Genomic DNA, 144179 nt, shown 5'->3' with positions numbered 1-144179 from the left:
GTATTGAGCTGTACTGTATTGTACCCATTCTGCAATCTGTTAATAAAATGTTCAATCAAAACGCACGTTTGATAAATCCCGGTTTTTCTGTGCCTAGAGACATTCTGAATTCCGTCCTTAGGAGCGAAAATAGAACACGTTCTACGCATTATTGATAAATGAGGGCCCTGGTCTTAAACCAAGGCCTGTCACCATGAACACACCTGGTCTTAAACTCTCTATCCCTCTCCATCTCACTCTTTATCCCTCTCCATCTCACTCTATCCCTCTCTCCGTCTCACTTTCCCCAGGACTTTGACCTGTGCATCAACTGCTACAACAGCAAGGGCCACAAGCACAAGATGGTGAAGTGGGGCCTGGTCCTGGACGATGACAGCAACGGCCAGGGAGGGGAGGCCTCCAAGAGCCCCCAGGAGAGCCGCCGCCTCAGCATCCAGCGTTGCATCCAGTCGCTGGTCCACGCCTGCCAGTGTCGCAACGCCAACTGCGCGCTGCCGTCGTGTCAGAAGATGAAGCGGGTGGTCCAGCACACCAAGGGGTGCAAGCGCAAGACCAACGGAGGCTGCCCCGTTTGTAAGCAGCTGATAGCCCTGTGCTGCCCCCACGCCAAGCACTGTCAGGAGAACAAGTGTCCCGTTCCCTTCTGCCTGAACATCAAGCACAAGCTCCGTCAGCAGCAGCTGCAGCACCGGCTCTCTGTTGTCTCCCTGAGAGATAATTAATAAACCATGATAGTGCATTGGAGGTGAAACCATAACACTGTAGCTTATCTACAAGCAAGGTATGATCAATTACATCAAATGCTGCACTGAAATCCAACATAACGGCACCTACTAATTTCTTGTCATCCATACTTGATAACCAGTCATCACTCATTTGCAAGAGTGCAGTGCTCGTAGAATGACCTTCCCTGTATGCATGCTGAAAGGCTGAGAGCAGATTGTTGAACAGACCATGCAGGGCAGAACCATGCCTCTACCGTCCCCGCCGGCCTCCGCCGTCGCCCCCAGCACGCCAGCCTCCCACCTCCCCCAGCCTAGCGCCCTGCAGACCTCTCAGCAGCCGCACTCCAACCAGCCTCAGACCCCCAACGTGCAGGGCGCCATGTCCCCCGGCTTCCCCAACGCGCCTTGCAGCGGCCAGCCTCAGACCCCGGTCTCCCAGGGCAAGCCGGGGCCACAGGCGTCCCCTCTCCACCAGCAGCAGTCCCCTCTCCACCAGCAGCAGTCCCCTCTCCACCAGCAGCAGTCCCCTCTCCAGCAGCCGCTCCAGCAGCCTCTGCAGCAGAAACAGCAGCCTCCGCCCCCGGCTGCCGTCAAGATGGCGCGGCACATTGAGATGATGGCTCAGGCCCAGCAGAACCAGCAGAACTACCGGGTCAACATGAGCAACATGAACGGCCTGCACTCTCCGCAGCCCCAGTAGCACATGGTGCCGGGACCCCGGGGGACCCAGGTGATGCAGCCCGGCATGGTCCCGGGACAGTGGCCCGGAGCCGGGGGACCCATGCAGGCCTCCCAGCCTCAACAGCCGGGCCTTCCCCAAGGGCAGTCCCCGCAACAAGCCTTGACCATGCAGCAGGCCATGATGCCCCAGGAGCCGGCCCAGAGGATGCTGGTCCCTCAGCAGCCCGGCGCGCGGCCGCAGGTGCCCCAGAGGCCCGGCACCATCGCTCCCAACGCCCTCCAGGACCTCCTCCGCACCCTCAAGTCGCCCAGCTCAAGTCGCCCAGCTCGCCTCAGCAGCAGCAGCAAGTCCTCAGTATCCTAAAGTCCAACCCTCAGCTCATGGCCGCGTTCATCAAACAGCGGACGGCCAAGTATCACGCCAACCAGCCGCAGCAAGCAGGGCAGCAGCAAGCAGGGCAGCAGCAAGCGATGCAAGTGATGGCGGCCATGCCGGGAGGGGCTGTTCAGAGGCCCGGGATGCCTCCGCAGCAGCAGCAGCCTACAGCCCAGGGCATGGCTGCGTTGGGGCCCCAGGGGCAACTGATGAACCCGGCACATAACTCCAACCCCCAGATGCAGGAGCTCTACCGCCGGCAGTTTTTAAGGCAGCAGCAGCAACAACAACAACAACAACAACAACAGCAACAACAACAACAACAACAACAGCAGCAACATCTCGAAGTACGTCTGACGTTTCTCTACGTTAGCGAGGAGGATCAACAAGCAAATGAAGAAGGAAGGGAGACCATTTTGGACCATATAATAATACTGTAGTTGTGTTTAATGAGGTGTTGAAGGAATAGCATTATGTGTTTGATATGCACCAGTAACCTGTTTGTTCAGTGGTGAACGAGGTGTTGAAGGAATAGCATTATGTTGCTCCTACACCACATCATGTTCATATTAACATTTGTATTCTGTAGAATTATTTCTAATCATTATTCTTTCTTTATAATTTCTACATATTATTGATTGGTTTGGTAAAGTAAATGGGGGTTGAAATGGCTCTTTTAAAATATTTGTATATTAATAATAAGTGTCAGTTGTAACCTTTTTTTGTTTGACATGTTTGTTTATTTTCAGTTGATGATGATTTATTTCCTCCTTTCCCGCCCATACAATACAATACAGTAATAATACAATAAAGACACAGTTGTTTAAATGTTTATTTTCTTAATTTAATTTCCTATACAATGTAGGAACCGCACAAGTGATTGATTGGATGAAAATTGTATTAACAGATTGCAGAATGGGTACAATACAGTACGGCTCAATACACACAATTGTTAAGGGTATGCAGACCAGAGAAAGACTTTCGTCTTGTTTACATCAGGGTCCCCCATTTTCAATCCATCATAACATATGACATACACGACATACAGATAGACAGTACTGCTACATCTATACATTTATGACATACCAGATTTGCAAATACAGTATTGTTTGTGATACAAAAAGAGTCCAGAAAAGAGAGTATATACATTTGACGTAGAAACTGTACATTGGAGGAGGTTGGGTAGGTGGGGGGGGGGACTGTACATTGGAGGTGGTTGGGGGGGGGGGGGGGGGGGGGGGGGGGGGGTCGGGTAGGAGGGGTGGGTGGGTGGGGGACACTGTACAACTGTACAAGCAAAACTGTACATTGGAATATTGACAACCATACTTGGTCATTTACTGTACATTGGAGGGGGTTGGGTTACAACACAGGAGCAGAGTATAAACAACAGTACAGGAATGAGAAACAGTCTAAATGGGTTTTAACATTTTAGTTTATTTCATGCGGATATGATCTGTAATACCTGATCGGTACAATATCTACTAACCTGATCAATACAAGTCCCACTGTCCCCCCCCCTCTCATGGAACAAGGAACTCTTCAATCAATCACTCAACAACCGCATGTCAGCGCAGACGTACTTGCTTTTGATTTTGACGTTCAATTAACATGTTCGCTAACGGACGTAGAGAAACGTCAGACGTACTTCGAGATACTTCCGTACTTTCCGCCAATCAGCGCATTGTCCTGTCAGCGGGAGAAATGTCGTGGGAGCGGGCGGAAGTTGCCCAATCTGGAACAATCTCCGGGGCTGCAGCTGGACCCTATTGGAGTGAGTGGAGTCTCTAGATAAGCGAGATAAAGCTGGGAACGAGGTTAGGCTGAATCGCGTCTGGTGTGCCGGGGGCGTAACCCTAGTGCCAAGCTTAACCGGGGAAAGAACTTGCCGTCACACGATTGGTGCGACCAGAAACACCAGTGGCCAATCAGAGCGCAAAACGGGAACGCGGAAGCATGCGATTGAGAAGCCATACGTACATACTGTCGCTACAGTTGTGCGTCTCTCGCTGATGACAACATGTACAACTCACTCGCGTCTTTGCATGAGACGTAAAGAAGGCAGGGAGCCATGGATACGAAGCGGGACGACCTGCGGAGACACACTAGTGCCAGGAGAGCCGCCGCCGAGCGGCCCGTAGAGCAATACACTGTGCTGCTGGTGAAAAGGGAAAATGAAACCCCCCTCAGGTCGTTCAGCGGCGCGGGGGACACGGCGGACGACACTGATATCATGGACGACGACGACACTGGCTTTCTCAAACACGGGAGTCTGGAGCGCAGGGTCACGGCGGCTCCCCGGTACCGCCTGGTGCGGGAGGTGGGACGCGGCAGCTACGGCGTGGTGTACGAGGCGGTCGCCCGCAGGTCGGGCACAAAGGTCGCGGTGAAGAAGCTCCGGTGCGACGCGCCCGAACACGTCGAGCTCGCCCTCCAAGAGTTCTGGGCGCTGACGAGTTTGGAGAAGCGACACGAGAACGTGGTGCATTTGGAGGAGTGTGTTCTGCAGAGGAACGGCATGGCCCAGAAGATCTGTCACGGGAACAAACGATCCAAGCAGTACCTGTGCTTGGTGGAGACTTCACTGAAGGGTAGGTGTGTTCTCCTCGGTAGGCCAGAGGCCCACAGCAACACAGTCACTCGCTCTTTGTTTTGGCACAATATTGCATTATGCTTTGAATGGCCAGTGCCACACAAACAAGTAATGAAACTAGTTTGCTGGAATGTTGATAATGATAGTGATCAAACGCATCCGATCCACAGCAACTGTGACAGTTGATCACCTGCTAGCACAGGTTAGCCAGTGTTTATTTGAAAGCTTCAAGTGCTGTGCTCAGAGGGGGACACTAAAACCGTCACAACAAATCTGAAGCTGAAAAAACGACACCCCCGACATTAACAGTTTGAGTGCCAGCCATTAACATGGGAAACATGGTTAAATGCCAGGACCCACTTCAATGATAGCGTTGTGACCGCATAGTCTCTGTCTTACATTATGGCTATGTGTCTAATCTGCCTGTCGCTTATCAATGACTTGTTTGCAGTCAACATTGTCGAAACTGATTGTTTTTTAATCTGTTCATTTTCGTTTTATAGCATTTTGAAAAGCCCTCGTTTTTCAGGAAAATATATAGATTCCGTGATGAAAGGCATTTACTGGAATATTCTAGCATACACAACAACGTTGTCATTTTTCGGTCTATTTATGAATCGTTTTCAAATAAACGCTAGATTATCGATAGTATATGTGTACTTATGCACGCTATAGAGGCGGGCTGAAAAATCTATTCTCTCATTTCCTCATCAGCGATCACCGCGCACACACACAGGGCAAACACTTATATCTCTGTGAAAACAGCTCTGATTATCCTAAGACTTGTAAAATAAATTCCTTACCAGAGATCAGATGTTATCCAAAAAGATTATTCCAATTCCTGATCGCCATTCCAAATATCGCTTATTGATTAGTGTTGGGTCCTGTAAATACATAATCCACCCGTTTTCCGGGCCGGTGAGCACAATCGATCCTTCAGTTGGCCTTGCCGGAAAAGTAAAATGAGGAAACTGGCCACCCCCCCTGCATCAGTGTAAAGTAATGGGGTGCAGTACCACAGGGAGAGATGATAGGGGGTGGTATCTTACCAATTGAGCTCAGAGAGACTCTGCAGCACTAACCTGAGGCTCGATTGATGAAATATGAATTCAAATCGCCAATAAATAAAAAAAAACGACAAACAAACGCTATATAGCGTCGGGGGCACTCAAAGGTCGGCATGAGCTAACGACAAAAAGCGCCCGTGGCACTCAATGTGTTCCCATAATAAGCGTTTTCTGACTGAATTAACATCACTGTACTGTATCTTTAACCCAAACTACACATATTTTATGTTGCAACTGTCAAACTAGATGAATGTGTGCAAAACAGTTTTGGATGTGTGAGATTATGTACAACATTTATTGGTATTGTTTTTTGGTGAAGTGCCCCTTTTAACTTGTCAATTAAAATGTTTGTTGTTAGAGCTGCACATTCGTTATTAAAAGTGAAACACGGATTCGAAGTCTCCCCTACGGTGTCGCGAGCAGGGGTGGTAGCGGCGCGCCCGCCGGTTACCCCCCCGACCCTTTCTTCTTCTTATTATTATAACGTTACTACTTATGATTACAAAGGCATTCGATTTGTGGCATTAACGTTAGTATAGTTACACGTTCGTATTTACCAGACCATAGCAAGGCAAGCGTTACTCAATTAATATCTAAGTTCCTTTCTTTGCTCAGAGCGTGCCGAGTTGTACCCATTCTGCGGTCTGTTAATAAAGTTTTCAATCAGACAAGTGTATAGAACGAAGGGCTTTTATTATAACATTTCGTTGCAGTAAAATCATTATGCCTCGTTCCCTGAGGAGCGACGGCGTCGGTAATCCACTCCGGTCTCCGGTGGGAGCTAACGTACTATTAGCCGTGTTGTGATGGCTGAGATTCAGGAAGTAAAAGCGCTGCAAGATGCTCCAAGCATGTGACGCGTATCTCTTCTGACCAATCAGTGGTCTGCAGTGTTTCATGTGACTTTTCTGGTACCCAATAGGGTCGCTTGGAATCTCGACAGAGAAGTAGGGTATATCTGCAGAGCCGCAAGCCCAACGAGAGCGTAATAATAATAATAATATATTAAAAAACAGCTGTGATGCCGGTATTCAGCCCAACGCTGCGGTGGGCATGATGTAACAGCGATACCGCGGTAATACCGATACCGCGGCAGCTCTATTTGTTGTAGTTTAGCCTAGTAGTATAGTCATGCTTGACTCTATTGTATCACTGATATCACACTGAGTGACATGTGAAATTATTAATACATGTAGCAGACATCCCAGAAACCCAAATTGTGGTTATAGGTCGAATTAGTCCATCCTTACGTCTCTGCCCTTTGTACAGTTCCAGACACTATTGTATCGTCCTCAGGATGTTGAGACACTATTAAAGGAACACGCCAGCATTATGGTAAAATGTGCTTACCGTCTTCTCCATAGTCACAAGAAAATGGATACCAATTTCTACTGATCAGCTAGCCTAGCTAGTACACCTCTCCTGGAATTTTAAGATTGCTAATTTATGCATATCTGATTCCATTCATTTATGCTAAGCTAGGCTAGTTTCCAGCCGGATAGCTTTCTACTGAATGCACAGAGAGGACATTGATATCTTATCTTCTTGTCTGACTCTGGAGAAGATTGTAAGCACTTTTCCCATAATGCTGGCATGTTCCTTTCAATTTCAAGCCTTTCAAATTAGTTTAACCCAATAGACACACCTTTAAGTTTTGTTGTTGTTTATTTGTTCTTTCAAGATCGGTGTGTTTTACTCTTGTCCTAGTGACCTAATGACCTTTTCTACTTGGGGTTTATAATACAAGGCAAAGAATGTTTTAAGCTGGTTCAAACTGGTTCCTCCATCTCTTATCATGTGACAATTCAGATCCTGTGACAAATCCGATCCTGTGACAAATCAATTCAGATAGGTAGTGCTTATGGTGGAGGGAAAAAATCAATACAGCGATATATCGCAATCGTAATTTTTTTTGCTGCAATAGAAATTATTGGAGTGAGGCAGACAGACTGAAAACATTAGATAAAACAGATGTATATATTTTTTATTTTATATGTTGACCGTTTTCCATTGGGGACATCATTTACAGTTGAAAAAATTTAATAAATCGGAATATATCGCAATATTACAATACCGTGACTCTAGTATCGTGATATTGTGTCTTGGGACCTCCCCACAATATGATATTATGACAACACTAGAGTCACAATATTGTAATATTGCCATATATTGTAATTCTCACCTCTAGTAACTAGTAGCACCACCCTCAGCTTTTACCCAGAACACACACATAATGGGCTCCAGGGCCACTTGGCATTACAGTGGGAACAGCTTGGGTCATTTGTAGAGGCTATTCAGGGGGTCATATTACAAATTGACTAAGGCAGACCGATTTTAGAACTGTCAAATGGTCGGTGAAACATTACTTTACAATGATTGACATTTTAATGTAGAGGCCAGTACTGGTTGTCAACCAGGTACACAGTACACTAAATATTTCTTGAATTGTATTGAAATTAAGCATTACGATTCATAGTATGCAAGTTGGGTCTGATCCAGCAGGTTGTCGGGTTGGTTTGCCGTAGAGGCTTTGGGAAATGGTCAAACGGCCAATAATTACAGTCAGTAATTTGGCATAGCCTACGTCTTGTGATAATGTGTGCCTCAGACTGAGCCAAAAAAGATTGAGACTTGCACAGGTAAGAGGACAGAATAACTTTTATCGTCACGACATCCTATCCTCCTGTTGACTGGCGCAGTGTCCCTTTCAGGCGAGCGAGTGATGACCCACCTGGCGGAGCCCTGCTACCTGTGGTTCGTCATGGAGTTCTGCGAGAGCGGCGACCTGAACCATTTCATCCTGTCGCGCCGCCCTGACCCACGCACCAACGACAGCTTCATGCTGCAGCTCACCAGCGCCGTGGCCTTCCTGCACGAGAACAACATCGTCCACCGGGACCTCAAGCCGGACAACATCCTCATCTCCGAGAGGTCGGGCGCTCCAGTTCTCAAGGTCGCCGACTTCGGCCTCAGCAAAGTCTGCGCCGGCGTGGGAAGCGCCGGCCAGCGCAAGGCGGGGGAGGACAAGAACAAGAACCTGAACGTCAACAAGGTCTGGCTGTCGTCAGCCTGCGGCTCAGACTTCTACATGGCGCCCGAGGTCTGGGAGGGCCACTACACGGCCAAGGCCGACATCTTCGCCATGGGCATCATCATCTGGGCGATGCTCGAGAGGATCACCTTCATCGACGCAGAGTCCAAGCGTGAGCTGCTCGGCACGTACGTCAGGCAGGGCGCCGACATCGTGCCGGTGGGCGAGGCCCTCCTGGAGAACCCCAAGATGGTGCTGGACATCCCGCAGAAGCGCCGGTCGGCCATGTCTGATGAGGTGAGGAGGCTTCTGAAGGACATGCTGGCGGTCAACCCTCAGGACCGGCCTGACGCCCTGGAGCTGCGGGCCCGAGTGAACCAGGTGACGACGTGCGCCGCTTGACCCCCCAGGGCTGCGTCGTGTTTTCCGGTGAGCCTCTCATTTTCGTTGATGTTTTATTTAGTCACATATAAGGTACATGTACATTAGTGAAATGCTTGGTTCTGTATGACCCTCCTGCAATTGTGCTTCATACTGTAAAAAAATTAAATAAAAATAATAAACACTATACAAAATATATAAAACTAAAGTACAAAATGCAAAAATTAGGTAGAGATGTATGTAGTGCAAATCTTTTAGTAATAAATAGATCAAATATGGTGTGTTAAAGGAAAACTCCAACATTTTGGGAAATTAGCTTATTTAACATCTTCCCTGGAGTTAGACAAGAAGATACATACCTTTTTTGTCTCTGTGCGTGCATTTTAGCTTTGGGAATAGACGCTCCGTTAGCATAGCTTAGCTTCATCACTGGAAGTGTGGGAGGGTTAGAGCCTTACAGTGCCTTACAGTGTATTGCAAGGTCTGACATTGACCAAACTTGATATGCATGACCTTGGTGGGCTCTAGGTCAACTCCTGAAAAGGGGGTCAATGTCAGACTTTGCAATCAAAAGTTAGGGGGCTAATAACCCATGCCATAATTTCAGTGCGCCCCCTAACTTTTGATTGCAAGGTCTGACATTGACCCCCTTTTCAGGAGTTGACCTAGAGCCCACCAAGGTCATGCATATCAAGTTTGGTCAATGTCAGACCTTGCAATACACTGTAAGCAGGGAGCGAAATTAACTTCTTGACTCACCGGCCAGTGGCGGGTAGATGGGAAGAGTCTACCCGCCAAGCATATTTCTTACCTGCCAAAAATTTTTTGATTAAAAAAATATATATATATTTTATATATATATTTTTTTAAATAAAATATATATTATATAATCATACTTGTAGTTGTATTATCTGCGAGACATCGCCACCACGCAATAAGTCAAAATGCTTGCTATCTGCAAACAGCTCCACTGTCTGTGTGTATACTTGAGTAGCCTCCAGCTCCAGCAAGGATTCTCCGGCCCTGCAGCTAGACCCTATATTCAGCTAGACCCTACATTCAGCATGCAAGGATTCTCCGGCGATGCAGCTGGACTCTATTTATAACGTTACGTTACGGTTCTTTTGTCAAATCACATTCAACATGCCCTCAGCTAGAATACGCATTCAATCAATGTTATAAGACATTGATATCAGGAGCTATCTGTAGCTACTGCTAGCCCGGTAGATAACGTTAAGACAATTTAGTTTACTGGGACATTTCGATCTAACGTGAGCTAGCTAACGCGCGCTAACGAGGGAACGGAGGTATTATGCACTCGAGTAGACTATTGCTGGAGCATTTGTTGATATCAGCAGCTATCAGTAGCTAGCCAGCTAGATACCGTTAGACAATGCCTCGTCATGTATTAAACTAAAAGTGAATAGTTGACTGGGTCATTGTTTAAACAGTACGTTAGCTCATGGAGGTCCGATATAGACTAGAGCAGACGGAAGTAAACAAGCCAAATGATAGCTTCCGATTGGTCATTTGCTTTTTTTTCTCATGAAACCAGCCACGTCACTCTACTGTGATTGGACCGTTGACTTGAGTGCGATGTGGGACTTGTAGTTTTTTAACGATCTCGCGGCGGAGAAAAAAAAGACGATCGGCTATAATCTGTACTCGCACAAGAGTATCGTTATGAACTACACGTCCACACGGCGGGCAGCCCTCTAAGTGTCATGCGCCAAAGGTAAAAACAGACCGCCCCTGGCGGGCGGCGGGCTTTAGTTTCGGTCCCTGACTGTAAGGCACTGTAAGGCTCTAACCCTCCCCCACTTCCAGTGATGAAGCTAAGCTATGCTAACGGGGCGTCTATTCCCAAAGCTAAAATGCACGCACAGAGACAAAAAAGGTATGTATCTTCTTGTTTAACTCCAGGGAAGATGTTAAATAAGCTAATTTCCCAAAATGTTGGAGTTCCCCTTTAAGTGTTTAAAAGTTTTTAAAGGTGTCTAAAGTGAATGTTAAAGGTGAGTGTGCATATGAATGGGTTAGTGTAGCACAGCGGTTCTCAAACTACGGGTCGCGACCCAAAGTTGGGTCGCAGGTAGGTGACAGTGGGGTCGTGTATATATATATATATATAATCAAGAGAAAAACCGACGAGCCCAATTCGGACAGAGTTTTCCACCCGGCAGCTGTGTATTTATTTACCATGTCTCGCCCCTTCATCAACGGAGGCCGACACACAGTATTCCAATACACATCTCACTACATCCTGCGCATGTATAATCACGGAGACCACGTCTGGTCTTTTGTGTGTAACCTGGACTCTCAATGGATAGGTTTGTTGTCAGAAGCTGTGCCGGTTAGTAGTAGCGAGTGCGACACCAGCACTACTAAAACTAAACGGAGTAAAATAAGTTATGATCCTAAATACCTTGCATATGAAAGGAAACTTTCAAAATACACATTTAGATGTTTATTTACTACACTTTGTCATGCTGCGCCTGTAGATTTAGCCAAAATTCAGCGCGGTCACTCTCTGCCCAATATCATAAGAGTTGTAGGGGGGTTTGCCACAAACGCCGAGCTCTCATTGGCTGGTGCAGATTTATGGCAACGTGATTGGTTCAGATGCATCACATGCTCTGGCATTCCTGACATAGCTTTTCTCCACGGGACCTGTCGAAATGCCGAAAGGGCGCATAAAAGCCTCAAAGAAAAGTCGGGTCGCCAAAAAATTTCTAAATAAAATGGGGTTGTGGTATAAAAAAGTTTGAGAACCCCTTATGTTGCATAATAATCATTGAGCATGCAAAGAGGCAGTTGTTTGGGTGGATAGAGTCTGACTATTCTCTTATCCATGGCCCTGCAACACCTGGTGTAAATGTCCTGGAGAGTGGGAAGCCCACCTCCGATTGTGCGTTCGGCTGATCGAGCCACTCGCTGCAGTCTGCTGCGGTCGTGTGCGGTGCTATTCCCAAACCAGGAGCTGATGTCATGCTCACACAACTACCCTTTGACCTCTTGGGATCTCTCTGATGGGCATTTCTGTCTGTTGTCAGTCGTTCACAGTGACTACTCTGTTGTGGGATATTGTTATGGACTGTTCTGGTCCCTCTTATCAGTTGAATCCCATGTTTAAAGATTAGATAAGATATTCCTTTATTGATCCCCTCGGGGGAAATTCAGGCATCATAGCAGCATGCGGGAGGGGGGGTGGGGGTACAGGTATGGGCATGGTAATAGTAGGAGACATACATTTACGCTAGGCCTGCCGCGATAAGCAATAAATCGATTAATTGCCGCGATAATTAAAATTAATGCAATGATTTTGACGGGCGCGATTAATTGCTATTTGCGCGTTTGTTTTAATGAGGCGGAACCAGTGCCCCTTGTCAGTCACTGTCCGTGTTGGGAGGCGGGCCGCTGGCTTTACTACAGAGCAGAGAGCACAGCACAGGAGCTCCGTGGGGCAACACCACATAGCTTAACTACATTTCTCAATAGTGTTGCTCCTTTTAACCAAGTAGCGTTATTTGTAGTGTAACGTTAGCGTTTTAACGTTAGTAGCTAACGTTAAAACTAACTTAAAGTTAGTTGTTCACCAAAAATCTCAACATTTGTTTTATCATTAGCTCATGTCGATCTACTAGTAGCATCAGCAAGCTAACGTTAGCTGGCCCCAGTCCACTAGCAGCATGTCGATCTACCAGCAGCATCAGCAAGCTAACGTTAGCTGGCCCCAGCCCATTAGCTGCATGTCGAAGTAGTAGTAGCATCAGCAAGCGAACGTTAGCTGGCCCCAGTCCACCAGCAGCATCAGCAAGCTAGGATAATAACAACAATACTTCCGGTCCGGTCGGTGGGCTTCAAAATAAAAGTCTAAACACCGGAAAAGACGGAGCGGTGGGCTTCAAAATAAAAGTTTTGGGAAATAAATGTCTCAAAAAAAAATTCTCTAACCGGTCGCAATAATATCGCTTATCGCGATATTTTCGGGGGCAATTAATCGCCCAGCAAAATTTGTTATCGTGGCAGGCCTAATTTACGCAATAAAATTATAGTACAGTAAAAATAAGTAAAGTAAATAAGTTCCTCTTTTGATCTCTTGTTGTTTACAACTAATGTTAAGGATATTCTTCTGCCTCTCTGCTGAAGTTCAGCGGCTGTTCGCCCACAGTAGCTTCTGCCTCTCTGCTGAAGTCCAGCGGTTGTTAGCCCACAGTGGCTTTGATCAGTTGTCTCCCTTCTTGTCTCTATTGTCTCCCTTCTCGTCTCCGTTGTCTTCCTCGGGGCACACAGTGAGTTAACGGTCACATGTGGACCAGCGAGCAAAGTGGACCCTTCCAGGACGCGTGTATCACTTCCGCAACGGATTTAGTCGGAATTCGGTTTCCGGGTTGGCCTGATTGGCCGCGAATATATTATTATATATTGTCGCGTTGTGGAAAGCAGGATGAGAGAGCGTAGATTTCAGTGTGTATCATTTAATCATTTAACATTTGAAAGGCATACATTGTTGTCATAATACTTTTATTCAAAATGCTTCTTACTGTTACTGTTAGAGACTGTGCTAGACAAGATAAGTATGAAATAAGAGCCCTAACAGTGTTTATTATTAAGAGTCAGATAGTCCTAACAGTGTTTATTATTAAGAGTCAGATAGTCCTAACAGTGTTTATTAGTAAGAGTCAGATAGTCCTAACAGTGTTTATTATTAAGAGTCCTAACAGTGTTTATTATTAATTAACGTCATAAACCAACTACCAGATTCTCGTCACGCGTCACTGTACATCAGTGGAGGCTGACGCCTGACTGATTAACGAGAAACTGTACGCTGTAACATTATATGTTATTTCGCGTTGAAAAGTGATTCTTGCTTCCCGCGAGCGTCGCTGCAGCGGGGGGCGTGCCACGTGGCCGTCGCGGCCAATCAGTAGGGTTGGGCACCGAGAACCGGTTCTAAAAAGAACCGGTTCCTAACTTCCGGTTCTGGAACCGGAAGTAACATGTTTGCATTTCGATTATTTTTTTCGATTCCATCCTAAATGCCTGCATTAGTTTGTTTTCTGGGGGTTGTAATTACTCCTCCCGTGCTCCGCTCGTGCTCCGCTAGTAAAAAAAAAACACCAATGAAGAAGAACATCCTCTTGGAGTAGTCGCAAAACAAAACATGGAACAGAGGAAACGCCGTTCGAAAGCTTGGCTTCATTTCACGTTAATAAAGGACGGGTTGGCACAGTGCAACACCTGTGACAAACGTATTTCCAACAAAGGAGGATGCAGTTATAGATAAAGTTATAGACTACCAATTGCTAAAACGGTGTCAAATCTGTTCATAGTTGTTGAACGCTCGCAGCGTGATGCTCATTCTAACGTCAGCCAGCCTGGAGCGGCTGCTGCTGCTACCAGCCAGCGACCGCAGCCAGCTGGGTAGTTTCTTCAACCGCAACGCGACACCCCATTCACTTTGGCCGCAAGGGGAAAGCTGTCGAAGGAGCGAGTTGCAGAGTGCCACAGAGAGTAACTGCTTATGTGGTGAAAAGGCTGCATCCCTTTTCAGACGTTGAATCGCCCACATTTTGGTAAGCAATAAGAATAACGTTAAGCTAACTAACTTAGCATGGTAGGGTAGCTACTAATAGTTATCTACCCCTGACCTAACGTTACAGTAACAGTTCAGGTTTAACTGTATTGACAGATTTGTCTTTGGCACGTTAATCGTTATGTCTCTCTCTCTCGCTCCCTCCCTCCCTCTCTCTCTATATTTCTCTCTCTATCCCTCCCTCTCCTTCATGTAAATATAGATACATTCACGTTGTCTTATCACTGTCTGTCACTGACTAGCAAGTCTTAGTGAGGCTGAGAAGTGAGAACAGCCATACATATATAAAAATGCATTTGTGTGATGCAAGTCAATAGATGAGATGAATGAATGACCCAAGCGAACTTGTGAGTTGAATGCAAATAAGAGTGACACAGAGGTTACAGGGTGTTTCTGTGTACTGTATATCTTATGTTTGTTTTGTGTTTGCAGGGCTATGATCCATTCAATTAATCCAAAGTACACCCCCCCCTACAAGGGACTATTTAGCTAACACATTGATCCCATCTTGGTACCAGGTTGAAAAATCTAATCTAATCTCTCAGCTTAGTGAGGTCAACCACATCTTACTTACTTCATTTATTAAGTTAAGAGGTTCATGTACATATGTGCCTTTTCAGTTTACAGTTACAGTTATTTAAGTTTGAGAGACGGCCCGGCAGCTCTTTGTTTTTTAGACTGACTGCTGCCAACTTGCAATGTTATTTCAGCAGGTTTCAGTTTATTAAGTTAAGAGTTTCATGTACATATGTGCCTTTTCAGTTAGTTATTGAAGTTTGAGAGACTGGAGCAGGGGGAGAGACGGGAGCAGGGGGAGAGGGGAGCAGGGGAGCAGGGGGAGAGAGGGGAGCACACACATACAAACACACAAATACACATACACACATACTGTATGGTGGACTATGACAAGAGGCAAACCAAGCTGGCACATGCCAAGGCCGGAGACGCCTCCCTGCTCTTTATTTAATTTGTCACATGACTGTTTTATTTTGTTTCATATCTCAACACCCACCTGGGCTGCAGCTCTTTGTTTTTAGACTGCTGCCAACTTGCAATGTTATAAGAGTTTCATGTACACATGTGCCTTTTCAGTTTACAGTGTATGTAAAATATATATATATTTTACAATATATATTATGTGAATAATATGGAAAAAAAGGATTTTTCAAATAAATGTTCTCCTGCGAAATAAGCTGTGACCTGTTTTGACCTGCACCTCAAAGAATCGGAATCGAGAATCGTTTAGAACAGGAATCGATAAGGAGAATCGGAATCGGAATCGGTCAAATCCAAACGATACCCAACCCTACCAATTAGGCCAACCCGGAAACCGAATTCCGACTAAATCCGTTGCGGAAGTGATACACGCTTCCAGGACAGAAGCGGTTGTTGTCGACGTCATTGTTCCTTGTTCTGCTTATGGACGTGTTCAGGAAATTACACGGAATGGTTTTCTATGTTTCTTTGCTATGTGTCCACTAAAAGCCTTTTTTTCAAGGCGGACCGCTTTGAAAAAAAAAAAAAAAAGCTTGGAGCGTTTTTCTGAGGCTCGCGCCAGCCACGGCTCCGCCCCTTCCTCGATGAGTTACATTGATGAGCGCGCTCCTTTCCAAAAGTTGAACTAGTTTCAACTTTATGAGCTGGGAGCGCTCCGACCAAAAACGCTGCCGCCGAAAGCTCATAAAATGTGAGGCGCGGCGCTGGGAAGAGGAGCACGCCTAGGCCTGCCGCGATAAGCAATAAATCGATTAATTGCTGCGATAATTAAAATTAATGCAATGATTTTGACGGGCGCGATTAATTGCTATTTGCGCGTTTGTTTTAATGAGGCGGAACCAGTGCCCCTTGTCAGTCACTGTCCGTGTTGGGAGGCGGGCCGCTGGCTTTACTACAGAGCAGAGAGCACAGCACAGGAGCTCCGTGGGGCAACACCACATAGCTTAACTACATTTCTCAATAGTGTTGCTCCTTTTAACCAAGTAGCGTTATTTGTAGTGTAACGTTAGCGTTTTAACGTTAGTAGCTAACGTTAAAACTAACTTAAAGTTAGTTGTTCACCAACAATCTCAACATTTGTTTTATCATTAGCTCATGTCGATCTACTAGTAGCATCAGCAAGCTAACGTTAGCTGGCCCCAGTCCACTAGCAGCATGTCGATCTACCAGCAGCATCAGCAAGCTAACGTTAGCTGGCTCCAGTCCACTAGCAGCATGTCGAAGTAGTAGTAGCATCAGCAAGCTAACGTTAGCTGGCCCCAGTCCACTAGCAGCATGTCGAAGTAGTAGTAGCATCAGCAAGCTAACGTTAGCTGGCCCCAGTCCACCAGCAGCATCAGCAAGCTAGGATAATAACAACAATACTTCCGGTCCGGTCGGTGGGCTTCAAAATAAAAGTCTAAACACCGGAAAAGACGGAGCGGTGGGCTTCAAAATAAAAGTTTTGGGAAATAAATTTCTCAAAAAAAAATTCTCTAACCGGTCGCAATAATATCGCTTATCGCGATATTTTCGGGGGCAATTAATCGCCCAGCAAAATTTGTTATCGTGGCAGGCCTAAGCACGCCTGTCGCGTCTCCAGCATAGAAATGAATGACAGAAAGGAGCTGACGACTCATAAAACGCCCCTGGTGGACACAAGCCCTTATCGAGTCTGGAGTACATGAGTAACGGAGAAGGGTCGTGGAGGTCAGATGAGGTCGGCGAGTCCGGGCACATTTAGATTTCTGTTTCAGTGGCAAAAACAACCACTTTTAGTGGACGTATGTTACTTGGTGTTGGTAATCAAATAAAAAGAATAGGGAAACATTTTCACAGGACATTAATTATGACCGGAGAGATTTAAACATGTCAGACTTCAACTGATTTTGCCAGTAAAAATACAGTGTTTGGGTTGAAGCACACATCAAGGTAGCAAATGTATCTGCTGTTATGAAATGCTGTCAAACCAGTGTGTGTGACCAGGATAGGTGTGTCATGACTAGGGTTGGGCACAGAGAACCGGATCCAATAGGAACCGGTTCCCAACTTCCGGTTCCGGAACCGTTAAGAAGGTTCCGGAAACCGAAATAATTTTTTTATTTACATTTTTAATTAATTTGTCACATGACTTTGTTTTATTTACACCCACCTGGGCTGCAGCTCTGTTTTTTAGACTGCTGCCAACTTGCAATGTTATTTCAGCAGGTTTCAGTTTATTAAGTATTAAGTTAAGAGTTTCATGTACATGTGCCTTTTCACTTTTACAGTTATTGAAGTTTGAAATTACGTAATTTGAATACCCTAGTTACAGTACAGCAACCAAATTAAACTGTATCAAGTCAACTGACAATGTGAATAGTATGAAAAAAAGAAAGGATAAAAAAAAATAATAATAATCTCCTGCGAAATAAACTGTGACATGTGTTTTGACCTGCACCTCAAATAATTGGAATCGAGAATCGTTTAGAACAGGAATTGGAATCGTTCAAATCCAAACGATGCCCAACCCTATGACATTGGTCGCTCACCTCCCCTTGTGACCTTCTCCTTTCCCGCTCTCGTAACCGTCTGTCACTCTGCATTGCACCGGACGCAATGCTGATGGAACGCAGTTACCACCTCATTTCACCCATTGCGCCTCCTCTGTGGATAGCAAACTGTGTTTCAGAGCAATTTGCGCCGGCTTAGCGTCAGAAAAAGATGCGCAATCCCTAGGGCTGCACTATTTTGGGAAATAATCAAATTTTTCGGACTGATATTGCGATTAAATTTGTGATTATAATTTTTTTTAAGCAGCCCCACAGAGGTTTATTGTAAAATGCAGCTTGTATTTGACCTACCTGTTGGGTCTGTTCGGGACACAGAGCCTGAAAATGTTTCTTTTTACCTAGGAATCAATACTGGGACCCAACGGTACCTTTGTTTTCTGTACTTTACTCTCCCTCTCTGAAGTCTAAACTTCACAACACGCAATCTAAAACCCCTTGCCTCCCTCTCCCAAACCGTTCCAACAACAATAACAACAACTTGCAAAGGAGATATTGTATCTCAATGGGACTTCCTCGTTAAATAATAAAAAATATATAATAATAATAAAAGCTATTGCGATATTTTTTTTGCGATTTGCTAATTGCATCATTTCAAATTTCGATTTAAAATCGAATCGTTCAGCCCTAGCAATCCCTTTGTGAATTCGCCCCACAGTGTTGGCGATGAAGCCTCCTTAACACATTGGTTGCCGGCCGGATATGACGAATTATCGCTTGGATGCCAGCACGTTAATCAATGGGAGGACGAGCACATTTGCGAGCGATTAAACTATATCTTAAATTATGGCTATGGGTCTAATACACCCGTCGCTTATCAATGACTTGCTTGCAGTCAACATGTACGAAACAGATTGTTTTTTCATCGGTACATTTCCGTTTTATACCATTTTGAATACAAGTATAGTTTTGGAGATTTCTAGAAAGAAAAAAAATGGCGATAATAGCCATTTACTGGAATACACAAAACACGTTGTCATTTTCCGGCTGATTTATGAATCGTTTTCAAACTAGCAACGATGAAACAAATGTAATGATTGTTTCGTTCATCGCATAGGCTATTTCATTTTAGCCTATTTTAATAGAGCTCTGGTTGTATAGTATAGAGCTCTGGTTGTATAGAGTTCTGGTTGTATAGTATAGAGCTCTGGTTGTATAGAGCTCTGGTTGTATAGAGCTCTGGTTGTATTGTAAAGAGCTCTGGTTGTATAGAGCTCTGGTTGTATTGTATAGAGCTCTGGTTGTATAGAGCTCTGGTTGTATTGTAAAGAGCTCTGGTTGTATAGAGCTCTGGTTGTATAGAGCTCTGGTTGTATTGTATAGAGCTCTGGTTGTGTATTTTATAGAGCTCTGGTTGTATAGAGCTCTGGTTGTATAGAGCTCTGGTTGTAAAGAGCTCTGGTTGTAAAGAGCTCTGGTTGTATAGAGCTCTGGTTGTAAAGAGCTCTGGTTGTATTTAGAGTTGTTCTGATACCGATACCAGTATCGCAAATGCCGCCGATACTGCCTAAAATGCTGATATCGGTATCGGCGAGTACGCCGAAAGTCTAGCCTCCGATACCATATGACGTAATTTATCAACAACACTGCAGTCTGCTGAGTGAGCATTATAAAACAAGCGTGTTTTTAATCGACCGTGAATTAAAGTGTCAATGCTGTTTGTCATTTTAACAGTAGATACTTTGTCATTTTAACAGTAGATACTTTCTTAAATGCCATCGTCCCGAGAGAGGGGTGTTGACGGGGAGCTCTGATGTGTTCGTTGCTGGTGTTATTTAGCATTAGCTGAAGCGCTAACCGAAAGCTAGTTTTAGCTTTAACGTTACCTTGGCTAAAGTTGGGGCTATTCATAATCCAGCAATAATGGCTGCAGACCTGCAAGCAAAGTACAGCCAGTTGGCACAGGAGTATTCCAAGGTAAATCACTTTTTCATCAGTAACGTTACATTGTTTGTATTTCCATCTAACGTTAGCTGACGCTAACCTAGCTCACGCTAATGTGGCTAACTGATCGACCTCTCGCACACAATTAATGACATGTTGCGGACAGCCATATCGGTGACAATGTTTAGCTTTTAGTGCCAAATGATAAGAGTCTGAGGCGGAGTCTCAAAAGAGAATGTTGAATATTTATTGTGCATTGAAAATCACAACAGCGCCTCTGCTACAAACTGAAGTTACCGGAGCCTACTGGAGTGCAACAACGTATAACGTCCGTGCGGAATCAATGTCCCAACAACCATTCCGTGGGTGAACTCATTGAGATAGTTGTCAATTAATGATACTAATACTAATCTATACAATCACCTGTTGTTGAATAAATACCATTACTTTATAGTTATTACTAAAAACAGTATATATAAAACAGTAGCTGGGAAAAAAAAACGTTTTATAATTTTATTTTATTTTTTAATGTGTGCACTGGTATCGGATCAGTATCGGTATCGGCCGATACCCAAAGCTTAGGTATTGGATCGGGAAGGAAAAAATGGTATCGGAACATCTCTAGTTGTATTGTATAGAGCTCTGGCTGTAAAGATGTCCCGCCCCTTGGCCTGGCCGTTTGTATTACATCACATTTAGCCCACGTCTACTCTTATTAATTAGCAGTATTTATTGGACTTTTCAGGCTGATGTCCTTCTCCCTTTCTGCAGAACTGGAACGGCTTCAAAGAGATTTGTGACAGTGTTGTTTATATTGTCTCGCCTGATTGCAGTGTGTGTGCCGGGGCGTTGAGCTGGCGTGTGTCTCACTGCAGTGTGAATGCTGTGGCTGAGTCAGCCACTCACGCAGCCTGGTAATGTACTGCAGCAGAGCCAAGCTTAATTTATACTTCTGCGGAGACTGAGAGCGCAGAGTCACAGAGGCCGTTGGAGAAGAAATGTCACTACGCACCACAGACACCACAGCGGTAATGACTGGGCCTGAGAGCAATGGGTCGGGACTTCCTGTGAAATCCCACAACTTCAAATCTTGTTTTTCTTTTCAACAAAACTGTTTCAGTGGAGGCTGGCAAGGCAAATTAACTCCACCACCATGTATGTATCCACTCCTGAAAAATTATAATGGGATGAACGTCATTCTTGATTATTCTTAAAAGATCGTCATGCACCTATTATGCTCAAAACTGTCATCTAGAATTTCTAGATCATTATCCTTGTAACTAGGGCTGGCTATCGCCACTGATTTCTCAAGGTCCCGAATCAAGATTCAAGAGGTTTATTCATCACATACATATTTCGATTTCCGATCAAATTCGATTCAATGCTATAAAATCGAAATTGTTCAAGGAACCCTCTTAACATGTTACATTGTTAAAAATATCGATGTTTACATTAAGAATTTACTCTCAAAGCAGTTACATGAATGTACTTTTTATTGGAACATTGGCTTTTGCATATGTCACGTCTCTGGCCTGGGTGATGTCTCAGTAAGTGGGTTCGTAGATTTGTTGTATTTCCACAATCATTATCTATGTCTGTCACTATAGCCAATGGAAATGCTAGAAATGGTCACATGGGCTAGGAGAACCAATGGAAAATGCCTATCCCGAGGCCAAACTTAATTGCCGACCCCTGGTCTACACCCTCCCCAGACCGGCAGTGGGGCAATGCGTGCAACGACCAGAAAGGAAATTGGCATAATTAGAATTTCAAAAAATAAAAATAAAAAAATAAAAAATATATATATATATATATAAGATCGATCTTGAGATTTTATGAATCGCTAATTCAAATGAAGATCGATTGGGATTATTTTTTATTTTTTTAACCCAGCCCTACTTGTAACAACTATTTGTGAAGGAATTGGTGAAGGAATTGAACAAGAGGCTTGGTGTTTTTCATTGAAACCTAACCGACTTCGAAAGCTAATTTTGAAATCTGCAAGCTAGCGGCTTCCTAGTTGACTGGAAACCAGGCTATCGTCCGTGTGCTTGACGGACTGCCATGAAGGATCTGGGTGCGTGCGAGGTGGCGCTTGGAATGGAGACATGCACACCCGCGCTAGACCATAAATCTGGCTTGAGGTGCTGCACTGACTCGGCACATCTCCCGTCAAAGACCTCGCAGGCTGTGGGGCTGAGCACACTGTTGCCGTGGTTGACTGAGCCCGCGCCGTTGACGGTGGCGTTGTTTTTGGCATTCATTTTCATAGTGAATGCAACTGCTGTCCACTTAGAGGCACTGCTAGCAGAATCTCTATCGATATGTCATTGTACATTCAATTGTACCTGTAGCCTGGCAAGATTTCAGCAGAAACATGTTGAGACCCATGAGAAGGAAGGACAATTGACGAGACTGCGCAGAGTCCTCTATTTTGTATTGATATCGCGTGGGAGCGGGTCCAGATCCACAGGAGTTGTGTTGAAGGCATTACGGCTCAAAATCTCCGGTTTAACTCTTAATATATAATGTGCTTTAGCTTTAATTTGGTCCTATCCTAAACTCGCAAACCTCTAAGCTGCAAACTAAAGATATGTCATGGGAATGGGAGAGACTTGTGCGTCATGGCTTAATGGTCAGATTTTTATGGTGTAACCATGGCAATGAAACAGTGACGGCATGGGTGTGCACTGTAATCACACTGGCATTGAAATTATCTCAGTGTTTCTATGAAGGCCTTTCACTGTCCCAAGGGTTATACGATAACTGTGAAGAATGATTGATGTGTGTATATGGTACCATAGGTAGGGTTGGGGTATCTCGCGTAGCTCAATACAATAGACACGATATAGACGTATACAGACAATGACAGTTTCTCAGTCTTCACAGTTATGTCTGCATCATGAATCAAAAAGTAAGCACATGATACAAATAAAAAATTCAAGTAAATCATATCTACCAATAATAATAGAAACGTGATAAGATAAAAGCAGGTGTATAAAACAGGTGTATAAAAACAAGTGTGTGGGGAACAGACAACACGTCAAAGGTCAAGGTCCCCTGCACTAGGTTGCGCTGTTGTACAGTCTGATGGCTCACGCTAGATCAATCTGTACCAGATTTTGGTACCTTTACATGTTTAGTAGACTAGACAAGAGAGAGCCTTTTCCACAAATATATATATTACTGACTCATCTCTTGGGTCTTTGGAAAGACCAGACGAGGAGTCAGAGGGGTTTGATCATATTGGATGGCCAGATAATGTTGATATTCAAACACTTAAAAACATGATCATGTGATTTATTCTGTGTGGTGTGTTACAACAATAAATAACTCAATGTTCTAAATAAATAACAATGTTGAAATGGAGATGTTTGGATTATTATAATTTTTTTTTTACAATTACTGTTATTACAGTGACTGTGAAGTACTGGAAAACAGTACCATTTGTTACCAATACCGAATCCCAGGAACTGGTACTGGTACCGGTATTTGTTCAAATGTGAACGGTACCAAACAATACTCATTAGGTTTAATGGGCTGTGCTTTTCTCTCCCTTTTCCTTTTTTTTTCTTTTTTTTTCGGAATGTACCACTTTTTAACATTACTTCACACTGACTTCCGCTTTCCCCCCCATCTTTCCGTAGACTCATAATCTTTTCCGGAGCTGCTAAATCACAGAGGGACTCTTCCCACATCGGAAGACTGTGAAACTCCATCAAAAGGAAACCGGAAGCGAAAGGAAGCTCAGATTTTTCTTTGGACTCGTTTACAGGGTGGTTTATCGCGATACAGGGAATGTTGAATTTGAGCCGGAAATATTGTAAAATCAAGATGAGCGAGGATATTTGTGTTGGTACAGGCTCTATCCACAGCCGTGTGTTTTTAAAGTGAATGTGTTTAGTTTTCGGCACGGCCGGCGGCACTATTTATCCAGACACACTGCTCTCCTCACCGTCTCAGGCTCTTAGTGCCACGTTTTCAGTTTGCATGTTTCACCTGTTCAACCACTTCCATTTAAAGCGGTGAGGTTTCACCCCCAAGGATCTGACCTCATTTAGACTCCCGAAAGGGTTGAAACACAGGAAATTTAGCATCTTGATAGCCTATACTGTAAATTAAAAACCCTTTAAAAAGGCCTTGGACCTTTTAATCTCCCGTGATCAAATTTTTACACGGTTTATTTACAGCCACGGTGCCTTAGAATTGTTCATCCGTTTGAAGTGTGACATGGATTTGTACGTTTTTATCTTTCTTTGATTTGTCACTTGTGATTTTCTCGTGCACAGTATAAATGCCCCGTTTGAATCTCTGTTGCTCTCATTATGTGAGTGTTTGTGTTTGTCGAAGCTAATGGGTGCCAATTTAAGTGCAACGTTGTGGGAAGTATCATGAGATTTTCAACTATTGCCTCTGACATTGCTATGTGTGAAACATCACAACTATTTTTTTTAAACAAGTGTCTTATTGTAAAACAAAAAAGTAGCAGGTGCCCTACCAGCAAATCCCAGAGTGATTCAGAGATTAAAAGTTTGCTTAATATCCCTGAAAACGAGACATTTAATATCTGCTTTTAGAAAAAATAGAACTCAGTTTTTTTTTTACAGGCAAATTTGTGTCGGTCTCACTTAGTTATATTAAAGGAGTAATGCCATTAAGTTCTTTACTAATGCTACCTGATAATTTATTGGAGAAAAGAAAATTGGGCAATTGGTAGCTCAATTGGTCATAATAGTTTAAGTTATTATTGATATGTGATTACAAGCAGTTACCCCCATGAACCATAATTCATTGGTTTATATTTTTGAACAATCGTTTTATTCTATTAGTATTGAAGATCTTGGCATATCGGAAGAAAAGAAAACGCCTGAATATAATATCCTCAAAATGTACTGCATTGAGGTTCATGCAAGAAAAGGCGCAAGAAGCATTAGGGTCTCATTTGCATCTCATACGTAGAATGTTCCCCAACAAGTTGTGGTTTATGGAAAATACTGATCCTTTCTTTTATTATACTACCTCATGTCTTTCTGCACATTTACAAGGATTTTTTTCCCTTTCTGAGCCAATATTTGTGTTCATTTTAGAGATGAGATTATTTGCTAACATTCCTTGGTTAGAGGAAACACTTCAAAAGTACACATTTATTTGATGTAGTATTATTTCTCTGTTGCGAGCCTTTACCTTTCCTGTTGAAAATGCCTTTATAGATTGTAAGCATGTTTAGGGTGTTCCTCCACTGTGGGATCTTTTTGCTTACATTTTAGCAGATGTTTACATGTCTTTAGATTACAATATTTGTCATAACTTGATTTGGCTAATTTCTTGAACTTTTTTTTAAAAAGAAGTATAAATATGTTGGTGAGAATTTTACAAGCTATATGCTTAATAAAAAAAGAGAAGAAAAAACAGGTATTGCAGGGAAAATATGTTGGTGAAGCCTTTTCTCTTATCCCCTGCTTTGATCTTGAATAGTTCTAATTTATAAATTATTATTTGGATTTTATTTGTCTTATTGCCTTTTTTAAACGGCTACATGTAGAATTTGAACACATTGACATTTGTTCACATCAATATATTATTGTCAACTATTCAGAAGGTTTGGCATCATCACTAGTCCTGCACGGCAGAGTTTGGCAGCCTGTGTGCATCTCCAGGTGTTATTTGAAGGGAATTCTGCTGGATTCATGCTCTGTAACTCGTTGGTAAACAAGAGTGTGTTCTGTTCTTCCGTCGTCTTGCTTCTGCACTTGTGTGTCACAAGTGCCTCAGCGGGAGAGGAGGCAACATCCTCTTTGTGACGGGAAACGAGATTCATGGGAAATATAGTCTTGAGGAAAACTACAACTTGAATCTGCATTAAGGCTATATATTTTCTCAAGGCCTACATTACATATATATATATAAGGTTAAGGTAATAATACCAAGCTTCCATAATCAAACTTCACAATGATATTGATGTTGAAAAAGTCTACATGTATACGCTTTAACTAGAAATTACTAAATGGTTAACTCATGTTGATTGAGAATTAAAAATTTGTTTTGTTTCAAGGGCATAGGAGTCTATGTAGATTCTGTCAGATGGTCTGTACAGTGGTATGGTACCTATCACTGAACTCTAATGGACAATCGGGACAACCCTGGTAGATTCCTTGGGATTTCACTTTTGACACGTCTATGCAACGCTCAGTCACTAGATACACTGTCACAAACCAGGTTACGTCTCTTTTGAGTCATCTGCTTCTCACCTTCAAAGGGATAGTAGAAAACTATCTTGCTGTTGTCAAGTGTATTATTTCCCCCACCCGTTCAGTGGAATATGTATCTGGTTCTAGATGCTATTGGAGCAGGTTGCTTCTGTGAAATGTTCTTTTTCTTTTATCAATCTTTGCACATCCTCTTTTTTTCTTCTCAATAAAGGATGAAAACATTGCTTGTCTTAAGTGTTCTTTTAGTAATAGTTATTTTCCCTTAGAGTATTGTAGAAAGTACATGGCTTATTGGAGGCTTGAGCTAATGCGTCACTAAGAGAACATGTTCTCTTAGTGACGCATTAGCTCTTAGTTTTAATGACCGTTGGCAGCTGGGTGGACCCGTTTCTTTTCATTGCACTGTTCCCACAGAATATAGGCAGGCTCTTATTGCCAGGAAACGACAGAACAAGTTTGATATAATTCTCCAGGGGAAGGGTTTCAGCATTGCCTACATACTTCTCTACTGTACTCATTTACCATAGATGGAATACTGTCTGGAAGTGATGTGTGGTGTCTGTTTCCTGTATGATCTTGTCACCTCAGGCTTGCTCCGTTTGGTTAAAACGTATTTTTAAATACCTGTAACCGTAGGTGTTGAATCGGATGTGATCGTCTCAATAGTTCTTTTTTATTTTCTTTATTTAACCAGGCAGGTCAATTAAGAACAAATCCTTATTTTCAGTGACTGCCTGGCGAGAGGACAAAAGGTCCCCTTGAGAGGGTAACTGGGAGAGACAAAAATAAATAAAATAAAATAGAGACCGATGGTAGAAACATCAGATGTACAGGAGATCGTTAAAACACACATCAAAGCATGAAGCAGAACAGTCAAATTACTGTTAAAAGGCTGGATGACAGTTGCAGGTGTGTAATGTATAGAGAGGAGAAGGGGAATCAACATGTGAAACAGTCAGCTAGGGACTGTTTCTGCTTAAACACATGGAATGACGGAAGTGATGAAGGTTTAAGGGAGTTTTGGAGAGAGTTCCAGTCATTTGCTGCAGCAAAATTAAAGGAATTCTGGCCTAAGACCGTGCTGGCCTTGGGAATTGATAGTGATGTGATCACTGGACCTTAGTAGCCCCTTACGTGACTGCGATCTGCAAGCCAGGGGCTTTTCGTATCCGCAGTCACTCTCCGCTATGCCACCACCAGGCTCATATTAAGTACCAAGCGCTGAATTCTGAGCTGGGGGTGGGTCAAAAATATATCAGATATGAATTTCAAAGATACCCAGCGTACAATATGGGTTTAACACAGCTTTACGGTGGGGTCTGGAAGCTCGGAGTTGCTAATAAAGGGTACTAATAAAGGTACGTGCTGTATCCAACCAACTTACTGCTTATCTCTTACAGAATGACCTCCTAGACCCCAATCAGTCTGGCTTCCGGACTGGCCACTCCACAGAAACGGCCCTCATTGCGGTCACAGAGGCACTTCACTTAGCAAAAGCGAAAGGCCTCTCCTCTGTCCTGATTCTCCTAGATCTATCTGCAGCCTTCGACACAGTCAACCATCAGATCCTCCTCGCGGCCCTCGCAGGAATGGGAGTGGCTGGATCTGCGCTGACATGGCTGACATCATACCTCAATGACCGCTCCTACCAAGTGTCATGGAGAGGGACTCTGTCGGCCATCCGCCCCCTCCGGACGGGTGTCCCCCAGGGCTCGGTCCTAGGACCCCTTCTCTTCTCCCTCTACACTAAATCACTGGGTAACATTATCACATCTCATGGCTTCTCATATCATTGTTATGCCGATGATACTCAACTCTTCCTCTCCTTCCCTCCCTCAGATATCCACGTCTCTGAGCGGATCTCGGCCTGTCTGTCCGACATCTCCGCCTGGATGACGACCAACCACCTCAAACTGAACCTAAGCAAAACAGAATTGCTCCACCTGCCGGCCAAATCCTCCCCCCTGACCGACCTCTCCATCACAGTCGAGAATGCAGCTGTGACCGCGTCGCCGACCGCCAAGAACCTTGGTGTTGTCCTCGACGACCAGTTGAACTTCTCTGCTCACATCGCAGCGACAACCAGAACCTGCAGATTCCTCCTGAGCAACGTCAGAAGGATACGCCCCTTCCTGACAAAAGAAGCCACCCAACTCCTCGTCCAATCAACAGTCATCTCCCGCCTCGACTACTGCAACGCACTGCTAGCTGGCCTCCCGGCCACTGCCACCAAGCCTCTTCAACTCATTCAAAATGCAGCGGCCCGCCTGATCTCAAACCTACCGAAGTCAGCCCATGTCACCCCACTTCTTAGGGACCTGCACTGGCTCCCCATTGCTGCACGTATCCGCTTCAAGGCCCTCGACCTAGCATACCGTGCGGCAAAGGGAACCGCTCCCGCCTACCTCCGGTCAATGGTCTCTAACTACACACCCTCAAGACCCCTACGCTCTGCGTCTTCTGGCCGCCTCAGATCTACTCCTATCCAAGCTCCCGGAGGGTCATCAAAGAGAAGCCGCCTATTCTCAGTCCTTGCCCCACAATGGTGGAATGAACTACCCATCCCAGTTAGGACAGCCGAATCCCGTCCAATCTTTCGCGGTCGACTAAAGACTCACTTCTTCAACCATTATCTGAAATGATAAAAAAAAAAAAAAAAAAAAATCTAACCCCGACTAACCTTAATGTCATGCACTTGTCCTAATAAACTAACCTACACTGTAACACGCAACACTTTGATGAACATTGTTACTCAGCTGATAGAGTTATACCCTTCTTGCTGTCTTGTCGCACAGAACTTGTAAGTCGCTTTGGATAAAAGCGTCAGCTAAATGACTAAATGTAAATGTAAATGTAAATGTAAATCATTGTTACAAAACGAGGGGTACTCACAGAGCGAACGTTGGCAAGATGGCGTCTTCTTCTTCTGCCGCTATTTGGCTGCCTGGTGCGCATGTGCTGTGACACCAACGGCAGAAATGGACGTTCGGTCTGTAAGTACCAATCGTTTTGTAACAATGATTTAAACTGTTTATTAGAAATTCATATCTGATATATTTTTGACCCACCCCCAGCTCAGAATTCAGCGCTTGGTACTTAATATGAGCCTGGTGGCGGCATAGCTGAGAGTGACTTTGGATACGAAAAGCCCCTGGCTTGCAGATCGCAGTCACGTAAGGGGCTAGTAAAGCTGAGGCTCCAAAGAGCCCAATTATATTCATGTGGAGAATAATAGTAGTAGTAGTAGTAGTAGTTTTATTCAGTCATTTCACACAATACAATATATATATTATATACCATCATTTAACAATATTTGATTTTACAGTGACTGAAAAGGTACAGACTGAAGCATAATGCTTATATATATGCCTGTCCTATATTCTTAACAAAATTAAGACTCCAAAACAGTATTCTAAAAGAAAATAGCAAAAAAAAACAGTATTATTCACCCTTGTAGTTTTCAAAAATAACTTTACAAACCATTTTCTTAAAAACCAAAAGCGTATTACTCATTCTTAACTGTATATCAGCATTGTTCCACAAGTTAACCCCAATAATAGAAATACACCTCCTTTTAATCCCTTTATAGCTTTTTGAACAGTAAATTTACAAATATCTCTCAAATCATATTTTCTTTCATGTATTGAAAAAAACCATTGCACCCCGTCTGGGAGTAACTTTGCTTTAGCTCTGTACATTATTTGCATTGTTTTATAATAAACCAAATCATTACATTTCATAATATGAGACTTTATAAACAATGGATTTGTGTGTTCATAGTAACCAGCCTTGAAAAGGTTCCGAATGGCCCGCTTTTGCAGTAAGACTATTAGATTTACTGTCTTTTTAAATGTCGACCCCCATACTTCCACACAGTAAGATATGTAAGGAAGTATAAGTGAACAGTAAATGATGTGCAAGGCTTTGTAGTTTAATATAGCCTTACATTTATGCAATATTGCTACTGACTTAGATATTTTTCCTTGAATATAGTTAACATGTTTCCATGTTAATTTCTGGTCAATAACTACCCCTAGAAATGTTATCTCAGAAACTCTTTCTATTTTTACATCACATATTTTTTACTCTATATCCCGCTCTATTTCTTTTCGATTACCAAAAACCATACATTTTGTTTTCTTAATATTGAGAGACAATTTATTAACATCAAACCAAGTTTTGAGAATTTCAAGCTCTCTTTCAATATCAAACAAAAGTTCCTTTAAATTACTTCCCGAGCAATATAAATTTGTATCATCTGCAAAAATAACAAACTTTAACAGTTCAGCAACATTGCACATATCATTAATATAAAGTATAAAAAGTTTTGGACCTATCGCAGATCCCCGGGGTACTCCACAGGTGACCTTCCTAAATCCTGACACAGTGTCATTAATTTGCACACATTGCTGTCTGTTTTCCAAGTAGCTCTTCAGCCAAGAGTTAGCTATACCTTGTATCCCATACTTCTCCAGTTTTCTCACTAATATGCTGTGATCTATTGTATCAAAAAGCCTTCTGTAGGTCAATATAAATACCAATAGAACACCCGTCATTGTCAACTGCTTTAGTTATTTCTTCTACCATCTCCATTCAAGTTTCTTTAATAGTTGTCATACAGAAGTACAGAATACTTTTATACAAAATGCTTCTTACTGTTACGCTCCAGAGACTGTGCAAGACAAGATAAGTATGAAATAAAATAACATAGTATAGCATGTAAATTAGAAGTAAAAAAATTAGGTCACAGTGTTCAGTATAGACATATGTACAATGTTCGATGCAGAGTAGACGTAACTGAGTTACCATATAATATACAATACTGTGTAGTGTACGAATATACAATACTATATAGTGCAAGGCAGAAATAGGATGAGGTGCAATTTAGGTACAATTTACAGTAGGTGTACGAGTTGTAGTGCAAATCCTTTATCAATAAATATAAAGTGTGTTTGTGTGATCTAAAGTGTGGAGAGTGGGTGCTGCAGTGTGTTGTTTGTTTAAGTGAGTGTGTGCGTGTGGGTGTGTGTGCTGTGTGCATTTGATGGTTGTTGCATAGTGTTTATTGTTCGTTTAGCAGCCTGATGGCCTGGGGATAGAAGCTTCTTCTGAGTCTTTCTGTGCTCGCCTTAAGACTCCGGTATCGCTTGCCTGACCGCAGCAGTTCAAAGAGGCAGTTGTTCGGGTGGCTCGAGTCCTTAATAATTCTCTTAGCCTTCCCCTTGCACCGCTTGTTGTAAATGTTCTGGAGGGTGGGAAGCCCCCCTCCAATTGTGCGTTCGGCTGAACGTGTCACTCTTTGTAGTCTGCTACGGTCTTGTGCAGTGCTATTCCCAAACCAGGAGGTGATGTTGCCAGTCAGGATGCTCTCTATTGTACATGAGTAGAAGTTCCTAAGGATCTTCTGACTGACTTGGAACTTCCTTAGGCGCCTGAGGAAGTAGAGGCGTTGTCGTGCCTTCTTCACAACACTGTCAATGTGTGTGGTCCATGTCAAATCCTCGGATATGTGGGCTCCGAGGTACTTGAAACTGTTCACTCTCTCAACCGGTGCCCCGTCGATGCTGAGGGGGCTGTAGTCCTTGACCCCCGACCTCCTGAAGTCCACAATCATCTCTTTTGTTTTGCTGACGTTCAGGGAGAGGCAGTTCTCCTGACACCACTGTGACAGGTTCTCTACCTCTTCCAGGTAGGCCCTTTCATCGTTGGCAGAGATCAGGCCCACCACTACTGTGTCATCAGCAAATCACTGCATATGTAGTAGTTCTATTTTCCCTAAACCCATACTGGTGTTCACTCAGTATTTTGTATTTGCCAATGAAAATATCCAGTTGTTTCACAAATAATTTCTCTAATATTTTTGAAAATTGAGGAAGTAGATACACTGGTCTATAATTGTCCATTTGATGTATTGTTCCTAAAGCTGTAAAGGAATGTGAATAACTTTCAAAACCACTCTCAAAGAACACCTACGGGAAACTGCAATTCGAAACTGGCCCCTGTAAATGTCTTAACCCAACCCCCTCCAATGTACAGTAAATTACCTAGTATGGTTTTGTCAATATTCCAATGTACAGTTTTGCTTGTTTGTACAGTGTCCCCCCCCCCAACCCCTCCAATGTACAGTAAATTACCTAGTATGGTTGTCAATATTCCAATGTACAGTTTTGCTTGTACAGTTGTACAGTGTTTCCCCCCACCCAACCTCCTCCAATGTACAGTTTTTACGTCAAATGTATATACTCCCTTTTCTGGACTCTTTTTGTATCACAAACAGTACTGTATTTGCAAATCTGGTATGTCATAAATGTATAGATGTAGCAGTACTGTCTATCTGTATGTCATGTATGTCATATATGTCCTGATGAATTGAAAATGGGGGACCCTGATGTAAACAAGACAAAAGTCTTTCTCTGGTCTGCATCCCCTTAACAATTGTGTGTATTGAGCTGTACTGTATTGTACCCATTCTGCAATCTGTTAATAAAGTTTTTAATCAATCAATCAATGTTTAAGACAAGACAGATTGCATATATAGGTCAAAGGTTTTACAATAGACTCAATTACTTCTTTAATAATTACCATGTCAATGGAGTTTATATCAGTTTGAATTTACTTACAATTAATAATCAAAGACTCTAGTCACCCAAACAACTGCCTGTTTACATTTACATTTACATTTACATTTAGTCATTTAGCTGACGCTTTTATCCAAAGCGACTTACAAGTTCTGTACGACAAGCCATCAGGAAGGGCACAACTCTATCAGCTGAGTAACAATGTTCATCAAAGTGTTGAGTGCTACAGTGTAGGTTAGTTTATTAGGACAAGTGCATGACAGTATGGTTAGTTAGGGTTAGATATATATATATATATATATATATATATATATATATATATATATATATATATATATATATATATATATATTTTTTTTTAATTCAGATAATGGTTGAAGAAGTGCGTCTTTAGTCGACGGCGAAAGATTGGATGTGTTTCGGCTGTCCTAACTGGGGTGGGTAGTTCATTCCACCATTGTGGGGCAAGGATTGAGAATAGGCAACTTCTCTTTGATGACCCTCCCGGAGCTTGGATAGGAGTAGGTCTGAGGCGGCCAGAAGATGCAGAGCGTAGGGGTCTTGAGGGTGTGTAGTTAGAGACCATTGACCGGAGGTAGGCGGGAGCAGTTCCCTTTGCCGCACGGTATGCTAGGTCGAGGGCCTTGAAGCGGATTCGTGCAGCAATGGGGAGCCAGTGCAGGTCCCTAAGAAGTGGGGTGACATGGGCCGACTTCGGTAGGTTTGAGATCAGGCGGGCCGCTGCGTTCTGAATGAGTTGAAGAGGCTTAGTGGCAGTGGCCGGGAGGCCAGCGAGCAGTGCGTTGCAGTAGTCGAGGCGGGAGATGACTGTTGATTGGACGAGGAGTTGGGTGGCTTCTTTTGTCAGGAAGGGGCGGATCCTTCTGACGTTGCTCAGGAGGAATCGGCAGGTTCTGGTTGTCGCTGCGATGTGAGCAGAGAAGTTCAACTGGTCGTCGAGGACAACACCAAGGTTCTTGGCGGTCGGGGACGCGGTCACAGCTGCATTCTCGACTGTGATGGAAAGGTCGGTCAGGGGGGAGGATTTGGCCGGCAGGTGGAGCAATTCTGTTTAGCTTAGGTTCAGTTTGAGGTGGTTGGTCGTCATCCAGGCGGAGATGTCGGACAGACAGGCCGAGATCCGCTCAGAGACGTGGATATCTGAGGGAGGGAAGGAGAGGAAGAGTTGAGTATCGTCGGCATAACAGTGGTAGGAGAAGCCATGAGACGTGATAATGTTAACCAGTGATTTAGTGTAGAGGGAGAAGAGAAGGGGTCCTAAAACCGAGTCCTGGGGGACACCCGTCCGCAGGGGGCAAGTGGCCGACAGGGTCCCTCTCCATGACACTTGGTAGGAGCGGTCATTGAGGTATGATGACAACCATGTCAGCGCAGAGCCAGCCACTCCCATTCGTGCGAGGGCCGCAAGGAGGATCTGGTGGTTGACTGTGTCGAAGGCTGCAGATAGATCTAGGAGAATCAGGACAGAGGAGAGGCCTTTCGCTTTTGCTAAGTGAAGTGCCTCTGTGACCGCAATGAAGGCTGTCTCTGTGGAGTGACCAGTCCTGAAGCCTGACTGATTAGGGTCTAGGAGGTCATCTTTGAACTGCTGCGGTCAGGCAAGCGCTACCGGAGTCTCATGGCCAGTACAGAGAGACTCAGAAGTAGCTTCTATCCCCAGGCCATCAGGATGCTCAACGACAATGACACTATGTAACAAAACATCAACTACACTCACAGCACACACATCCACATGTACACACTCACTTTAAATAAACACGCAACGTAACACCCACTTTACTCACTTTGTAGACACTTTAACACTTTAAGTGCCGAAAACGTGTTTAGGCGTCTTTCCTAGCCATGCTAAAGTTGCAGAGGACGCCCTAACTCGTCTTTAATATCAATATTTAAAAAATCTGTGATCGAAATCATATTTTTCCTCCGCAGCCCTGAGACACAGTGCTGGCCTCCTCTCAACCCTCTAGCGGTTCAAGAGCGCCATCTGGTGGCCGATCGGCAGAAGCGCCAAACAGGAAGTCATATGGATGAAGTGCTGATCGTCCATATTACTTCCGGGCACTCTCTATAGGTCCCGGGACTCGATCTCGACACAATACATAGCGATCCGTTGCCAATAACTCGATAAACAACATGATTTGGACGTATATACTATTATACAACCTGGAAATAGATCGCGTATTTCTACATCCCATAATAGGAATATTTCAGTTCCACGCTCATCGTCCAACGGCGCGAGGAAGATACGGTAAGATTCAGCGTTATTTTTGAACGTGTTCGATATAAACTGCTCTGATGATCATATCACCCACACTAGATGAATGATATAACGCTGCCCACGGAATTATAAACGATCCCCCGCCCATCCGGTCATCATCAGATGATACGTAGAAACTTCTAGAAGTACGTCCAATTGAAATTTTTGATCTCGCACAGATTCCTACCAAACTATTTCATCATCAATATAATGCATTTGGGGCTATAAATCACGTTCTGGAGAAAGCTGCAGAAAGAGATGAAAACATACTTATACTTTAGACCATATTTTACTATGAATATGTGAATGAAAAAGTTTAACGTTGCTACACAATGAACAATACATATAGGACCTTGAATGGGCCCTAATAATGGCAATCTAGCAATAGAATTTAAAAAGTGATAGCCCTGCAAAGAAGGGGAACTTCTCCATAGACAAATAGAGATGGCAACGGATGGTATATCATGAATTTAGCCTTAGGCAATCAAAGTGTTAACACACTTTATATTTATTGGTAAAGAGATTTGCACTACAATTCATACCTCATTGCACCTTACCATAAGTTGTACCTCATCCCATTTCTGCATTGTACTGTATACTGTATTGTACTGTAACTCGCTGTTACTCTTTTTTTTACTCTGTATTGTATATTGTATATATGTGTAACGGATGGTATCGTGAAGCGCAGTCAAGAAGGGCTGGGGTGAGTAGCGGTGCTATGGGTTAAACTCACTCTCACATCCTCAAAAGACGCATAGACCCAGCACTTAGAAGTGAATTCACCTCTTGGTATAGTGGTCTGTGTTGCTGCCCGCAGTGTGGAAGACCGGGGTTCGACTCCCACTCGGGGCATCGAAGTTTGAGGTGACGTTGCCACAACCGTAACAATGGTGCTGTGACCCGGATGCGTGTAGTCTTTTACCAACGGAGTTGTAGTTCCGCGTTCGGGTTCCGCGATCTGATTGGCCACTGACGTTTCTCTCTGCGCCAATCGCGTTACACCTATTTCTGCCTCTAACAGCCTGCTAGCTAGCTAACGCCTAGTTCTATCACTGTCCTTTTTCCGATTTTTCTCCCATCCCACTGTTTTTAGTCGTTATGCCAATTCCTAACCCCCTTCCTGGTTGTTGCGCACTTCCCCCTACTGTTGGTCCGGGAGGCCGGAGACTGTCACATGCTTTCCTCCGACGCATGTGCAGCCAGCCGGCAGCCAGCCTGGCAGCGCAGATTCTCACTGGGAGAGTGTAACGTGTGGAAGGTCACACTACCTCCCTCCAGATCCTACCCTCGCTGTGCAGGCGCCCCGACCGAACTGTAGGGGTCGCTGTTCACAACACCCAGGACCCACCCATCAGCTTTCTCACCCCTAACACTGCCAATTGTGTTAGTATGAACGACCAGCCAAGCTGATAGCAACGGCGAGAGCTGGATTTGAACCCAGCGTCTCCAGCGTTGATGGCGAGCGCCTTGCCCACTACACCACCTAGCTGCTCGTTCTATCACTGGTTAAGCTTGGCGACTCTTTCGAAGTTGGTTAAGGTTAGAGTTTGGAATCAGGGCTGGTGGTCTATCGCCCTGCTCTAAACCAAACTCTAACCATAACCAACTTCGAAAGAGGCGCCAAGCTTAACCAGTGATAGAACTAGGCGTCACGCGATTGGCGCTGAGAGAAACGTCAGTGGCCAATCAGATCGCGGAAAACTGCAACTCCGTTGGTAAAAGACTACACGCGACCCGGATGCCTTGGGTGGAGTGGAGTGAGTTTGAGAGGGTGAGTGTAGATCATTGGCTAAATGATTATCCAGTTTGACTAATGACTACTACAAGCCACCGTACCTGTAGTGCTACTGCTTACAAACTGCCTCGGTACTGTGAACCTACTCTTGCCGTCACGTCATATCTAGATGTTAAATAAACCTACGGTTTGGTAAACCCGAGTGTGATCATTGACCCACACACAACGGAGGTACCGTACTTTTCGGACTATAAGCCGCGGCTTTTCCCCCCATTTTTCGACCCTGCGGCTTATATAACGGTGCGGCTTATATGTGACTCGACGTGACCAAACCCGAAAATGTAAAAATCTAAATATTTTATAATACTTTTTTGACTGCATTGAAATGTTATTTATCTGTTCCCTTATTTGCTAAACTTAATACAACTTGTAAATGAGTTAATTCTTGTTATTTGTCCGACAGTATTGTGTCCCAATGCTAATTACATATGGTAATTAAACATTAAAACACCTGCGGCTTATAGTCCAGTGCGGCTTATATATGTACACATCATTAAATTTAGCTGCTGCAGTTTATAGTCAGGTGCGGCTTATAGTGCGAAAAGTACGGTACATATTAACATAGTTTCCATGGTGTCAGAAGCAGTGATGCCACTAACGCGTTACTAAGTAACGCGTTATTGTAATCTGATTACTTTTCCCCGAAAATAGTAATCTAACGCGTTAATCTTTACAAGCCAGTAATCTGATTGCAGTTACTTGTCCAAGTGGCTGTGCGTTACTATTTCGTTACTATCTCATCATAATGCAGGCGGAATGCAGTATTTTCTTTCGTTTTCGACAGTCAAATATACGTTTGGAGAGCTTTTCCTTGTATTGGGGAGTGACGTCACAGCACGCAACCTCGCGTGTTGATCCATGCTGGTGGGCGCGGCTGTTATTGTTATTATCAGGCTGACCTAAACTGCGAGCTAGCAGGGAGACGCTCGCGCTGGTAACGCTTTCTTGCACTGGAAGTTCACTAGTCTACTTAACGTTTGTGTCAGCTAAGCCGGGTGAAAAAAACATTCACTTTGCGGAGGAAACAAAATACTGTCTACCGCATATGGAATATACAGCACAGCACGACCATCGACTTCTACAGGACTCGGAGCGTCGGAGGTGCACCAGCCAAACAGTATGTTCCACCTTTGAGTTAAACATCTTTTGCATTGCACTATTCATGAACATGGAACACCATACTGCAGTATGTAGGTTGTCAGTACAGCTACATATCAGCCTACATGTGGTGTTATTGACCATTTATCTTTTGTGTAATCTATAGATCTATAGATTGATTGAAAAGTTTATTAACAGATTGCAGAATGGGTACAGTACAGTACAGCTCAATACATACAATTGTTAAGGGGATGCAGACCAGAGAAAGACTTTTGTCTTGTTTACATCAGGGTCCCCCATTTTCAATTCATCATAACATATATGACACACACGACATAGAGATAGACAGTACTGCTACATCTATACATTTATGACATACCAGATTTGCAAATACAGTACTGTTTGTGATACAAAAAGTGTCCAGAAAAGAGTGTATCATCTTCATCAGTCTCCTCCCTCCCTCTGTCCATGCATTCATTTGGGGGCATTTGAGTGGCTCAGTGTTCTGGGGTGCATTTCAAAAGTGTCTCATGACCCCTCGTCACCAGGATTGGTAGGGTTACTCTATTTAAATGTATTCCGTTACAATTACAAATGACCTGTTGAAAAATACATTCAGTCCTGCAAATTTTGCATAAAACGCCTGTTGATTGCATACCCAAAGTAAATTGAAAGCTATTCTTGAACCATTTATAGCACATACCTGAGTCTGGCCTCTTTTGAAAGGAAACATTCTGAATTTTCTAATAGTTTGATTGAAAACTTTATTAACAGATTGCAGAATGGGTACAGTACAGTACAGCTCAATACATACAATTGTTAAGGGGATGCAGACCAGAGAAAGACTTTCGTCTTGTTTACATCAGGGTCCCCCATTTTCAATTCATCGTAACATATTATATGACATACATGACATACAGATAGACAGTACTGCTACATCTATGACATACCAGATTTGCAATTACAGTACTGTTTGTGATACAAAAATAGTCCAGAAAGATAGGCCTACATGCCCTATTAGTACATTTTACTCAAACTGAGTACATTTTACTCAATTGTTTTTGTCATTCTTATGTTGTGGCAGCAGCAGGGGGGACGACTTCGTAACCTAGTTACTAAGTTACTCTGATAATCAAGTAATCAGTAAAGTAACTAAGATTACTTTTTAAAGGAGTAATCAGTAATCAGATTACTTTTACAAGTAATCTGTGGCATCACTGCTCATAACACTGGTCTATCTTGTGTTTGTACTTTTTATATTACTATTTTATATTTATATTACTTTATTTATTACTTTTTATAGTACTTTATTATTATATTTTATATTACTATATTGTACTGTACTGTGAATCTATGCATCCCCCACCCTGTACCCCCCCCCCCCCCCATGCTGCTCTGACACCTGAATTTCCCCTAGGGGATCAATAAAGGATTATCTTATCTTATCTTACTACAGAAAAACTTGAGTAACAAGTTTTTCTACAACTCAAGTTCAGACCTATGTGTTACTCTATTATGTTAGCACTAAAAGTCAATTTCTTTTTCTGGAATCAGAAACTTCAGAATGTCATCTTTCAAAAGAGACCAGGCTCATGCATGTGCTATAAGTATAAAGTATGTTGTTTTGGTTTGCAAAAAAGGTATGCAGTCCTCAAAAACTAAAACTAAAATGGCCATTGCCGGTTAAGAGGCTATTAGAGTACTTGATTAGCAATACAAAACAATGAATTTCTTGTTGAATGAAAAAAACGTTACAGATGTGTTCCATAGACTCACAGATTTGATTTTATTTTATTAGGGATCCCCATTAGCTGGTGCGATAGCAACCAGCTAGTCTTCCTGGGGTCCACACACAAAAAAACATCACACAAAAAAAACAATCACTATTGCAAAAACAGAATATTAAAAGTCAGTACACACAATGCATAATGAAACTACTGTAACAATTAAGATAGCTAAAATTACATTAGTGTAAAACAAAAACAAAAAAACTATTTAAGATTATTTTTAAAAGTTAATCTACTGTAAATGCAGCAGAGGTTCCGAGGCAGGCCATTCCAAAGAGTTAATAAAAATAAAAGATCTCCCCAAAGCGCTGGTTCTAGGACCTGGCAATTCAAGCTGCCCACTACTGGAACCTCTAGTGCAGCGGTTCCCAAACTTTTTTGGCCGCGCACCCCCTGTCACCTGCCGACCTAGCTCGCGCACCCCCCAATGCAAACATAAAAAATAATAAATAAATAAGTCCCGAGACTCCGTGCTGCTGCTGACTTTAAATCAAATAGGTGTTTGTGGGCAGTCAGCCGACATTAATAAACAACAGTGTGTTATAATCACATTTTTATGAGCTAACGAATTCCGTTATATTGGACATTTGTATTAATTATATCAAGCGAATAACTGAGAAATTTGGCAGAGAGACGGCAACATTATCGTGAAATATAAACGTTGCGTGATGACTATTATATCTCCGCCTCCCAGTCCCAACGAAGCACATACCAATAGTATGCAACTGCAGAGCCGCAGAGCCAGCGGCGCTCTCATCCCGGTCTGGGGAAGCTCAGCAGAATTGCCAATGGCTGAATTGGAGTATTGCACTGTGCGTGCACAACTGTCTGCTCTGCGGCTGCATGCTTCTCGCAAATCTAGCTCTCGCTGCCAAACCAAATGAATCTCGACATCGCTTCACCAATAGTCGTTATCAGAACACTACACACATATCATAATTATAGAACACACATCGTTGTCATTATTACCCTGTTTTCTTGGTGGAGGGCCAGGCTGTTGTGACTGTGCTCCAGCTGTCATCATCACTCTCTGTCTCCACTCTAACGCTGCTCTCCGCTTCTCTCCAATTCCTCCTGTCCTCTTTCATTACTTTTATTGACTTTAGATTCACCTGACAGTTTCCCTGTTTTTAGCCAGCTCTGCAAGCTCTGCATGTTGTAAGTGCCACAATCCCGCGCTGGTCCCGCGCTTTTGGCAGGAAGTTATTAATGCACTGGCTCGCGCACTGGCTCGCGCTCGCTACTGTCATCGGCCCGCTGTTAAGCCCGCATATAGGAGACCTGAGGAGACAGACTCCAGGCAGAGCGGAGCGCATCAGCACAGACGAACCTCGCCCGAGACATTGTTTATTATTATTAAAACGTACGTTTTTTTATTAAAACGTTTCTTGAATTTCATGATTTACACAGTGAAAATCCCCATTTGAAATAATGTATATTAGTTATATATTTATTAGTAAAATAACGCCATTAGCCTTTTCATGTCACGCACCACCTAGAGGTAGCCCACAGTTTGGGAACCACTGCTTTAGTGTAATGCTCGTGCACAGTATTACTAAAAACAATCTGATTATGTATAAAAACAGGAGTTTTACTGCTCATGACCAACTTGAACAGCACAAGTATATTAAAAGACAATCTATTTTCAGCGTTAAGCCAAGAGAGGCGGGCATGCATACGGCTCACATTAGACCTTAGTGAGCAGCCCAGTCCCAACCGTGCTGCCCTGTTCTGGACCACCTGGAGCTTCCTGAGGTCACCACTGGCAGCAGATGACCACATCCCAGAGCAATAGTCAAGATGACATAAAACTAAACTTTGCACTATCTGACATAAAAGGGGGCGGGCAACAAAAGAAGCACATTTCCTGGAAATACCAATTATAGGAATTGTGTAAAGTTGCCCAAATAGTGAAAGGAATATCAATGTCCCCTTTAACACTTTCAGTGCCCATGACGTCATATGACGTTTTATCAGCCCAATGCCTGAATGCCCACGACGTGTATTAGCGTTTTATTTTTTTATTAGCAAATCTGATTTCATATTTCATCAACCGAGTCTCCCGTTGGTACAGCAGCTCCTCCAGCAGCTCAGAATGGAAAAAAAGCGCCCCCTATCATCTATCCCTGAGTAACTGCACGTCAGTCGCTTAGACTGACCTGGGATCAGTCGATATGTAGAGGCGGAGCCAGCTGGCTCTGTGAGCTGGCAAGCTGTCTGCTCAACATGGAAGTCATCGCGGGATGGGAATCAGCCTGGAATATATATTCACAGTAGCCAATCGATAGTAGACAGTAGTGATCGTTTTTTGGAACGGCGATCAGGAATTGGAATGATCTTTTTGGAGAACATCTGATCTGAGGTAAGGAATCTATTTTACCAGTCTTGGGATAATCAGAGTTGTATTCGCTGAGATATCGAGGGCTTTTCAAAATGCTATAAAACGAAAATGAACCGATAAAAAAACAATCCTCTTCGACAATGTTGACTGGAAAACGAGTCATTGATAAGCGACGGGCAGATTAGACACATAGCCATAATTTAAAACATAGATTAGGCGTTATTAACGCTAACATTGAAGTGGATGGTGGGCATTCAACCGGTAAAAGCTCTGAAAGTGTTAAGAAAGGACTCTATCAAACAGCCTGAGAGTGTGAAACTGAAGTTAAAAACCTTGTTCTAGTTATAGACAGTATATCTGTAAATACATGCATTCAGGATTCTCCGTTTGTTGATATTTACAAAACATTTCATCAGGAGGCAGACAAATGACAATGACAGTGTAAAGGATCATCAGTGCAGATGGTGTGGCGTCTTCATCCCCCTGAATGAACCCCTCTGAGAGAAACAATCATTCACAATGGAACATAAGAAAAGCACCAAAGCAACAAATGAAACAAAATGTGCAGGTGAGATAACAATGAAAAAAAAATCATGAAGGTATCTCATCTAATAAACAATACAAACAATGAATAGGTAAAAATAACATCACTATTTCAATGCTGTGTGTTTGCATGCCCATTAACGCATACATTTTTGGTCCTAACTAATCAACTAACTAACTACCTAACTAACTAATGAATTAACTAACTAACTAATTAACTAACAGAAGAACGATTGCTTTTAACAAAAATACCCACCGCCCAGGTGCTTGGTATAATTTCGACACTACGAAAGACCATTTCACAGTGGTAATTACAGTGTCAGTGGCGTTCAAATCAAGCACAAAACTGTCAAAATTGAAGACAGGAAGACGAGTTCCATCAAACCACAGTGAAATAGCAAATATATATCATTCTCTAACATCAACGGAGACGCGTTCACCAGACCCGCTGTACAGAAATCTTCTCAGCCTTGGTGACCGAGTTCTCCGCAGTGTAGTGCCTCAAGAGTTGTCTCCAAGCTGGACTGCAGCTCAATAACTCTTGGTTACCTTTTGACAGAAGAGGAGAGACATCAATGTACTATAACCGTAAAACGTAGACGGACAATTACTTGTGAAATGTAGAGGGACAATTACTTATGAAACTTAGGGGGGAAATTACTTGTGAAACGTAGAGGGAAAATTACTTGTGAAACGTAGAGAGAAAATTACTTGTGAAACGTAGAGAGAAAATTACTTGTGAAACGTAGAGGGAAAATTACTTGTGAAACGTAGAGAGAAAATTACTTGTGAAACGTAGAGGGAAAATTACTTATGAAACGTAGAGGGAAAATTACTTGTGAAACGTAGAGAGAAAATTACTTTTGAAACGTAGAGGGAAAATTACTTGTGAAACATAGAGAGAAAATTACTTGTGAAACGTAGAGGGAAAATTACTTGTGAAACGTATAACGTCACGGTGACCAATCGCAGCCACTCTTATTGTCTGGGACCAAATACGGCCACGCCCCACTCCCAGTAAAAAGTGGGAATCTCTAGAATGGGTTTGGGGGCGACGCTGTATACGGAAGTGGCTCTCAAGGTGACGATTAGACAACACTTTCTGTAGATGGCAGCATTGGTTTAAAATTTAAAGGTGAATGTTGAAAACTACAACAATGCATTTCCCAAGAGCGTTAGCACAGGTCGCAGGTCACTGGGATGTGTCTATATTCTTCGACGTGATCTGAACAGCGGTAAACTATTACTGCGACCTCGGTATAGCGACCGCGAATGGTAAACTAATTATCTTAACAAAAGTGCGCTGGTAGCGTTACATATGTTGTCTAAAGGGGGACATATGATACAATTTAAGATTCTAATGATAATCGGCATATAAAGGACAACATAAAGCATTGTTAATTTGTAAGAAACCTCAATGAAAACGGCGCAGGGTGCTATTGTTATGAAAATGTGATAGAATCCTATAAAAATGTGGACACATTTGGTCTACGTTCCGTTACAGGACAATCACTTGTGAAATGTAGAAGGACAATCACTTGTGAATCGTAGAAGGACAATCACTTGTGAAGCGTAGGACAATTACTTGTGAAACGTAGAAGGACAATCACTTGTTAAACGTACAGTAGAAGGACAATCACTTGTTAAACGTAGAAGGATCACTTTTTTGTATTTTTTTTTTATATTTTCCCCCCTCCTTTTTTCCGTTTTTCTCCCATCCCAATGTTAGTCGTTATGCCAATTCCCAATCCCCTTCCTGGTCGTTGCGTAAATGCGCACCTACCCCCTACCGTCGGTCTTGGAGGGCGGAGACTATCACATGCTTCCTCCGACACATGTGTAGCCAATCAACCGCTTCTTTTCACCTGGCAGCTCGGACTCTCACTGGGAGAGTGTAACGTGTGGAAGGATCACACTACCTCACCCAGATCCTTCCCTTGCTGTGCAGGCGCCCCGACCGATCTGTAGGAGTCGCTGTTTACAACGACCAGGACCCACCCTCACCGGGTTCCCACCCACTGACACTGCCAATTGTGTCAGCACGGATGGTCGAACAAGCCGGAGGTACCGCTGGCAGTTGGATTCGATCCCACTGTCTCTGCGGTGGTAGACAGGCGCTTAGTCCGCTGTGCTACCCGGCCGCCCGAAGGACAATCACTTGTGAAATGTAGAAGAACAAACATTTCTGAAACGTAGGGGGACAAACTTGGACATTTTCCTGATGTTTTATGCTCCTCTATTTTCTAAACCTCAGCATAAATGTAAAATGTGGAAATTAAAGGACAGGTTCACTTGTTTATTTTAACCCAGGCCATATTTAAACATTGTCTGGCATGATGTAAAAGGGCCGTACTATCATCGCTTATGAAGACTGAAACAAACTAACTAGCTATCTATAGTATAGTATCGTCTCACCAATGATGCACAGTCCCTCTTTGGCCCTCGTCATACCCACGTTCATCTGGTTGGGATCCCCCACAAAGCCCACATGTTTGGACAGCCAGGCTCTGTCTGGCTGTTTCTCGATCTCGTCACTGGGCAGAGAGCGCACAGTGGATATGATGACATAGCGCCATTCGCTTCCTAGAAGACAGAAAGGTGGTTGGTTATGTAGCTATGATAAGCCCACTGGGGGGTGGGGTCTGCTGATTGTTTTCTAGACTGGCTGGACTAGAAGCTCAGCTGTAGCACATCCTACCTCCTGGTCTGCAACATTGTTGCAAACCTTGCCCCAGTAGTCTAATATACTATTATATATAATAACACTCTTTATAAATTACCCAGTTTATGTTTTACGTTTAAAAAAACAGATGGCGCTGTTAAAAGATAATTTCTGTAACATTTCTTATGTATTTGCATTTGTTTTATGCTTATAGTGTTATTTCTTGTTTTGGGTGAAGGGGCTTTTATTTTGAAACTATTTCCTGCTACTTTTAGCTCCTGCCAGCCAGAGTAAAGAGGAGAAAGCACATGAAAGCACGTCATGAAAATGAAAGCATATAATGTAAATATTTAAGGTATTAGCAACCCCTGAAGAGGCACAAGGTTTGCACTGAATTAGGAAAATCCACTTTTAGCTTCTGTGCCCGACACGTGCAACGTTTTGCAAAGCACTTTAATTAAAACCCAATACTTTAGTATCCATTGGTCAGTTTAAATCTTTAATAGCCAACAATTTCAAGTCTACAGTTGTTTTAATTCATTTAAATTATTTAATTGACATCATTGTAAATGAGAGCTCTCAATGATCTTTCGAGATTGAATAAAGATTGAATGAATATGAATAGGGACAACAACAAGAAGTGCTAGCTAGAGCATGGTGGCAGGCAGGTGGTCACCTTGACTCTTGGTGATGGTGGTGGCTGTGATGTCCTGCATGTTGATCTTCTTCAGGCCAGCTCTAATATCTGATACCTGAGCGTTGTAGGGCGACAGGATCACAATGCTTTTCTGTTCCACCTTGGATATTTTAACCAGTGATTTAGCGAGTTTAATCTGTAAGGGGGAACAAAAGAGAAAAGAAGAAATTCAGGTTATCTCACTACAAATGAATGGGTCACATTTAGGCAAAATCTAATTATAATAAAAAATTATAATAAATAAATAATGAAAGGAATGAACCTCCTTATTGTCTTTTACTATTATGCACTTTACCACTATCTACACCAGGGGTTCTCAACCTTTCTGCTGCCAAGGCACCCCTGTGTTCAATAAAATATTCCAGGGCACCCCTACATACGATAAAGACTTTTCCGGTCCTGTCTTTTTTGCTACAATGATGACAAAAGTGCTTGCTTTCAAAATAATGTTTATTTAAGAAACCGGGAAACACATGTGTGTACTGTATATGCAGGCTATATAATGCATTATTAACAGGTGTTTCAGGTCTAAATGGCTTAGTACTGTTGACATTACACTGCTTGTAGTAGTAAATCAAATAGCATATTTCTTTAAATAAAATTACAGAAAATTATCACTAAAGTGCTATCTGCACTCTTTTCCATAAAAATTGCATATTTGGAATTGTGACCATTTCTCAAAAACTGAAAAATCATGTATTTTTTTTAAATACAGAAAAGGATCACTAAAGTGCTATCTGTTGCAGCTGCACTGTTCTCCATAAAAATAGCATATTTGGATAAGTGTGACCATTTCACAGAAAATGATCACCAAGTTACCATTTCTCAAAAAATATAAATAAATACAGAAAATAAGCACTCGTTCACTCAGTGGACATTTCTAGCTCAATGCGAGGTCTGCTGGCTAATAATACGGTCAATACGTGGGGAGATATTTGACAAGGCAACACGCATGTCATCCTCAAGGCTCAACTTGGCCCTATATTTTGTTTTCAGAGCTGTCATGGATGAAAAGCCAGCTTCACACAGATATGTGGTGCTGAATGGTATCAACACCTTAACTGCTGCATCATGAGAAACTCAGCACCACACTCTGAAATGAGCTCTCCAGGTGGATGTATCAGATGAGATTTCAACGAGTTCTTCCAAGAGTTTGGATGGAGATGTGTCAGGAAGCTTTGTCTCAATGTTGTCTGTAAAGGTTTTTTTTATCCAGAGTAACTTGGTGATCCTTTTCTGTGTTTTATTAAATAATGATTTTCAGATTTTGAGAAATGGTCAAACTTATCCAAATATGGTATTTGCATGGAAAACAGTGCAGCTGCAACAGATAGCACTTTAGTGATAATTTTCTGTAATCCAAAAAGAATAAAAAAAAATATATTTGTTTTAATCTCAAGGCACCCCTGTTGAGAACCGCTGATCTACACTACTATCTACTATGTCTATACTACTATCTAATATGCTACTATATCTATACTATCTACTATGTACTAATCTACCATGTCTATACTATCAATTATGTACTAAACTACTATGTCTATACTACTATACTATGCTATGTCAACACTACTATCTACTATGTACTAAGCTACTATATCTATACTACTATCAATTATGTACTAAGCTACTATGTCTATACTACTATCTACTATGTACTATGCTACTATGTCAATACTACTATCTACTATGCCTATACTACTATATACTATCTACTATGTCTATACTACTATCTACTATGTACTAAGCTACTATGTCTATACTACTACTTACTATGCTACTATGTCTATACTACTATCTACTATGTACTATGTCTATACTACTACATACTATGCTACTATGCTATGTCACATTTTGGCTAAATAAAATAATAATACAAAATAAATGACTTACTGTCTTTTACTATTATGCACTTTGCTACTAGCTACTATGCTACTATGTCTATACTACAAACTACTATGTCTATATACTACTATCTACTATACCTATACTACTACCTACTATGCTAAATATGTCTATACTACTATCTACTATGCTACTATCCCTATACTACTACCTACTATGCTACTATGTCTATACTACTATGTACTATGCTACTATGTCCATACTACTATTTGCTATGCTACTATACCTATACTCAAGTCAAGTCAAGTCAATAGTTTTATTTGTCACGGCATACAAGTATACAATGAAATGCGGGGGGGCTTGCCCGCAGCGATTGTGCATAATACAATAGTAATATATAATAATATAATAAGAATCCGACATTGTGCAATAATACAAGTAATCAAAGTAGGGCATATCGGTATATGTACATGAGTTATTTACAGAGCATGGTAGGACATTCTAGGTCCTGTGGTAGTGCAATACACTGTTAGCTACGGATGAGGCACTGGGTCTTTATGTACACTGCTATACAATGCTATATTATACAATCTCAAGTTATACTATTCTTAAAGTGACCTTTCCTTTTGTAAAGTGACCATAAGTGTGAGCGTGTGCAGCATGAGTGTGTGTGTGCTCATGTTAAAGTGGCTGCTAGTGTGTGAGAGTGTACAGTGTGTGTGTGTTGTGTGTGTGCTCATGTGTGCTTGTGTGTGGAGAGTTCAGTGTTCAAGGCTCTGATGGCCATACTACTACGCTAAATATGTATATACTACTATCTACTATGCTACTATACCTATACTACACTACCTACTATGCTAAATATGTATATACTACTATCTACTATGCTACTATACTTATACTTGTAACGTCTGGGCTTTCTCTCCCTATTCAGGATTGGAAGCTCTGCTGTCATCCTGGAATTCTCACTCTGTCTCTGTAATTATCTTGATTGTCGTCACCCGCTGTCTCTGTAATTACCCTAATTGTTGTCACCTGCCTGTGTTTGTGTCACTGGTTCTGATTGGGTCTGCTGGCTGTATTGAGGCCTTTATAGTAATACCTTGGCCCTCATTCATCAATGTGTGCGTAGAACATGTTCTATTTCCACACGTAAGCACGGAATGTAGAACTAGTGTACGCACAGGGAAGTCGGGATTCATCACACGTGCGTACGCAGGCTCTACGCACACCTGTCATGATGAATCCCACCTTGGCTCTGCGCCGCGGCTCGTGCACGCTTTCACGTATTTGCATACCAGAAACGCCCCGATTAACCATATACGGTAATGGAATACACCCATGAAATGTGGAAAAATGGACTAAGCCGAGGGAAGCGTGTCATGAGACAGGCTGACAGACGTGTACACTTACGGTGATGTCGGATATGATATCTATTAACCATTGCTGCCTGGGCAGCGCAAACACTAATAAATACCGCGCTGGAATATGACTGCCTTTTCCCGTGTTGTTTGATTAATACCCAGGGATTAAAGTTCTCCTCAATTTTATTCCAAATCGCGATGGATCTCCCGTCAATTTTCTACCTGCTGCATATGATTTCTAGAGGCATACTACAATCTATTTTGATGTCAGTATTGGGTAGCAATGAATCTCACTGCATGTATGATGTAGCCTGCCTTTCAATACATGAACTTGAATTCCATCATGTTTGTGTGCGGGACTCACAAGGCTGTTGTCACAATGGGTGGTACCGGTACAGACAGTAATAATAACAGTCCACACAATATCACGATCCATGCCATAGCCTATGTTCTATTAGGACATGATCTGTGACGACAAATGTTCTGATATCATACTCTGACAGCATGCCTATGATCAACAAAAACGCGAACTTGAATCCCATCATATACATAGTCTGTCCACTATCTGGTGTCATTGCAATGCGTTTTCTATTCTTTCTTATACAGTAAAAAGGGGGAAGAACACTATATTCATATGACTTGTATTCTGCTTACAGCTTCGAAATTCCACTTGTTTCGTTTAACGTAAAGCCTTTTAAATATAATCAAAACGTTCCCGTGTTTCTGCGGTCTGCGCAAAATAATAACGAGTTGAGCTTTATGATTTATGATGAATTGAAAATGGGGGACCCTGATGTAAACAATACGAAAGTCTTTCTCTGGTCTGCATCCCCAATTAACAATTGTATGTACTGAGCTGTACTGTACTGTACCCATTCTGCAATCTGTTAATAAACTTTTCAATCAATCAATCAATCAATCAAGCTACGCGGAGCGCAGTCAGTCAGTAGCCTACACCCCGTATATTCCGATAACGCTATATAAACCATGCTGCATTCATTCTGAGAGAAAGATCTATTATTCCAAATGCTATTTATAGGGTTTTGACCATAATTACACTACTGTTGCTATTTTACAATGAACTATAATGAACTACGGTTCGTACAGAACATGCCAGTGTTATTATGCACAGAAGCTCATTTCCTTGTTGTAATAATATATTCTACCACTGGGCGCCAGGTACGCCTGGTCTGACCTGTGCGTAGATGTAAGCACGGAGTCAAGTTCAAATCGAAATTGATGAATCCCACTCTTTGCTTAGAAATGATCGTACGCACAGGGTAAGCACAGATCTGTGCGTAGAACACGTTGATGAATGAGGGCCCTTGCCTCTCTCTTTCTGTCGGTTCTTCAGCAGTGTTACTGGGCACAGCCATCCATGGGCAGAAGTCGGATATCTCGCCCGTTATCATGATTTAAAGTTATCTTTGCTTAAGGTCGAGAAGTCGGATCTCTCACCGCCCTTTTCTCTCTTTGCTTCTTTAAGTTGTTTATCTAAGTATCTTTCCTTGTATTACTATTACCTGCTTTACCTTGTAAAGTAATATTATCGCTCAAAGTGGTTCTGATAATAAAATAACACGTATTCGAGAAGAGCAGCACCCTCTCCGTCTCCATTCTTTCGTGCCACACTTGAACTCAATATTCTTACCTGGATTCCTAACAATACTACTACCTACTATGCTAAATATGTCTATATACTACTATGTACTATGCTTCTATACCTATACTACTACTACCTACTATGCTAATATGTCTATACTACTATGCAGGGCTTGACATTAACACCTGCTAAATGCGGGTAGAATTCGGCAGTGGCGTGTAACTCTGTCACTCTTACCAGCCACTTTGGTGGGTGACCTTTTGGTAGCATTTTCTATGAAAAAAAATCATTGTAGTTTACAAAAGGCATCTGAAATAATTACATCAATTCGAGGTGATACAACATGATACTACAACTCCCATGAGCACTGGGTGTGCACAATGTGCTCATTCCATTGGCCCATCCACTTCGCCCTCTCGCATGTTGCCTCTGTATGTGAAAGCTGAACGAATGCTGCTAACATTAACTAGCTAACATTAGCTAGCAAGACAGTTCGCTACAATGTGGCGACATATTGTGGGTGTAAAAAGACCGGGTGAAGCAATCAATCAACAAACAAAAAAGAGAAATGAGAATGAGATCGAGACAGAAAAAACTAACAAAGTACAAGAGGAGGCGAATAAAAATAACCGGTTATGAAAAGTGGTGGTCAGGTCATGAGTGGCTAGGCCCAGGGTATGATCCAACGAAGAAGCTCATGTTCTGCATTGATTGTCGGATTTATGGCACTGATACTGTAAGTCCAAAAGCATGTCATTTGTTATTGGCACAACCAATTTAAAATGAGAAACTATAAAGGATCATGAGGTATCAAATGGCCACATGCATAGTCTAGCTACCAAGTGGGCGAAGACCGGTCTGTTAGAGCAGGGGTTCCCAAACTTTTCAGGCCGCGACCCAAAAATAACGGGGTCAGAGAGCCGCGACCCCCACTATTATAGGAGATTATTATTATATATATTTTTTTTTTTAAATAAATGGAAATGTATGGTTGAAACATGCACACGTTCAAACGCACACACACTAATAAGCATTGGAGGCTTTTAACCAGGGCCGGACTGGGGAAATCATTCAGGCCAGGAAATATAGTGCAAAATAAAGCCCCAGTCAGGCCACTTTTTAAGCAGGGGGTCTGGGGGTCCCCCACCAGGACATTTCTTGTTACAAAGACTTAATTTCCTGCATTCTGGTGCAGGCATTTCTTTATTTGTACCCTTTAAATGCCAGTGTTTGTGATGGCATCACAAATTATTGTTAAAAAACAGGCTAGCATATGTATGATTAGCAACAACACTGATTTTGATGGATTTTCAGTTTTTTTGTAATGTCAGATTGAAAATAATACAATCTTTTATTCAACTTCAGCCCTGATCATAACACCACATATACATTTTATAATTCTAACCCTTTAAATGCCAGTGTGTGTGATGGCATATATTTGCAATATATCAAATGCAAAGTAGATTTTTCTGGGGGGGATTATTACAGGCTAGCATGTGTCAATAATTAGCAACAACAGTTTTTTGTAAGGGTCCCGCCTCCACCAATCACATGCGGCTCCTTTTGTGTGTGTGAGAGCAAGAGAGAGAGAGAGAGAGAGAGATAGTTCTCCAACTTGTGTGAGTTGCAGTGATCTCCACCTAGGTTATCTAACTATTGCACTGCTGCAACTAGAAACACTGTCCTGGCCTGCTTCTAAGTTCAGTGGCCTGACTGCAAAAAAAGAATCCCAAAAAAAACATAAATTTTTTGGGATTTTTTTATTTCTTTTTTTAATCATCTGGCGACCCTTCCGCGGCGGCTCGCGACCCTCCTGTGGGTCGCGACCCCGACTTTGGGAACCCCTGTGTTAGAGGAGAGTGTTGCGGTGAAATCCCTGGTCTCAGTGAAATCGGCTCAGTTGGACAAGATGAAGCTGCTCCGTAACGTCCATGCAATCGGGAAGAAAGGCAGACCCTTCACCGACTATTTGTGGATGTGCGAGTAAGTATTAAACAAACTAACATGTATTATGTAACATGTATTATTAAACTAATATTACAGTGTTTGTTAGCTAGCTAGCCACATTCATTTAACATTAAGAAGCGTTCACATGACCATTTTAATAATCGCATTATTACCATTGTTGGGTTATGATCGGCGTATAGTGTGTGTAGCCGGTGTGACCTTAACTGCGTTGTGTTTTGTCGATTCGACCCCTGTGGGAGTTGAACCCTGATCTCCTGCGTTGCGGGCGGCATCACAGACCACTATACCAAGAGGTGAATCCACCTCTTGCTACTGGGTCTGGATGCCTCTGGGGAGTGAGTTTACTTGCAGTACCGCTTAACGTCCACAGCCACTTCACTTACTGTACCTCGTGACTGTGGATAGACTGCGGTACCTCCGTTACATGTGCATGTAAACGAGTGCAGGGATTTTTGGTTGGTGAAAATGCTGAGTGGCTATAATTTGGAAAACCACTAGCCACAGTGGCTGGTGAGCCAAAAAGTTAATATATGCACTCAAGAGTATAGCACTCAAGTTCTATTATGATGATGGCGCTGCTCCGACCGGCTGCCTCTCTGTTCGCTCCGTCGAGACTGTGTTTACTTTTGTTAATATTTATAGTTTTTAGAGTTTTGTTCGTACCAACTGTTGGTGCATTTAATGTATATGACCGTCAGTCACTCATAGACATTGGATTACGGGAAACTTACCAACTGGATTACTCACTGGATCAGCTTTCCGAACCGCATCAATGGCCTGAAGAAATTCTCCGGAGATCAGGACCAGATCCTTTGTTCCTAGACCCCAGGAACAGAGGAACCAGACGGCGAGGGAAGAGGGCTGGGATCCGTAACAGGCTGAGATCCAGACGCCACCGCACACCACTGCCCAGTATATTACTAGCCAATGTACAATCAATTGACAATAAACTGGATGACATCCGAGCAAGGATTCAATATCAAAGAGACGTTAGGGACTGCAACGTCCTCTGCTTCACCGAGACGTGGTTGACGCCGGACGTCCCAGACCACGCAATTCAACCGGCTGATCACTTCTTTATCCACCGCAAGGACAGATCAGCAGAGTCCGGTAAACAACGTGGAGGAGGTATTGCCTTCATGTTTAACAAAAATTGGAGTGACCCAACTAACGTGAAGGAATTATCCAACCACTGCTCCCCAGAACTGGAATATATAACCATCAAGTGTCGTCCTTTCTTCCTCCTGAGGGAGTTAACGGCGATCGTCCTGGTCGGAGTGTATATTCCACCGCAAGCCAGCAACAAGGTTGCGCTCTCCAGACTACACGACGAGGTAAATAGAATCCAAGAGGCGAATGTTAACGCCGCCATTTTAGTTCTGGGAGATTTCAATAGCGCCAATCTGAGAAAGGTATTGCCTGACTTCTATCAGCATGTGACTTGCAACACCAGAGGCGGTAACATCCTAGATCACTGTTACACGCAATTTAAAGGTGGCTACAAGGCTCATTCTGATAGTGGCTTCGGTAAGTCAGATCACGCATCCATTTTTCTTTCACCAAAGTACAGACAGAGAATTAAAAGTACTCCCGTAGTCTCGCGAGAGGTGCAGAAATGGGATGTGACGTCAGAGGATACGATCCGGTCAGTGTTTCACAACACAGACTGGAATGTGTTCCGCGACACAGATAACATTAATGCCTACACGGAGACAGTGCTGGACTATGTTTGTACTAGGGTGAATGAAACAATCCCCACTACCAAAATGAAAGTTTACCCAAATCAAAAACCCTGGGTAGACAAATCCGTCCGTGAAGCTCTGAGAGAGCGCACCAAAGCATACAACGACGGCCTAGAGGCAGGCAACATGAATGACCACAAGGTGGCGCGATACAACGTAAGGAGGACAGTGTCAGAGGCCAAACGACGCTACAGGGATAAAATTGAACTCCAGTTTGAACAAGCTGACTCTAGAGCTATGTGGCAGGGGCTCAAAACGATGACAGACTACAAAGGCGCCTCCCTCAAACTGAACAGTGACATCTCCTTAGCAAATGACCTCAATACCTTCTATGCGAGGTTTGATGCTGGTAATAACAACACCAGCTCACAAGCCTCGGCAATGGGGGGGGGGGGGGTCGGCTGCTGATGGAGGCGCAGTGTTCAGGGTAACAGAGCATGAGGTGAGGCGGACCTTTAAAAAAGTGAATATCAGGAAGGCAGCAGGTCCAGACGGCATCCCCGGCCGCGTCCTAAAAGTCTGTGCCGACCAACTGGCCCCAGTATTCACTGACATATTTAACCTGTCCTTAGAACAGGCTGTCATCCCCACCTGCCTGAACTATTATCCCTGTACCCAAAAAATCCAAGCCTGCTTGCCTCAACGACTACCGCCCTGTAGCTCTCACCTCCATAGCCATGAAGTGCTTCGAGAAGCTAGTAAAGGGCTACATCTGCTCCTCCCTCCCCATCAACATGGACCCCCTGCAATTTGCATACCGCCCCAACAGGTCCACGGAGGACGCCATATCCCATGTGCTGCACACAGCAGCATCACACCTGGACAAGAGGCAGGGGAACTATGTGAGAATGCTATTCATCGACTACAGCTCGGCATTCAATACCATAGTCCCCTCCATACTCATAGCCAAGCTCAGGGACCTGGGCTTGGGCTATGACCTCTGCCAGTGGGTCTTGGACTTCCTGACTGGCAGACCCCAGGTGGTGAGAGCAGGCAACTGCACCTCCTCATCCATCACCCTCAACATAGGGGCCCCCCAGGGCTGTGTTCTGAGTCCCCTCCTCTACTCCCTGTACACACACGACTGTGTGGCTCAGCGGAGTAGCAATACAATCGTCAAATTTGCTGACGACACAGTGGTGGTGGGCCTGATCTCTGCCAACGACGAGAGGGCCTACCTGGAAGAGGTCAAGGTCCTGGCGGGATGGTGCCAGGAAAACAGCCTCTCCCTGAACGTCAGCAAAACAAAGGAGATGATTGTGGACTTCAGGAGGTCGGGGGTCAAGGACTACAGCCCCCTCAGCATCGACGGGGCACCGGTTGAGAGAGTCAACAGCTTTAAGTACCTCGGAGCCTACATATCCGAGGACTTGACATGGACCACACACATTAACAGTGTTGTGAAGAAGGCACGACAACGCCTCTACTTCCTCAGGCGCCTAAGGAAGTTCCAAGTCAGCCAGAAGATCCTTAAGAACTTCTACTCATGTACAATAGAGAGCATCTTGACCGGCAACATCACCTCCTGGTTTGGGAATAGCACTGCACAAGACCAAAGCAGACTACAAAGAGTGACACGTTCAGCCGAACGCACAATTGGAGGGGGGCTCCCCACCCTCCAGAACATTTACTACAAGCGTTGCAAGGGCAAGGCTAAGAGAATCATTAAAGACTCCAGTCACCCGAACAACTGCCTCTTTGAACTGCTGCGGTCAGGCAAGCGATACAGGAGTCTCAAGGCGAGCACAGAAAGACTCAGAAGAAGCTTCTATCCCCAGGCCATCAGGCTGTTAAACGAACAATGAATGAACACTACACAACAACAACCACCAAACGCACATAGCACACACATCCACACGCACACACTCACTTTAAACAAACACACTGTAGCACCCACTCCACACACTTATAGCACACACCCACTTTAAACAAACACACTGTAGCACCCACTCCCCACACTTTATATTTATGGATGAAGGATTGCACTACAACTCGTACACCTTACTGTAAATTGTACCTAAAATTGTACCTCATCCCATTTCTGCTTTGCACTAGATAGTACTGTACATTAGTACACTGCATAGTATTGTGTATTGTATATTATATGGTAACTCAGAACATTGTACATATGTCTATACCGAACACTGTGACCTCATTTTCTTCTTCTAAATTCATGCTATATTATGTTATTATGTTATTTGATACTATCTTGTCTAGCACAGTCTCTGGAGTGTAACAGTAAGAAGCATTTTGTATGAAAGTATTCTGTACTTCTGTATGACAACTATTAAAGAACTTGAACTTGAAGTTCGGCACTACTAGATGAACGATACCACTTGCCCTTAGCCGCCAGAGGCGTGCCCCTCCGGCTGACTTGTTGTCCACAATTTGTACAGTAAGTGGCTTTTGGATAAAAGCGTCAGATAAATAACTAAATGTAAAATAAATCGGTGAATAGAATGCTTGGTATTGTACCACTATGTCTCTCTCTGCGTTGTTTGCCTTGGAGTTCTCGTTGCCCTTCCCAGTGCTCACAACCAGGCTGAGCTCCTCTCCGCTGACGTCCCCGAACACCGTTTGACTTGGCTTGCGGTCAGCAAGGAGGACACTGTTTGGACGCTCCACCGCGGTCTCCAGGAGCCCCTCATAATATGCCAGGGATGGGAACTTGCATATATTGTAATGCTATAAAAAAAAGGCACATAAAAATAGACAATATATTGAATCTACCGGTATTTATTCAGCTGAAAATACAAAACAATAATCATAAAATACACTGTTAAATGTCCACTGACAAAACATTGGACAATTACAAGGTTATAAGATAGAGCAAACCCATGTACATGTATATACTGACAGTGCAAGTAAAAATTATCGGCACAAGGTGCCAATTTATATTATTATTTTTTTTACTTTGTCTTTTTCCCCCTTTCTTTTTCCGTTTTTCTCCCATCCCAATGTTAGTCGTTATGCCAATTCCCAATCCCCTACCTGGTCGTTGCGTGCTATGCCCCCTACCGTCGGTCTGGGAGGGCGGAGACTATCACATGCTTCCTCCGACACATGTGTAGCCAATCCCCACTTCTTTTCACCTGGCAGCGCGGACTCTCACTGGGGGAGTGTAACGTGTGGAGGACACTACCTCCCCCAGGATCCGACCTCGCTGTGCAGGATATAATATGAAATTGGGATGGGAGAAAAATAGAAAAATGGGGAGAAAAAGTGGATAAAAAAAAAGAATGTGCGCCTGTCTGAAGCTGCGTGTCTCACTCGGAACATGGGACGTGGTCAGTCAGCTGATGGCTATGTATAGTTTTTCTCTATTGGCAAGTATTTCATACCACACTATGTCAACATATCTGAACTATCCCTTTAACTACTCTACAACAGAGTAACAATAGCTGTATGTATGCATGAGAGGTCAATACAGATCCATTCAAATGAAAGACATCAGTAAAGGCTCTAAACTAGAGCATTTATGAGGAATAAACCACAGATCTACACGGGTCATACTTGAAATTTTTGTCAAATTGACAAGTAGCACATTTAAGAGGACCATCTTTAGCTTTAGCAACAAAAGGTGTCAACAGTTGTGACAACCAGTCGTTATGCCAATTCCCTCCTGGTCGTTCCGCTACTCTACTGTCTGTCTGGGGAGGGTATAGACTACCACGTGTCTCCTCTGTTGGTCTGGGGAGGGTGTAGACTACCACATGCCTCATCTGTCTGTCTGGGGAGGGTGTAGACTACCACATGTCTCCCCTGTCGGTCTGGGGAGGGTGTAGACTACCACATGTCTCCTCTGATACACGTGGAGTCACCTGCCACTTCCTTTCACCTGACAGCGAGGAGTTTCTCTGGGAGAGCGTAACGCGTGCTGAGGTTCACAGATCCCCTCCCCAGTAAGAGTTGCTGCAACGACCAGGCTTCCCACCTTTCGAACACGGCTAACTGTGTTTGTAGGGACGACTGACCAAGCCGGAGGTACCGCTGCCGGGAATTGAACCTGCATGTGCTAAGAATAAAGCACATTATCTGTGTTGTTTATTTAAACTGTAGATGAAAACTATTTTATTGCACTGCACTATTGCATTATTTTACTGTGTATTCTATTTTACTAACTTTTTTTATTGCACTGCACTATTGCACTATTTTATTCTTTATTCCATTCACTATTTTATTACTGTCTATTTAAAAATTGCCATAGAAGCAAACCGTAAACAAAGAGGCCTATTATGATGTTAGATCCTAATATGAAATGTGATTTAATGCTCTATGCCTTATCTTGACCTTGTCTATTTTGCTGCTGTCTATTTTATGCTCTGTACTGCATTGCTCTTGATCTGCCAATTTGATGCCTGTCTTTTTTTTTTTTTTTTTTATACTGCTGTGAAGCACTTTGAGCTGCAATTCTTGTAAGAAAGGTACTATACAAATAAAGTTTATCATTATTATTAATTATTATTATTTCCTTTGTTTTGGTTCATCTTTACTGAGGGGACGCCATTACATCCTGGCAGTCGATGTACATTTTAATGCACTTACCATCCTATACTGCTTGTTCAACCTCACAGCCCTTTGCTTGTAGAGTATGAAGTAGCGCTCGAACAGAGACTTGGACATCCCCAGCCGTCTGACGCTTGGATTCTTGACGATGGGGCGGAGCTGTTTGTGGTCACCGAGCAAAACTATCTGAGGAGGGTAAAGATGATGTTATTCATCACAATTCACTTTAATTTGAGCATGACAAAAGGACAATACCACACTGCCCCTTTTCCACGCAAATGACAGCAGGCTGACACTGAGATTAAAGGAACACACCGACATCATGGGAAATGCATCTTCTCCAGAGTCAGACAAGAAGATAGAGACCAATTTCCTCTGTGCGTTCAGTAGAAAGCTATCCGGCTGCAAGCTATGAATGGAAACACCTCTCCTGGAGTTTTAAGCTAGGCTAGTGGTCCGTATCCGATTCCATTCATTTGTGCTAAGCTAGGCTAGCTTGCAGCCGGGTAGCTCTCTACTGAACACACGGAGAGGAAATTGGTATGTACGTTACAGTGAGCAACCAAAACGCCTAATAATGATTGCGTGAATTTTGATTGATTAGGTGGATTTTATAGTTAAAGTTAGAATCTGTAATACCGCCAAACAATGACCTCTAGTCAAATGAGCCCCACTTGGTATTGCACTTTGCTAAAACATTTTGTATTGGTGTGATTGGGTTGGAGTTTAATAACTTATTATCCTATGCATTTCTCCAAACCTCTCTTGACAGAGCTGAGGTATGACCAGTAGTGGTGTACTGGTACCGAACCGTTCAGTACGGGACTTTCGGTTCAGTGCCCGCTGTGTACCGAACAAATACAACGTTACTTTAACTACTAACGGAATGCACGTGCAGAACCTTTTTTTGCGTGTGGAACTTCAAAACTCCAAGTTCACCCCCTTCCCAAAATATAACTTGCGCAAAGGGCTGGATGTTGTTTGTTCAGCCCACCCACACCACTGAGATATTATGTGTAATTTAGCATAGCCTCATAGTATGGCAAATGCAAACGACAAGCCATAGCTAGAAAACCTACCCCCCCCCCCCCCCCCCCCCCCCACACACACACACACACACACGAGCGCACCCTCTCTCTCTCAGTGTGTGAGGAGGAATTGGTGCTAGATTGAGAAGGGGCTGTCTCTCTGAGATCAAATGAATGAAAGTTTATGGCATATAGAATGGACATTCATACACAGCAACACGCCTCCGAACAAGGTGTGATAAACATGAAACGATATATTTTCCTCAGCATGAAACGGGAAATAGTAATCAAACAATTACCGAAAAAAACTGAAAAGTAGGCTACTTACATTCTTGATGCTAGAACGAAGGTTATCCTATAACCAGTGTTGGGCAAGTTACTTTTAAAAAGTAACTAGTTACAGTTACTAGTTACTTCTTCCAAAAAGTAACTAAATTACTTACTCAGTTACAAATTATAAAAGTAACTAGTTACTTCAGAAAGTAACTATTGCGTTACTTTCAATATATATATATTTTTTTACATAAACAACATACACAAATCTAAACTATTTTAATGTTGCTGTGGGACAAAGTGAGACTAGCCTCCAATCAAATGCCATGTATGTAGATATTATAATTACTATGTTTATATATTAGTGGATCATACAAATACAATAGATGTTTTGGAACATTTGATATGTATTGCCCCTCAACAGGCCACAACTGGGCAACATTAAATTATGCTTGTTAAGCACTATACAACTATGAAAGAAACAGGTTCATTCATAGTAACGCGCCGCATTTTTTTGCAGTAACGCTAACGGCGTTATTAAGATTGGAAGAGTAATCCGTTAGATTACTCGTTACTGAAAAAACTAATGCCGTTAGTAACGCCATTACTTATAGCACCGTTATTCCCATCACTGCCTATAACCCTAGTTACAATCGTTCTGCTCTGCTATGGGAAACATACCACGTATACCACGTTACTTGAAAGATTCCACTACATGCACTTTACACTTGCCCGGCCACGCCCCTGTCCAACTACATGTATATATGCGAGGGGTGTGACCGTACATCCGCCTTCCCGAGTCTTGACCTTCATTAGGAAGACAGTCAGGGGTCCTCAGTGAGTTGAGAGCAGAACGCTTGCAAGAACTCATGTAACTAGGGTTATAGGATAACCTTCGTTACATTTCGTTACTTGCTCCTGTTCTGCTCTGCTATGGGACATAGGCCGGAGCAGGACGCAGAGAGCCCGACAAATGCACCCACTGAGGTCCCCTACAACCATCAGAACACCCGGGAGGGTCCGGGCCCCCCCACCCTTCCTAGTGAGGGGTGGGGGGGGGGGGAAGGGGCAGGACACCGACTGTGCGGAAAAAGGGGGCAGCACCCAAAAGACGCACAAGGTGAGTAGACAACCACCCCAAAAAACAGAAAGGTTGCTCCCTTAACCCATTGAATCTGGGAAACACAGCTGCGCGTATATACAGGCTATACAAAGCCTTTTAGGCGTTTTAAGGAAAAGCCCAGGGCCCTTCGGGTTAACAGAACATATATTCAGGAAAAGCCCAGGGCCCTTCGGGTTAACAGAACATATATCTGTGACCCGGCGGACACCGGGTTGAACTGATCTGGTCCGGCGCAACCAGGATCAGTCCCGTGTCCTTCTTCAAAGGAGAGGGGGATAGGTACACGTTTCGATCAAAACACCACAGGAAGCGCCACCAAGACGGTCTGTACACGCGAATGCACAGCTCCCGGTGGCCCACCTAACGAGCGTGAAACCCCCCTGTCGACGCTTGACCTGCCCCGCCATTTCCCCCCGGAAATGCACGCGAGCCCTCGAGCTGGCAGTGACCAGACCAAGTGACAGACCCCTAAAAAAGCTGCAAAAAATTTAAAATGAAAAAACACTTTAGAACATGCTGATATTGGTCCTGTAAGACCAAGCGCTGATATCGAACAGCGTGTAGGCTCGTAAGACCTGAGAACGGTGGCGGGCGAATTCTAACAAGAAAGAGCCCCCGACACAATGTCTCTCCCCCCTCTTTGGGGAAAGGGAGGGACAGGAGGGAGAGTACAGGGACCTGGTGCGAGCCTTCAGTGACTGGAGTGAACGGAGCGGCCTTCTCCTGAACACAACAAAGACCAAGGTACTGGACTTCCGCAGGTCGAAACCACCTCTGCAACCAGTCAGCATACAGGGAAACAACATTGCGACGGTGCAGACATACAAATATTTAGGTGTGCACCTGGACGATAAGCTGGCCTGGGCTGCAAACGCGGAAGCGCTCTACAAGAAAGGACGGAGCCGGCTGTTCTTCCTTAGGAGGCTCAGGTCTTTTAATGTGCGTGGGGAAATGTTGTACATGTTCTATCAGGCAGTGGTGGCAAGTGTGCTCCTCTATGCCGCTGTCTGCTGGGGTGGTAATACCACGGCCAGGGATGCCAGGCGGCTGGATAAGCTGGTGAAAAAGGCTGGCTCAGTGGTGGGGAGGAGACTGGACCCACTGGGGACCGTGGTGGAGAGCCGCACGCAGAGCAAGCTGCTGGCCATTATGGACAATACCAACCCAACCACCCTCTCCACCACACCCTGGTGGGGCAGAGCAGCAGTCGCAGCAGACGGCTAATCTCCCTGCACTCACGGACTGAGCGGCATAGGAGGTCCTTTGTCCCCACTGCCATCAGACTGTACAACAGCGTAATATAGTGCGGGGGACCTTGACCTCTGACCTGTTCCCTGTTCCCCACACACCTGTTTTTACACCCGTTTTTATACACAGTTTTTTATACACCTGTTTTTACACAGTTTTTTATACACCTGCTTTTATCTCATCACGCTCTTATTGATATTGATAGATATGATTTAATTGAATTTTATCATGTGCTTATTTTTTATTCATGATGCAGACATAATGTGAAACAACTGAATGAGAACTGTCAATGTCTGTATACTGTGTGAGCTGCGAGATACCCTGAATTTCCCCAAGGGGATTAATAAAGTATCTATCTATCTCTCTATCTCTCTATCTCTCTATCTCTCTATCTATCTATCTATCTATCTATCGACCGATCTATCTATCTATCTATCTATCTATCTATCTATCTATCTATCTATCTATCTATCTATCTATCTATCTATCTATCTATCTATCGACCGATCTATCCATCTATCTATATATCTGTCGATTAATTTGTCTGTCTGTCTGTCTGTCTGTCTGTCTGTCTGTCTGTCTGTCTGTCTGTCTGTCTGTCTCATCCATGTCTAACCAAACGACATCTCCTTTCATCACAGGTTCTGTCTCTGCCAGACCTAGAGGTGAAGAGCCTGAACAAGCGTAAGGCAGGCCAGTCATTCTATCCATCTATCTATCCATCTATCTATCCATCTATCCATCTATCTATCCATCTATCCATCCATCTATCCATCTATCCATCTATCCATCTATCTATCTATCTATCTATCTATCTATCTATCTATCTATCTATCTATCTATCTATCTATCTATCTAAAACCGGGAGAAGACCGGACACTGACACAGGGTTTACATACAGAGCCTGGGGAAAAAAAACATCCGTCACAAATTCCACTCACACGAGAGGGAAGACGCCAGGTTTATCCTGTAGAGACCTCTCAATTAACAACGCGAGTTGGGACCTCACGTCTCAGGCCTCTCGCCATTTGGGGTCGGGGCTATAATTGAACCCTGACTTCGCCAGCGAGGCATCATGCAACATTCTGGGACGTGATGGTAGGGGGCGCAGGGCCCACTCCGGCACCAGCATTTCCGCAGAAACCGGAGGGACTTGAGCCCCGCGGCCTGCGTACTCTTCCTCCTACTACCGACCACCCGCCCTGCTCGCTTCACCACCGCTCTTAACACTTTGGCTGCCATGAAACGTCTTTAGACGTCATTGCCGGCCATGCTCAAGTTGCCGGAGGACGCTGTACAGCGTCCTTATATCAATATTTCAAAAATCTGCGATCGGATTCATATGTCCCCTCCGCTGGCCTGAGATCCACCAGCAGGACCCACTGAGCTCTCTGGCGGTTCAGGAGCGCCATCTGGTGGCCGATCGGCGCAATCGCTTAACAGGATGTGCCATAGAGGTTGTGCTAGACGTCCGTATTACTTCCGGGCACTCGCTATAGGTCCCGGGACTCTGGCTCGTCACGCTACACAGTGATCGATTGCCAATAACTCGATAAACAACATGATTTGGACGTATATACCATTATACAAGCTGGAGATGGACCGGGTAAATTTACATCCCATAATGATAAGATTTCTACTCTACGATGATCGCCCAACGGCGCGCGGAGACTGGGGTGAGTTTTAGCGTGTAACGTTACCGTCTTCGATAGTAACTGCTATTATCAACATTTGACCCACATTAGATGATTGGTATAACGCTGCCCACGGAATTATAAACGCCCCCTAGCCCATCCGGTCAACATCAGATGACGTGTAGTAACTTCTAGAAGTACGTCTAGTTGGAATTTTTTATATCGCGCTGATTGCCATAAAACTGTATTGCATCATCAATATAATGCATTTGGGGCTATAGATCACGTTCTGGAGAAAGCTGCAGAAAGAGATGAAAACATACTTATACATTAGACCATACTTTACTATGAATATGTGAATGAAAAAGTTTAACGTTGCTACACAATGAACAATACATATAGGACTTTGAATGGGCCCTAATAATGGCAATGTAGCAATAGAATTTAAAAAGTTATAGCCATGCAAAGAAGGGGTACTTCTCCATAGACAAATAGAGCCGGCAACCTATGGTATATCATGAATTTAACCCAAGGCAACCAAAGTGTTAACTGCAGGAGCAAGCAGGTGGAGATCTTGTGCCGCAATCGTCCGCCATCAGAGAGACCGTGCCCGCTCTTGTCGGGGGTCCGTTTGATGTCGACGCCGGAGCCACCTCTCTCACAAGTGAGCGGCGCTCAACGGCTTCCGCTTCGGCAAACGCCGGTGGTTGGGAGGAGGGAGTGCTGGTGGAGCCGCCAGACCACCCGCCACAGCCTCTCACCACCGAATGGTGGGAGCGAGCAGCAGCGGAGAGCTTGTGCCGCAAGTCATCCCCGGAGGGGACGCCGGGGCGCCACCCTTTGAAGAGGCGGCGCTCAGCGATCTCCGGGCGGTGCGCACCCAGCTCCGCCCACCGCCAGGGCTCACCCTCTCGCCACAAACGTGGGACTAGGGAACCCCCGCGGCGCACAGAGGAGGTCGCGACGGAGAATCACAGGTGGAGCCAAGAAAAATACTTCCCAGGTCCGGGTGATGATGCCATTCTTGGGATCCAAAAAATAGCAACCAAAAAAACTAACTAAGCTAAATGCCACTCGCTTGGCGTGTGCCAGTAGCAAAAAAACACTTCCTGGAGTGAAAGAACGGGAAGGTGGATGTACGGTCACACCCCTCGCATAAATACATGTAGGCGGACAGGGGCGTGGCCGGGCAAGTGTAAAGTGCATGTAGCGGAATCTTTCAAATAACGTGGTATACGTGGTATATTTCCCATAGCAAAGCAGAACGGGAGCAAGTAACGAAATGTAACTCCCAAAATAGTGTTAGCATAAAAAAATAAGGTAGGCCAGCTGTAGTTTACATAGCTTGCATACAACTTTGTCTCGATGTTCCACAAGTTGAAATATTTCCAACCGGGGCTTGAGATTGCGCAGAGTGCAAATCACTGTCTTGTTGTTGTTGTTGTTGTTGTAGTCCATTTGTTACTACTGTCACGTTCTTCAGCTCAATGCAAGTGACGTTGCATGTCTTCTATCCGTCATGCAGCACATTCAGGCCCACAATATAATATTATTATTAGGGATGCTAGATATTGGCTTTTTTACCGATACCGATATACCGATATTGTCCAACTCTTAATTTCCAATACCGATATCAACCGATATCAACCGATACCGATATATGCAGGGTCCCCCCCCCCCCCCCCCCCAAAAATGGAATAATTTCAGGTAATTAACATTACATATCTCTTGTTGTGGAATTAACACAACATTATGCATACTTTTGACAATAAATAAAATCAGAATTTGTTCTTACTTGCTTGCCTGGGTAAATAAAGGTTATAAAAATGTTAAAAAAAAATTATTATTATTATTTTTTTAAACCGATACCGATATTTTCCGATATCACATTTTAATGCCGATATCGGCCGATAATATCGGTAGGCCGATAATATCGGACATCCCTAATTATTATTGTAATACATTTTTTTGTATTATTATTATTTGATTATGAATTTTTATATAGAATATTTGTTGACAGCCCTACTTAACAGTAACTGCACACTACATCACCCCTGAGTGGAACATGGCAAGCCAAACTTTCCTCCACTGTACCGAAAATGTACCATACCGAACCGTGACTTCAAATCCGAGGTACGTACCGAACTGTTTTTTTTTTACACCCCTAGTGACCAGCAATAGCAACCCCATCAACTACACACACAACAATATCATACCAAGCAGGCTCTTTTGCCTAGGGGTCACTACAGCATTACAGATTCTACCTTTAAACATTAATGTACAAGGAAAATAGGTTCTACATAGGAAGGACGGGGGGGGGGGGGGGGGGTAGGGGGGGCACTACTGTCAAAAACTTTAATCAAATATCAGCAAACCAACACACATGATCATGACATCAACATAATGAAGAACCCTGTTGAGGGAAACCGCTATGGTCATTGGTCACACCAAGCCAGCTGCTGCTGGATTGAGAGCACAACATTCAACTTCCTTCAAATAAACACATTGTAGTGGGCACTTACATGGACACGACATAATCCACCTACACTGTCACTTTAAGGACACGGGGCATTGTGGGTGGCTAGACCGGCCATATGAACTCTTGGCTTGGTTTGTTGTGGTATCCACGCTATGCTAATAAATGATGCACACTGATGTGTGGTCAAAGAAACTTCACTCTCTCTGGTCGTGATTTTCCCTCTGTACGAGGCTCTGGACAGACGAGAGACGCAAGGCGTTTGTCGATACTAAAACCACCCTGGCCAATGCAACCAGGCTGGCACACCCACTTCACCACTGATGCTTCAGACTATGCTGTTGGAGCGGTATACGAACAGTGGGTGAGTAGGGCTTGGCAGCCACTGGCGTTTTTTAGCCGGCAGCTTCGACCTAATGAGTGCAAATATAGCACTTTTGATAGGGAACTCCTCGCCCTCTATCTGGCCGTGCGGCATTTCCATTCCCTGCTGGAGGCTCGTTCGTTCACGGCGTTTGTAGACCACAAGCCACTCACTTTTGCTATGGCTAAAGTGACTGAGCCATGGTCTGCCCGTCAGCAGAGGCATCTGGCATATATCTCGGAGTTTACTACGGATATTCAGCACGTCGCAGGCAGGGACAATCTAGTGGCAGACTGTCTCTCTCTGGCCTTGGTCGGGCCGTCCATGTTGGTTTAGACTATGCACGCATGGCCTCAGACCAGGTTTCCGACCTGGACATTCAGGCCTACAGGACGGCCATCACAGCTGGAGGATGTGGCATTTAATGAGGCTAACGGCACACTCCTGTGCGACGTTTCCACGGGACGGCCGCGACCGGTTGTGCCCAGCAGTTGGAGACGTCATGTTTTTGACATCATACATGGTCTCTCTCACCCCGGAAACAGGGCATCTCAAAAACAGGTGGCAGCCAAGTTCATTTGGCACGGGCTGAAAAAGGATGTGAGTGGGTGGGTTAAGACCTGTGTAATGTGCCAGCACGCTAAGGTACACCGCCACATTAAAGCTCCTTTGGCCCAGTTCTCCGTGCCCGAGAGGAGGTTTGACCATGTGAATGTGGACCTGGTGGGTCCATTACCCCCATCGCATGGTTTCACATACCTCCTCACGATGGTGGACAGAACCACTCGGTGGCCAGAGGCCGTTCCGCTGTCATCCACAACGTCCACTGATGTGGCTCGGGCGTTTATATATACGTGGGTGGCCTGGTTCGGTGCTCCGTCTGACCTTTCGTCGGACCGCGGACCTCAGTTCACCTCTGAGCTTTGGTCCGAGATTGCCAGAAACTTAGGCGTGAGACTGCACCGCACTACCGCTTATCACCCACAGGCTAACGGTTTGTGTGAGCGGTTTCACCGGTACATGAAGGCCTCTCTCCGAGCTACCCTTAGCGATGGTAGTTGGGTCGACAGGCTCCCGTGGGTCATGTTGGATCTCAGGACCGCCCCCAAGGAGGATCTCCAGTCATCGTCGGCTGAGCTGGTCTATTGTCAACCGCTGCGGGTCCCCGGGGAGTTTTTACCTGACACCACAGACCCCTGGTCTGCGACCCAGCAGCGCGTTTCACTCTTGGAGAACGCTAGGGCATTTGTGCCGGTCCACACCTCGCAACATGGTTTGCCACAGACTCGTGTTCCACCTGGCCTCCAGACCACGGAATATGTGTTCATACAGCACGATGCCCACCGCGGGTCCTTTCAACCCCCCTACGATGGCCCGTTTCGGGTCATACAGACGGGAAGTAAGACCTTCGTGGTGGACATTGGCGGTAAACCGGAACATGTCTCGGTGGACCGGCTTAAGCCAGCTCACTTGGATGTGGATCACCCCGTGGCACTCGCTCGGCCCCCGCGGCGAGGGCAACCTCCCCGGGTTAAACCTTGTCACCCTAAATCACTTTTTGAAAATATGAGTCCCTCACCGCCCAATAGGCACCTTGCCCCTTGCCCTCCTCGCCACCGCAAGGCCCCAGGGGGTCCCACGGTAGCTCATATACCGGCTCCAGTTGTTCGGAGCCGTTATGGTCGGGAGGTCCGTCTACCGACCCGTTTTTTTAGTTAGTAGGGTGAATTCTGGGGGGACATATGTAGTGGGCACTTACATGGACACTTACATGGACTGGACATAATCCACCTACACTGTCACTTTAAGGACACGGGGCATTGTGGGTGGCTAGAGCGGCCATATAAACTCTTGGCTTGGTTTGTTGTGGTATCCAAGCTATGCTAATAAATGATGCACACTGATGTGTGGTCAAAGAAACTTCACTCTCTCTGGTCGTGATTTCCTGTCTCCTACAACATGACATTACATTTATTAATATAATGTTGGGGTAGGATAACTACAGGAAATAGTCATCAAAACAGATTAGAAAAATTATAATAATAATACAAATAAAAAGAGAATTAATAAAAATACATATTACATATATATGTAATTTGGATTATTTACCACACCTTTTCTGGGTTGTTGCAGACTAAAGGGATGAGGGTCTGGGGCTCTGTGGCCATGGCACACTCATCGATGAGAATCTGCCGAGCGCTGACCGTCTTGACCAAGCTGGGGCTGGAAGCTGCTGTACAGGTGCACAGTATGATGTCATGCCGCTCAAGCTCGTATTTACGAGCCTTGCTGAGTATCTTTTTGTAGCTACAGAGGGAAAGAGTAATGCGGTGTGTATTGTGTACATTAAATAAAAAATACATTGCCCCCCCCCCCTAAAGCACACAGTTCAACGGTGAACTTTGAACTCGACTCACTCTTCCACCTCTTCCTCTGTCAGTTCTGCGGCCTTCATTTCACGTTTGAGTCGTATTCTCTCTTTCACCTCTTCCTCTGTCAGTTCTGGGGCCTTCTTTTCACGTGCAAGTCGTATTCTCTTGTCGAATTCTTTTATTGCTGCCTTCTTTTCAAGTGCAAGTCGTATTCTCTCGTCGAATTCTTTTATTTCCGCTGAGAACGGATTTGTGTCTTCTCGTATGCGATGATGCAATGTGATGCTCCTGAAAACGGATCGATACATTAGATATCAGCATTCAAAACTAATTACGCAAATCACACAATATCTGAATGTCACCGACTGGAATGTTGTTACTAAGGCGATTAGAATACCTGAGTTCTGGCTTGGCATGCTCTTGACGCAGTGCCCTGGGAGAGAACTGCAGGGTGCACCCTGGGTAAGGATAGGACAACATCTCCACATGTCTACCGTACACTCTGAGAGGTTTCAGCTCCTCTCCAAACATCAACAGGTACTCTGTAAGGTCAGATATTCAAAGATGTTTCTATGTTACAGAAAATGTAGGAACATTTCCAGAGATTTAAAGGTACCCTAACCTAACTGGTGTGATATACGTTATATGTTGTAGTCCGTGCAAACAAAACAACAAGAATTCGGCTATAGGGCGACAATAATGTGGTCAAGAGGCATGGTTTCTATCTTGAGCCTTAACTGGCGTGGTTTCTTTTATTCACATGAAAAGCAGTAGTTCTACAGGTCTTCTCTCACTGAGAGACATGGGGGGAGAGAAAGAAGTGGGAGGAGACAGAGCTACTTATACTCGCCACATGGTAGTACTCCTGAGTGTCTCCACCTAGGGCGCCCTCTAGTGGAAGCAGTTATATATGCAGGTAAACAGTTACTAGTGGAAACAGTTATATATGCAGGTAAACAGTTACTAGTGTAAACAGCCATATAGGCAGTTAGACAGTTACTAACAATCCTACACAGAATCTCTGCCTTCAACACTAGGGCTGTCAGTTTATCACGTTAATTTGATTAATTAATTATAAGTATCGAGTTATGAAAATTAACTCAAAATTAATAATTTTTTTTTTTTTTTTTTACTTTTAAATTTGATTTAAAAAAAATATCTCATTCATCCCATAAGAACGTAGAATAAACATTTACAATAATCTTTTTTAAATGGTCCATTTGCATGTTCTTGGTATCTGATTCTAGGGACATCTATGGATCTCAGGGAATGTATTCCCAGTGTCAGAAATACTGTGTCTACTAGGCTTGAGTGAATTGTAATGAACCAAATGAGAATATCAATTCAATTTTTTTTTAAATAATTTTTTACTGTGAATAACACCATGCTAAAATTGACCAGACCTGAAAAATCTAAGCAAATGAATAAAGGGAAGATGATTAAACAGAAGGTTTTGTAGATACAGTACTGAATTCTGCCATCCGGACACATGCAATTTGAAATATCATTATAGAATATAAAATATCAGGCCTAAAATGGTTATGCGATTAAAATGCGATTAATTCGATTAATTATTTACAAATCCTGTAATTAATTAGATTCTTTTTTTAATTGCCTGACAGCACTAGTAAAAACATGTGGACATAAACCATCAAGTGTTCACTGTACTAGAGTCTTATACTAATAAAGACATTACAAAAGAAAATCTCACTTTTACCGACCTTGAATGCACACATATCCAGGGAAATGTGTAAAATCCCCATTTCCCCACATTTAAATGGTAAATGGTGTATTTATAAATGGTAAATGGTGCATTTAAATGGTGAATGGTGCATTTATATAGTGCTTTTATCCAAAGATTGGGAGCAGTTGGGGAAGTGTCTTTGCTCAAGGACACATCGACACGCTTCCCGGGAATCCAACCGGGAACCTTCCAATTACCAAACGACCGCTCTTTTTCCTGAGCCACTGTTGCCTGTCGCCCCTTTTATCGTACCATATATACACCATAGTCATACATGTGAGTGTAGATTACATTTAAAGGAACACGCCAACATTATGGGAAATGTGCTTACCGTCTTCTCCAAGACAAGAAAATGAGATACCAATTTCCTCTCTGTTGAAGGATACCACATTTCATATGGTTATAACAACATGTATGTAATGTAAATATCTATATAGACTGGATCAGGGTTCGAAATTAACGGGGGCTTGGGGCATTAATGCCCTTGAAAATGGACAAAATGCCCTCGAAAATCAGTTAAGGGGGGCACAAAATGCCCCAGACAGTTTACTAATTATATATATATATTTATCCGGTAATGGAGCGTCTGTGTGTCGTACGGTTCAGATGACGCACAAATAAAAAAAATCATTTGGCGGAGCCGGGAGAGGTGAGCACTCTCCCAGCAGCACTGCAGCCAGGTGCTAGTCAGTTTGTGTAAATGGCAAGCACAATATAAATCAATCTTCATTACGACTTTAAAAACATAGCCATTAACATTACATAGGCCTACACACACACCTAGCAGTTTGTACAACACGACGCACATTTTAACTATGGTAGCACTAGCCCCAGCTAATAGTCAACGAAATGTTACCGTAGCTAGTGCTACTAGCTAGCAGCCTAGCAGAGGAGGAAATGAGAGTCTGAGAGGCGGGGTGTTTAAAGACAATGATAGGCGTTTATTCAACATCCAAGAAGGCTAACATACAACTGTGTTTTACTAACTCCAACCGGGACTATTGCCGCTTTCGTGCTGCTTGTTGATGTTATGATCTCCTCCTAACAAACAACAAATCATGTTAAACCCAGATTCGGCTCAAACAAGGGACTAAACACGTTTCGCAATTATGCCACAACAATGTGGAACGCCCTACCCAAAGCTGTAAAGGAATGTGAATCCCTGCCCACATTCAAAACCGCTCTTAAAGAGCACCTACGGGAGGCTGCAATTCGAAACTGGCCACCGTAAATGCCCAAAACCCCCACCACCTCCTAATAGACAGTCTCCTCCCCACCGCATGTATATATTCCCTCCCCGCCGTATGTATATTTCTCTCCCACCCACCCACCCCCTCCTAATGTACAGTCCCCTCCCCATAATAATAATAATACATCTATTTTATATAGCGCTTTTCCAGGTGCTCAAAGACGCTTAAAGACCCATCATATGTATATACTCTGTCAGGATCTAGGGGTAACAGTACTGTATATTTGAATACCGTTTATGTCACAAATGTATCAGTACTAAATACCTATATGTCCCTATGCCATAAATGTCATGTATGTTGTGTATGTCATAAATGTCTATATGAATTGAAAATGGGGGACCCTGATGGAAACAAGACAAACGTCTTTCTCAGGTCTGCATCCCCTTAACAATTGTATGTATTGAGCCGTACTGTATTGTACCCATTCTGCAATCTGTTAAATAAAGTTTTCATTCATTCATTCATTCATTCATTCATCATTCATTCATTCATTCATTCATTCATTCATTCATTCATTCATTCATTCATTCATTCATTCATTCAACGTTACCGGAGCTGAAGGTGCCACACGCTAAAATGTCCGTGGGGACCCGGCGCCAACCCATAGATAGTTCCAACTCAACAAATTACGTAATCCACCACAGTTGCACTCAATATTTAAATAATGTTAGTCTAAATAAATGTAGACAGATACATAATCATTTCAAGCGGAAAACGAATCTTTCCATTAAGAACTGACAATCAGGGAATTTAAACATGGTTGACATTGTTTTTTTGTGTTTATATTAAAGAAAGGAAAGTCTAGTGCTGGCTGAGCATATTGTTTGTTTGCACTAAGACACTAAGTTAATACTTTGACAAATGTAGCCTATATTTTTCAGTCAGTTCGGTCTTTATAATAATGCCAAACATTATTTAAGGCTGTAAACACTGTAAACTTTTTTTTATATATATATAAATATATAAATATAAATATATATATATATAAATGAGAAGCATGTTTAGTTTGAGTGTTATTTTTTTTTTATAAAAAATTAACGTATATCGAACCGAACCGAAAACCGTGACCCCAAAACCGTGATACAAACCGAACCGTCCATTTTGTGAACCGTCCCACACCTACCGTTTATCATAAAAATTCAGTGCCCCCGAAATACAAAAAAAGCCCCCGAAAATCAATTAAGGGGGGCAAAAAAAGCCCTTGAAAAAAAAGGTTAATTTCTAACCCTGGACTGGATTTATCTGTAGCAGGGCCTGTGGGGGAAGAGCCAGATAGCAAAGGTCACCCACAGAGTCAGGGTCTGGTCTGGTCTTAGGCTCTTAGCTCTTAGTCCGTTCTGTTAGTCTGTGTGCACACTGCACATCAGAAAATAGTCACTTGTTTACTCTCTGCTCCTCAAAAAAATTTAAGAATAAATAAAGTTATCCAAAGTCAGCAGAAGCCACTTCTCCTCTGGTCTGGTCTGCTTCTTCTGGGAAACAGAGTAGAATAGAATAGAGTAATTAGTCATTAATCTTCTATCGTCAGATTTTTGCCAAGTTCAAAACACACATGTTTGTGTTACTGTTAATACTGTAGTCTTGAAACTGTCTTGGTCTAGAAAATACAAACATGACTAAACAAAATTATGTTAATATTAGCAGTTCTACAACTGATAAAAACAAGCTCTTAATGATTCAGATGATAATTCCTAATGAGTGACAGACAGTATAACACGCACATATCTGATCAGGAACTAATATGTTACCTTATTTTTCCCGTCTGTCCTTCTCAGTTCTCCAGTGGTTGTACACCTTGTCCAGGCTGATGGTGGTGGCACCGTCTGTGTCTGCTTGCAGCCTTGACTTGATTCTCATCAACTCGTCTAGATGTTCCACTTGAAGACGATTTATTGATACGATTCATCAAGCTAAACCCTCTTTCACAGTCTACACTGGACGCTTGAAATGGAGGCTGACCAGTCGTCATTATTATTTTACTGTCTCGCACTCGCCGTCCACTACAGCTGCTGCGGATTCAGGAAGCGCCAAACGTTTAGGCAAATCACAGACGCCGATACTAAAACATCTCTTTGTGGTGCCACGCAATAGGTTGGATCGTATCGAAGAGCTAGCCAATTAGGACGAGCGCTATGTTGGGGGCCCCAGAACGTGTGAATTATCATGAGTATGTGTGTTCTGAAGGTCCAGATTAACACTGAAAGTCTGCGTTTATTATTTTGTATAACTTGTATATTGTTTATATATATAAGATATATATCTTTACGCCATCTGTTTGCATAATAGTATTATTCGCTTGCCTCATTGGGTCCCATCCTTGACGTTGTAGGCGCCAGAGACGCGCCCCCTAGACATGGTTTCTAGACATGTTCAGACACGTTCAGACTAGCCCAGAGCAAGCGCATTGATTCTGTACAGGTGAATCGGCTGAGCCCCATAGGGATCAGTTTGAGTATATATATTGTAGATGGTGCAAGCAGCCGCGGCGGCAGTAACATAACAGGAGAAGTAGCAGAGCGAGAGTGTGATACGTCCGGTACAGTTGTACACAGACCTACAAGCAGTGTATCGTTACAGAGAGCTAATGGCTACTTAGATACGACTATAATATTGTAGAGCCATTATTGGCACAGTATAGTGACTCGTGTAAGCGAAGTAAAGTGGAGAGACTTATAGTTAAACCCAGCGCCGTTTGGATATAACTACTCATTGGAGACCGTCTGCGGGTTAGCTTCCAGTACAAACGAAGCTAGCTAGCTACCATCTATGCCAACGGGCTTTTGGATTAATAGCTATTAACCCTGCCATCGGGCGCTAGGATTACAAGGACCGGTTACGTACGAGACCCCCTTTCTTCCAGCGGCGACAGGATTATCCGACCGGTCTACAGTTCCTCCGGAGCTTGGAGCTCCAGAGGGAAACCATCGTCTCCAGCTACCATTTGCTTTTCCCAGTATCGCCTCGTTTCGTCTCACTCCCTGCAGAGCTCCGGTCGAGTATCCGTAACCTAGGAACTATTCATTACCGCTGACTTTGATACACTGACATTCTATTATTAAAGGAGAACCGTGATAACTGATATGTATGTTGCTATGACTATTAAAATGCTTATAAACCAGGTATCCCTGTCCCCGCGCAGTCAATTGAGTGTCCGCCATTTTGTCTAACTATACTGTCTGGCTATTAATATTCTTTAGTAGTGGTTTAATCTAAACAATCTTTAATACAGTCCGGGTTGTGTAGCCCTTTAGCTACAACGTGCATCCAAACAAACGTCTTTTATTTTTTTTACACAAACGTTTCTGTGCGCGACAGATTTCAGATGTGCACGGGAGCGTTTGGCCATGTGCGCGCGAGCGCACGGGCGCACCTTAGAGGGAACATTGGATGCAACATGTCAGGTTTTTTATTCTTAATGATCATGCATTGGATAATGAGAAGAATAGTTGGACAAGGCGAGAATGGAATCAGATGGAAGTTGACATCAAAACTCGACAATCTGGATTTTGCAGATGATGTAGCATTACTCTCCTCTACCAAACACCAAATCCAGGAAAAAACAACAAGAATGGAGAGAGAAGCCAGACGAGTGGGACTCAAGATTAACACCGGAAAGACAAAAAACATGAGAATTAATGCAAGAAACCATGACAAAATCAACATAAACGACCAAGAGATTGAGGATGTAGACCAATTCACATACTTGGGAGCCACCGTCTGTAAAGAGGGAGGAGGTACAGTATGAAAGACCTAGGGCTGACCCCTATTAATCGATTAGTCGACTAATCGGTCGAAAGGGGCCGTAGTCGACTGGCCAACCTCTTAGTCGAATATTATTATAAAAAAAAAAAAAAAAAAAGTATTAATATTTTTTTTTTTTTTTTTATCATTCTTTCCAAAAGAAAATAGGCCTAGAAGCGTGGCTAACGCTAATGGCACGCATACCAGATGCTAACTGCCTATGAAAACAGGCACAGAGGCACTGAAAGAGGATTTCACCCATCTAATGAACACACTAGACAAATATCAAGATGTATCCATCAGTGGACCAATTGCATGCTTTTGCAGAGGACAAGAAGCCTTCAGTCGACTCCTTCAGACATTAAGCACCCCCCACAGCCCAAATGAAAAAAAAAAAAAATTAAAAAAAATTATATTTTATTTTTTTTTAATTTTTTTTAAGTCGACCAATAGTCGACTAACGGCAAATTTTGGCCAATCCTAGTCGACCATCCAAATCCTTAGTCGGGGACAGCCCTAGACCTAAAGAACAGACTCTCCAAAGCAAGAGGTGCATTCATCAAACTCAAAAAGATCTGGTACTCCAACAGCATCTCAAGACCAAAGCTGAGATTGTACAAAACACTGGTTGTGCCAGTCCTACTGTATGGATGTGAAACATGGAAGACGAACAGGGGAGACAACAAATCAGTCGACGTGTTCCATAACAGATGCCTAAGAAGAATCCTCAGAATCCAGTGGCAAGACCGCATCAGCACCATAGAGCTACTAGAAAGAGCCGACATGAAGCCATTGAGCAAGGAAGTGAAGTGGCGAAGATGGAAGATGATAGGACACATACTGAGGCAAGACCACAACGACTGCAACATAGCAATGACTTGGGCACCAGAAGGGAAAAGAAAGGAAGACCAAAGACTACCTGGAGACGCACAGTAGAGAAAGAAAGAAAAGAGGAAGGGTGGAGCTCATGGCCTGAAGCAAGAACAACGGCAGCTGACCGGGAGAAGTGGAAACGCTCTGTGAAGGCTGTATGTGCCACTAGGCACGAAGTGGATAGGTAACAGGTAACAGGCTAGTAATAATATGTGTATATATGGGTCAGAAGCCGTTGACGGACGTTGCTAGGGGTGACGGGGTGGCCAGGGCAACGTGGGAGCGAAGAGAAACATTGTGAGAGAGAGAGACTTTGAGACTTTATAGCTGTTAGTCTTCCGTTAGAGCCAGAAGAGTTTTGACAGCGAGACGGACCACACCGAGCAGCTGAGCTCCCAGCTCTCTGAACGAGGGCTGGGAGGGGGAGGGGAAAGACCACGCGGTAGAGAGAGAGCTAACAGACAGGCTTCGGCTAACAGGACAGGCAGCAGAACCACCAAATCGATCGACAGAGATAGAATCTATTAATCTTGTTTCTTATACCAAAGACTTTCCTTTTGTATGAGATGCTATGTTTATGGAAATAAACATCCTTCTGATAAAGAGACGACGTTTCCAGTACATTCTTTTGTCCGGATGCATTAAGGGGTGGGGGAGGGGGACGGACGGACAGTGTGACAGCCAGTGCGTGGGAGGACAGAATTCCACCGAACGATTGCCTCAACATCAACAACTAAAACACAACACAGAGACTTCACGGAAGGGCAGATGAAGGCTGATAAAGGCCAAAAACACAGTTTTCTAACACTGTGTACATTCAGTAGAAAGCTATCCGGCTGCAAGCTAGCTTAGCTTAGCACAACTGAATGGAAGTGGAGATTTTGTCTGATTCTGGAGAAGACAGTGAGTACATTTCCAATAATGCTGGCGTGTTCCTTATATAAAATACAATATGACAGGCATTTTTCAATGGACACACAAAGTAACTTGCCTGCGACAACGTCGACAGACTTGTTGGATGGCCCACAGTAAAGAACCACTTCCTTCTTGGCCTCGTCTTTCTTGGCGACCCACTTCCTGTTGGTCTTGGAGTTCAGCTTGAGGAACCAGTACACAATGTATGCTCCCACGACGGTCTTTCCCGTCCCTATCAAACAGGTGTGAAAAAGTGTTCAACGAATTGTAATGATATACGCGAAGCGTTGAGGTTTAAAAGCATAGTTCTTTGGAAAAACAGTGCAACCGCTTTTTGTCCCCAAGCCATTAGAACTCTGAAACCTTTTTTTAAACACTGGATATTTTAGAATTTGTCACTTTATTCTGAGGCGTATTTTTTTTAAATACTATATGCTACTTTATGAGTGTGTTCTCTATTCCATTGATTGATTGATTTTATATGATACAGTTACAGCCATTAGGACTGTCTATACTACCGCGGTGCCGACAGGGTTCATTTTGACATTGATTGCTGTTTTCTTATATGCCACCAGGAGGCGCAAAATCTTGAAATATTCTGAAAGCCTGCTTTGTGTGCAACTCATGAAACATTAATAAACAGATTGATTTGTTTGTGTTATTATGAGTTTGATATGGAATTCATAAAAATGTGTGTCATTATTATTATTATTTATTTCTTCCAAATGAACGTCGCAAGTGAGATCGGGGCGTGCGTGTTTGTGTAGACGCTATTGGAAACCTGGCTGCATGGACTGTGATCATATATTTATTGATGGCAATGGTGATAATTGTACTGTACCTACTTAAATAGTATAGGCTTGTCACTTGTGCTTTCACCGATGCTCTGAAGCACACGGTGCTCAGTGTGTGGTTTCGCCGGTGCGTGCTCATGCGTGTTTGTGTGAGAGAAAGAGAGACTGTGAGAGAGAGAGAGACTGTTTTACGTGCACTCATGTTTTGAGATTGGAGGTTAGTGTGTTTTGTGTGTTAGTTTGCGGGAAATTCGTTTTCTGAAGCCTATATTTTATGTCACTGTTTGAGTTCTTGAATGGGAATGTATGCCCCCCTGCTGTGAGCCTTCCCATTAGATTGTTTCTGATGCCGACTCTGGTCGCAACACATTTAACAGCTGTCTGTCTATTCTATAAGAGAATCCATGATGACAGCGAAGTCCAGTGGGGGGCGTGGGGGTTAGGGGTGAACACACAAGGAGCTATTGTTCAAGGAGCTGGTTTCTGTATGTAAATGCTATCACCTGCTATTTAAGAGCACCTCTCCATGCATTGAGAAATCCAGGGAGGACTATCGTAGTCTCGTTCCATACACAACGCACGCACGCACGCACACACACACATACATGTAAAACGTAATTATTTATGATACAAATATTGTTGTATTTATTTTATTATCATTATAATTATTTAATTCCAATGATGTCTGTAGAATCGACGTTATTATAGCAATCGCCATGATTTCTCCCAAAAGAACACTGCCTTTCAGAATTCGTAAATCCAAATCCAAGGTCGGAAAGTCAATAAGCATCATGAATATTCACGCTGCATAATCATCAGCAGGGTGCCATGCACGTAGCAGGGTCGAAAGCCTACAAGGTTTTGATCTCCCCATCCCCCTCTGCAATGTTGAATTTAAATGCAAATACAAGCAAGCAGCTGCAAGCGTGATGGCGACAGGACAGCAAAAAATGTTGCAGTGACGTGGGGCGGTCCGTCGAAATTTTAAGAGGTTAAAACATGTATGTAAGATGAATAGATTTTTTTTTTAATTCAACCTGCTTTATTGTAATATACAATGTGAGAAAACTGACTCGATCTGATTCGCACTGCATACTAGAGAGGCTCGCAGCTCGATAACCATTTATAGGCAGTTTGTGTTATTATGAGTTTTAATAAAATCATGGAACATAATTGTTTGTCCATGTACTGTTATTCAGAAGTAGGCTATTATGAGCAAATGAAATTCGTTAGATTGGACATTTTTGATTAATTATATCAAGCGGAAAAATTCGGCACTACTGATGTAACAGACAAATGAGTGTGCGTGAAAAAAGCAATGAGTGCTTGAGAGGTTATTTACCTAAGAAAAAAATGCTTAAAATATTCGCATGAATAGAACAATTAGATCTTATCCTTTGTCTGTTGTCATTATTATTATTTATTTCCGTCTGTGTATTCAAGCTGAGAATATGGCACGTCCCCCCCCCCCTCCCCTCCCCTGTAAAATAACCTGGTGAAAGTAACCTGGTGCAACACAAGTGCCCCTACTGGTTGATACCGTTAATATGGCACACACCGGGAACCACCCGGCAGTGCAGACCGTCCTAAGGGCTACATCTGTAGGACCTTCTTATATTGTTTGATTGTCTGTCGATTGTCTATTGTTGTTTTGCACAGTTGTAACAGATGTTCACCAAGAAGAATATGAAATGTGTTGATAACTGAAGTGTGGGCCCAATATGTTGTATGATAGTCAGTATGATGGTCAATGTCAAGATATATGGGTCACTTAACCTTTAAGGCCCAGGTATGGGTGTGGTTAGGGGTGTTCCTAACCCTCAGGGTGCCATCTTGGATTTGGGATCTGTGTCTCATGAAAATTTCTGCTATTGTTTGAGTAGGAAGGAGGGATTGCTGAGGACACTTGCTCAAAGACACTTCGAACCGGGAACCTTCTGATTACCAGACGACCGCTCTACCTCCTGAGCCACTGTCGCAAGTATGCAAGTAGTTCTTGTGGTTCTAGTTCTCACCAGGTGGTCCTTGTATCAGTGTGAAGTTGTTATTCAGGGCTTTCTCCACAGCTTTAAACTGAGTCTTGTTCAGCTTCGGGATTCCCTTCGGTGGCTCCTCCCTCACCAGCTGCCCCCGCAGCACCACACATTTTTCTGTTGTAAAACATACAAACGTGTAATGTCGTTAAAGGAACACACCAACGTCATGGGAAATGCGCTTACTGTGTTCTCCAGAGTCGGACAAGGAGAGGGTATCTGCTTCCATTAATTTGTGCTGAGCTAGGCTAGCTTGCAGCCGGGTAGCTTTCTACTGAACACACAGAGAGGAAATTGTATCTATCTTCTTGTCTGACTCTTGGAAAGACAGTAAGCGTATGTTTTGGTCTGATGTGTGGGTTGAAGTTTAGTAACTTATTATACTGTGAATGTCTCCAGACCTGTCTTGGTAGAGCCTGAGGTGTGGCCAGCAGTAGCACTCTACCCCCTCTACCCACTGAAATGCAACCCACACATCTACTGTATACCTAGAACTAGAATATAAACCAGTGCAATACCAAGCAGGGCTTATTTTCCTTGAGGTCGCTGTTATAGCATTATAGATTCTACATTTAAACTGATTAGGAATTGGTTTCTTGACAAGTTAAAATAACAATGTAATCTCCTATTTCTAATATGTTTAAAATAATATCAGAGTCCAAGATTATAGTAATCCCAGAGCACACCAGAGGTAGATAGCGTTTTTGATTGAATCTTAAAAGGTGCTATAGATACCTACATGTCGACCTAGAGCAGGGGTCTCAAACTCGCGGCCCAATTGCGGCCCGCTGGATGATATTTTGCGGCCCCCTACTTGACATCAAAGTTTAGTGTTAGTGCGGCCCACATGCAACTTTTTGCCGAGTCGTTGCGCGAGTTGGAAGTTTTATTTATTTTATCACTTGTAGGCTACCATAGCGCAGGCTCATGACAGCAACGTTATATTAGTGACTTGGTTGAAACGTGATTCCAGAGTGATACCAAGTAAAGTGGAAAGCAAATGCATCCTCGCTATCTCCTCTGCAAGCAGTGCTCTGCATGTCCGGCTGCACTGCTCCTGTCTGTGTCTGTGTACTCTGCTCTGGTCCAATCACATTCAGCGTCCCGTTAGCGTTTTTCCCCCCACCCACAGTCTGCGAATCAGAGCTGAGTAGGACGGCTCTTCACGGAATGCGTGTTGTCTCTTTCAGTCCGAGTCAGAGCAGAGAGTTGACAGCGCATCTACAGTAGCCTCGTTCCCAGTTTTATCTCCGTGAGATAAATGTAGCTAGTAGCCTAGTTTCGCCAGCAGGCAGCCAGCAGAAAAATATGGCATGTTCAAAGATGGGCAGTAAAAGAAAAGTTGACTGCAATTCAAAGGTGAATGGACTGAAAAATATGCGTTCATCCTGAGTCCCAGCACCAAACCAATGTGACTAATATGCCAAGAAACAGTAGCTCTTGTGAAGAGTGGCAATTTGAAACGCCATTACGAAACAAAACAGTTATTTGTATGCAACCTTTCCTCAAAATTCAGTGCTAAGAACCACAAAAATAAATGGAATGAAATCATCAAGCTGCAAGCAGAATTATTGTTAAATCTATGTCACAACGAAAAAAAGCAACCAAGTCCTCACTCAGTGGCATGGGTGTTGGCTAAACACAAGAAGCCATTCTCTCTCTCTGATGAATACATAATAAAATAATGTATGACTGAAGTGATGGAGACCATGTTTGAAGGCAAACAAAAGCAAATCCCCCTCAGATCGCACAGCAACCAGAATAACTGAAATATTGGCTGGTGACTTGATTAAACAGCTTTGTGATAGAATAAAAAAATGCACAGTGCATTTCCATAGCTGCATGTGGATGAGTCCACTGAAACCACTGAGAAGCCTATGTTCTGAAGAACTGTTCATGTTCTGAAATGTTATTGCTAAAGATTGTGAAGATTGGATCAGTTGTACTTTTTTTGGAATACTTGAAACCCTTTTTTTGTGGAATATCACCCAGACTCTACCTCCAGCGGCCCGCAGGTAAATTGAGTTTGAGACCCCTGCACTAGAGCATCAGTGTGTCATTTATCCAATCAGGTGCATTCCACGTGGGGAGATGGGAAGTAGGGAGGGGATAAATACACAATTCAAAAAACAACATTCATTTTGGACCTGCAATTTTTTTTTTAAATGATACATTTATTAATCAATGTTTTTAGGGGGGAAAAGCAATACTTTTATTCTGCACCTTTCTAATAGATTACTCTACATCAAATTCTTATTTATAGCACCTTAACACTTTCACCTTAACACGCTGTGTGTGTGTTCTGTATTATAGCGGTGGAGACAATGGTGTGGCTCATTTGACAGACACTACTTGTAGTCCAACACGGAAAAAATTGTTTGTTTCTACACACTGTAGTTTGTAGTTTATTACACGCTAAACATCGCGCATTTCCAAGATAATCCAGTCTTTTTCCATAGATTGCGAGATAAAACGCGTTATGTGCAATAAGCCCGAATCGTTCTGGTTGATTCCCTGAAACCCCAAATACTCCTAAATCAAAAGGTATATAACATGTACATACCGTAATTCCTCTAATAGTAACCCCGGCTTGTATTTGTTTCAACTGTAGCGGGTACCAGGCTTGTATTAGGAGGAGGCCTGTATAAGAGGGAGGCCTATATTTCAAATTTTCAAACGGATCATAATGAATAAATCAACATTTTGTGTCAGTTTGAACCCAGTAAAATGTACTGGGTTCATTTATTGAAACCAAGTACTGTATGAAATAGTAAACAGTGCAATTACAGGTGGTCACTGGTCATTTCAACGTTTTCAAAGTGTAATCAAGTAACTAGCTCAGTATGCAGCTTAGTATATTAGTAACCCGGCTTGTATTAGGAGGCCGGCTTATAATTGCTTAGCTCAAGAGCGCACCCGGCCATTAATAGAGACCCGGCTTGTATTTGAGACCCGGTTACTATTAGAGGAATTACGGTATGTACCTTCACAAAATCATCAAGGGGAGGGGGGGGGGGGGGGGGGGGTCGTTTTAACTCAAAACTGTGATCGTGGTTTGCCAAACATGTTTTACGTCCGGTAAAACACACAGAACTGTGATCGTTAGAAAAACACGTTTCAGGTTCGGTAAAATAGACATAGAATATACCCTACCTTAGCCAGAAAGTATTACAAAAATAATCATTCCAAGTGATCACATCGCCATTGCAATTACCAGTGTATATGTCTATACACGTTTCGATGGTAAAATACGCTTAGGCAACGGAATTTCGAGGCGATCTATGTGAATCTCTGTTCAAGCAGGAGGAGGAGCCCTTACCAAAAAAAAATAAAAAGGCAATTCCAGTTCAGATTGATTGATTGATTGAACATTTTATTAACAGATTGCAGAATGGGTACAATACAGTACAGCTCAATACACACAATTGTTAAGGGGATGCAGACCAGAGAAAGACTTTCGTCTTGTTTACATCAGGGTCCCCCATTTTAAATTCATCACAGACACAGATGATACTGTCACCTGGTGATATTCGATCAGCATTGCAATTCCAATGTATACAAACGAGCCAGGGACGGCTAGAATGATCCAGATGTGGATTTAGAATGGGGATCAGAGGAAAAAGATCAACGGATCTAAAAACGAGTTTACTCGTTATTGGCGCTCAGCGCTTGTCGGCCAATAACGAGTATACTCGTGATTGGCGCTGAATGTGTTAAGTCCAATACGGTCTCATCATAAAATGTAAATAAACTACTAATTAACCACATGAAAAAAATTCTTAATGTACATTATGTTATAGCCATAAGTAATATATTTACGTATTGTATCTGCAAAAGTCCAAAACAAACGCTCCAACCAGGAGTTGAACCAACAACCATTGCAGTCGCGGGCGAGTGGTCTCACCACTATCTAACTATGATTATAGTTAGAGTTAAGGTTAGTTTTAACATTTGCTTAACGGTTATGGTTAAGACATAATGTTAGGGTTAAGGTTATGATTTGATCCTTAACTCATTCAGCGCCAGGGGTCGCTGTTTACCTTCTGGGTAGAACGCCATCGCTGTAAGTCAATGGGGAGACTGCCACACTTGCGAATGCTTAAAATATATGAAATATTAGAGCGGTGTAAATTTTTGTTTACAATATGTAATTATGTACTTATTTGTAGTACTGTATATACACATGTTACATCTTCAATACATAAATAATATATTACTTATGGCTAGAACCTTCATGCATTTTATTTACTCCGTTTTCCCGTGATAACGAATTAATTTAATTAGTTTTCTCGTGATAACGGGATAATTTTCTCGAGATCTCGAGATAACAAAGTCTGTTTTCTCGTGATAACGACTTATTATCTCGTTATCTCGAGATAACGAAGTCCGTTTTCTCGTGGTAACGGATTAATTTATCTCGTCGTTATCTCGAGAAAACGAAGTCCGTTTTCTCATGATAACGGATTAATTTATTTCAGGGGGGTACATGACATACAGGTATAGTACTGTTACATTTGTGACATACAAGATATGCAAATATACAGTACTGTTAAACAGAGATCCTAACAGAAAATATACATACGAGGGGGAGGAAACTGTATACATTTGGAGGGGGGTTGGACATACGGGGGCCAGTTTCGAGTTGCAGCCTCCCGTAGCCAGCCGAGGTGCTCTTTGAGAGCTCACTTTGATTGCACACCCACTGTCAGCCTAGGGATGGTGTAGAACTACCACATGCCTCCTCCGATACATGTGGAGTCAGCCAGCCGCTTCTTTTCACCTGACAGGGAGGACTCTCACTGGGGGAATGTAACGCGTGCAGAGGTTCATGCTATTCCCCCCCAATCCCCTCCCTGCTGAACAGGCGCCCCGACTGACCAGTAGGAACCACAGTTTACAACGACCAGGACACATACCCCGCCGGCTTCCCACCTGCTAACACTGCCAATTGTGTTAGTAGGGACGACTGACCAAGCCGGAGGTACCGCTGACAGCTGGATTCGATCCCAGAGTCTCTGCAGTGGTAGGCGAGTGCATTCTCCACTGCGCTACCCAGCCGCCCTTACATTTACATTTTAAGTGAGATCAGGTTGTTAAGTCATTTAAAACTGAGGAGCAAGCAATACATTTTTAGCTTTGTCAGGTTCTTGAGTGGATACTGCTGCTTAAAACTATACAACTGATGACTATTGTGAATTATTGACAAATGAGCTCACCTGCTTTTGGAATATGTTGTCCAAGAGCAATTTTCTGGACAAGTTCATTTGCAGACACAATGTTGATGACAGCGTTTTCTTTACGTCTAGAAAATTTCAAACATTTTCATTTTAATTTGGAGGAAGGTAAATAGCTTTATTGATAGCCAACTTGTGTTATTGTATACCATATTATCTTGATAAAATATTAACAACCTCATCACTTACACGTCTGGTAGAAGCTTTGGGATGAGCTCAACTGTGAACCGTGTGTCATTCTCAAAGATCTGTGGAATGGGCTCCATTGGCAAGTGATTGACATAGAACACTACTTTCTTGGCTTGATTCGGCGACGACTTCTTTGGTTCTTCCACGTTGCACGTGACACCATGGGCCACCCACGTGAAATCGATCGGGTCCACCTCGACGGAATGGTCAAGAGTTGAAATCCCCTTCAGACCTCTTTTGCGTATGCACAGTAGGCACTTTGCAAGGTTGCATTCGATGGCCCAGTCTTTGATATACGTGAGGGGCAGATAAAAGCTACCTTTTAGCTTCCGATCCCGGTCTTCTAGACTGAAGTTGATCACCAGGTCTTCGATGATGATGCTATCACTTTCATCCACTGCACTGGAGGCAGACTCCATCTCGCACAGTGGTTTCCAGATGTCTCTATACTCACTCGTGTCGTCGTACCGAGACCTGGACGAATGATTTGCAAATCGGGAGAAACACTCGATGGGGTTGTGGGCGTGATCCACGCAAACCTCAAACTTCGGATTGATGCATACCAACTGAACGGTGGGCGTCCAATAACATTGTTTTATTTCTGATGTCATTTGGACCTGAAGGGTGTCGCCGGACTTCAGATTGACAGTGAGGTCGACATAGTGCTCATTTTCTAAGTCACTTTCTAAGTCACTTTCCGAGTCACTTTCGACTTTGCCCGATCGCTTAGTCTCAGCGCTTGTTATGAGGAACAGAGCTTTGTTCCAGTATTCTTTGTCAATTGCTCTGACGATGGCATTCCATGTCGTCAGTGGAAGCTCAGTGCAGGGACTTGAGTTTTTAAGCCTTTTCACCTCCAAGCAGATTTGCGTCGTGACGATCGAGTAGATCCGTTTTCTCCACTTCAGAGTCATGTGGTTTTCTTCCGGGTCGTAGTGTGGCTGACCCTTCAGCTGTAAATCTCTGTACATGACAGGTAAACTGTCAGGGAAAATGTGCTTGTCGAAAGGGAATGACACCCTGAAACTCTCTCTCTCCGGGTCTGCATTGACGATGAACGCAAGCTTGGGGGTGCTTTGTTTCCTCGTGTTAATTGCAAAGGAGATCATCTCCACCCTTTGTTTGTACTCTTTTGCAGTCTTGATGGCTTCTTCAGCTTGTGGACACAACATGTCGATCTCTTCTCTAGAGTATGGCACTTGAGTGCCCCTTATGAATGTGTGCAACAGCCTCTGCAGCACCACATCACTGTATCGTCGTAGAGGTGAGGACGCCTGTGTGTAAGACTCTAGTTTCAGATAACTGTGCCCAACACTTGCATTGAGGCACGAGTTGGAACGGATGGAATAAACCTTACCATAACACTTCCTGAACTGAGATACCACCGGTAGAAGCTGGGGGTGGATGTCATCTGTGGCAATGAGGTCAACTATTTTATCTATGTCTGTGCCCTCTCTGGCCGCTGACTGGATGTCATTCCAAACCTTCGTTAACACATAGAAACTTCTATTGTTAGGGTCTCGTTCATCTTCATCTTGTTCCTCTTCGTCTTGTTTGTCTTCATCTTGTTTGTCTTCATCTTGTTCGTCTTCGTCTTGTTTGTCTTCATCTTGTTTGTCTTCATCTTGTTCGTCTTCATCTTGTTCCTCTTCATCTTGTTCATCTTCGTCTTGTTTGTCTTCATCTTGTTTGTCTTCATCTTGTTCATCTTCGTCTTGTTCATCTTCGTCTTGTTCGTCTTCATCTTGTTTGTCTTCATCTTGTTCGTCTTCATCTTGTTCGTCTTCATCATGTTCGTCTTCATCTTGTTTGTGTTCGTCTTGTTCATCTTCATCTTGTTTGTCTTCATCTTGTTCGTCTTCATCTTGTCCCTCTTCATCGTGTTCGTCTTCGTCTTGTTTGTTACAGTCGATTCTGTGCCTCACATGGAAAGACAAAGGCATGAGTTCTCCATGCTTCTCCTTTAATTGTCCAACCTCATGGGGATCCGGCGCTGCTTGACATCTGATAGGTGTGCAGTCCATGGTTTCTTTTGCTCTGATAAGATATTTAGACACGTATGCATTGAACAATACATTAAGCTCCTCGATCATCAGGTGGGATTTTCTGCTCCCTGGGACTCGCCCTTCATCAGGTTGAGAATAAGCCCAGTCTGCCCCCAGCCTGGCCTTTCTATGGGCTTTTGCAAAACGATAAGCCAACATGACACAGTCTTCTACGGGATCAAACCTTGGTTCCTCACTAGATATTTTGCAGATGATGCCTTCTGCCTCTTCATAAGACAGTTTTCTATCGGATTTGATGTGAGACAGCTGAAATGTTGGCTTGCCAATAATCTCGTCCGTTCCCTTTTTGACGGTCACCATCAATGAAACCACCTGCCGATCCTTGCCTTCCAAAAGACTCCAGTGATTCATGCACCGTGGCGGGAACATGGACAAGGGTTCTTTCTGTCCACGGTAATATGTAGCGCCACGTTTTTTTGCATCAGCATCTAGTGCATCATCACGATTCACAAAGCTTGCCACATCTGCAATATGGACACCGACCTCATATTGTTCTCCATCATCCTTGACGCTAATGGCATCGTCTAGGTACTTGGCTGTGCATGGATCAATAGTGAAGGTGATTAACTGTCTCAAGTTCACCCGGTGCTCATTATCAGTCTCTGTCCAGGAAAGATCAACATCTGCGACGGGTTCAACTTTGAATTCCTCGTCCAAAAGATCAACATCTGCGACGGGTTCAACTTTGAATTCCTCGTCCAAAATCCTCAGTCCATCATCTAAAGATCTCGTAATTGGAAGAATGTCTATAACATTTCCCAATGGAAATGAACACCCTTCGTCCCAGCGAATCACTTGCACCACAAACGCATGCTTCCGTCTAAGCTCTCCATCATTGTGTTCAAGTCTTGCAATCCTCCACCATCTGTCAATATTCTCCCATATTGGAATGAAATTGCGAGTTTTCTTGCTGACCAAAGTGCATATTTTTGGGGAGTTTTTAGTGATGGGTATCATCAGCTTTCTAAGAAAGTTCCCCTTAAACGTCCCTCTTGGTTTGGAATGGTTCTCCTCCTCCATTGTGCACACAAAGACCTGGGATGATTCTGCTTGCTTGGTAACGCCTACAGACTCCCTGTGTGTAATGGCGTCATAGTGAGATGTTTCTCCCACCGTTTTATTGCGAGAGAAGTTTCCCCTTCCTTTCTGGCTCATGGGGTTGTCGAGTGGTGTGACATAACCTGTGTCGAGTGTCTCCTTGTCCAACTGTCCTTGCTTGTACATATTTGGATGACTTTTACTGGACTCCAAAAGGTTACCTTTCTCTACTTGAGTGACACTGGTATTGTATGATGTCTCCTTTGGGGGCTCAAAGTCCGAAGTGTCTTCATTTGAGCCATATTCCAATTCCAACTGGCCATATTCCTTTTTCAACTGTTGAAGGATTGCATCTGTGTAAATGGTCACATTTTGGGCTTCAGACTTGTGGAACTTTGACATTTCCTTAATATCATTTTCAAGGAACTCTTCAGTTAGATGTTCTGGTTCAACACTTTCTTTGCTGATGCAGTAGTCGATGTAGCTCTTCCAGATTCTTGAGCACTTGCCAAAGTAGCAGAGGGCCGCACCGTCTCCAATGACAACCACCTGGGACTGAGCCCTGGTCATGGCTGTGTTTAACACACGTGCATCATTGAAGAACTCAAGACCAGGTGAGTACGAGGATTTTAGGCTTTCCCGTGTATGAACACCTGTCATTATCACTGCCCTGAACTGTTTGCCTGTGGACAAAGCAATAATTATTTTAAAAATAAGACAATTGAAATAATGCCAGTATCAATATATTTGCTTTGTTAAAGGTGCTATAGATAACATTCAGCCACTAGATGTCGCCCTAGAGCACCAGCATGTCAATTTATCCAATCGGGTACATTCCATGTGGGAAAATGGGAAGTAGGGAGGGGATACATACACGCAACATGTAAACAACAACATTCATTTTGGACCTGCCAAAATGTTTTAAATGATAATAATTCTTTGGGGAAAAGCAATACTTTTATTCCACACCTTTCTAAAAACTCTGTTGATGTATTATTAAAAATATTATTATGATTACTTGACATAAAATGTATCTATAGCACCTTTAAGACAATTGGACATTTTGCATAGACTGAAGTGGACGATACCTTAGACTGTGCAAATTACATTACATTGCATTTACAATCAAATAAAAGTGAGGCATTGATAAAGTTGAATAAAAATTACCTTGCACATTTGCAATATTCTCAACTTTGACTTGACCAAGGGCTCTTTTCCGAAGCTCTTTCCTGATCTGCCGAACCTGTGAGAATATCATTGAGCACTTTGTAAAGATCAGCTGGGTTTACATTTACTGTACATTTAGTCATTTAGCTGATGCTTTTATCCCAGTCAGCAGCAGGCGTGCACTTCTGGCGGCTAGGCTAAGTGGTATTGTTGGCCTAGCAGTGCCATCATAACTAAACACAACTACTGTATGACCAATCGTGGTTTACCTTCAAACATTTTATATCAATTTATTACCGGTATAATAATTATTACTTGGAATCATTGTAATGATAACTGGAGTAAAATAAAATGTGTCTAATTGTATTTACCTGCACTCCTTCTGACAGAACACAGATGGAGCCTTGGTCCTTCCTTCCCCAAAGGGATGGCCAGTTTTGGAGAATATCTTGCACTACTTCGACCACTTTGGCAACCTCTGCACTATTAAACCACGACATAGAGACTGAGTCCAGGTGACATTCTCCCCTAACGTGATGGAACTTCAGGGGGTGGTCTCTTGGATGAGCTGGAACTTTCCCGACAGCCTTGATGACATCAGTCTTGCCGACGTAAAAGTGCGTGGAAACAAAGTCCACTATTTCTTTCACAGAGCGGTAGTTCCTGTTGAAAATTATTTTGCTCTTCAGGGCTGCATCACTCTTTTGGGCAAGATAGTAGTGGAACAGTCGATTCAGGAGAGTGCGATCGGCACGCTGGTCGTCCTCAACAGAGAAGAGCTTGGGTCCCATCTGCATGTGGTCTCCGGCGAGAACGACTCTGGTGTTTGGCCCGGCTAGACCGAGGGGCATCAGGGCTTCGCATTCCAGCATCTGGGAGGCTTCGTCGATTAGAATGTGGGTGAAGTAGCCAGTAGGGAGCTTTAGGTGATGCAAGTGTCTCGCCATCGCAGTGGTCGTTATGATTATCCTGTGGCGATCGAGGGCGGCTTTTGTAGGAGGTAGAAAATACTCTCTGTTTTTTGAAAGGAGGCAATAATTCAGGGTGATCTCGTCTGTGGCAGACAAACTCCCTTTATTGTTTGCCATGATTCTTAGTGGCCTTATTCCAAGATGTCCAAGCTTGATGAATGGATGGAAGTGATCTTTGACATATAGGTCTGCAGAACTGAAAAGGAAACAAATGTAATCAACAAAACAAGAATTAGCTGTCGGTATACGACAAGTACTGCAGCCTAAATGTTCTTCGGTGGACCCCAGTTAGAACACTGAGGTCATGGAATGAGGTACTTTTAGATGCCCCAAGGCTAAAGATTAAAGGCGACCAAGCTTTTGTGGTGGCTGCCCCCAAGTTGTGGAATAGTCTGCCACTACAAATGCGGTCTGCCAAGACCCTAGAGATTTTTAAGTTGCGGCTGAAAACTCACTTGTTTTCATTGGCTTTTTGAGGCTTGCTAAGCCATACATCCCTTGTCCTGTTGTGACTATTTCGTGTATTTATTGTATTGCATTGACTTGTGAATTTCTCTTTAGTATTTAGTATTTGACTGTAAAGCACTTTGGTGCAACCTTGGTTGATTTTAAATGTGCTATATAAATAAAGGTGACCTTGACCTTGACAGTGCAACCTAACACATGGACCAGAGAGGATTTGAATAAGCACTGAGAATGAGTAAAACTTTGAAATATAGCAGGGCCCCGTTCCCCGTACCTGGATAACTGAGTTAGCCGGATAACTTTCGGTCAAGCCTGACTTAAGCCGGACCTTCCCATTCCCCGACGCGCGATTGTCTAAATCAGTGGTTCCCAACCTTTTTCCCCCCAGGCACCCCCAAACATCTCTGATGAAATTCGCGGACCCCCTCCTAATAAGATACCATAAAATACTTTTTTTTTTTTCATTTTAATAACAAACTGCTTATACACAGGCATATGCATCACAATTAGACCCACTATGCTTCTTTGACTTGTGCCTTCAATCAACAAATCTCATCTTGCACCATATGCATTTCAAAATGTTTGGCCAATATTCAAATGCTGTATTCATCCTCTCAAATCAGGCCCTAATGGTGAACGGTTTGCATTTATGGAACAAATCAATGCAACAAATTAAACTAAATATGAGACAGGAAATTCCAATCAGTAGCAGAGAGAATCTGTCCTAGCTGGGTTTAATACCTTTTTTTTGTCATTTTAATAACAAACTGCTTATACACAGGCATATGCATCACAATTAGACCCACTATGCTTCTTTAACTTGTGCCTTCAATCAACAAATCTCATCTTGCACCATATGCATTTCAAAATGTTTGGCCAATATTCAAATCCTGTATTCATCCTCTCAAATCAGTCCCTAATGGTGAACGGTTTGCATTTATGGAACAAATCAATGCAACAAATTAAACTAAATATGAGACAGGAAATTCCAATCAGTAGCAGAGAGAATCTGTCCTAGCTGGGTTTAATACCTTTTTTTTGTCATTTTAATAACAAACTGCTTATACACAGGCATATGCATCATAATTAGACCCACTATGCTTCTTTGACTTGTGCCTTCAATCAACAAATCTAATCTTGCACCATATGTATTTCAAAATGTTGGCCAATATTCAAATCCTGTATTCATCCTCTCAAATCAGGCCCTAATGGTGAACGGTTTGCATTTATGTTGAATGAAGTAAGAATCCACTGCAGTAAAAATATCCTCACCTCGAGTGGTGGTAGTAAGGTTGACTGACATGAGAATGTCCTGCTTCAGATCCTCATTTTCAATATATTGCACATAAACGATGAGCACAGCCTCGTCTGCGACAGTTGTAGTTTCATCAAGTTGTATGGCAAATGGACCCTTTCTAAGCTTTTCTGACAGCTGCTGCTCGCAATCACTTGACATCTTATCAATTCGGTCTTTCACTACATTGTTCGAGAGTGGTACTGATTTTAGTTTATCCGCCACCTGTGGGCCGCACAGTTTCTAAACCATTTTGATGCAGGCTGGTTTGATGAGCTGCTCCCCAATATTGTGCGGTTTCTTTGCTTTTGCAATTAAAAGCGAACACTCAAAGGAGGCTTCGGTAGCCTTCTGTAAATCACTGCCACCCCTGCTCCACGCTACTCTAACATCAACAGGCTTGTTCGCCTTGAGAGACTGTTCTTTCCTCCGAAAAAAGTCTGGATCCTTCCCAACGGTTTCTGGGTGCTTAGACGCCTGATGTCTCTTCAGCTTGCTGGGCTTCAGGCTCGAGTTTGCTCGATTTTCGCCTCTGGCGGCTGACTGCAGACGAGCCGAGAAAGTTAACTAGCGTGCTAGGCTAGCTACAGAAAGTGATACAGTCAACTGATTCGCGTTTTAGCGGCTACCCGGTAGCCTACTGTTAACGTTCAAAAATCATGTCTAGATGTTTATTTATTTATCTTTATTTTTTATTGTAGTGGAGAGACTATTCATGCTTCTGATGATAAAAAAAAAATCGAAAAAAAAAAAAAATCGAAAAAAAAAAAATCGAAAAAAAATACCTCAAATCATCTGTGGTCTGGCGGACCCCCTGCGCCCCCTGGCGGACCCCAGGGGGTCCGCGGACCCCAGGTTGGGAATCACTGGTCTAAATCACCATGACAACAGATCAAAAAGTTTGAGCCTGGTCGAGAGCAGGGTTAAGTTCAAGTTAGCCGGATGAACCATGGCCACGCCCCCGCAAAGAAGTGACAGCTCGTTTCCTGAAATGATTCTCACAGTCTAGGATCTGCATTATACCATTCTGAATTACGTTTCTGTGCTTCGTTTTCCTAGAGGGGGCTTTTGAAATGTATAATAATAGAACTAAATGCTGATAATAAATCATATTGAGCCTATAGATTTACTTTGTCCTAAATAAAATAATGCACGTCATATACGGCGCTCGGAGTCGCGATACACGCTGCATGTGGTTATTTTAATAAGTGTCTATGCGGGGATTGTGGATTTTGTGTGATATTGTAACTGGGATTAAAATGTCTGATGAGATGCGCTGTTTGACGGATTTGAGAAATTGAATGAGCCGTTGACGTCACATTAATCCATTTGAGAATAAAGAGATAAAACTTCATTCAAAAGAAAGAATATTCTAAACACGGGTCTCTCCTCCATGGATAAACAATGATTTTATCCCGTCTGGCACAGTGGCGCAGCGGTAGTGCTCAATCCTGGCAACCGGGCGACCGGTGTTCGAAACCCCGCGTCTCCAATATAATTTTTTGGAATATAATATTAATGATTATACGCAAAAGTAGCCTAGTTTTAAGTTAAAATATTATAAATCTACATGCATTGAGGATGTCATTCTTTATATAGCTCTCAACGTGCACCAAATTGAATTATTCCTACATTGCAAAAAGAAGGAAAAGACTAGGTTTCGAACCCGGGCCGTCTGCGTGAAAGTCAAAAGAAGAAACCGTTACACCACAGTGGAGATAAGTAAAAGATCGACCATACATCAATCAATGGGTAAGAGAGCCGTATCGTTATTCTGTATAACAGTTTAACTAATTATTTTCGCTAGCAAGATCTCATTTGATTATTCAATCCAGCAGGCAAGTTTAAAGAAATATAATCTGATTGATTGAGGTAATGGGGGACTTAAAATTAGCCTATAGATAACGCATTTAACTTGTCGGCGAGGCGATTGAGCCGTACTGCAATATGTTAATAAAGTTTTAAATCAATTAATCAATCAATGCCGTTAGAGAATCAGGATCTCTGCTATCGATACGTGCTGGCTTTTCAACTGAAGCGGCCGCGCGCACTTATCCTGGGTCTCAAGTCTGGTTCGAGTTAACGAGACTGAATCCACCTTCGAGGAACAGGAAAATCCCGGCTTCAAACATCGGGTTAACTGAATCTGGATAATGGGACTCTTGATCGACTTAGTTGAACCAGGTACGGGGAATAGGGCCCAGGTCTTAACTTTAATTCTAGCACATGGACATCAAATAAATCCATTGAATAGTGACACGTCTTTTACAAATGGCACAAAACATAGAGCTTTAACACAAACAATGGATTGGCCAGGCCAACTGATGATGAGTACATTGTTTTGTTTTCATGAACACCTGCCCACAATTGAGTGGTGAGACTTGTCCATCACCAAACGGGCACAAAGTATTGCTTGTTTGTTTTGAAATTAGAACCTAATGTAATTGTGTGTACAAAGACATAATTGGCATTTCCAATTAGCCATCTCCAAACGGCCTCCCTAAACAAACTTGAGGAATGCATCCTTGCTACAATTATTAGCTAAACAGATGGTGATGCATCTGTCAATTCCAATAATTCCACCTTTACACAACACACCATTCTGTCCTTCAGAACAGACGCAAATCTGTCGGAGACGAGCAAATCAGACAAACAAAGACACGATCTGACCACTCCCCAACTATCTTTGAACATATCCATGATAAGTACTGTACCTGTTGGTGTGGGTGCAGATGAGCACCCTGTTCTGAGGCTGCTGCGCCAGTTCTCTGGCTGCGGTGGCGAGAGTGAACGTCTTTCCAGTTCCAAACGGTCCGTAGATGAGGAGGGGAGCCACGTCTTTTCTCATACTTGAATCCCCTATGATGAAGTCAGTCGCTGCCTGTTGCTTTTCATTCAGCTTGCATTGTGGAGTGGCGTTTACCGGAACCTCGCAGGTCTTAAAATCCGGTAACACTCTTTTCGTGTCGGGAAGGAGATCCACGGCTTTGTGCATCTCGCAGAACTTGAGACGGCTCAACTGGAACTGCGCCTCCATTTCGTATGTTTTGTCGCTTTCGAGCACAAGCTCTGTGCAGCATCTTTTGGAAAGTCGCAAAAGAAGTTTGTTCTCGCCACCAGCGCTGTGTAGGACGACTGCTTCGTAGACCTTGCGATTTCGATCGTCTGAAGACGACAGTGCTATAAGAGCCGTCTGGATGCTGCGTCGTAGTACCAGTCCTTCTGGGGTGTCTGGCGTGAGTTTACATGGAACTGAGACGTTGCAAAACAGCTCTCCCTGAGGAGTCTTCGAATCAAACCGTTCGTCGTGCAGAGTGGCTGACATGGTCATCGCTCCACAAACACTGAGTCTATGGTAAAGAAAACAAAACAAGTATTTTGCAAGTATTTGTTTATACCCAATGTCAATTAGTCAACAACCATGAAATGAAAAAATATATATATTAGGGATGGATGTGAATAATCGATCACTTGAGTACTCTCCGTTTCAACTAAACTCGAGTGGTTTTTACGGGTAACTTTTTAATTTGGTTACCACCAAGTGCCTCCACAAAAAGTGCTTGTTTTTGCCACAGAAACAGAAATCTTTCTCTGAAATCCTGCGAGAGTGTAAGGAGGATTATATGGATAATATGCCAATGTCACTGCAAAAAGTTTCTTGCATTAAAATACAGCTATCTTAGCATTATCTAAAAGATAAAAAAAAACAGCAATTTGTGTTTGTACATTGCCAAATTGTGCCAACATGTCACCCACTTTGCATAGCGTTCATAGACTATTGATAGGGAAATATGCTGTTCCATGAGTGGAGAGACCTGATGCAGACAGAGTGGAGGTAATGTGGCTCGGGAGGTAGAGCAGTCATCTGGTAATCCGGAGGTTCCCGTTTCCATTCCCGCTCCTCCCGGGCAGCGTGTCGGAAGTGTCCTTGAGCAAGACACTTAACCCCTAACTGCTCCCGATGAGCAGGTTGGCACCTTGCATGGTTGCCTCTGACGTGAATGTGTGAGTGAATGGGTAAAATGTGAGGAACAAATTGTAAAGCGACTGTTTTGACATACAATATCGGGTATATTGCTGCGCATTGTTATTGCTGCTGCCATGCTCTCTTAACTCATTGGACGCCACTCACGAATAAAGTCGGGTTAACTCGCCGACGCTTGAGCGCCAAACCCGAGAAAAGTCGGGTTTTCTATCGTTATTTCTTTTATTCGATATTCCCATTCATAATCCATCGAGGGAGCCTGTGTTATCATTGGGAATGAGTCTGAGATCGCAAACGTCCAATACCGCCGCCTGCCACCTTGCGGACGGTATTGCACATTCTTTGAAACTCTCTGGCTTGGGCTGTGTGTCGATCTAAAAAGTCTGGGCTCAGTTTTCCTTGTCGGGTAGGACAAGCGTTTATAACGCATGGATTGAGGAGAATCAAGCACTCCCGGTTCATGTTCTTTGGTGGATTATGTTGGCAACACGATCAACATCAATACTTGGAATGGCGATCAGATAATTGGAATATTCTTTTTGGAGTACATCCTAGTCAAGGTAAGGGCTATATGATATCAATCTTGCGTTGATCCAAGAATCCCTTCCCCGCGATCCGAATGTATGTGTGTAATGTATGTGTGTAACGTATTCCGTTGGTGGCGATCAAATCATAGAAAAACTACCCCCCCCCACCCTTTCATGCATTCATGATGAAACATAATACAGATAATATAGCGTTGATTTCAGATTGATTGTTGATACAGGCGAGAAACGCCACGGTTTTTAGTGAAATGCACTAAACGCTGCATAGCGTAGTTTTCTGGGAATAGACAGGATTACTCTAAAACTATACTCATATTCACCACGGTATAAAACGGGAATGTATGGGGGGGGGGGGGGGGGGGGCGGTTAGGTGGCGTAGCGGAGATTGCGTTCGTCACCAACCCCGGAGCTGTGAGCTGGATTCGCCTGTTCGAATCCAGCTCACAGCTCCGGGGTTGTCACCAGCTTGGCTGGCCGTTCACACTAATACAATTGGCAGTATTAGAGGGTGGGAGAAGCTGGCGGGGTGGGTCCGGGTCGTTGTAAACAGCGACTCCTACAGTTCGGTCGGGGCGCCTGCTAAGCGCGGATAGGACTTGAGTGGGATAGTGTGATCCTTCCACACGCTACGCCCTCTCAATGAGAATCCGCGCTGCCAGGTGAAAAGAAGCGGTTGATTGGCTGGACGTGTGTCGGAGGAAGCACGTGATAGCCTCCACTCTCCCAGATGATCTGACTGTGGGGGGTAAGTGCGCAGCGACCAGGAAGGGGATTGGGAATTGGCATACGACTAACATTGGGATGGGAGAAAATCGGAGGAAAATGGAGGGGGAAAAAGATAAATAAAAAAATAAAAAAACGGGAATGTATGGATGAAAAAATTATTTCTGAACGATAGATACTCGATGTCAAATGGGCAATAGTATTATATCCATAGCTATGATATTTAATATAGTTTGAGTTAGTGTTGTGTTTATACTTGAAAAAGACCAGAGGGTCAAAACGTTGTATCTGCTGCTATTATTTGTCAATTAAAACACCTTGGAGCATCAAAAGTGAGTTGCGAGCCCCGCTTTGTTCCCTGCAAACACCGCCATCTATCCCTATTCTTTAAAGCGGTGGCCTTCTTACCACACGGTAAACAGCGACCTCTGGCGCTGATTGAGTTAAGATGCGTTTTTAAAAAATAGTTCTATATCATACTGGCTGCCGCTCAGTGTCATCTGCACTAACCTCACTTCATGCACATGCACTGAATAAAAATCCACAATGTACCTTTACATACCAACATTCGTCTGGCCACACCCCTATCCGCTACCTTCATAAGCAGGTGTGTGGTCACCTACTCGCCTCCTTCTTCACTTTCACCACAAGGAAGTGCCTGTTGTATACATCACTTGACAAGGTTGTTTTAGCTGAAGAAAGTTGAGTTACGTGTTTAAATTTTTTCTTGCTTTTTTCTTTCTCTCATAACTTTAAAAAGAAAAAAGCTAAGTCATAATGTTTACCTCGGAGGGTCGCGCTAGCAACGTTACCCTTCACCAGCGGTTCTCCATTGCCTCCTCTGTTGTGCGTCTTGGAGCGGGGTTGAGGCCTCTTTCGTGGTCGGCAGCCGCGCCCAGTAGGCGTCCGATAGGTAGTTTGCCTCTCCAAGGAGCTGGTGCACCAGCGCCGTCTCCTGTGCGATGGCCTGGTTCCGGCTCTGGTTCCTTTGCCGCCGGAGAGTCGTCCGCTGTTGGGCGGCCGGCTCCTCTGGTGGCGGAGGATTTGAGAAGCAAACTTTTTGCGTCGGCTCGCTCCCGTCGTAAGATGGTGGCTTGTAGACGCGAACGGCCTGGTTTTGGTGAGTTGCTGGAGCCGGATGAGGATGCGTCTGATTCTCCATGGCCACATGGTAGAAGCGGACGGGTTCTTGTTTGACGCCCCGGTGGAGACATGTCCGCCGCCCGTCCAGGTAACACTGGAGGGGGGTGATAGGTCTCCTTGGGGTTCCTCGTACGCGGATGTTGGGTTAGAACCTCCGACTCGGCGGCGGGATGCCCTGCTATCAGCCACATCAGAATGTGGCCCTGTAACCAGTAGTCTGCTGCATGTGAGGGACGCGAGCTCGGTGGGGGAAAGTATGCAGGGGGAACTGCGTGCTTTGTTCCCCGAGCTCATGGCGGCGGCGGCAGTCGCAAACGGCGTTCCTGTTCCTGATGATCTCATAGGTCATCTATGGCAACGCCGTCCTGTGAGAGAGATGGGCCATTTTTCCCCTCGATGGAGGCCTACGTCCGTCAGGGACAGGTGGTCTCCCACATCATGGGCCTCACCCCCGCCTACGTGCGAGTCACGAGGGTGGTGGGTTTGGTAGACGGCATGAAGGAGCGGGTGCCTTGGCTTGATATGCCGATGGCAGCTCTCCTTTGTCCTGAGGTGGTGTGGGAGCCGTTACGGAAGCCGGTTCCCCAAGGGAAATCGGCGAGGCGGTTGGCTTACTGGAGTGACCAGTCATTTATCTCCGCGACTCAATCTCTGGCTGCCACTTCTAACATCGCGCAGCTGGCGAGATTCATGTCCGGGATACTGACGGGCGGTACGGAGCTGACCGATTTGCAACATGATCAGCTCGCCCAGTCGGCAGGAGCCATCCTGCATCTGATCCAGCCGCAGGCCATCGCCGCTGGGAAAGTACGCGCCCTGGCCACTCTAGTCCAGCGCCACCTTTGGCTGGAGCAGGCGTGTGTGCCGGAAAGGAAAAGGACTCCACTTCTGACGGCACCCCTCTCCGATGCTGGACTTTTCGGGTCGGCACTGCACTTGATGACCTCAACCTGCAGGGAGATGCAGGAGGAGCGTTCCGTGCTCCAGCCTCATTTCCCCCCGCCCGATGTCGCCGGTGGAGTCAGACGGAAGGCTCGTCGTCGGGGTTCCGCCGCCGTAGCCGCCGCTGCTACCACCGCCACTGCTGGACCTTCGGCAAAGAAGGCCAGGAGGAAAGAGGGCGCCTCCGCCACTGCAGCCAGCCCATCTACGCTCGGAGGTGACGGTAGGGATCGTCGTGACCAGCCTCTTATCCTTTACCGTCCCTCCGGGGCTCCCCGGGGTGGCAAGCGTCGTGGCAGGCGTCGCTGAAAGTGACTTTTTTCCCTCTGTGGTCCCCCCTGTTCCCTTCCCGGCCCAACATATGATTTTGTTAAGAGAAATAAAAAGTCCCTCCTGTATTTTTTGTTACAAACTGTGTGTTTATTCACTAACATATGATGGGGATACGATGTGTGAACCTTTCGCTAGTGTGGGTTTGATAGAAGGGCTAGACTTTAAGTCTTGTTGGTCGCTACATTTCATGTTAGAGCTTAAGCAAGGCCTGCAGCTTACACTCGGTTGAAAAAGGTTTTTTCTGCCTCGACCTGAAGGTTAGGTCTTCACATAAAGGTAGAGGTTAGTTGTGTGCTCTGTTGCTTAAACAGTGATATTGAGCCGCAACACTGTTGTGTTGGTCTGCAGTAATGCTCGTGTGTGTAAAGGTACCGCGGTTCAGGCCGCTCTCTCTCTCTATCAGATTTTCTGTGTCTTGCAACATAAACACGGGTGTCGGGTTCACACATACATAACTTTGGCCTTGTTATAAACCCTGTTCACAGACTTGTCTGTGGCTAGCGCGCATTGAATTAGCTTTGCACTGTTCATTAGCATACTGGCTACTTAAGGTATCATATGGCTATTTGTTGTTGTCGTATTCAAGGGTTGGGCTTGCAAGGGGGTACCGGATAAACCCCTCCTTCCCTCTTCTGATTGGTCGGGTTTTTTTTGGACTCTCTTTTCATTTGCATGTTAGGCAGCTTGGCACGGGGGGGAAGGGGAGGGTTTCCCTGACTCCACACCTATCACGGGCGGTTGAGTCATGGGTTTCCCCCCATCATAGAAAACGTCACTAGGCACGTTTCTATTGAACGGCGGCTTCCGTGAGTTTTTTCAGACCCGTATGTAGGGTCTGTCATTGTCAAGTTGTCGGGGCAGAGCGTAGGAAGTTACTGTTCTGCTACGCTCGATATACGTGTAACTTGAGTCTGTTGGTCACATGGCTCAATGTTACCGTGACTTTTCAATCTGTGGCTCACGTGGGAAGTCTCTCTGAGGATTCCCGTCTCCTCTCTGTGGTGAGGGTGGCGGGATGTAAGAATGTAAAAAAAAATTACCCTCGGCCGCGTCACGTGGGATTCATGTCAGTCGGTGTTTCTTTCTTTTTAATAAAAAGAGGGAAGAATATGAAGCACGACAACTCCTTGTCGTTCTCCCAGGCGACTTGAAGGACCAATGTCTGGTGTCTGGTTAGACTATCGATTGATGTGTTTGGGTCTCGACGTGTACATAGTGCTGGCTCGGGGTGTTTCTGATAAGAATCACGCATGAGGCTGGTACGCCTTGGTTGCTCGTTATTAAAACAGCGTTTTTATAGGGCAACTGGGATGGAGGTTTTCTCTTCCGAACGCCTGTTACTAGGTCTCGACGGATTCTCGTTCATATCTGGGGGATGTTAACAGAATAGATCAAAACATAGGTAGAGGGGTCTCACGCCCTTGGGGTGGGCCACTGAGCGCGGTACGAATGGGACCGTCTGGGTGGCGCCCTCTTTTCACGTACCTACCCCCTCTCTTGGAGTGGGGATGTCGGCGTGGTTAGGGCACGGGACTGGTTCTGGTCACGCTGGTCCAGGTCAGTTAACCCGTTGTCCGCCGGGGACTTGTGCTTTTTTCGGGGGGAAAAATGCCGGGTCGGCCCGGGTGTCACAGGGTTGGGCGTTATGGAGACCCTTTGTTGGGTACATGTTGTACCCTGCGCTATCATGAAGGGGCTGGTTCTCCATTCTTTTCGCTCCTCTCTCACGCATGGCGAAGAGGGGGCTGTTGGGGTGGTCTTATGGACCTCCTCTGGTAGCCCTGTGTGCTTCCCGAGCCGCCGGGCCCGGTCCGAAGTTGTGTTTCGTCGACCCGTAGGCCTGGAATAACCCTTTTTTTTTAAACTGAAACAATTGTACTGCAGTGTAGCCAGTGTATACCCGCAGGTGTGTTTTGGAATTTTTTCTTGAGGGGTTATAGCAGGGGTCAGCAACCTTTTTGACATGGAGTGCCTATTTGAAATATAGTTGTAACTAGTGTGCCTCAACAATATTCCATGCATCGTATTTTTTTTTTCTCTCATAATCAGGTATTTTTAATGATAATTCTTACATTATTACATCATTATTGTTATTGTTATTATTAACAATATTATTATGATGGTTGTATCAACCCTAAATCTGAGTTGGGGAGGGGGGGGGGGTGCAATGCAGACAAACAGCTGCATACAGTGCGACCATTTCACTCACATTTGCCCATTCATTTTTGGACACAGCACACACCATAGCTCCACCTACAGGCCTAATGGAGAACTGTACAAAAATAAATAATAATAAGTTACCCAAACTTAAAAATATTGAGTTCAGTTACTGTGCTCAGTTTTCAATCCATAATAAGTTAACAGAAAAATAAGTACACAACCACATTATTTCAACCTAATAAAACTATGTTTATTGTCATTGTTTTAAGAACACAAGTTGACTTGGTAATACTCACATTTTGAGTAAGAAAAATGGCTTTTAACATGTTCAATGAAATAATAGAAAAATAAATAATAAAATGTGTTGATTAAGCACTGGTCACAATGGTGACCGTAATAATGTTTTTGTTATAAGGCTCTGCAAATGTTACTGAATGATGTAGCAATGTATTTCCAGCTAAATTGAAATAATAAACAAATAAAGGGTTTCAATTAAATATGTGTACTATTGTCACATGACACAGCTCAGAAGCTCAGAACACCTCAGAACACAGCTTCATCTAACGAGGCGTCGCAAGGTTTAAGTTTAACTGAGGCTAACGTTAACATGATTGATGGCACACACAGTGCACACGCAAAGCACACTGTGCTCCACGAGAGAGAGAGAGAGAGAGAGAGAGAGAGAGAGAGAGAGAGAGAGAGAGAGAGAGAGAGAGAGAGAGAGAGAGAGAGAGAGAGAGAGAGAGAGAGAGGGGTTCAGCACCACATGCACAGTGGACAGCTCCCCTACACATACACATGCCGCGTAATAATAATAATAATAATATATGCGCGATTGTGCGTATGATCTATTATGCGTAGAGCCCTGCATATGCACGTTCAAGTTCAAGTTAACATGCAAACCGATGTACAGGAAAATAAACAGCAGCCTACCTGTCGCGTCAGTGTTTTGCCTGGCTGAGCTCCGGTTATTTGGGGGGTGTAATTAGTCACTTTAAGCTGGACTGCTGGACACATGCTTCGGAGTGGTCGGTTGTCAATCGACTCCGGGAGGGGTTGAGCACGTACTTCATGTGCGAAAAGATCTGCTCACAGAGGTATGTTGACCCGAAGACCGTCAGCAAAGCCATTGCAACGTTCCGTTGACATGGTGGGGATATCTTTTATCCTTGCTTTTATTGTCTCTTTATTTGGCAAGCCTTCAAACAAAACATATGAGGTACAGATAAAAGCCTATATACGTCGCCATCCGTGAATGGCTTTCCACGTTTTGCAATGCAATGAGCAATGCGATAGCAATTGCTTCAGTTGCGTGTTTTTTAGCGCTTGTGAACACTTTGAGGGTGCTGGCTTGCTTCCCATACCTGGCGACGGCACGTTTAATGGATTCTGCCTTATCCGCCTGATCCTTGAAACTTGTTTTATGCTTAGTCTCGAAATGGCGTTTCACAGATGATGTTTGGCAAACTACATTTTCCAAACAGAAAGAACACATAGCACGGTCCTTCTGACGGTCCACAAACCCGTAATCGTCTGTCCACGAGGGCTGAAATGTGCGAATTTGCTTTGATTTCTTAGCGGGGGTTGATCATGACACTGCACAGAATGCAACCTCAGCACTGTGTGTTACCTGGCGCGACTGCTGCGGGAGGCCGGCTACAGCGGAGCACATGGGAACAGCTGATTGCTGTCATAATATAGGGGTGTGCAGAACAGTCGACTTACAAAAAAGAACCTGTGGGAGGATTTCAACAAGAGATATGCGACAACAGTGCAAAACATTTCACAATAATATTTCAAAGCGAAGTAAAAAAAAAAAAAAAAAAAAATAATAATAATAATAATAATAATTTTTTTTTTTTTTTTTTTTATGCTGCCCCCCCCCCCCCGCGTGCCTATGGAAATGGTCCCGCATGCCTAAGCAGGCACGCGTGCCTAGGGTTGCCGACCCCTGGGTTATAGGAACAACCACCGCATGTGGTACCAAGAGGGTGGTTGATTCCCTGGTGTGTTGGAGCAGAGTCAACTACCGGGTTACCCGGTTGAGTGTGCCCCTGCACGTTCATGACGCCTGCCAATCGCGTCAGCTTTCTCTGCCTCTGCCCCTCTGGGTCGGGGTTTTTTGGTGGAGGCTTTGTCATGGTGCGCAACAATGCCAGCATACGCCCCTTCCGCCGGGGTGCTGTTTTCAGTTGACCCCTTTGGCGCCTGTCTCGTCCGCAGTGCTCCAGGCTCGGGTCAAACGCCTGCTGCCTGGTTTAAGGGATCGACCCCCTCTGGGGTCGTCTCCCCGGTGCGCTGCCTGCTTCCGCTGTAGTGTAGCCTTTTGAGTGCTTCAAGTTACGGCCATGCTGACTGCCTGAGTTTGCCAGGGTCAGTGTGCCAGGCGGCGTACTAGTGGGGGGAAGGGCCCGCTCTTGGAGGGGCCCTGTCCGAATACGCTGGCGATGTGGGGGGCGGTGTCACTAAGTGGCCGCCTGGTGAGGTCTTGATGCTGTGGCATAATTGACCTCTCCGGGCCCCCTTTTTCCGGGGGATCCAGTCCCTTCAGTGGGTCTGGGTCTTCCTTCGCGCTCCGCTGCTACGGCCTTGCCACGGGGTTGAGTTTGCTCTCGACCACGTGATTTTGGGGGCGGTAACGAGGTTTGTTCCTTCCGTTCGTTCCCTGGTGGCATGCGGGTTGTGCGTGTGCGTAGTCGTGGGGTCAAGCCACGGTCTGCTCACCCTGTGCGTTGAGTTGCTCGAGTTTCTCTTCGCACGGTCGGATCCGTCTCCCTCCCGTCCTCCAATAGGGGGGGGTATCCTCCATTAGGGAGGGTCGGGGGGGCTCGGTCCTCCCCGGTTCTGATGGTTGTGGGGGGCCTCAGTGGGGTACATTTGTCGAGCTTCAGGCTCCCGCTCAGCTCCTGTAGTGCAGATGACGCTGAGCGGCAGCCAGTATGATATAGAACGTAAGGTTATGAATATAACCAAGTTCTATGAATACTGGTGACGCTCAGCGTCGGGACGCCACTGCGGCCTTTGATCTCACCTTGTGGTGAAAGATTGGGAAGGAGGCGAGTAGGTGACCACACACCTGCTTATGAAGGTAGCGGATAGGGGTGTGGCCAGACGAATGTTGTTATGTAAAGGTACATTGTGGATTTTTATTCAGTGCATGTGAACGAAGTGAGGTTAGTGCAGATGACGCTGAGCGTCACCAGTATTCATAGAACTTGGTTATATTCATAACCTTACGATTTCCCTAAACAAGTACTCGAGCACTACTTGAGTAATTCATGCGAGTAGGGCTGTACCCAACTCAGAGTTGTCTTAGTTTAATCGGATTTGGCAGGTCAATACAACGATTTAACGATTCATTTAATATAAAAATTCAATTAAAATGTTTTTCTGAAGTCTATCTATTCATAAGACTCTCGCTAAATACACTGGCATGTGTTTCAGTGCTAGCATACGTTAAAATTATTTGAGCATTTAAAATCAATAAATTCGATAAGACAACTGCATTATGATGCCACATTGCTGACAATGCATTGGCCTGCATGTGGATTTGTCGGAATCACGAGTCAGAATAATGAGATGCGAGTACTCGATCTGGGAAAACATTACTCATGCCCATCCATCCCTATTATAGATAATTATTTTACCTTGAAACCACCTGGTCCTCTGCCCATTCCTCGTCGTACAGAAAGCTGTGCATTCTCTCCTTGTAGTTCAGGTGAGTCAGGGGTGTGTGACTGTCATCACTGGGCTTATAGTGAAAACTCATCTGTGGAGGCTTGTACTCTTTTAACAGCTCTTCCTGTTCTTCGGTTCTGTCTAAATACGGGACAATAACTCTGTTCCCCCGATGCCAGCGCTCAACACTTTGAGAGGAAGGGCCGCAGTTCAGAGACGGTTCTTCGATGCTAACGGACGACGGCTGTCCAACCCTGACCCGGAGCTTCCGGAGCAGCACTGGTCGCATGTCAAAGTCCAGCACCAACCACTGCTCGTACAGGCCTGGGTTGATGGACTTGAAAGACACAGTGATGTCATAGCTCATGTCTGTGGTTTGGAACGGCTCACCTGTGGAATAGGTGCAGGGCTCAGAGCTGGTTTCATCGAGGGAGAACGAAGCTCCTGGTTCTTGTTTCAGCAAGGCCACGTGTGTGAGCTGTCTCTGCATATACATACAAATAATTTACATTCACATTTAGTCATTTAGCTGAACGCTTTTATCCAAAGCGACTTACAAGTTCTGTGCAACAAGGCAGCAGGAAGGGCACAACTCTGGCAGCTATGGGTGAGTAACATTGTTCGTCAAACAGTGTTGAAACTTGAGTGCTACAGACTTCAGTGCATATCAGCATAGTATGTAATAATATAGGCAAGATAGATTCCTTAACTCATTCAGCGCCGGAGCTTAATCCGCGAGATGGCGCTAGAACGCCACCGCTTTAATCAATGGGGGGACTGTGAGATTTGCGAGTGCTTAAAATATATCTTAAATTATAGCTATGGGTCTAATACACCCGTCGATTATCAGTGAGTTGCTTCCAGTCAACATGTACAAAACGGATTGTTTTTTCATTGGTACATTTCCGTTTTATACCGTTTTGAATACGAGTATAGTTTTGGTGATTTCTAGTAATCCCAGGAAAAGACGTGATAATAGCCCTTTAGTGGAATACACAAAACACGTTGTCATTTTTCGCCTGATTATCGAATCTTCCTGAAATCAACTAGATCATCATTATTATCCTTCCTCGTGCAAGCATGCAATGTGGTTTAGACCGGCGCGCCCCCCCCCCCCCCCCCCCCCCCCCCCCTCTTGCCACACATACACACACAGAGACAGCGTCGATTGGGGTAGAAATAAATATCAGATCAACGATCAAATTTATATATAGTGTTCTTACCATGTATCTGATGTAATGCAAAAGAGATAATCCAATTATCTGATCGCCATTCCAAATACTGCTCGTGGAGGTCCGTACCACATTACCGACCGTTACACACTGACGGGCGGGCGGGGTTACTGTTGAATGCCATCGTTGTTGAGACCTACTTCGCCTGAGGATTTAAACCCCGCCCGCACGGCTCGGATCGTCCCAGAAAAGAAACTACACCATTCCCAATGGGGTGCAATACCAGCTGGAAGGCATAGGCGGCGGTATTTGCCCTTTTGCGAGCTCCCTACTTCCCATTTCCCCCATGTGGAATGCACCTGATTTGATAAAGTACATGCTGGTGCCCTAGTGCGACATCTAGTGGCTGAGTGTTATCTACAACACCTTTAATCTTTAGTATGACAACCCAGGACAAATTGTACTGGACTTAACATGGAGATAACAGTAATCCACAACACTTTCCAATCAAATATATTTCCTCAGATAGCTTGTATATTTTGCTTCTCCATGCATCTCTCATAGGCTTCAATAGAACTTGCACCAAAGTCTGGCAACGAGCAGAGCATAGAGCGCTGGGATTCTGACGTGATGACCCTTCCTCCTTTTATAGTTACCTTGAAGCGAATAAGGCTGATTGAGATAGACACATGATAGACCAAGTGAAGAACCATCACAACTTGTAAAATATAGTACTGGTATTTTCCTTTTACCTCTGTTTCAACCTGGATATTCCATTGAAATCCTGCATTTGTTTCATCACACTCGACAAAATAGTCTTCATCACAAGTGACAGTGACATCATCAACGTGCTCCGATATCTAAAAGAAATAAAATATAAATTAAGAATTGTAATTAATTACATAATTAAGTGAATATAAATCAGCAATTCCTTGTTACTTACTTTTTACTTAACCCTTTCACTACCACACTACAGAATGTTAACCTTCTGTAGTGTGGTAGTGAAAGGGTTAACCTTCTGTATTGTCACAGTGAAAGGGTTAACCCTTTGGTAGTGTGGTAGTAAAAGGGTTAATTCTGCAGAAAGCTTTCAGAACAGTGGACCTCATGAATGGAAGTGGATACAGACCACTATAGCTTAGAACTCCGGGAGAGGTGTTTTTGGCCAACAGCTAGGCTAGCTGGTCCGTATCCGCTTCCATTCATTTGTGCTAAGCTAAGCTAGCTTGCAGCCGGATAGCATTCTACTGAACGCACAGAGAGGAAATTGGTGTCTATCTCCTTGTCTGACTCTGGAGAAGACGGTGAGTGCATTTCCCATAACGTTGGCGTGTTCCTTTTAAGGGTCACACATCGGATCTAGGATAGTGATTAGGTTGTTTGATTCCCATTATCACTGAAAGCCCAGGGCCTCTTGACTTACAATATACACTTCGTTGCTGCTGTTTCGGTATTCCTCCAGGAGCGTTTCACCGTAGGACATGAGACCTCCAGCCTCCATGTTGTGTCTGATCTCTCTTTCCTCTTTGGTGAACATCAGCCACTCCTCCAGCTCCTCCACAGAATGAGCTTTTACACAGCTGTTGCCGTATTCACAGGTGTCTGGCCTAGGAAGACATAATAATAATAATAATAATAATAATAATAATAATAATAATAATAATAATAATAATAATAATAATAATAATAATAATAATAATAATAATAATAATAATAATAATAATAATAATAATAATAATAATAATAATAATAATAAAATAATAATAATAATAATAATAATAAACTATTTGTATAGCACTAGCACCTTTTATATAGGAATTGCAGCCCAAAGTGCTTCATAGCAATAAAATACAGTAAAATAGACATAAAATGAGAATAAAACAGACAGAATAAAAGCAATGCAGAAAATAATAAAAAGGGTCAAAGCAATGCAGACAATAACAATAGAATAGCATGAAAATAGCAGTGTAAATAACAATACAATAGCTCTAATTTGTAATACAATAATCACAGTGTGGATATAGTGAGTGCAACGTGGCAGAATGCATTAGTTTTTTTTTTATTGCATAAACACTCAAATCTAAAGTAATACACAATTATCAAAACCTTACACTCAAAGAGCAAAACAGGGGCCCAGATGTGCACCACTATAAGCACAATGTCAGCCTCACACTTTTTGCAAAACAATACACAGTGATTTGCAAAACACTAAACACACTTGTATACATTAGACAAAGAAGTATATCATGATGGCACTTCCTTGCAATTCCAAAGCACTGTCAAATTACCACACCTTTGTGTGGTTCATCAGGTTCCAGATGTATACCTGTAGCCCTTATAGTTTTGGAGATATACTCATTTTAATAATATGTATAATATAATATAATAATATAATAATATGTATGTTGTTTTATCAAGTTTCCTTTTGTAATAATGTGCATTCTACGATGCTGTATATTTATATTTATGCCAGTAGGCCTACCAATGATTTAGATGACCTTTGCAGTTGCAGAAAGGTCCTGCTCATAATATTTGTTGGTGCCACTAGATAGAGCCACGTGGAGGAGCAAGGGAGAAAATCTCCTCAGTTGCCTGACCTCTGAGTACCGTAACATGTTCCTCAAGCAGCTCAGAGCAAGGGTAGGACGTGGACAGTCCCAGCTTAGCTGATCCCAGACCTGCAGATGCCCAGAATCACCAGAGATGAAGCAGATGTACAGTCCATTGTGAAGCTTGTTGAAGATGACTGGACGAACCCTTTTGACCCAAGCAAAGGACAGTTTGTCAGCATTTCAACAGGTACCCCTCCCGCTCCAGATGTAGCAGGGACCTTCTTGATGCCCACAAAATTGGCACAGAAGCATATGAGACCTTCAGGCAGGATCGGCTTGAAGACCAAAAGACCCAGTTCCATGACAGGATGACAAAGAAGAAACTGAAGACGTTTTCAGATATCCGAAAGAAGCCTTCTGCTGACAGGAAGCTCTTCAGCCACCCGCCATCTCCAGATGAGTGAGGTCCTTCCCCACCCTCTAGGCTGGGCCATTGCCATGGTCGCTTGCCAATGGAGATGGGACACTGAGAAAAACAAGCAAAGCCGTTCTGGCCAGAGAGCTGGAGAAGCAAGTCTTACCAGCAGAGACCCCTGAGATCCCTGAGCCTTCTGCTACCATCATCGATGGGATGAGTCTGGTTCAGAAGATGAAGGGCAATGAGTAGCGTGGCTACATGAGTAGAGCATCATTGGAAGATCACTGGTTCGAGCCCTGGTCATGGCCGTTGTCGGAAAGTGGTGTTGTTGTCCAGCAGGCATAGGCGGCGGGTATGTAAGGCCAGGCGAGGCTATGCCGACCCAAACCAGCAGCCCCAGTCTGCGCATTATTATAGGCAGCCTAGGCTACGATATTGTGTGTGTGTGGGCTGCTGCAGCCCGGTGGTGATAATACGCAAGGGTCGGCCAACCAAGGTGTCAATGGCAGTAGGTGTGGTGGCCGTTTAACATTCCAGACTGCAGGCAGTAACCAATCACGCCGCATCATCAAACTAACCGATGCCAGTCTGGTCTTCAAAATCCTCCATGGTCTAGACCAGTGGTTCCCAAAGTCGGGGTCGCAACCCAAAGGTGGGCCGCGAGCAGCCACGGGTGGGCCGCGAGATGAGTTAAAAAAAATAAAAATAAAAATAATTTTTTTTTTTTTTTTTTTTGTCAGGCCACTGAACTTAGAAGCAGGCCAGGACAGTGTTTCTAGTTGTATTTTAAAATTCTATTCTATTGTATTCTAAAATGTGACTATATGGTTTCATATTAACTTAATAAATAAACAAAAACGAAAAATCTACTTATTTCAACGAACATTTCAAACTAAATAACAGAGTATGCACATAAAACGCTGAAAACAACCGAAGCAACAATAGTATTTTAATGAGGCTATTATTATTATCATTATTATTTTGCAACAAGTTAGCCCTCTCATAAATAGCACATATAAATGAATAACTAACTTGAAGATATTTGGCTTAAAAAATCGGTCACCTGGCAAAAAAAAAAAAAAAAAAAAGCCTGACGATGTGCATTGGGCCGCGGCTCACTGACGCCTTATTTTCTGGGCCCTGGTCTGAAAAGTTTGGGAACCCCTGGTCTAGACCAGTGGTTCCCAAACTGTGGTGCGCGCACCCCTTGTGGTGCGCGAGCGCCCTCTAGGGGGTGCGTGACATGAAAAGGCTAATGGTGGTAAACATTTTTTTTTTTTTTTTTACAATAAAATTTCATACAAATCTTAGTCAAACCTTTAGTATTATGGATATTAAACATGCTGGCAGAGTATTGTCGTGAACATTTTAATTAAATAAAGAAATTCCCTATCCATAGTCGCCGTGGGAAGAGATCAAATAAAAAATGTAATCTGTGCACGGAGACCAGCAACAATTTTTTCTAACAGAAACCCATTGGGTGGTGCGCGAGCTAGGTCGCGAGGTGACAGGGGCCAAAAAAGTTTGGGAATCGCTGGTCTAGACTCTAGCCCCACCCCCAATTTCCGATTTTTCACCTCCAGGTTCACCAGAACTGTTGTACCGGGTGACTTGGCTGTTCCTTTAAGGACAAGTACATTTAGCAAATCAGCCCTCTCCGTGAGAGCTGCCAAGACCTGGAACTCCATCTCAAGTTACATGCCGCTTGGGCATAACACCGGATCACCTGAGGCCAAGGGCTTGCTCTACGAGGGCATGATGAGACTGAGTCAGAGTTAATCAAACCATGGACACTTTTTAGAGCTACTATGTACATTGTTTTCAATGCAGCTTCACATTGAAAGTGATCTCACAGACAAACTTAAAGCAGAAAAGATCATTGATGCGCGAAACGTTGCTTTTTTTCTTTTGCATTAAGGTAAGACAATGGTTAATCATATTGGATGCCTTCATTTGAACAATTAATTTGCACTATATGAAATGAGTGGGGCTCGCTGTAGTAGCCTAGTGGTAGGGATGCACCGATATGAAAATTTGCCACCGATACCGATACCGATTGTTCAACTAACACAATCGGCCGATACTGATACCGATATTTGTGGCAAAAGAAATTGTAATTTTTTTTTGTACTATTTTTTTTTGTAATATATATATATTTTTTATGAAACTACTGTATATTTGAGTTACAAATTGTGCTCACCGATATGAACATAGGCCTCTTTACTTACTTAAAAAAAGGAAACATCAAGAAATAGCACTATCTCTCTCCCAGTATGTTCTGCAGGGCTGCAGCTAGATACTAGTTCTCCCAGTATGGTCTACCGGCTGGGCTGCAGCTGGATACTATTGTCTCAACCAGAGTTCTCAACCAATGAAATTTTGATTGACAGTCGATTCTGCCAATTACGTCACACACCGCTTGCACCCGCCTCTGCTGTTACCACCAATCGGCAAGCGCGTATACATTTTTTACTTCCGCTTTTGTCCGCCATTGATTTTGACGAGAGGTATTCTACAACAACGGCGGCGCGGCCGACGTTTAGCTTTTAGCTCCGCAGGATGACTTAAACAAGGCATAATGATTTTACTGCAACGAATGTTATAATAAAACAAAGCCTTTCTATACATGTGTCTGATTGAAAACTAACAGATTGCAGAATGGGTAAAACTCAGGGCTCTATGAGCAACGGAAGGAACTGAGCTAGTATGAACGCATAATGCTTGCTACGTTCGGGTAAATAATATGCTGATGTTATTGAACGTGTAACACTAACTATATAACGTTAATGCCACAAAACGAATGCCTTGTTAATCATAAGTAGTAACTTTGATGCAGTAGCTTGTGTGTGTGTGTGTGTGTGTGGGGGACTGCGGACGGCGTTGTGCAGGTCGCGAGTGAACTTTTTTTTGTCTTTTGACGCTACACAAACTGATGGATATTTATCGGCTACTGCCATCGGCACATTCGAGCTTATCGGCCGATAGGTCGATTGCAGTCAACAAGGCGCTTATCGGCCGATACCGATACCCGACCGATACATCGGTGCACCCCTACCTAGTGGGTGTGTGTATTGTATGAAATCAGAACCTGGACAGCACCGTTTGCGTGCACCGTTTGCGTGCAAGCAAAAAAGAAAAAGGAAAAATGCTGCGTCCCATCCCATCTATAGCCTACCCTAATGTCCAGCTCACCCGCCGCCTATGCCAGCAGGGGGTACTCTGTCCTCTGGACTAGTCAGTAACAATGCCCCTGTTACGGTGATAGGGACACCGTATAGCTGGGAGTGCCGTCCTTCGGATGAGACGCTAAACTGAGGTCCTGACTGAATTCAGTCGTTGAAGAACCCAGGCCGCCTATTGCAAAGAGTAGGGGGTTCCCCGACATTCCTGGCCAAATTCCCAATCAAGTCTCTGACATCAAGGCCACCTAATCATCCCTTCCCTTTAATTGGCTGATATAAATCCCTGTCTCCAGAGCCGTTCAGCCATTGTGTAGTGTGATGTGTGCCTGGTGCCAGTGTATGGCAGTCACTGAGCCTGCGTAGCCCAAGGTTGGGTGCTACCAGTAGTGGTGAAGGAGGCAATTGCCACCCTACATTGTGAGGAGCGTTTTGAGTGTCTAGAAAAGCGCTATATAAATGTAATTAATTATTATTATTATTAATGAGCAGACCTTCTCTCAACTTGCAGACTCGGTCCTGACTCAAATCCTACATGGAGGAGCCAGAAGCCAGAGGATTGATGTGGTCTTCAATGTATATTGAAGGTTAAGGTTCTTGATGGCTGAGTTGAAGACACCCAAGCTGAGACACAAGCTGAACGACAAGAAGCTGTATGTCGCCAGTGAGAGAAGATGCTTGCACATCACCAAGGATCAGCGGTTGGGCAGAGGTTGGGCAGGCCTGCAGTCGAACCAAGTAGAGCAGTGGTCACCAACCCGTCGATCTTGATCGACTGGTCGATCTTTGAGACTGTCCCTGTAGATCTTTCCATGAAAATAATTTTTATTTATTTTTTTTATCTTACCCTGAGAGTCCACATTACAGTTCTACTTTTGTTTTGATGTGAAAAGTGATGCTGCACTTAGCACTGACTGAGAAAGTACACATTACAGTTCTACTTTATAAAATGCTAATTGTAAATATGTTTGTCAATGTTAATAATATGAGAAAGTCCACATTACAGTTCTACTTTTGTTTTGATGTGAAAAGTGATGCTGCATAAGATGACTGCACTTAGCACTGACTGAAAAAGTACATAATAGTTCTACTTTGACGTTTTAATGTTGGACCAAAGCATTGCATGTAATTAGAATACAGGCAAATAAAAGTAATTTAGTTTAAAGTACAATCTTGGCTGTCTTTTTCTGTCAACGCTTCAATGGGTAGATCTTGCCTTCACCAAAAAAAAAAAAAGTGATCTTGGGCTTAAAAAGGTTGGTGACCACTGAAGTAGAGGCTGACACAAGAATAATTTTGTTGTAGTAGCAGCTGATGACACTGATGTGCTGGTGCTCTGCCTCACATTCTCTGCTGATATCTCCTGTCCCTTATTCCAGAAATGTGGAACAAAGAACCGGGTTAGGCTGTAATGCTCTGGTTGGCATTAGGGGTGTAATGGTATCCGTACCGACCTGTTTCAGTACTGGACCTTCGGTTCAGTACGCGCTGTGTACCGAACGAATGCAACAGTACATTAACCACTATCGGAACACACATGCAGAACTTTTTTTCGCATGCAGAATTTCATTCAAAACTCTCCTTCAGAATTTAGTTCCCAAAATATAACTTGCGCAAAGGGCCGGATGTTGTTCGTTCAGCCCATGCACAACACTGAGAGATTACCTGTGAGGTCCGATGCGCCAAGTATGACTGACACACACACACACACACACACACACACACACACACACACACACACACACACACACACACACACACACACACACACACACACACACACACACACACACACACACACACACACACACACACACACACACACACACACACTCTTATAGTCAATCGATTGGTTGGAAAAATGTATGACTGCCAGTGGAGCTAGGTTTTCTCTGGAGGAAGACGGCCCTAGTATACAGTGCCTGTTATCAACATAATGAAACGGCTTAGCACTACATCACCCCTCAGTGGAACATGGAAAGCCAAACTGTCCTCCACTGTACCGAAAACCTGTACCGAACCGTGACTTAAAAACCGAGGTATGTACCGAACCGTGGTTTTTGTGTACCGTTACACCCCTAGTTGGCATGCATGCATACACTGGATGTGATACTTTTGAGTGCCTTTGCAGGCCGTGGGAAGCTTTGAGCCTTGAAACTTATCACAAAATCAGAGCATTTCCAAGAAGTGTTCCTTGAGCTGAGACGGTCCTGGGAATTATACATTGCCCTGTTCAAGAGGCTGCAAGCGTTCACATGCAAACGATAGGTTATGTATATAACCTAGTTATATGAGTACTGGCTGAGCGTCCTGCTCTTCGCCATCGAGATGTACCTCATCTCCAGTACCTACTGTACTTCATTAACGAAAAAACAAATGCACCCAGCATCTGACCAGGCCCCGCCCCAATGCCGTACTATAAGGCAGCAGGCGTGGTCACCACTCGCCCTTCCTCGGAAAAAGTTTCCATCAGAAAAGTTTCCCAAGGGACCTCAGGGCGCGCTAAGAGCAGGACGCTCAGCCAGTACTCATATAACTAGGTTATATACATAACCTATCGTTATATAGTCGTACTGGCGAATCGCGTCCTGCTCTTCGCCATCGAGATATGGGGACAGAGCAGACGCGAGGACCGACAAATGCACCCCCTGAGGACCCGAAATCCCACATCAGGGGGGAGGGGAGTCCCGTCACCCCTCCTTCCTAGTGAAGAGGGGGCGGCAGTCAACTCCACCCAAGTGCGAAAAAGAGGGAACTAGAAACCTCCAAACGCACAGCACAGGCGGGACCACGTGTGACACAACACCTCGTGGTCAACACCCACACACCCCTGCTACCCCACCGAAAGACGGGAAGCAGGAGAGGTTCCAGACCTCAGAACCGCCTGGGAGACAGAACCCCCGGTCATGTCCATGAGGTAAAACCTTACGAAGGGACCCGGTGAGGACCATGAAGCCGCAGCACAGATGTCCTCCACCGAGGCCCCTCCTAACAGGTTGGCAGAGGCTGCCACCCCACGAGTGGAGTGCGCCCTGACACCCCAAGGAGGGGCCAGACCAGCCAACGTGTAGCAAAGGGCAATGCCCTTGCACAACCAATGGGACAGGCGCTGTTTCGACAGTGCCTTACCAGCACGAGAGCCACCGTAACAGATAAAAAGCTGATCGGTAGCCCTGAGGCCATGAGTACGGCTGAGGTAAATCCCCAAAGCCCGGACCGGACATGACAGGTGAAGGCTCGTCTCTAACTCACTAGCGTGAGGAGGCAGATGAAACGCCTGAACCATAATATCCCTGGAGCGGAAAGAACTCCGGATATTTTTTGGCACGAAGGCTGGATTAGGCCTCAGAGTGGCACCGCTATCGAAACGAATAGACAGACACTCAGGCCGCACAGAGAGAGCACAGAGCTCACCCACGCGCTTAGCGGAGGTGATGGTGAGCAAGAACGCAGTAAATCCAAAGGCTCAAACTTGGACAACCGACGAGGACCAATTGAAGATCCCAACTCGGAGCCAGAGAGCGTGTCACTGGCTTAAGGCGCCGAGCGCCAAGCAGGAAACGCTTCACAAGAGGGTGGCTGAACAACACAACGCCCTCAAACCCCTCATGATAAGAGGATATAGCCGCAGCATATACCCTCACTGTCGAAGCCGACAGTCTATCAAGGAGAGACTGAAGGAAAGCAAGGACAGCATCCAGGGGGCAGGACACTGGGTCCCGGCCCCCCACCTTACACCACTCTTGGAACATACGCCACCTACCCGCGTAAAGCACGATAGTGGAGGGAGCACGCGCATTCCGGATGGTGTCAACCACAGAAGGGTCCATCCTCTCCAGACTCACCCTCTCACCAGCCAAACCATCAGAGGCTGGCCTAGCACAGGGGGCTGCCACAGCGACCCGGCCGCTTGAGAGAGGGCCCGTGATGACCAAGGAACAGGCCACGGCGGGGCTACCAATAGCTGGATCAGGACCGGGAACCACACAGCTGTGCCCCGGTCCGGCGCAACCAGGATCAAGGTCCCGTGCTCCCACCGTACCCGCTCCAACAACTGACCTATCAGGTGTGAGGGGGGGAAGGCGTACAGAAGCCCGGGCGGCCATGGATACACTGAGAAGGCATCCACCCCCAAGGGAGGGTCGTCCTCCCGACTGACCGAGAACCACAAGGGGCACTTGTGAGATCGTCTGCTCGCAAACAGATCCACTGAAGCTTCCCCGAAGCGATCCCAGATCTGCCTGACTACGTCTTGACGCAGTTCCCACTCGTCGTGATGAGGACCGCCCAGCGACATCACATCCGCGCCCACATTCTCCTTGCCAGGGATGTGGAGGGAACCCACGAGGTCAGATTGTGAGACGCCCATAGGACCAGGAGGACCGCCTTCAATTCCAACACATTGATGTGCAGGGCAGACCGGGCAGCATGGATCGTCCAGCTGCCCCCTACTGCGTTGGTCCGACACGTCCCCCCCCATCCCGTGAGGGAGGCGTCGGTGAAGACTGTGATGTGTGAACGCCTGCTGCCCATGGGGACCCCGTTGGTGAGGATACCAGTCCTCCTCCAGTGGGCGAGATCCCCCCGTATCGACAAGGGAACCGTCAACCGTTTCCACTTGCCCCTCACGGGTCTATTTTCATACTGGAAAACCACCTCTGTATCCTCCTCATGAAGAGGAGGCCAAGAGGGACCACAGCGTGAGCAGATGCCATCATACCGAGCAGGCGCATCACCTACAGCGCCGTTGCGCGTTGAGGATAGACACTCTCCGTTGCTCCGAGAGGGTTGCCCTCATGGGCCTTGAACTTAGAACCAAGCCCAAGTACTCCACCTGTTGACTGGGAAGAGGCGTACTCTTCTTCCAGTTCACAGCAAAACCCAGCCTGGTGAGGAATTCCACCACCAGCCTGGTATGAGACCTGGCGACCTCCTCCTCCCGGCTGAGGAGCAGCATGTCGTCGACATAGAAAATAATTCGTATCCCCTGACGACGTAGAGGCTCCAGCGCGGCCTCTACGCACTTGGTGAATGTGTGGGGGGCCAGAGAGTAGCCGAACGGTATTCGTACGCTACGCCCTGAAAAAGGAACCGTAGGAACTTCCTGTGAGGAGGGAAAATCGGGATGTGAAAATACGCATCCTTCAGGTCTATGGAGGTGAACCAGTCTCCCACCCTGACAGCGAGTAGCAGGTGTTTGACGGTCAACATTCTGAATGGTCTCGCCACAATCAGACGATTGAACGCGGACAGATCCAGTATATGTCTGACACCTATACTTGTTTTTTTGGGCACCAGAAAATAACGGGAGTAGACGCCTGACATCGCGTCCTCTCTCGGGACCACGACTACGGCCTGCTTCGCCAACAGAGATTGGATCTCGTCGGCCAGAGCTGTCACTGCTGCTGACCCTGACAATAGGGTCTGCACCAAACCTGAAAACGGAGGGTGGGGTTGTGCGAACTGCAAGACAAGCCCCCGCCTCAACGTTCTCTCCATCCATCTCGACATATGGCACTGTTGTAGCCATATGTGATAATAATCCCAGAGCGCACCCGCCGCCTACTGGCGCTGGGCCGCAAGGAACTGTAGATAGGCGGCCCTCCCGCCGGCCCTCCCGCTGTGCGTAGCCTCTGAACCCGCCAACCGTGTGGGCAGGGCGTTCCGTGGAATCGGGACAACGGTCCCTGATACAACCCACGAGGCAATCGCACCCAAGGGGGGACCCCGACAGAAAGGGCCGGTTTGATACGGGAGAAGCTGACATCAAACTAGGTGACACAAGCTCCCCCACTGAACACCCCTCCAGAACATGCTGAGGAGTTGTTCTGCAGCCGGACATGCAAGGCGTGAGGACCCCATGGGTTCCTACACACCGTAGCCCTGCAGTGATATTACTACCACCCAAATCACGCGCGCCTCTTCTTTTCAGACCACTGCCGATCTCGCAGGAGTGGGAGGCATCAACGTGATACCCCGCCTGGCAAAGGCGAAGTCGGGGTAACCCGCGCTGAGCATTCTTTCGAAGAGGCCTTGAGTCCCCCTGCTGACCACCGTCGACAGTGGCAGCCGTAACACCAGGACGTGTATTCCAAGCCGAGCTCATCCAACATGGCCGATCCCTCGGCCACCAAGGCTGTCGGCCTTGTGGACACCTGTTGACTCAACGCCCAGGGTACCACTGGCGGGGGAAACATGGCCGCCTGTCGAGGGCCTCGCCATAGTCGCTGACGAGGCCGTGCTCCAACCTCCGGCTGCATAGCGTGAAGCGGTGTGGGACCTAGGTCAACAACCGCCCGCGTCTCAGCAGAACGACCAAAGAGTCCTTCCGCGGAAAGAGGAGCCGTGAGGAGAAGAAACCTTTCTTCCTCCCCAAGAGGAGACTGCTCCAACCATAAATACCTATTAACAAGTGTTGATAGCATCCTAATCCTCCCCGCAGTTATAGCTTGCGACTGATTCAAGATCTCTATAACACCAAAAACATGCAAAATGTTTTCAGCGTCGGCTGGTCCTGTAGCCCCACTACCCGACGCTAATGTGGACAGAAAAACAGTCAGCTGAGCCACAACACTGGCCGCAGCTAAATTCCATCCTGTGGCAGTATAACTCTCATCAGTCCATACTGCCACCTGCCAGGCCGACCTGCTCTCAAGCGTCGGCTTCCGGGTGGGACACCGTTCAACCCCGCCGGGGCACAGGATCGATGCTACCTGGCTCTCTAGCCACGGCACACCCGCCCTGCGCCTTTTGTCAACCCATTCACCCGTAAAAAGGGTAAATAAGTCTCAGCAAAACCCCCCACATTAGCTACCGACTGACCTTCATCAATGAACCGGTTAAGAGGAGGGAAAAGCGGTGACATCCCACGGCGGGGAACATTAAAACAGTGACCCAGCATTATAGCATTAGTGTTAGCAGCGCGCTCCAAGATCGCCTGGAAAACGTCCAACTCAGAGGGACGTTCACCCAGACATCCCGCCCCTGGCGCCGACACACAACTCGGTTGTCTAACATAACAACAAGCAGCATTACTAACACCAGCGTTAATGCCTGATGACACAGAGCCTACCTGTGTGCGATAGCTCGATAGCCAAACCTCGCACGCTGTCCCTCGATCTGCTGCCACAAGACGAGGAAACACCAGGACAGACCCGACGTGCCGTTGGAACATGCCGAGAAGATTCCAGGGGTTGGCAAATCTCCGGCGAATACTCAACATTGCGCAATTTCTCTATACTTTTCATAGTGCTAGTTCACAGGGTGCAAGCATCCGCCATGATGGAAACGAAATAGAGGAAGGGCGGGTGGTGACCACGCCTGCTGCCTTATAGTACGGCATTGGGGCGGGCCTGGTCAGATGCTGGGTGCATTTGTTTTTTCGTTAATGAAGTACAGTAGGTACTGGAGATGAGGTACATCTCGATGGCGAAGAGCAGGACGCGATTCGCCAGTACGACTATATAACTGTTGATGCCAGAGGACCTCAACACAGCCCGCTACCAGCTTTTCTGGGCACGGCGTGGGGAGCTTGAATCTAGCCAGCTACCACCATGAGAAATTTAGGGGCAAAGAATATTTTTTAGGGGTAAATTTTTAAATAACTATTTTACCATTATAGTAGGGCTGGGCGATATGGCCTCTAAATGATATCACGATATTTTTTGGCCATATCACGATACACAATATATATCGCAATATTTTGACATTTCCTAGTCTAAAGCACTAAAAAATGCTTGATTTAACCCTTTGATGCATACAGTCACGCCAATATGATGATTATAATAAGTCCCTGCAACATATGTTTGCATTATTAAACCATGAAGATGCTTTAAAAAATAATTTAATGAAAATGTACTAAGAGTAGTCTACTGACACACTAATAAAAAAAATTATTTACATCTAAGACCATTTATATAAAAACTCTTGGGTGCCTTTTTTTTGCTGTCTGTAACGTTTGGCTACTTTAAATCATTGAATGTAGAGAGAGAGCGAGAGAGAGAGGGGGCGAGAACGCACGAGAGAGCCAGCCCCCCCCCCCCCGGGTTTTGTTCTAGGTTCGCGTTTTGATCGTCTAAGCTGCCGTAGGTGATGACGTCACACTCGAATGTAAACAGGAAGAGTCTAACACAGAGATGGAAAGTGGATGATATACAGAAACGAATAACCAATAAATATGAAGTTATGTTTAAACTTCTGTTGTCAAGCGTTGTCAATATAACCCACCCCCTTTCCTCACTTTTCCACCGTCCCTGCTCCACTCGGGACCACCAGCTAACGTTAGCCTATAGCTTCACTCGGGACCACCAGCTAACGTTAGTTAGCCTATAGCTCCACTCGGGACCACCAGCTAACGTTAGTTAGCCTATAGCTTCACTCGGGACCACCAGCTAACGTTAGTTAGCCTATAGCTTCACTCGGGACCACCAGCTAACGTTAGTTAGCCTATAGCGTCACTCGGGACCACCAGCTAACGTTAGTTAGCCTATAGCTTCAATCGGGACCACCAGCTAACGTTAGTTAGCCTATAGCTTCACTCGGGACCACCAACTAACGTTAGTTAGCCTATAGCTTCCCTCGGGACCACCAGCTAACGTTAGCCTATAGCTTCACTCGGGACCACCAGCTAACGTTAGCCTATAGCTCCACTCGGGACCACCAGCTAACGTTAGCCTATAGCTCCACTCGGGACCACCAGCTAACGTTAGCCTATAGCTCGTGTCAATTAAATTGCATGTTATTAAAGGTCCGCTCTGGTCTGTCTAATGAAATTACAACCGCAACATTATGTCGCCTGTACAGCCCTGGTTGTAGGCTAATGTTAGTGTAGTGAAATGCGAATGAAGGGGTGAAATCACTACTCGCAAGCTTGCGAGTAGATATAATTTTTCACTCGCACCGGCCAAATTAGGGGGCAATTTGCGACCATCTCGTCACAGTGTACAGCCCTGGTACTAGTGTGTTTCACATTCTTTGTGACATAGGAAGGATCTTAATATATTGTTTTCTTGTTCTTTGTTCAAAATATTGCTTCAAAAGAAAAAATGCGTTAAGACTTATTTCATGAGTATATCAGAAACATATAATAATCTTGCAGGTGAATCATATGGTTATTGATTCAAGTTCCTCGGGGTCCACATCACAGAGAAGCTGGACTGGGGAGTGCACACTGGCCACGTGGTGAAGAAGGCCCAACAACGCCTCTACCACCTGAGGCGACTTAAAAAATTTGGCATGGGGCCACAGATCCTCAGGGCCTTCTACAGAGGCACCACGGAGAGCGTACTGACACGATACACCACCGCATACAGGGGAGGAAATTAGGCCACTTTACAGGGGCCAAATGCTAGTATTGTTTACGTTTGGCTGGTAAAAAAAATCAGATACCCGCCAGTTGGCTGGTAAGCCAAAAAGTTAGTTTCCTCCCCTGCTGGCGAGTATACAAAAAAATAAAACATTCTGCAATCACTGCACTGGCAAACAGTGCGCGTCTTCTGAGTGTTCGCTTTAGTTGACAGTGCCACGAGAGCACTGCACAAGACCACCCGCGGACATATAATGTTTAATAAACGTTTGCGCAGTACTGGCCAACCCGCGGACATATAATAATAAAAGTCCCGCGGTACTAGGCTAGCCATCAGGAGCACTCGCAAACAGATAACGTTAAACACAGCAGAAGATGGAAAACAGACAGACTGACCAACGGGGAACTGCATCCAACCCTAGTACAACCCTCGAGTATAAGTTACTAAGGACACATTTAAATCACAGAGGTGTAATGTTAGTCTACTGGAACTGTATACAGTGGTTAGCTTCTAGTTAGCGTTTTAGCTATAGCTGCTTGCTAGCTAACGTTAGCCCCGTGTGCTCAAAGCAGCCAGCTAGGTGTATCTGTTATGACTATAATGTTTCCAAAAAAGCACCGGACTACGACGTAAGGTTAGACATTTTATTTCATGCTCAAAAGCCCCTGGCTTGCACATCGCAGTCACGAAAGGGGCTAGCTCAACCAGTGCACTGTGCACAACAGCACACCAACCCAACTGACGTTACCACAACACTTGACGGTACTTCACAGCACTGTCGTAAGACCACCGTGCTGTCTTAAAGGCACAGTGTGCCTACCCAGATGCATACACAACATTGACGCGGCTTGACATACAAAGAAGTAATTATCACAATTAGCGATTTTTTTTGTCTGGTAAAAAATCTGTTTGGCTGGTAAAAGAAATCAGATACTCGCCAGTTGGCTGGTAAGCCAAAAAGTTAGTTTCCTCCCCTGACCGCATGGTTTGGAAATGCCAACCAAAGCGACCGCAGAGCACTGTAGAGAGTAGTGCCAACGGCCGAGAACATCTGTGGAAACAAGCTACCCACCATAGTCAGTATCTTCACCGAGCTGTGCGTCAGCAAGGCACACAGGATTCTGAAAGACCCCAGCCACCCCAACCACAAACTGTTCGAGCTCATGCCGTCTGGCAGACGGTACCGGAGTCTCAGATCCACCTCCAAAAGAACTTTGAACAGCTACTTCCACCGGGCCAATAGGCTACTGACTGAGAGACTCTGAACCATCATGGTCACGTACAAAATGTCTTGTTAAAGTAATATTGTATAGTATAGGATTATTTTAAGTATATTTGTTGTATTGTATTTTTATGTATATAATGTATATTATTTATTTAATGTATGTGCACACGGTTGAGGAGCCTAGGAAAACAAGAATCTCACGTTTTCGGAATGTATATACATTCTAAAAGCTATTGTTACTATAGGGATCTTGATACAAATAAACCTTTTAAGATTTGATCAGGTTTATGGACATTACACCTAAAACAACATGCACATATTACAATTTGTATATCTCAAACTACAAGGGCTACAGGTATACATCTGGAACTTCATGAAAGGTAAGACTTTGAATAGATACACAATACAAATAATTTAGATTTCCGCCTATGCAGAATAAAAAAGAAAAGAAAAAGAATGTTGTAACAGCCTCAGATTTGATCTGGGCAACCAATAATACCATTGTTTCAGTTCTCCAATATCTTAAGAATATATTGGATTGATTTAGGCAGCCTGAGTAGTCAAAAAGTAGTCAACAAACCCCATAGTACCAAACAGTTACTGTGTATATAGGTTTCCACTATAGGGGTTCAAATATCCAATGCATGATAACCATTACTAAGCTGCCAGTCTGCAATGGTTATATATCGTAATAGCTTACGCTCTGCTCGTAGTGGAACTGTCCCTTTATCCAGTCTAATAATGAATAATTTTCTCCACATGCACACACCCATCCGCCTGGCCACACCCACATCCGCTCCTTTACATAAGCGGGGTAGTGGCCACACCATCAGCTCCTTCCCTATTTTCACCACCGAAAAGTGTCTAACACACCACTTTAAGTTTAGTGCCGAAATAGGTGTTGGAAAGGAGCTACGTTGACATTGTATCTTTGTTTTTTCTCTCTCGCAAATTTACGGAAAAACTAAGAGATAATGTCTTCGCCGTCGGAGGGTCTAGATGCTCACAACGTTACCCTCCACCAGCGCTTCACTATCGCAGCGTCCTCCATGGGGCGTCTCTGGCGTGGCAGCCAGGTGCGCCTGGGCGGCGCCCGGTGGAGAGTGTGCCTCGCCGAGGGGCCGTTGAGCCTCCATCTCCTGTCAGATGGCCGGGTTCCGGCCCTGGTTCCCCCGCTAGAGGACAGTCGGCCGATAGGCCGACAGCACCTCTGGTGGCCGAGGATTTGCGTCGCAGACTCTTCGCCTCGGCTCGCTCTCGTCGTAAGACGGCGAGCAGCAGGGGTGAATGGCCTGTTTTTAGTGTGGTGCTGGAGCCGAGCGAGAGTTCTCTTGCCTCTTCTCCATTTCCGATGGAAACTGAGGATTACATGGAGGGGGCGGGAGCTCTCTTGTTCGAAGGCCCAGTGGAGACCTATCACTCTCCCCCTCGGGGAGTGGCAGGGGGTGCTGCATCTCCTTGGGGTTCCTTGTACTCCGGGACTGGGTTAGAACCTCCAACCCCGAGACGAGATGCCCAGCTATCTGCCGCGTCGGACATTGGCGGCCGAGGCAGCCTCCCGTACGCGAGGGACGCGAGTGACGTGGAGGAAGGTATGCAAGGGGAGTTGCTTGCCTTGTTCCCCAAGCTCATGGCGGCCGCCGCAGCCGCTAATGGCGTGGCGTTGCCGCAGCCACTGCCGGCACGTGTTGGTCCAGGGGCTTAAGGACGGGGTGCCTGGGCTTGATAGCCCGATGGCAGCCATACTTTGCCCCGAAATGGTGTGGGAGCCATTAAGGAAGCCGGTTCCCCAGGGGAAGTCGGCTAGGCAGTTGGCGTCGTGGAGTGACCAGGTGTACATCGCCTCGACACAGAGCCTGGCTGCGACCTCCAACATCGCGCAGCTGGCGTGCTACATGTCGGGGCTGATGGCGGGCGGGTCGGTACTGGATGACCATCAACGGTACCTTCACGCCCAGGCGGCTGGAGCCATCCTGCACCTAACCCAGCTGCAGGCGATAGCCGCCGGGAAGGAGCGCGCCCTGGCCACTCTCATCCAGCGCCACCTTTGGCTGGAGCAGGCACGGGTGCCGGACCAGAGGAGGATTCCTCTCCGATGCTGGACTATTTGGGTCGGCCATGCAACAGATGACGGCAGCCTGCAGGAAGATGGAGGAGAAGCGCTCCGTGCTCCAGCCCCATTTCCCCCGACCCGATGGCACCGGTGATGTCCGGAAGAAGCAACGCCGGCAGAGGCCTGCGACCGTTGCCTCCGTCACCGCCGCCGCTGCTGGACCTTCCGCCAATAAGGCCAGGAGTGGAGGGAGTGCCGCGACCGCTGCAGCCAGTCGTCCCACGCCCGGAGGGTACGGCAGGGATCGTCGTGACCAGGAGCCTCCCCAGCACCGTCCCTCCGGGCCGGCTCCCCGTGGGGGAAAACGGCGCTCTGCACGCGGCAGGCGGCGCTAGTGACTACCCTGTTTACCCCCCCCCCCCCCAACATATAATTGTTATTAAATAAAAAGTCCCTCCTGGTGAGGGACTGTTTTTTGTTACAAAACGTGTTTATTCACTATATATTGGGGATACGATGTATAACCCCCACCTAGCTGTGGGGTTGTGTGCTTGCTTAGGGAGTGGGGCAGTTTTCTTTGAAAATTGTTTTCTGGTCGCTATATATGTGTGCTTAACAAGGCCTGTGGCTAGCACTCGGTCGAAAGACTTGTCTTCTCTCATCATAAAAGACGGCGTTCTTCTTGCAGTAGTAAGAGTGAACTTTACCTTTTTTATCTGAGGGGGTTGTGTGTATTCTGTTACGTTTGGGAAACGTGGCATAATAATAATAATGCAGGAACTGTTCAGAGGTCTTTAATTGGCATGCAATTATCCTCAATGTTTAGCGGTTAGCACACACGGTTAGCACACACACACCGGAACACACACGCATGCATTGTCTCTTGTAGGATCGCCGATGTGATTCGTCTCTGCGATTAACCCATCCCGTCGTCCTTCCCCCCAAGGTGAGCCGGGAGCAGACAGGCGTCGGCGAGGGCCGCACCAGGGGACCAATCCAAGTACTCCTGCCCGTCTTCGTCAAGGACGCCACAGTGCCAGCGATCTGTTGTTGTGCATGTTTTTCCATTGGGTTTTATCTTATCGGGGGGGAAACCCTTGCGAGCACGGGGAGAACATGCAAACTCCACACAGAAAGGCCTGGGAGATACCCCACCTGGGTACCTGGCATCATGGAAACCTGGTCCCCAAGCAGGAATCGAACCCTGGACCTTCTTGCTGTGAGGCGACAGTGTTAACCACTACACCACCGTGCCGCCATCGAGTCCACAACTAGGCTGAGTGTTAGCCTACAGAAGTAATCACATATGTAGCTATTGTACCGAGGTATTTGGACCCTCTCTGTTTTTTCTTTACTTGGTAAAGGCATAAAAATGCGGGTGGCGAGTTTTGCACATGAGCCTGAAGCCTTGTATAAAAGCCAGTTTTTTACACAAACAAGTTTATCGTCTGTGGCTGGCGTGCAACTGTTAAAGCTTTATCCTGGTATATACGCTTTTTCATGTAGCATGCTAGACAACTGGTGTCATGCGCTACTTGTTATTTTCATCGTATCCGGGGTGTAGGGTCATAGGGGGTGAACTGATAAACCGCTCCCCCCTTTTACTGATTGACCAGGGGGTTGGACCTCCTGTTCGTCGGTCTTCCTGTCGAGCTGTGGGGTCAGCGCGTCACAGGGAGGGGAAAGGGGGGGGGTTCCCTGGTCCCACGCCATATTAGGATAGGTGGGTCACAGGATTTCCCCGGCCATAGAATACGTCACTGGGCGTGTTTCTATTGGCGATGAGACTTCTGTGAGTTCTTTCAGGCTCCGTACTACGGACCACTGTCATTGTCAAGGTTGGGTGATGCGATGCGTTGGAAACTGTTTGTTTTCTGCTCTGCTCTCTATTTGAATATGTATTGGGATTTTGGTCACGTGGCTCAATGTTTACATATATCTTCCCAGACGGCATGGAGGGAACGTTGTCTGGTTTTCTTATTAGAATTACCATTGATGTGTTTTTTGGGTCTCGACGTGTACATAGTGCTGGCCCTGGGTGCTTTCGGTGTGGAACCACGCCATGGGCTGGCGCGCCTTGGTTTCCCATTCATAGAAACAGCGTTTTTATATGCGAGCGACTGGGAAGGAGATTTTTTATCTCTACCGAGCGCCAGAGTACAAGGTTAGACTCGATGACTCACGTTCATCTCCGGGGTGAGATGACAGAGTAGATCAAAGCATTGGCGGAAGGGTCTCATGCCCGTGGGGTGGGCCACCAGGTGCAGTGCATTCACGTACTGACCATCTTGGTGGCGCCCTCTGTGATATTTTGGATTGACACGCGTACCTACCCCCCTCTTAGGACTGGGGATGGCGGCGTGACTAGGACACAGGACTGGTTCTGGTCGCGCCGGACCAGGTCAGTTAACCCGTTGTCCGCCGGGGCGCAGATCTGCTGTTCTGGTACCCCGAAGGACTTTGTGCTTTTCCGGGGGGAAAATGCCGGGTCGGCCCAGGTGTCGCGGGGATTGATATCATGGATGTGTGTGTCATATGTATGCCACTACGAGTTGCCCTTCACAGTGTTGTGCTTGGTCCATATTGTGTTGTACCTTGCGCTGTGTTAAGGGGCCTGGTCCTTCTCCATTTGTTTTCACCCCTCTCTCCCCCTGCTGGGCAGGGATGGGAGGGGGCTGTCGAGGAGCTTTTTCTATTGAACCCCTCTGGCATCCCTGTGTAGGTCCCGGTCCGCCGGGCCCAGGTCCGAACTCGTTCTCGTCGACTTGTTGGCCTGGGTTAACCCTTAAAAAACTGAAACACTTGTACTGCCTGTATAGCCGGTGTATACGCGCAGTTATGTTTTCTGAGTTTTTTCTTGGTGGGTTAAAGGTACAACCGCCTCCTGTTAAACTAAACATAGGGCGGTGGTTGGTTCCCCGGTGTGTTGGTAGCAGAGTCGACTCTCAGGTTGAGGCCGGGCTTGACCCCGTCTGCCCGCGAGTGTGCCCCCGCACCTTTCATGACGTCTGCCAATCGCATCAGCCTTCTCTTGAACCTCGACCCGCTGGAGGGGTCGGGTTTGTGGAGGTTGCGACATGGTGCACAGCATACCGAACGCACCTTCCGTCGGGGTACTGTTCTCACAGTAGACCCCTTAGGCGCCTGTCTAGTCCGCAGTGCTCCGGGCACAGGTCGAGTTATGCTCTTGGGGCCTGTTGCCTGGATTGAGGGATCAACCTCTTTGGGGGTTGTCTCCCCGGTGCGCCGACTGGCCCCACAGTGTTGTAGGGGTGTAGCCTCTTGTGGAGTGCTTCAGGGCGGCGTGCCAAAGGGGGGAAGGGCCTGCGCTTGGTTTGGGCCCTGTCCGATACGCTGGCGATGTGGGGGGTGGTGTCACCAGTGACCGTCTGGTGGGGTCCCGATGCTACGGCATCGTTGACCTCACCGGGCCCCCTTTTTCGGGGGGTCCTGGCCCGCAGGTTGTTCCTGTGGCTGGGTCCTCCTCTGCGCTCCGCTGCTACGGCCTTGCCACGGGGTTGGGTTCTTGACCTTCGACCCCATGATGTTGGGGGCTGTGACGGGGGTGTTTTGCTTCCCGTCCGTTCCCTGGTGGCATGTGGGATGCGCACCTGAGTGGTCGCGGGTCCTTCTGTGTGAAGGTAAGTCCCACGGTCTGCTCACCCTGTGCGTTGAGGTGCTAAACCCTCTTCTCACAGTCGGATCCTGTGTTCCACTACGAGCAGAGCGTAAGCTATTACGATATATAACATACGGTTATTCTATAACCATAGTTATATGAGTATAGCGAGCGCTCTGCTCGGACTCACTGAGGGCCCCGTGGTCTTCGCCTTTGGTGGTGAAAGACTTGGGAAGGAGCTGATGGTGTGGCCACGACCCCGCTTATGTAGAGCAGCGGATGTGGGTGTGGCCAGGCGGATGGGTGTGTGCATGACTGCATGTGGAGAAAATTATTCATTATTAGACTGGATAAAGGGACAGTTCCACTACGAGCAGAGCGCTCGCTATACTCATATAACTATGGTTATAGAATAACCGTATGTTATCATGCCAAACTGTGAACTAGAGATGTGTAGCAAGTCAAAGAAATTGGCCACCTGTTCGATTGTCGTGATGGTCAATTTTGGGGTCTTGGCTCATGGACTATAAGGCAAGTCGGGCAGACCATAGACTGTATTAACTCATTGGACGCCGACAACGCTTATATACGTGTTTGTCCGACAACCGTTGAAAGCCAACCACGTATATATATATGTTATTTGATCGTTATTTCTTTTATTAGATATTTCCATTCATTATCCATCCAGGGAGCCTGGTGTTATCATGGGGCTGAGTCTGAGATCGCTAAACTGCAATACCGGCTGCATCCTACCAGGTGGCGGTATCGAGCACCATTTGAAACCTTGTGTATTGGGCTGTGCGTCGATAAAATGCCTCCGGGTGCTCTTTTCTACTAACCTGAACCTAGGGCTTCACCCGATCGCATTGAATTGTTTTCGGGACCCCCGATTCATTATACTGTGGTGGGTTATGTCGTGGGCCAAATGGACATACGATCTACCAGATGGCAATCAAATAATTGGAATATTCTTTTTGGAATCCCACCGGCCACAGGTTAGAGCAATTTAACATCAATTTAAGCTTGATTGTGCCTTGTTTTCATAGCCATCGCCCTGATCAGCGTATGCTGTTGTACTAACGAATGCCGTTATTGACAATCAATTAATCAGAAACGACCCCCCCTTTCATGCATTCATGATGGAACATTATATACCGATCATGCATTTGAATTTTTTATTGTAGCGTGTATAGGGACGAAATGCCAATGGATTAAGTATAATATATGTTGCGGGCTATTACTAGCCTCCCAGGAATTACCCTAAACCGCTCTAAAACCATATTCACCGCGGTATAAAACGGGAATGTATGGATGGAAATATTTTTTTGCATTCAGTTAAGTTGGAATATGACTGTAATACAAACGGTTCAGTTTGTCAGGTACATGCAACACAGATTACAGTGTTTACTTAATTTCTAAGATTATATCATTTAGTTATTTTTAAATGTGTGATCTAAAGATAAACAAAGGGTTTTAAAAGTGTTATATTTATCTTCTCTTATAGTACCAGAGAGAAGCTGAGGAGAATCAACAAAAGCTAAATGTATTAAAAAATTTAATATATTTATCTTTTTTTTTCTTTTTTTTTTACATTTTAAGATTGAACCTTTTTCCCTGTGGTATCGAAAATGGTATAGAATAGAATAGAATATTGTTGTTGTTGTTGTTGTTATTGTTACTATATATATATATATATATATATATATATATATATATATATATATATATATATATATATATTCATATTTTTTACCCTCTCTTTTATATAGCTTATCTCTTTGTAAAGTGTCCTTGAGTCTGGGAAAGGCGCTTCTCTCTATAAATCCAATTTATTATTATTATTATTATTATTATTATTATTATTATTATTATTATTATTATTATTATTATTATTATTATTATTATTATTATTATTATTATTATTATTATTATTATTATTATTATTATTATTATTATTATTATTATTATTATTATTATTATTATTATTATTATTATTATTATTATTATTATTATAATAATATAGCCCATAGGTGCCGCTACAAGTTCCAAACATGTCTGGCTGCAATCACCCTGCAGAGGATTCTTTTCAGCACAACTACTGCAATGTGGAGATACTGTATGCGGCCTAAAGATGGCGGTAGAGGCTGCAAAGATGTTTAGAGACAATTGTACTGTATTGAGATGTGTTTAGCAGGTTTTTAGGTCATTCTAACGTACCATCTTTAGATAATAATGTACTCAACCTCTACTGTCTTTAACTATGAATGAACACAACACTCTAACTTACCATCTTTAGATAATAATGTACTCAACCTCTACTGTCTTTAACTATGAATGAACACAACACTCTAACTTACCATCTTTAGATAATAAAGTACTCAACCTCTACTGTCTTTAACTATGAATGAACACAACACTCTAACTTACCATCTTTAGATAATAAAGTACTCAACCTCTACTGTCTTTAACTATGACTGAACACAACACTAACTTACCATCTTTAGATAATAAAGTACTCAGCCTCTACTATCTTTAACTAACTATGAATGAACACAACACTAACTTACCATCTTTAGATAAAGTTTGAAAACATTGTTCCTCTGAAAATGTCAAATGGAGTTGTATAGTTCATCTGATGTACTCAGATTGACATTGATGTTGATCACAGACAAGTTCTTTGAGGAATACATAAAATATCTGGGAAATGATATATATATATATATATATACACAGTATTTATTATTTTGCAGATATTTAATGTATCCCTCAAATAACTTGGTTTCTGTTATTTGTTATCTCTTGGTAATGTTATCTAATACCTAAGAAGAAAGAAACAGCGTACCTATCACAGAGCACAAACTCTGCTCTGCGGCCATGAGGCGGGGGGCGACCGCTCCATGTGATGCTGGTGTCTTCGGAGATCATCCGAGCATGCTCCAGGGAGGCGCAGTGTTTGAGGAAGCTCTCGCGAGACGTCAGGACCAGGAGGCAGGCTCTACAGTAGATCGCCGCCGGACTGGGTTGTTCGGTGCACCGCGTCCGGCTCAGCCGAAGGAGCTCCCGGCGAATCGACGCCTCGTCTCCCTCCGCCTGCCACGCGGCCATCTCCACCTCGCTGTGGGCCGAGTGGCACCGGGCGGGCCCATGCCAACAGGGCCTACCTTGCCTGACATGGCTGCAGTACTCCAACCCGTCGCTCGGGGGACGAGGGCGAACCTGGTTGTAGACGTCTTTTCCACGACTGTCCGACAGGTGATGGACTAAAACGGGGTTCCAGGCGTGTGCTGCGTCTGCCGAGCATCTGTCATCCCATCGTTTGGCCGTGACCTTTTGTGGACCGCCGTAAAAACAATCTTCACAGAGTTCAAGGAATCCGCCCGAGAACTCTTCCAGTATCCTCTCGGCTACACGTTGTGGTCGAGCGGCTTTCTCCTCCGACTCGGCGACGAGGCCGATTAGCGTGTCGTGATCTACCCTGCAGTCTTTTTCAAAGTTCCACACGGTGGACTCCTCATGGCTTCGGGCGAACGAGCATCTCTCCCCGTCTCTTGTGCAACCAGAACCTTCCACAAAGTGAGTGCATACTTGATAACGGGCATGGTGTCTGAGTAAGGGAAACGAAGGCCGGTGAGAAACGGGTCGCCACTGGTTCGAGCCGGCGACTCTGGCTAAAAGCAGATCTCTACTGCATTGGTGGGCGACTGACCTGAGTGCGTAGGTCACTTCCTTCTCTTTGACGGAACACGAGGAACATGCAGCTTTCAGGTCCAAGTTCACCAAGAGGTCTGCAAACGATTCAATTCTCCCCGGTTGAGGGCCGCTCTGCTGAGCGGATCCCGTCTCCGTCTGATCTAGGAGCCTTGCGAAGGAGGCGCGATCTATCCCCTGGCACTTTTCAAAGTTCCACACCGCGGCTTCCTCGCCACTCCTGGCAAACGTACACCGGTTCTTGTGCTTGGTGCAGCCAGAGCCTTCCGCAAAGAACCAGCATACTTCATACCGGCTAGGGTTCGGTAGCGCGGGCCGCCGGGAAACGGGCCTCCATTTGCCGGTGGCCTTGGCTTGGCTCAGTAAAAGGTCGCGTCGACACTGGTGATCGACTGATCGCAGCGTGTACGTGATTTCGCTCTGCTGGACACAGCACTCCGCACACACGAGTTTGAAGTTATGCGTTGATGAGAGAGGGGTCAGTTTTGACATTGTTACACTTTGTGGTTCACATGGTGAACTGAACCCGAGAGAAGTGTTGTTGTGACGTTGCGGGTCCACGAGGACGTGGGCAGTGTGTGATGTTCAAGGTCGACACCTGCAGCCCTCTTTGGATTAGTTGTGTCTGAAAGGGGGATAGAATAGCAGAGAAAATAACACTGAGAAAAGTGTGTCTACAAACTAGGCTACAGTGCATTCAAATCAACGTGCCAATTTGAAACTCCTGGATCAAATGTTGGCAGATATTGCTCTCTGCTGTTTATCCGGGTTTAATGTTTTTTTCCCCTCATTTGGAGAAACATTTCGTCAACATTTTGGGCTAATGAAAGATTAACAGTATCTAATCCAGTAGAAAACTACGTTCAGTAGACTGTCTAAACCTTTCTACCTCTAACAGCTAAATACAAATGAGTATATTCATACTGTATGCACTATCATGATTATTGCATGAAATGTGAATAAACAATGATAAAGGTATTAATCACATAAACCAGGTGCATGACTAGATATATATATATATATCTTTTTTTCTTTTAAGATCTACAGTACTGTATATTGTGGATATGTCTTGTATGTCATAAATGTCTTGATGAAACAGTACTGTATCTGTATGTCATAAATGTCTTGATGAATTGAAAATGGGGGACCCTGATGTAAACAAGACAAAAGTATTTTTCTGGTCTGCATCCTCTTAACAATTGTTAGTATTGAGCCATTCTGTATTGTACCCATTCTGCAATATGTTAACAAAGTTTTCAATCAATCAACTTAACTTTAAGGTGCTATAGATAACATTCAGCCACTACATGTCAAACTAGAGCACCAGCATGTAATTTATCCAATCAGGTGCATTCCACGTGGGGAAATGGGAAGTAGGGAGGGGATTACATGCCTGCAACATGTAAACAACAACATTTTTGGAACCGCAAAGAAATTCGGTAAATTCATTAAACAAATATTTTTGGGGGTGGAAAAGCAATACTTTTTACCTTTCTAAAAGTGGATGTATTCTTTTCAGAAAATTAATACTCTATACACATTTTATATATAGCACTTTTTAAATGGTAAATGGTGCATTTATATACCGCTTTTATCCAAAGCGCTTTACAATTTTGTTCCTCACATTCACCCATTCACTCACTCATTCACACACCGACGGCGGAGGCAACCATGCAAGGTGCCAAACTGGTTATTGGGAGCAATTATGGGTTAAGTGTCTTGCTCAAGGACACTTCGACATGCTGCCCAGGAGGAGCGGGTATAGAACAGGGAACCTTCCAATTACCAGACGACCGCTCTACCTCCTGAACCACTGTCACCCCTTTTAGGGCGCGCGCGATACAGCGGGATACCAGCGTTCACGAGTTGTGACGCTTCACTGACCCTTCACCTTTTGTGGTGCAAATATAATTTATGTCAAAATTGGATATCTGAAAAGGATGTTCAATTGCCCCAAATTAGAATATAAGGAGATTCAATTTGGAGTTATAATAGATGACAGAAAACTGGAAATTATGTATAACATGCTGATTATTATGGCTAAACAATTTATCCACAGATTTATTATTGAAGTGTAAAAAAAGCAAGAAAAAAAAGCCTTGGCCATTTACGAAGATATACATACTTTGATTTCTGTTTAGACCTCTGACATTTTTATTTAATTTATTTGTTCTTTTTATTTTTTGTAAAATTTAAAGAAAATGTGCAACCGCTCCATCTGAAATGTATACAGTATGTAACCAATGTGTAATGACCAGATTTGGTTAATGGTTATAAAGAAAACCGATAATAATAATGAAAATAATATACACACTATTATGAACATCATAAATATGATGTTGACATGCTGGGATTCCTAAAAATCCAAACCACCTGACCTGCATCAGGAAAGAAAGGTTGAATAACGAGGGCTTGGCGCAAAAGGGGCGTAGCCGTAGTGACATGGGCGACCATTTGTTTTATATATAATTTTAAAGCTCTTGATGAGCTATCAAATGGTAAAAGGATAAATTCACTATAAGTTTACCTTTTCAAATAAAGGCCGAAAACATAAAGGCGTAAGTGTCGTGGGAACCTTCAATTGAGTTTGGCGTTCGTCTTTGCTCTCCTGAAAATGTGATTGATTGATTGGTTGAACATTTTATTAACAGATTGCAGAATGGGTTTGATTGATTGATTGAATGATTGAAAAGTTTATTAACAGATTGCAGAATGGGTACAGTACAGTACAGCTCAATACATACAATTGTTAAGGGGATGCAGACCAGAGAAAGACTTTCGTCTTGTTTACATCAGGGTCCCCCATTTTCAATTCATCATAACATCATAACATATCCAACATACAGATAGACAGTAGCCTACTGCTACATCTATACATTTATGACATATCAGATTTGCAAATACAGTACTGTTTGTGATACAAAAAGTGTCCAGAAAAAGAGTGTATATACATTTGACGTAGAAACTGTACATTGGGGGAGGTTGGGTGGGTGGGGTGGGGTTGGGTGGGTGGGTGGGTACGGGGCTGTACATTGGAGGTGGGGGGGGGGGGGTGGGTTGGGTAGGGGGGGGGGGGGGGGAATACAGTACAGTACAGCTCAAATGTCAAATACAGGGGGGGTACAATCAGTGGTGCAGTCGTGGTCACACGCGGTTACACGCAGTGTTACCAGATCACATGTGCGTGCGTGTGTGTGTGTGTATAAATCAGTTCTGTGCGCATGAACGTGGCGTGGCGTGTTACCAGTTCCCATATTACGACCAGGGGCGTAGCTGGGGGGGGGTAGCTTAGGATGATTCCAATTTTTTTTTACTAGACATCACTCAGGTGTATTATTGATGCTCTCATTGATACTATGTTTGTTAAGTGTGTGTGTGTGTGTGTGTGTGTGTGTGTGTGTGTGTGTGTGTGTGTGTGTGTGTGTGTGTGTGTGTGTGTGTGTGTGTGTGTGTGTGTGTGTGTGTGTGTGAGATATATAGAGAGAGAGGGGGGGCTTTGGTAGACTATTGCATTGCATTGAAGATGAACGCAATGCGACATCCTTTACTAGGCTCACCCACCAACAGTGCAGGTGCTGAACTGCTGATCCGAATGTATAGGTAAAAACCATATTATGCGTTTTAATCAATAAAAAAATGGCCAAAAACACTGGGGGCCTACAAATACATTCGTTCATGGGGCCCAGAATCTGGAGCTACACCCCTGATTACGACTGCACCACTGGGTACAATACAGTAGGCCTACAGCTCAAATGTCACTTACTGTACGCCCCTTTTGCGCCAAACCCTCGTAATCTGTCTGAATCTGCTTCCGGGTGGCTTCATTATACTTAAGGCAATCATCTGTTGACGCGCCCGACTAGCACACCTCACGTTACCATTTTGGTCACATGATACCGATTTGACGATTTGGCGAGGACCGACCTAACGTATCACTTCACTAGGCTACGTTATAATTTAAGAAAATACAAAAATATAAATAAAACTTGATTCTGTAGTTTGTAGATACACCATTTAATGGCTGATATTCCATACATTGCATGCAATTCCATACACAGCTATAGAACACTATGCAAACTTCCGTCGTTGGCATGCGTTGTTCATGGGACGGGGTTGCACGGAGTGCAAGCCCAGATAAGTACTCGCTATTTGCATATCATAGCGCCAGTCGTCAGGTGTGTTAAATACGTTCTCAGATACATTCACACCTAACTTGTTGTGAAGACATAGTGTTACATTCCATTCGTAGAGGCAATTAGGCACTGTCTTTAGTCTGTGCTCAAGCGAGGGGACATTAAATGCGCATTCGCGGGAGCGCATGATTTCAATAACGCACCACTTGTTGAGCCAGGTGCGTTTACAAGAAGCGCCTCAGAATTGCGTGATTAACGGACGTTTTCAGGTCTGTTGCTGCTGTGTTTTTTTGCCAACCCGTCGCGTTCACAGAATGTGCTCCTTGTGAATCTCATGGAAAAGTGGAGATAAATATATATACGTTTTCTGTACTTTTTATTTTAACGTCTTTTTTTATTCTACACAAGAGATGACCGCCAGTCACAGCAATTAATTATAGGGTGATTAATAAACACAGAGCGCAACCAATTAGAATCCCCCCAACATATTACATGATACCAGATGTGGCTAAAACTTTACTATTGTCAAAGCTTCTTCTGAAATGGATAAACACATATTCCAGCGAATAGTTCTAATCGATAGAAGCGATTGCACGTAGCATCACTAGGACTTACCGCACGCTGCACAGTGCACACAGGTATTCGAGCCAAATGAGTTACTTGAGAAGAACCGTAGAGACTAGTTGTCTGTCATCCAGTGACTATAGACAAACCCCTCCCAATCCCATGCCAGCTGGAGTTTCGTTTCTGTCATTTTGCGTCAGCAGCATCAATCTCTCTGGCTGAACTGAAGGAGCTACTACTACTATAGTACAATGATTAAAAAAAGAGGCTAATCCACTCGCAAGAGGAAGTTACATTTGTGACATAGCTAAACGACAGCCGCAATGCAAATGTGATTTATGCCTATAAACTGGAGGCTAATCCACTCGCAAGAGGAAGTTACATTTGTGACATAGCTAAACGACAGCCGCAATGCAAATGTGATTTATGCCTATAAACTGGTTGTGAATATTTGTTATCTCCTTTATTGAGATCCAAGCATCGAATAGTTTCTGCAGCAATGATTGAGTTCATACAGCCAAATCATGGAACCATAATATGAACTCCTGAACAGAGCTCAGTTGGTTGGTTCCACCAAACTCTAATTACATTTAGGAATATAATGTAATCACTGGCTGATCATTAGCTAGGCTAATACATAGATCTGACAACTTCAGGATGTAATGAACCTATACACTTCAGCACAACTCAAGGTCAGGAATATAATCGAATTACTAGCTGGTCATCATTACAGGGCCGTATTAACGTCCGGGCCACGCCCGTGGCCGTGGGCCTCTAGTGATGAGGGGCCTCCAAAAATTAAAATTTAATTTTTTATTTTTTTGAAGGCCCCTCGTCACTAGAGGCCTTTTGGAGGCCCCTCGTCACAACAGGCCCCAAATTAGTATTATTATTTTTTAAACTTTTATTTTAAATTTTTTTGGAGGCCCCTCGTCACTCGAGGCCTTTTGGAGCCCCTCGTCACTAGAGGCCCCAAATATTTGTTTATTTTTTTTTAACTTTTATTTTAAATTTTTTTGGAGGCCCCTCGTCACTAGAGGCCCCACATTTTATTTTTATTTTTTTTCTTATTTTGGAGATCGATGTCATACTGTGACACTGAAATGAAAACATATCAACTAAAATATTTTGTCAACAAAAATATTTCATCAACTAAAATATACAGTACGTCACACCCTGCCGTCTGCAAGTGGCTAATCTTGAGTATTTTTTCTCCTCTTCATAAGAGTTTGAGGTTTGCATCTCCACATCCCAGCCCTGACGCCTGAATACTTTTACCAACGGATTTCCAGTTCCACGTTCGCGTTCTGCGCTCTGATTGGCCACTGACGTTTCTGGTAGCGCCAATCGTGTGACGCCTCTTTCTTTCACCGGTTAAGCTTAGGCACTCTTTCGAAGTTGGTTAAGGTTAGAGTTTGTCTTAGAGCAGGGCGATAGAACACCAGCCCTGATTCTATACTCTAACCTTAACCAACTTCAAAAGAGTCTGTCAATATTTCTATTGTATTTTTTTTCTTTTATACATACATACATACATACATACATACATACATACATACATACATACATACATACATACATACATACATACATACATACATACATACATACATACATACATACAGGGGGCGAAACTAGAGCCCGCCACCCGCAATTGGCGCTCAGTTTTTACGTTTGGCGACTGCCACTGAGAGGTCTGTCCGCCATGTGGCGGGCAATCAAATAGTCATGTGAAAACCGAAAATCATGATCCAATTCTTTAGCGGAGTTCTCACTTGCTGTCTCAGCACAGACACGCAGCGCACTGCTGCTCCTACCCCTCCCGCACCTGTTTCTGTATGCTGCATGTAAACAGAGGCTATTGCCTCGGACAGTCACTGTGACGTTAGTCTAGTCAGTGTGGGACCTTCGTGAGATACCGTTAGCTACCGTTACAAAATGACCCAGTCAACTATTCACTTAGTTTAATACATGAGGCATTGTGTAACATTATCCAGCCGGCTAGCTACTGATAGCTCCCGACATCAACAAATGCAGCATCGACGGGGCACCGGTTGAGAGAGTGAACAGTTTCAAGTACCTCGGAGCCCACATATCCGAGGATTTGACATGGACCACACACATTGACAGTGTTGTGAAGAAGGCACGACAACGCCTCTACTTCCTCAGGCGCCTAAGGAAGTTCCAAGTCAGTCAGAAGATCCTTAGGAACTTCTACTCATGTACAATAGAGAGCATCCTGACTGGCAACATCACCTCCTGGTTTGGGAATAGCACTGCACAAGACCGTAGCAGACTACAAAGAGTGACACGTTCAGCCGAACGCACAATTGGAGGGGGGCTTCCCACCCTCCAGAACATTTACAACAAGCGGTGCAAGGGGAAGGCTAAGAGAATTATTAAGGACTCGAGCCACCCGAACAACTGCCTCTTTGAACTGCTGCGGTCAGGCAAGCGATACCGGAGTCTTAAGGCGAGCACAGAAAGACTCAGAAGAAGCTTCTATCCCCAGGCCATCAGGCTGCTAAACGAAGAATAAACACTGTAGCTGAGGGGTACAATTCCCTGACTGTATTGTTAGATATGATATTTAATACCACTACCTCATGTACTTTAACTTCTGGCCACCCAGTACAAGATATAAGTATGATGAACACTTTCCCACCTGATGAAACGAACCAACACAAATGGACCAAATCGAATATTTAATACAGCAAAGGGTGTACACAATATTCACTTAATTACATTTATGATTTGAAATGTTAAGTATGCACTTTTATGGCAAATGAGTATTCGTAGGTAAATCAACATTGAATGTCCAATCTCTGGTTGCGCAGGGAGTAAGTATACAACCTGGAATATTTAGGAAACGATAGCGATAGTACTTAAATAATTATAGCTGGATACACTAAGGGGGGGGGGGGGTCCCGCTGGTTGTAAGACAGTAGGAGGGGGGGGTTAGAGAAGTCGCTGGCGGTATCCCATCTGGCCGACGGTGTCTTGGGAGAATCCAAAGTCTTAGACCCAGTGCCCACAGAACCTCGGGCCGTAGACGAACACAGCTGGACCCTCTGTGGAACGGTATCTGCCGGTCCACAACGGAGAGACGTGGTGCGACCTCACGTGTAGAGCGCCGCCTCACCTGTAGTCCTCTCCGGGGGGTAATTCCAACACTCGACAGTGTTGGCCTTTATCCATGGAATAATCAAAGCACATAAAGCATAATCCAAGAGCCGTGGAAGGCTCGCCGTCGTCGGGTAGAGTAATCCAATATACAGGTCCAGTCGCTCTTGACCCGGAGCTCCTCGGATGCAATCACCACTAGGGGTCTGACCAGCCTGGATAAGCGTCCAGATAACGTCAGGAACGATGGGGGTACTGATAACTGTAGAACTCGAACCGAACGATGCACCATACATAAATAGACTATTATTAGCTTAATAGAATACGTCCAACTCGACGGTATGGTGCCAAACTATGACCATTCAACTATTAATCTACACAATATCTCAATGCCTATTCTGGGCCAAGTAGGCCCTACTACACCGCACGTGCTTCGTGGGGAGGCTTTTGCGTCTGTCACTCTGTTGGAGGGTAAAGAACTGGACTAAAAGAAAGTTCTACTTTACGAGCGTCATATATATATGCGCTATGAACAAATAGTACCACACGTATTTCGCCCGGCATATTACTGCGCGGAACCGGGGGCTGCCTCGACATGTTAGGCGGCACGATTGAACTTGAACCTAGGGGGTATGGCAACCTGGCGCCAGGTTCTAGTCCAATGGTAGAATTAAACTATTATGGGCTGTTTAGTAGAAACGGGGATATTCAATGCATATTGTACAAGGAATATACAGGGGATATCAAACGATATACAAATACAATTAAATATATATATATAAATAAATATACATATTCGGTTTAATCTGATCCTTCACAACAGCCGCCCCCTAATTAGTCCCACCTAATTAGCTAAGCAGAGACAGATTAACCGCACTGTCTTCCACTCAAGGTCCGCTGTAAGGTCAGTCAACTCACAAAGTCATAGGGTCATGGTCATCATCGATAGTATCTGGGAGTCGGGCAGTTCTATGAGCCTCGCCACGGGCCGTGTGTAGGTGCGCCCTTGGACGAGTACTTCAGCTGCTCGGACCTTGCCATCGGCACCGGTGATCACTTTGCTTACGCGGCCAGCCGGCCACATAGCTCTGGGGAGTGACTGGTCAACTATCATGACGACTGTTCCTTCTGTCAAATTGTCTCTCTCTTTTACCCACTTCTGGCGGGTCTGTAGAGACGGTAGGTAGTGAAGTAGGAAGCTGCTCCAAAACTTGTCAGCTAGTACTTGGCTGTACCTCCACATTCTTCGGCCGTTCGCTTCTTCGGGCCTGTACATTGTCTGGGGTAGCGCGGGGTCCAGCCGCCCCATTAGGAGTGTGTTGGGGGTGACTGGGTCGACATCTGCTACATCACTGGAGACGTAACCGAGGGGTTTGGAGTTCAATACTCCCTCGATCTCTGTGAGGACTGTCATTAGGACTTCCTCTGCCACAGTCTGGGCTCCGAGTACGGCATACAGGGCTGTCTTTATAGAACGTACTTCTCGTTCCCAGGTTCCACCGAAGTGGGGTGCGTTCGGGGGATTAAACTGGAAGTCAACCTGGGCTGGAGCGAGGTGGGTCTTAAGTTCTGGGCCCATAGCTTGGAAGCTCTCTCTCAGCTCTCTTTCTCCGCCTTTGAAGTTGGTCCCGTGATCAGACAACAATGTAGACGGTTGTCCTTTCCGTGATATGAATCTCCGGAAGGCCATAAGGAATGAGTCTGTGCTCATGGTCGGAAGGAGCTCGATATGTATCGCTCTGGTGGTCATGCATTTGAATACAATACCCCACCGCTTCTCGGTGCCTCTTCCTCTTTTTATATACAACGGGCCAAAACAGTCCATGCCTGTGGAGTGGAATGGCTTGTCACCGATTCGGAGGCGACAGGGGGGTAGGTCAGCCATCCGTGGTATGCTGGGCTGCGCGCGCCACTTACGGCAGTCTAGACAGGTTCGCTGGAAGCGCCGTACTGCTTCTCTCCCTTGTAATATCCAATAACGACGTCTGATCTCCGCGAAGACTCTCTCTGCTCCGGCGTGGTGCACATCCTCGTCGTATTTCTTTATGATCAGCTCTGTGACCTTGTGTCGGCTGTTCAAGACGATCGGGTGCTTAATGTCATCTGGTAGATCGGGGGCTCTCCACAGGCGACCACCCACTCTGATGAGATTATGTGCGTCACTCTCTGGTGCCAGGTGAATCAGTCTGCTGTCTGATGGGACGGGGTTTCCTCCCTGTAGACAGTCTAGCTCATCGGGGAACGAGTCTCTCTGGGCTCGTTGTAGTAGAAGAAGTTCTGCTTCTTCGTAGTCAGCTGCTGACATGTCAGTGGTGGACTGAATCTCTGGGTGGTGCCGCAGGAATGTCCTTTGTTGCGCACTCTCTAGGGTAATGCAGTCATCTATGTTCGGGTCTGTGGAGGCGACAGTGCTCAGTCCACAGAACATAGGCTTCTTGTTCTCAGCCTCCTCT

The 144179-nt window shown here is 44.6% G+C and overlaps 2 protein-coding genes across 3 annotated transcripts; one reads left to right on the top strand and one right to left on the bottom strand.

The window, feature by feature from the left end:
- The first annotated feature begins 3767 nt into the window (after positions 1-3767).
- Positions 3768-26290, top strand: LOC311230797 (serine/threonine-protein kinase 35-like). 2 transcript variants are annotated; one of them, XM_084317174.1, is made up of 3 exons: positions 3768-4373; positions 8154-8902; positions 23506-26290. In XM_084317174.1, exons 1-2 carry the CDS (start codon positions 3854-3856, stop codon positions 8873-8875), a joined length of 1242 nt encoding a protein of 413 aa, XP_084173300.1. In that variant the 5' UTR covers positions 3768-3853; the 3' UTR covers positions 8876-8902; positions 23506-26290. The 2 variants fall into 2 exon arrangements, with proteins under 2 accessions (XP_084173300.1, XP_084173299.1); XM_084317173.1 differs by having other exon boundaries at positions 8142-8902.
- Positions 26291-39578: 13288 nt separating this feature from the next.
- LOC311231219 (3'-5' exoribonuclease HELZ2-like) lies at positions 39579-138746 on the bottom strand. The gene is made up of 20 exons (XM_084317762.1): positions 138655-138746; positions 133041-134531; positions 109271-109454; positions 108600-108707; positions 106645-107159; positions 95881-96516; positions 90808-91603; positions 90437-90512; positions 86166-89952; positions 85959-86044; positions 80725-80859; positions 77992-78147; positions 69790-69934; positions 69438-69680; positions 69135-69327; positions 58914-59060; positions 56844-57053; positions 45826-45982; positions 44903-45070; positions 39579-43036 (listed from the first exon to the last, which is right to left on the bottom strand). The coding sequence occupies exons 2-20, from the start codon at positions 134396-134398 to the stop codon at positions 42924-42926; spliced, it is 9213 nt and encodes a 3070-aa protein (XP_084173888.1). The 5' UTR covers positions 134399-134531; positions 138655-138746; the 3' UTR covers positions 39579-42923.
- Between the last annotated feature and the right edge of the window lie 5433 nt (positions 138747-144179).

The sequence above is a fragment of the Notolepis coatsorum genome (assembly GCF_963971535.1).
Source record: "Notolepis coatsorum genome assembly, chromosome: 6".
Classification (NCBI taxonomy): Eukaryota; Metazoa; Chordata; class Actinopteri; order Aulopiformes; family Paralepididae; genus Notolepis; species Notolepis coatsorum.
This window is presented reverse-complemented; position numbering and strand designations above follow the sequence as displayed.

Bases quoted from the DNA above. Each gene is read 5' to 3' on its own strand.
- LOC311230797 (XM_084317173.1), top strand. From the start codon at position 3,854: ATGGATACGAAGCGGGACGACCTGCGGAGACACACTAGTGCCAGGAGA. The intron at 4,374-8,141 runs GTAGGTGTGTTC...TGACTGGCGCAG, and splicing joins GGTGGAGACTTCACTGAAGG to TGTCCCTTTCAGGCGAGCGA.
- LOC311231219 (XM_084317762.1), bottom strand. From the start codon at position 134,398: ATGTCAAAACTGACCCCTCTCTCATCAACGCATAACTTCAAACTCGTG. The intron at 78,148-80,724 runs GTGAGAACTAGA...CCTGTTTGATAG, and splicing joins ACTGATACAAGGACCACCTG to GGACGGGAAAGACCGTCGTG. The intron at 59,061-69,134 runs GTGTGGTAAATA...TACCCTCCTCAG, and splicing joins TCTGCAACAACCCAGAAAAG to ATAGTTTTGCTCGGTGACCA.